A 129,450-nucleotide genomic window follows, 5' to 3' on the forward strand; every position below is an offset into this window, starting at 1 on the left:
TTCTGACCCTCCGCTGATTTCCCATCTTGATCATTGCCTACCCAGTTACTGTCCCAGTAGAAACCTGGGCGCCATGTGACAACTCTGCTCCCCTCTCTACAGCTACACAACCGCCGTGTGCTGTCGCGTCTTATCCTTTCCACCCCAGCTCCCACGGCCTTGGCTCCTGTCCCTACTTTCTCACAAGCTTCCCGTGGGGCGTCCCTGCCTCCCATCTCTCAGTCCAATTTCCACATTTTGGTTGAAGGGATATCGCTAAAATGCCAATCTGATTATGTTCTCCCCTACTCAAAACCCTTCAGTGGAATCGTACTGCCCAGAGCAGTGATTTCTGAGTCCGATTGATACATCTGGGAGCTTTAAAAAAAAACAACAGAGATTCTGAGGGCCCAAGAAGGACTGAGTCAGGATCTCCAGGGAATCTTAAGAGGTTATTCCTGCTGTGGAGTGGATTTTGAAAATCCCTTGCCTGAAGAATCATCTTCAGATCCCTTCAAAGCCCCCTTGCCCACCACACATCCTACCCTTCTGCCACACTGAATGATTTCATCTCCCCGCTCTGCATGAGATTTCATCTCCCGACTCTCTGCAAGAGCTGTTGTGCTATCTGATGTCCTTTCCAACCGAAGGCTTCCCTGATGCCCTCATGCAAGATCAATTCCATCTTCCTTTGGGCTTCTTTTGTAGCTCATAGTCAAGAAAACTTCTGCTGTACCTCTCTTCACGCTGTCCTTGTATTACAGTTTTTAAAAAGATGTCTCTCGGCTGGACGTGGTGGCTCATGCCTGTAATCCCAGCACTTTGGGAGGCCGAGGGGGGTGGATCACTTGAGGTCAGGAAGGAGTTTGAGACCTGCCTGGCCAACATGGAGAAACCTCTCTACAAAAAATACAAAAATTAGCAGGGCATGGTGGCACGCGCCTGTGATCCCAGATACTGGGGAGGCTGAGGCAGGAGAATTTCTTGCACCCGGGAGGTGGAGGTTGCAGTGAGCCCAGATCGTGCCATTGCACTCCAGCCTGGGTGACAGAGCGAGACTCCCTCTCAAAAATAAAGTAAATAAAAAGATATCTCTCTAGCTAGATTACAGACACTCCCCAAGGGAAGTTTTTTTTTTTTTTTGAGACGGAGTCTCACTCTGTCGCCCAGGCTGGAGTGCAGTGGTGCCATCTTGGCTGACTGCAAGCTCCACCTCCTGGGTTCATGCCATTCTCCTGCCTCAGCCTCCCTAAGAGCTGGGACTACAAGCGCCCACCACCACGCCCGGCTAATATTTTTTTTTGTATTTTTAGTAGAGACGGGGTTTCACCGTGTTAGCCAGGATGGTCTCGATCTCCTGACCTTGTGATCCGCCCGCCTCAGCCTCCCAAAGTGCTGGGATTACAGGCGTGAGCCACTGGGCCTGGCTTTTTTTTTTTCTGGACAGTGTTTCACTTTTGTTGCCCAGGCTGGAGTGCAATGGCACTATCTTAGCTCACTGCAACCTCTGCCTCCCGGGTTCAAGAGATTCCCCTGCCTCAGCCTCCCAGGTAGCTGGGATTACAGGCATGCGCCACCACATCCGGCTAATTTTTTGTATTTAGTAGAGATGGGGTTTCACCATGTTGGTCAGGCTGGTCTCAAACTCCTGACCTCAAGTGATCCACCCGCCTTGGCCTCCCAAAGTGCTGGGATTACAGGTGTGCACCACTGCGCATGGATAGGAAGTCTTAATAGCTTTGCGTCCTTCCCCTATTCAGCAACACTGGCAGGTAATTGGTCCTCAGTGAATATGTATTAAATGCATGACTGGATGGAGTTAAATATGAGAACACACATTATTTCTACATACGGAATTTCATAAAGATGGAATAATATAAAGAGCCAGAAACAACCGTTACAGTTTCTAAAGTCTGAAAATTTCTGAAGCCCCAGAAACTTTCCATTTTCTACCTAAAATCTAAAATCTCCCTATCATTGCTATGAGCCTGTTTGTCCCAAGATCCTCAACTAAAACCACCTGACAGATGCAGACAAGGGAGATTTTAAAGACAGTAATAAACTGAGCCAGGAGCAGTGGCTCATGCCTGTAATCCCAACACTTTGGGAGGCCAAGGCAGGAGGATTACTTGACCCCAGGTGTTCGAGACCAGCCTGGGTAAAATAGGGAGACCCCCCCCCCGCCGCCCCTTCTACAAAACATTAAAAAAAAATTATCCAGGCACAGTAGCACATGCCTATAGTCCCAGCTACTCGGGAGGCTGAGGTGGGAAGATCGGTTGAGCCTGTGAGGCTGAGGCTGCAGTGAGTCGAGATCTCACCACTGCACTCTAGTCTGGGTGACAATGAGAACCTGTCTCAAATCAATCGATTTATCAAAACTCTGCTTATTATCATGGGCTGGAAATTCTATAACAACGTCAGAGATAAAATGCTTCCAATCCTTTTGCTCACCAAGTTGTCTTGTGATTCTTTTTATGATTGAGGACCTGTACCATCTTTAAAGCTTTATCAATGACCGATTTATTAGAAAAATTTATTGATGACTGAATACTTTCTCCTTTACCTTCCTTAGACTGACAAGATCTCGAGAATATAGATATAAAAAAATTAGCCATTCATTTACATGTTTCTTGAACTTTTTTTAAGAGCACACACCAATTAAGATTTCATGTTTTCAGTGTCTGTATAGCCTCAACTATAATAAACGATTCTGTTGCTACACAATTCTGTTACTACACAGTTCAAAAACAGGTAACGAACTCACAACTATTTTTCTCTCCTGAATTGCTGAAATAAAAACCCCACAGGGATAGGGAAAACTTAAGAGAAAACACTGCAAAAAAAGCGAAAAACAAGTACTAGTGGTAGGGGACGTAGTTAACCTGAGAAAAGCTGAATGCTGAACAGAAGAGGAAAGCCACAACACACCCTAGAATCCTCAAAGCCTCTCAGGAAGAGATAGAACCAGGTATCCCTAGAACTATCGTCCAGAATTAGGTGGATTTTTCGTCTGACTGCAAGGTATCCCTAGGAACTATTGTCCAGAGTTACGTGGATTCTTCGTCTACACTGGCTTAAAGAATGAAACGACGAACCCTCACAGTGAGTACTACAGTTGTTAAGAACGGTGTGCCCAGATTTTTTTCTTTCTGGTGGGTTCATGGTTGCGCTGGCTCAGGAATGAAGCCAAGGCCTCTGACAGTGAGTATCACAGCTCTTAAGGATAAGCCTCTGAAGCTGGTCGTCCTGGTGAGTTTACAATTACTACTTCAAGGAAAAAACCTGCAAAGCTTTGCAATCACTATTCCAACTCAAACTATAGACCCAAAAACACCAAGAAGCAACCCACACCACACAATAAAAAGTGAACTGATTACCATTGTGGGCTCTCGGGAGGTCTAGCTTTTATTCTCTTATCGGGCCCCACCCACATCCTGCTGATTGGTCCATTTTACAGAGAGCCGATTGGTCTGTTTTACAGAGAGCTGATTGGTCGGTTTTGACAGGGTGCTGATTGCTGCCTTTACAATCCCTGAGCTAGACACAAAAGTTCTCCACCTCCCTACTAGATTAGCTAGATACAGAGTGTCCATTGGTGTATTTACAAACCCTGAGCTAAACACAGAGTACTGATTGGTGCATTTACAAACCTTGAGCTAGATACAGAGTGCTGATTGGTGCATTCACAATCCCTTAGCTAGACATAAAGTTTCTCCAAGTCCCCACCAGATCAGCTAGACACAGAGCACAGATTGGTGCACTTACAAACCTTGAGCTAGACACAGGGTGCTGATTGGTGTATTCACAATCCCTTAGCTAGACATAATGATTCTCCAAGCCCCCACCAAACTCAAGAGCCCAGCTGGCTTCACCCGGTGAATCCCGCCTGCCAGTCCCACGCCGTGCGCCTGCACTCCTCAGCCCTTGAGCGGTCAATGGGACTCTGCGCTCGTCGGGGAGGCTCGGGCCGCGCAGGAGCCCATGGCGGGCTGCAGGTCCTGAGCCCTGTCCCGCGGGGAGGCAGCTAAGGCCCGGCGAGAAATGGAGCACAGCCGCTGCTGGCCCAGGTGCTAGGCCCCTTACTGCCCCGGCCGGCGGGCCGGCCGCTCAGAGTGCGGGGTCCGCCGAACCCAGGCCCACCTGTAACACGCTGGCCCGTGTTCCCGCCCACGCCTCTCCCTCCACACCTCCGCACAAGCGGAGGGAGCCGGCTCCGGCCTCGGCCATCCCAGGAAGGGGTTCCCACAGTGCAGCGGCAGGCTGAAGGGCTCCTCAAGCACGGCCAGAGTGGACGCCGAGGCCGAGGAGGCGCCAAGAGCGTGCAGGGGCTGCCAGCACACTGTCACCTCTCACTAGGGGCGAAGAAAGTGTGACCGGGTTCCTGAGGAGGAGCTGTTAAAGATGCTTTTAAATCCCAGGATCCCTCCCCGACTCCTCGACCGGCCTTTTCCCACTGCAGCACAATCCTGGGAACAGATGTATTCTCAGTAGAGGGGAAAGGAGAAGGTCTCTGCACTGGGGACCAGGGGCACAGCTGCGGGGGAGGAGCCGAGGGTCAGTGGGGAGGGTGGTGTGAATGTTTACACCCTAAAGAATGCAGCAGCATACCACCGAAGTCTCTAATATCAAGGAGACCCAAGGAAGGGGGAAAAGCAACTTGGGAAAATGGGACACTGCAGGGAAAAGATAACTTCCAGAATCCCCTCGAGTATTAATAAGGGAAGCTGACCTGTCTCTAGCTGGAGACTCAAAACCAAGTCAGGACAGCATGTTTTTAAAGCCAGATGACAGCAATGTAGAGAAAAGAGTGTATTCATCAAAGAATGCAATGAGGTTTTCTGTTTTGGTTTGGTTTGGTTTGGTTTTGGTTTTGGTTTTGTTTTGTTTTGAGACACAGTCTCGCTCTGTCGCCAGGCTGGAGTGCTGTGGCGTGATTTCAGCTCACTGCAACCTCCGCTTCCCGGGTTCAAGTGATTCTCCTGCCTCAGCCTCTGGAGTAGCTGGGATTACAGGCATGCGCCACCACGCCAGGCTAATTTTTTTATTTTTGGTAGACACGGGGTTTCACCATGTTGGCCAGGGATGGTCTCGATTTCCTGACCGTGATCCGCCCACCTCAACCTCCCAAAGTGCTGGGATGACAGGCGTGAGCCACCGCGCCCGGGGCCACAATGAGTTTTTTTAAAGTAGCATTCAAGAGAACAAAGAAAGATCTACTGGAAATTAAAAATATAATAGAAATGAAAAGTTCAAGGTAAAATTGGAAATCTCCCAGAGTAAAATGACATGGAGATGAAAAATAAGGAACTGGAGACTTGATGGAGGAGAGATGAAGAGAATCCCCGTGTGACGGGAAAAGGGGGCCTGCCAGATGATTGCTGGACACCAGCGTGGGAGCAACGAGCCCAGAGGGTCTGCATGGAGATCAAACTGGGAGAATATGTGATGAAAATGAACCTATTGGGACAGGACCCAGACAATGAGCAGAAAGTATGGAATTGAATTAGCCACAGCCACACAGAAAAGTAGGCAATTTTTTTAAAAAAAGGACAGTTGTTAATTTGGGGGAAAATTAATAACTAAGCACAAAAGAAAAAAGTAGTTGCAATATTACAAGATTGGCTCTGAACACAGATAGTCACACTGACACAAATAATGGAAATTGATGTGAAAACTCCAAGCTATCCGGGAGACTGAGGCAGAAGGATGGCTTGAACCCTGGAGTTCAAATCTGCTCTGGGCAACATAGGGAGACTCCGTCTCTAACAAAAAATAATAAAAATTAAAACATAACTGTTTGGGGATGACAGGCAAGAGGACAGAAGTGAAAATATGTGGAGAATGAAGAACTAAATCTTCAACTTTCATAGAAGAAAATAACGTTTTAAACTGAAAAATAAAGCAATACAAGCTTGTTAATTAAATTTATCTAGGTAAATGCCAAAATAATCAGTCAAAAGAACATAACTGACACTAGCAAAGGAGAAATTGGGGAAGTGGGTATAGGGGAAGTGGTCCGGAACTGTTTTTTTTTAACTTAATAATTTGATTGACTTTGAAAAATAAGGGCGTGGCATGGTGGCTCACATCTGTAATCCTAGCACTTGGGAGGCCAAGGCAGGCAGATGGCTTGAGCCCAGAAGTTTGAGACCAGCCTGAGCAACACAGTGAGACCCCATCTCTACAAAAAATACAAAAATTAAGTGGAGTGGTGGCGTGCACCTGTAGTCCCACCTACCTAGGAGGCTGATGTGGGAAGATTGATTGAGCCCAAGAGGCAGAGGTTGTAGTGAGCTGAGGTCGAGCCACTGTACTCCAGCCTGGGTGACAGAGTGAGACCCTGTCTCAAACTTTTTAAAAAAGAAAAATAAGTACATACATATACATTTGACAAAAAGTGAAACAGCAATATTGGATGTTTTTGCAAGTGGAAAAAATGTTTATTCTAAACTAACTTATTAATATAAAGTTTATACCTTTTTTTCACAATAAAGGAATAGAATCCCCTGGCTATCATTATAGTAGACTAACACTAAAATGAATGAAATTTCTCATCCAAAACAGGTAGAGTTATTTAATTTCCATAAGAAATTCATAACTCATCTTTGAAGCAATGATATTAATTACATGAGACATTCATAGGAAGTTTAAGTCATCCAAGTATGCATCATTTCTACCAATGCTTTTTATAGAAGTGAAAAACAAGGCTGGGCATGGTGGCTCATGCCTGTAATCCTAGCATTTTGGGAGGCCAAGGTGGGTGGATCATGAGGTCAGGAGTTCAAGACCACCCTGGCCAACATGGTGAAATCCTGTCTCTACTAAAAATACAAAAAAAAAAAAAAAATTAGCCAGGCATGGTGGCACACACCTCTAATCCCAGCTACTCTGGAGGCTGAGGAAGGAGAATTGCTTAAACCCAGGAGGCGGAGGTTGCAGTGAGCCAAGATCACACCACTGCACTCCAGCCTGAGTGACAGAGCAAGATTCTGTCTCAGGAAAAAAAAGAAAAAAGAAGTGAAAAACATCTTTATAAAGGCCAGTTTCCCATATTTCAATATAGATGTAAAATTCAAATGGCTTTTAGAAGTTTTCAAATTTGTAGGAAAACCCCCCACCCAAAAAATTTTCTTGTCCAAATCAAGGTAAAAACTAATTTTCAGAATCTGAGAGTCAGAAGGGCCAGGCCCTCTGACTTATGAAAGTTTCTCATCTAGGATTTGGGGCATGATGAGTCCTTGGCCAGGCCTTTATTGTGGAAACCCATAGCACATTCACCAGCCAGGCCACAACACATATGGAACTAAAGCACAGCCCCTCCCCTTTTCTTTTTTCTTTAAATGAGCAGATTATTCTCAAGACTTCCTATTTATTTATTTATTTATTTATTTATTTATTTATTTATTTATTTATTTATTTTTGAGACAGAGTTTCGCTCTTGTTGCCCAGGCTAGAGTGCAATGGCGCAATCTTTGCTCACCACAGCCTCTGCCTCCCAGGTTCAAGTGATTCTCCTGCCTCAGCCTCCCGAGTAGCTGGGATTACAGGTATGCACCACCATGCCCGGCTAATTTTGTATTTTCAGTAGAGACAGGGCTTCTCCATGTTAGTCAGGCTGGTCTCGAACTCCTGACCTCAGGTTATCTGCCCACCTCGACCTCCCAAAGTGCTGGGATTACAGGCGTGAGCCACCATGCCCAGCCAGACTTCCATTTTAAACTGGGTTTGGAGTTTATTGTCTCCTCTCCTCACGGTTTTTCCTAACTCAGACATCTGGTCAAAATCTACCCTCTCTCAGTCATATTGTGGCTGTCTGTCCTTTTCTTTTCTTTTTTTTCTTTTCTTTTCTTTTCTTCCTTTCCTTTTCTTTTCTTCTTTCTTTTATTTTCTTCTTCTTTTTTCTTTTCTTTTCTTTCTTTCTTTTATTTTCTTCTTTTTTTTTTTTCTTTTTGAGACAGTCTCACTTTGTCTCCCACGCTGGAGTGCACTGATGTGATCTTGGCTCATGGCAGCCTGTATCTCCCCGGCTCAAGCAATCTTTCCCCCTCATCTTCACTAGTAGCTGAACTGTAAGCTTGTGCCACCATGCCAGCTAATTAAAAAAAATTTTGTAGAGATGGGGGTCACACTATGTTTTGAACTCCTAGGCTGGTCTCGAACTCCTAGGCTCAAGTGATCTTCCTGCCTTGGCCTCCCAAAGTGCTGGGATTACAGGTATGAGCCACCACACTCAGCCCTGAGACCTGTTATTTCTTTATCTCATAGTCACCCTTATCTGAGTGGCCCACCCCCTTTCTGTTCACGCAGCTGCCTGTCTCAACAGCTTACAGACACACACCTGTAGCTCAAGCTGTTTCTCAAAGAAGTAGCTCATAGAACAAGATTGAGAAACTCTGTAGAACCAGACCCTTCCTTCTCCTCTGAACCAGAGGCTGCCTCTAGAACTGTAAGAACACAGCACCATAGGCCGGGCCCAGTGGCTCACGCCTGTAATCCCAGCACTTTGGGAAGCCGAGGCAGGTGGATCACCTGAGGTCAGGAGTTCGAGACCAGCCTGACCAACATGGTGAAACCCCATCTCTACTAAAAATACAAAAATTAGCCAGGCATGGTGGTGCACATCTGTAGTCCCAGCTACTCGGGAGGCTGAGGTAGGAGAATTGCTTGAACCCAGGAGGCGGAGGTTGTGATGAGCCAAGAACGCGCCACTGCACTCCAGACTGAGTAACAGAGTGAGACCTGTCTCAAAAAAAAAGGAGAGAGGAAATGATGGGCAAGGTGTGGGAAAAGCTATCAAGCATACTCTTTAATTAGGAAAGGGAGGAATCTGCACTTTGGAAGAGAGTGGAGATAATGCAGAAGGCAGAGGAGACAGATGACAGGAGCTGTCTGCCCAAATACCCTGGAGTCTTTTTTCTTTTTGTTTTTTTTTTTTTGAGACAGAGTCTCACTCTGTCACCCAGGCTCAGGCTGGAATGCAGTGGCATGATCTCGGCTCACTGCAACCACTGCCTCCTGGGTTCAAGCGATTCTTCTGCCTTAGCCTCCTGAGTAAATGGAACTACAGGCACGTGCCACCATGCCGAGCTAATGGTTTTTGCATTTTTAGTAGAGACAGGGTTTTACCATGTTAGCCAGGATGGTCTCGAACTCCTGACCTCAGATGATCTGCCCACCTTGGCCTCCCAAATTGCTAGGATTACAGGCATGGGCCACTGCACCCGGCCTCTTTATTGCTTTTTATTCTATTTTCTCCTCCAATTGTGTGTTTTCAAATAGCCTGTCTTTAGCTCACTGATTCTTAGCTCAACTCGATCCATTCTGCTGTTGAGAGCCTCTAATGAATTTTTTAATTCAGCAAATGTATTTCTTAGTTCCAATATTTGTTTGATTTTGTTTATTGTTGTTATTTCAATCTCTTTGTTAAATTTCTCTGATGAATTTCTGAATTGCTTTTCTGTATTATCTTGGAGATCACTGAGTTTCCTTAAAACTACTATTTGACTTATTGGTCAGAGAGCTCACATATCACCATCCTATTGGGGTCAGTTACTGGTTCCTTGGTTTGTCCATTTGGGAGGATTGTTGTTCCCTGTTTGCCGTTGTTTCTTCTGGATGTATGTCTGTCTTTGCATTGAAAGATTATGTATTCCAGTCTTCTCTAGCTTGTTTGGGTTTTTATTGAATATATTTGCTTAGAAGTTATTCACTGCTAGGCCACTGCCCCCTTTTCGGCTCTGAGTGGCACCTTAAAGCCCAGGTTCACTTTGACTCTAGTAACTGATCAGGCTGCCCTTCCTGGCTAGGAGTTTGTGCCCAGGGAACCTGTGAGCTGAACCCCGTACAGTGTGGTGCTGCTAAATAGTCACTCTGATTTGGTGCCTCCTTTGGTTGAGTTACAGAACAGAATTTCCAGGGTGGGGATGGTAGTCCTGCCTCCTCCCTTTGTCTCTGCCTGTTCTCAGAGATATTTCTCCCTTTAGGTACTCGCTATGCTTCCTGTGGGTTAAGGAAGGAACGGATCTCCTGCCAGGGAACCCAAGATGGTAGGGGAGCTGTTTGTTGACCTTGATCTTACTTACACCAGTGTAGAAACAGTGAGTTGGGGGGAAATTTTCCACACACTTGCTGCCAGGTAGAATGAGGGGAGGGGTGTCACAGATGTGGAAATCTGATTATCTTACCATCTTCTCGGGTTTTTTCCACCTCTTTGTGGCCCTGAAAACTGTCTTATCTTCATATTTTAGTTCTGGGATATTTCTGGTGATAATCTCAGTGCAAGTCAGGGTTTACTGTTACTTGCAACCAGAAGCACACCAATTGATGCACTCTTCCATCCAGGCAGAGCAGGTTCTCTATGATCCACCTCTGGCATGTAGCTCAGCTTTTCACTCTCCCGCTCCCCATCCAAACCTATCCATCCCTCAGTCTGGCTCTGGTCCTACCAGCCCCACACAACCACTCCAATCCATGCAATTTGCTCCTTTCTCTGTACATCTATGGCATGTACCTCTGGGCCACACAATTTAGCACTTAAACCTCACATTCTTTCCAAATCATTTGTGTGTGAGTGTGAACATGTGAGTGTGTGTGTGTGTCCATATGTGTGTTATTGCATAAGAAACAGCAACATTAAGGATAGGAGATAACATATAACCCTTGTATACTCCCCAATAGCATTCTGTTGATAGGCTTAGAATAATATCCAATTTAGAAAAATAATACAGTGAATGAACTATATGGTTATTTTTGATTTTCATCAACTTTCTATTTGCTGTGGAAGAAGTTTTATTTTATTTTGATAGGAGGATGGGATGTTGGGAAAAGAATCTAAGCCACATAAGTCTGTGTTTAACGTAAACATTTACTCCTAGCTTTCAAACCTCTATTGCAACCTCCAATCAGACTCTGTGTGGTAAAAGTCTCTTTACAAATGCAGTGTGAGGCCAGGCGCGGTGGCTCACACCTGTGATCCCAGCACTTTGGAAGGCTAAGGTGGACAAATCGCTTGAGCTCTAGAGTTTGCGAACAGCCTGGGCAACATGGCAAAACCCCATCTCTACAAAAAAAAAACAAAAAAACTAGCCGGGTGTGGTGGTGTGCCCCTGTAGTCCTGCTATTTAGGGGGCTGAAGTGAGAAGATCTCTTGTGCCTGGGAAGTTGAGGCTGCAGTAAGCCATGTTTGCACTACTGCATTCTAGCTTGGGTGACAAAGTAAGACTCACAAAAAAAAAAAAAAAAAAAAAGGAGCAGCATAAAAGCTACATAAAAAGAGCCCAGGGAAGGAAAGAGATCATTAGCCCATTTATGCCTAGTGTTCCATTATCGGAATGCTATGCTTATGGGAGTTATTTATATTCTACTGCTCAAGGTCATCGCTAAGGTCTGATTTTTCACACAAAAAAAATTTGCAACCTCTGGCATACATGGGTTAACTGGGTGGCATTTCATTAAGCTGTTCACATTTTCTACTTAAAAAAAAGGAAAAGAAAAATCAGGCTGGGTGCAGTGGCTCATGCCTGTAATCCTAGCACTTTGGGAGGCCAAGGCAGGTGGATTGCCTGAGCTCAGGAGTTCAAGACCAGCCTGGGCAATGTGGTGAAACCCCATCTCTACTAAAAACACAAAAAATTAGCCGGGCGTGGTGGTGTGCACCTGTAATTTCAGCTACTCGGGAGGCTAGGGCACGAGAATCACTTGAACCTGGGAGGCAGAGGTTGCAATGAGCCGAGACAGCACCATTGCACTCAAGCCTGGGCAACAGAACGAGACTATCTCAAAAAAAAAAATCAGACCAGACTCATGGGAGGCTGAGAGGCTTTGCAGTTCTGCAGCTTGTGGGGTGCAGGAAGCAGCCCCAGAGCAGCACTGGCCACTCCCGGAGAAGGACAGACTGTTGACTTCCAAACTAGGGCAGGATGCTGACAGTCAAGGCTACCACTTTTCAATTTCCCCTCCTCTTCTTGAAATTATGTGTGACAGAGAAAGGCCCTAATAGGCCAACAGAAAGTGGATCCCATTTCCACAGATCAGATGACAGTCCTGTCCCTATGCTGGCGAACTACCAAAGGAGCTCCTCTGGGCCTTCCTTGTCCTGCTTCCAGGTGTTAACTGAGGAAGAGACACAAACACTAACAGCAGCCCTTCAAGGGTCTGGACCATCAAACCCAAGAGCTGCCTGATTCTCACCTGCCCTCCCAGGGGCAACCCAAGCTGTGAGGTCTAGCCTCTTGGTCCATCCACAGTTTCCACTCTGTGAACATCTGCAAGCACTGGCCATCCACATTCCTAAAAGCCACAGGGTTACGATGGCTCCAGCACCCACCCCTGTTTCCGCACGCTGAGCAGCCTTCTTTCATATCTGTTAGTATTTGCAGACACTTCGTTTTCCATCTAGCACAGGTGGTGCATGCGCTGCCTTCACACCCCTGCAGCTCCAGTGGGCAGCACTTGGCCTCCCACAGCACAGCCAGCCCTACTCGCACCCAGCCTCCACCCGCAGGATCCAAAGCCCCCATAATGCGCCGAATATAATCTTTCTCCCCTTCAAAACACATAGTTCTAGGAAACAAATGCTGTGCTTGCTGGGATGCTGACAGTGGCTGGCACAAAGCCCACACCAAAAGGGGTGAGGCCCCTTTGGTGTGGCCCTCCCTAGACCAGGGAGAGCCCGACCAGGCTGGGGGTGGGGCTCCCTTTGGCTTGAAGACAGAAGCAGCTGAAATTTCAAACCCAAAATACAATCATGCAGCGATCTTTTCTGGACCTGCCTTCTCGTAGGGGCTTGTTTTTTCTTCATTGCAAAAATATTTTCCCATTGTTAACCTATTTGAAGTTTTTTGTTTGTTTGTTTCCAGAACTGCCTTGTCTGCAGCAAGCCCATCTAGTCAGAGGGCTGGATTTTTGTCTCTGTGACACCTCTGGAAACTTTGCCTCTCACTCTGGAAAGCCGTCCCCAGAGAATCTTCTCTTTGTTCCCCATCCCCTGCCTCTAGAGGCAGAAGCATGTAAGCCCACTCGGCCACCCCAGGACTCAGAACCGCTCCCAAGGTCACGGTATTTTAGAGAGATGCTGGGAGAGCAATCCAGCGAATGCCTCAGGACTGCCCGCTGATTCTGTGGTCAAGACACTTTCTTTCCCGGCCACAGACTGAAGGCAGCAAGCACGGGTGTACTTGCTCAGAAACCACCGCAGCAAAGACGCTACTGAAGAGATCCTAACCGGATCTGGCTTTCTAGCAAAGCCGCAGCTCCTGGCTTTCCACACTGCACCAAGCTGAGCAACTAGATGCTCCATGAGGCTGCCACGAACAGAAAACAAACGAACAAAACAAACATAAGCACCCAAAACAACAACCTGGCTTTCCTCCAGAATCCAAATGACCACTTGGCTTACATGCCAGAGGAAATCTGGGGTCTCAAGTGGCGCAGGGTCGGGAGCTCGGCTGGTGCCACAGCCCCCGCCCTGCTGTCCCGCCCTATGGGACTCAGGCTGCCGCAGCTCCGTTCCCAGCTCCACCTGAGCCCACAAGCTGTGCACTGCGGTCCCAGGTCCCAAATGGGGCGTGGCTTCCTGACGCGATGAGGAGGCCCTGAAAGCAAACCAGCTCCTCCCGCTGGCTTAGGCCAGGGCCGGGCTGGCCCAGGTAAAACTGTGAGGTCAGTAAGTTTGGCTTTTGGGTTTCTCCACCCTCTCTTTTCTGGACTTCTCTCTGGACTTCCCACCACGCCCCTTCCACTGCCCTCCACCCATCACCGTTTGCGCCACGCATATGAGCCATTTACAATGTACTGTGAACTGATCTGCCATTGAGGTCAAGGCCCTCATCTGTTCTTGAGACATATTCCCAGGAGCCGCGTGGGAGGTGAGGACCACTTCCACCGTGATCCTCCTTTCTTCTCCACGGGCTGTGCTAAGGATGGAAAGACCACTTTGCTCTGGAGTGCTGTTTTTAAATCCAAAGGAGCCTGTTTGTCCAAGAACACTCACTTCCTCATTTTGGAAGAGGGTAACAGAACAACACAATGACACCGCAAGTGAATTTGTATTAGACTCCGAGAATTCGTAGGGGAAGCCAGCGTTAACTGAGTGCTTCCTATTGTCAAGCTCTGAGCTTTCACTGGCAGCACATTCACCTTCCACACCGTCCTCATTTCAGATAAGGGAGTATGTTCAGAAAGTTGGATTTGCCCACGTTCGCCCAGTTAGTCAGTACTGCAGGAGGCGGCATCCAACCTCTGCACTGTGGAGGTGAGCGGACCCAGGCCAGGTGGGAAATGTCCAATGACTTCCCCAAGCTCACTGACCCTGTGCTCAACAACTCAGGAAATTCAGCGAGGCACCAGCTACGGCAGCCTATTTTGCTTTGGCTGTAACACCTTCTCCCTTCCTCTAAATGGCTTTGATCTTTTTACTGATAGTATTGAGAATGTTGCTTAAGGAAGACTAGTTAAAAATTCTTTTTGTTTTTTGGTGTTTGGGTTGTGTTGTTTTTCTTTTTCTATTTTTTTTTTCTTTTCTTTTCTTTTTTTTTTGAAACAGCATCTCATTCACCCAGGCTGGAGCACCATCATGGCTCACTACAGCCTCAACCTCCCAGGCTCAAGTGATCCTCCCACCATAGCCTCTGAATAGCTGGGACCATAGTCGCGTGCCACCATGCCTGGCTAATTTTTTTTTAGTTTTATTTTAATAGAGATGAGGTCTTCTATGTTACCTAGGCTGGTTTCGAACTCCTGAGCTCAAGCAATCCTTTTGCCTCAGCCTCTCAAAGTGCTGCGATTACAGGTGTGAGCCACTGTACCTGGTCTTAAAAATTATTAATAGGCAAGGTATACATTATTTTAAAAAAATTAAAAAGGAGTAGCAGATCCTGGGCTAGAATCAGGTTCTCTTAACTCAAATCTGGGACTTTTCAATTACAGCATATGACTGCCTACTAACACCTGCATAAGTATTAATGAAACTGTAGGCCGGGCACGGTGACTCACACCTGCAATCCCAGCACTTTGGGAGGCTGAGGTGGGTGGATCACCTGAGGTCAGGAGTTCAAGACCAGCCTGGCTAACATGGTGAAACCCCATCTCTACGAAAAATACAAAAAAATTAGCCAGGCGTGGTGGCACATGCCTGTAATCCCAGCTACTTGGGAGGCTGAGGCAGGAGGATTGCTTGATCCTGGGAGGCAGAGGTTGCAATGAGCCGAGATTGCACCATTGCACTCCAGCCTGGACAACAAGAGTGAGACTCCATCTCAAAAACAACAACAACAACAACAAACTGTAAATGAATGGGTACCTATATGTCCTATAGCAGCCTCCATGCACATACCTTAAAGTATGCTTCTCTAGTACATTCAACATTGTCCAAGTCTAAGAAAAAATGCTGTAGCCCTTTTCCTTCATTTTATATGGAATGGCACCTATTAGGAACCAAATGAGAAAAGTAACCGGTATTTATTTTTATTAAAGTGTATTGAGTGCTAAATGACATGCCTGCATTATATCTCATTTAATCCTAACTGCAGTATAATGGATACCATTGTCCTCCAATTGACAAAAATCTTGCCATACTCTTTTTAGGAGCAACAAAATACACAATTATGGTCATCCTGATGTGCCACAAGAAAACTACAGGTTAAACGTGGGGAACTACTTTCTGGAGCATCATTACTTGATGTGAGTTTAAAACTTCAAACATAACAGAAATTTATTATGAACTGCAGTGAAAAATTCACATGAATTTTGTTTTAAGCTGATAGAAGAAATAAGACGTGGTGTTGATAGATCAGTAGGGTGACTATAGTTAATGTTAATTGATTGTATATTTCAAAATTAGCTAGACTAATTCAAATGTTCCTAGGGCAAAGGAAATATAATTTTTTTTTTTTTGAGACAGAGTCTCGCTCTGTTCCCCTGGCTAGAGTACAGTGGCACGATCTAGGCTCAGTGCAACCTCCACCTCTTGGGTTCAAGCAATTCTCTTGCCTCAGCCTCCCGAGTAGCTGGGATTACAGGTGTGCACCACTGTGCCTGGCCAATTTTTTTTTTTTTTTTTTTTGTATTTTTAGTAGAGATGGGGTTTCACCATGTTAGCTAGGCTGGTCTTGAACTCCTGACCTCTAGTGAGCCGCCCGCCTCAGCCTCCCAAAGTGCTGGGATTATAGGCATGAGCCACTGCAACTTGCCTAAGATAAAGATTTAAGGTGACAAATATCTCAATTGCCTTGATTTGACTATATGAATGTATCAAATTATCACATGTACCCAAAAAATATGTACATCTGATATGTATCAATTTTTTTTTTTTTTTTTTGAGATGGAGTCTCACTCTGTCGCCCAGGCTGGAGTGCAGTGGCATGATCTTGGATCACTGCAACCTCCACCTCCCAGGTTCAAGCGAGTCTTCTGCCTCAGCCTCCCAAGTAGCTGGGACTACAGGCGCCCGCCACCACGCCTAGCTAATTTTTGTATTTTTTAGTAGAGATGGGGTTTCACCATGTTGGCCAGGCTGGTCTTGAACTCCTGACCTTATGATCCACCTACCCCGGCCTCCCAAAGTGCTGGGATTACAGGCGTGAGCCACTGTGCCTGGCCAGTTTTAAAAATAAATTAAAACAATTTAACAGGAATTTAGTATGAAAAGGAATGAAAAATTCACATGGACTTTTTTTCAAGCTGAAACAAGAGATTTGAAAGAAATGTCACGCCTGGAGGTGGAGTAGAAGCAGCTCAGTGATGTTCTTCCATCTATGGCAGAAAAGTTTGAGGAACAAACTAATAAGCTAACAAAATATTGTTGGGGAAAAAAACAAGTATTTTATGTCTCCTTTTATTTATTCTTAAGAAGTCTCATTTTCCCCCATACTCTGTATATCAACTGTATTTAAACCAATTGGAATAGCAATTTTAACTTTTTGTTGTTTTTGTTCTTCAGAATTAATATTCCTGAATACGAAATTTTAAAGAATCTTTGTGTGTGTGAGACCGGATCTCACTCTGTCGCCCAGGCTGGAATGCAGTGGTGTGATCACTGCTCATGAAGCCTCAACCTCCTGGGCTCAAACGATCCTCCCACCTCAGCCTCCTAAGTAGCTGGGACTACAGGCATTCGCTACCACACCCAGCTAATTTGTAAATTTTTGGTAGAAGTGGTGTCTCTCGGCCGGGCGTGGTGGCTCACGCCTGTAATCCCCGCATTTTGGGAGGCCGAGGCGGGCGGATCACGAGGTCAGGAGATCGAGAGCATCCTGGCTAACACAGTGAAACCCCGTCTCTACTAAAAATACACAAAAAAAATTAGCCGGGCGTGGTGGCGGGCGTCTGTAGTCCCAGCTACTCGGGAGGCTGAGGCAGGAGAATGGCGTGAACCTGGGAGGCAGAGCTTGCAATGAGCCAAGATCGCGCCACTGCACTCCAGCCTGGGCGTCTCAAAAAAAAAAAAAAAAAAAAAAAAAAGAAGTGGTGTCTGTCTCTGTTACCCAGGCTGGTCTTGAACTCTTTGCCTCAAGAGATCCTCGGCCTCCCAAAGTGTTGGGATTACAGGTGTGAACCACAGCATCCAGCTAAAAAACTATCTTATGTGAAGTTTAACTTAGATTCTGGGGGAAAGTTCCTTCCTTTCTATGTTGTGTTATTCTATATATCACATATCCACTAACAGAATTTAAATCTCCTATCCTACCAAAAGGTGGGTGAAATTAATGTAAATATTTGACCCAATATATGCAAAATATTACCATTTCAACATGTACCCAACATTTAAAAATTATTCTATACATTATTTATTTCATACTATCTTCATAACCCAGTGTGTATTTTACACTTACAATCCAAACTAGCCACATGCAAACGCTCAGTAGTCACATGTGGCTCCTGACTCCCTACTGAAGAGGGCAGCTCTAGACCTATCAGAGGCTTTATCAGTTAAATATCTTCATTTTACAGATGAGAAAGCTGAGGCCCAGAAAGATGACGTGAGCCTCAGCAAGTTCATCAGCATTCACCCTCGCAGTCTAAGGCCTTTTAAACGTCTACTTTTATTATTGTTATTCTTTTGTTAGAGCGTGCGTTTTATTTTACTTATTTTTTGAGACAGAGTTTCACTCTTGTTGCCCAGGCTGGAGTGCAGTGGTGAGATCTCGGCTCATTGCCATCCCTGCCTCCTGGTTTCAAGTGAACCCCCTCAGCCTCCCAAGTAGCTGGGATTACAGGAATGTGCCACCACACCTGGCTAATTTTGTATTTTTAGTAGAGACGGGATTACATGATGTTAGGCTGGTCTCAAACTACCGACCTCAGGTGATCCACCCGCCTCAACCTCCGCAAGCGCTGGGATTTAAGTGTGAGTCACCAAACCCAGCTTATTTTAAAGTAAACCGAATCCTGATTGGATGAACTACAACTTCTGAAAAATGTTACTGAGGAGTTAGTTCCTCAGAAGTTCTTCATTGAAGATTAATTCTAAAATCAGCCACTGAACAGGTCAGGTGTGGGGACTCACACCTGTAATCCTAGTATCCGGAATTGGGGGGTTTTTGGTCTGCCTTAATAATGAAGCTGCAGACTGTCGCGGTGTCACAGTTCTGAAACGCAGCGTGTCTGTAGTTAGTTCTTTCTGGTATTCAGATGGGTTCTGAGTTTTTTCTTTCTAGCAGGTTCATGGTCTTGCTGGGTCAGAAACGAAGCTACAGACCTTCACGCTAAGTGTTACAGGTCTCGCGCGTCTAGAATTATTTCTCGCTCGCAGTGGGCTTGGGGGTCTACCCTGACTTCAAAAACAAAGCCACACGCTTTCAGAGTGAGTGTTACAGCTCCCAAAGACAGTGTACACCCAAATATTGAGCAATAATAAAACTTATTGCAAAGAGTGGAAGAACAAAGCTTCCACAGGATGGATACACAAACTGAGTAAGTTTCCACTGCAGGCTCAGGCAGCCTGCTTTTATTCTCTTATCTGGCCCTACCCGCATCCTGCTGATTGGTCCGTTTTGACAGGGTGCCGATTGGTGCATTTACAATCCCTGAGCTAGACACAAACGTTCTCCACCTCCCCACTAGATTAGCTAGATACAGAGTGTCCATTGGTGTATTTACAAACCCTGAGCTAGGCACAGAGTGCTGATTGGTGCATTTACAAACCTTCAGCTAGATACAGAGTGCCGATTGGTGTATTTACAATCCCTTGGCTACACATAAAGGTTCTCTAAGTCCCCACCAGAGTAGCTAGATAGAGTGTTGATTGGTGCATTCACAAACCCTGAGCTAGACACAGGGTGCTCATTGGTGTGTTTACAAACCCTAAGCTAGATACAGAGTGCTGATTGGTGTATTTACAATCCCTTAGCTAGACATAAAGGTTCTCCAAGACCCCACTGGAGTAGCTAGATACAGTGTCCATTGCTGCATTCACAAACCCTGAGCTAGACACAGGGTGCTGATTGGTGTGTTTACAAACCTTCAGCTAGAGTCAGAGTGCCGATTGGTGTATTTACAATCCCTTAGCTAAACATAAAGATTCTCCAAGTACCCACCAGACTCAGGAGCCCAGCTGGCTTCACCCAGTGGATTCTGCACCGGCTCCGCAGGTGGAGCTGCCTGTCAGTCCCGCGCCGTGCGCCTGTACTTCTCAGCCGTTGGGTGGTTGATGGGACTGGGCGCCGTGGAGCAGGGGGCGGCACATGTCGGGGAGGCTTGGGCAGTGCAGGGGCCCACGGCGGCGGGGGGTGGGGGAGCGGCTCTGCAGGTCCTGAGCCCTGCCCCGCGGGGAGGCAGTGAAGGCCGGGCGAGAAGTCGAGCACAGCAGCTGCTGGCTCAGGTGCTAAGCCCCTCACTGCCCGGAGCCGGCTGGCCGCCCGAGTGCGGGGCCTGCCGAGCCCACGCCCACCTGGAACTCGCGCTGGCCCGCAAGCGCCGCGCACAGCCCCGGTTCCCGCATGCGCATCTCTTTCCACACCTCTCCAGAAGCTGAAGGAGCCGGTTCCCGCCTCGGCCAGCCCAGGAAGGGGATCCTACAGTGCAGCGGCGCGCTGAAGGGCTCCTCAAGTGCCGCCAAAGTGGGAGCCCAGGCAGAGGAGGTGCCCAGAGCGAGCGAAGACTGCCAGCACGCTGTCATTTCTCACTAGCACTTTAGGAGGCTGAGGCGGGCGGATCACCTGAGGTCAGGAGTTTGAGACCAGCCTGGCCAACATGGTGAAACCCCGTCTCTACTAAAAATACAAAAATTAGTTGGGCGTGGTGGCAGGCGCCTGTAATCTCATTTACTGGGGAGACTGAGGCAAGAGAATCGCTTGAACCCGGGAGGCAGAGGTTGCAGTGAACCGAAATCGCGCCATCGCACTCCAGCATGGGAGACAAGAGCGAGACTTTGTCTCAAAAAAAAAAAAAAAAAAGTCAGCCACCAAACATGCCCCCACTATCATCAGGGTCTGTTGGTGTAATCCTTCTTTGAGGGGAATGCCTGCTGTCCTGCACAGTCTACAGTTCTGGCCCTCAGCAGCCTCTCCTCCGCTTGCTTGAGTACAAGCTAATAATCGGAACCCAAGAACACACCTCCCTCTAGAGGAGCAAGCATTATTGCAAAGCCAATGAACAATTCCTATCGCAAAATTAAAATAGCACAGGGTAAAAGTTGCCTTATGAGATTATGATTCATAGGAAAGGCATACCTGACCTGTGTGATCATCGACACTTTCAACCCATTTATTTTATTATTTATTTATTTATTTATTTATTGAGATGGAGTTCGGCTCTGTCACCCAGGCTGGAGTGTAGGGGCGCGATCTTGGCTCACTGCAAGCTCCGCCTCCCGGGTTCATGCTATTTTCCTCCCTCAGTCTCCCGAGTAGCTGGGACTACAGGCACCAGTCACCACACCCGGCTAATTTTTTGTATTTTTAGTAGAGACGGAGTTTCACCGTGTTAGCCAGGATCGTATCAATCTCTTGACCTCGTGATCCACCCGCCTCTGCCTCTCAAAGTACTGGGATTACAGGCATGAGCCACCGCACATGGCCATTTTATTTTTAATGAACAAGTCCTTTCAGGATTTGTAATTCCAACCTGGCTGTTCCAAATCATTTGTTATTTTTTTTTAAATAACAGAATTTTAAAGACGAAATGTTATGACCATCTAGACCAAGTTGGACTAGATAACCCAATTCTCTCAATTTACAGATGAGCAATTTCCCCCGAAAGGAAAGAGGCTTGCCCAGTTCCATGGCAGGTTGCCAGTAACAGCCAAGAGAGGGATCTTGGACTAAAGTCGGCAACCCCATTTCCCGTGAGCAAGGTTGACAATGTTTACATGCAGAGGCAGCAGGAGACAACCTCCCAACATTGCTGTCATATTGGTAGTATTTAAGGAAAAATTAGATTGGGCAGGACTAAGTACCCACTAATAATCACACCAGTCCCGTGGGGCTGGGGCACTATTTCACACCCTGTTGGAGGGAGGGACCATGGCAGTGTCACTGTGGGAATTTGTCAGGCTGTCAAGTAGGCCGGATCTTCTTTAAACTCAGGGTCATCTCTTGGAATCAATAGCTCTTTAAATTCTTCAGCTATAACATTTGGGAAGAGATGATGACCTGTGAACACACGTGTTGATTTCATAAAGCTTCTCATTTTCCTATTTTCTTTTTCTTTTTTTTTTTTTTGAGACAGAGCCTCACACTGTTGCCCAGGCTGGAGTACAATGGCATGATCTCGGCTCACTGCAACCTCTGCCTCCTGGGTTCAAGCGATTCTCCCACCTCAGCCTCCTGAGTAGCTGGGATTACAGGCGCCCGCCACCATGTCCGGCTAATTTTTGTATTTTTGTAGAGACAGGGTTTCACCATGTTGGCGAGGCTGGTCTTGAACTCCTGACCTCAGGTGATCCACCTGCCTCGGCCTCCCAAAGTGCTGGGAGCCACCTTGCCCAGCCTCATTTTCTCACATATTGTGATGATTTAGGATTAACTCATTAGGTAATCTGTTTTTGGCTGAGCCCTTTGGATGATAGTCAAATGGTCTCACATGGTCAAGATTAAAATAGCAACATTCCTTGATTATCTTAGTCTAATTTAATCTTAGTCTAATCAGTTCCATTGGCTTGAGTGCCTTCCGCACCAAGGGTCAGTGACAAAACAGGCTCTGCTGCAGGGTGTAGCACTTGAGCCCACAGACCCGACTCCGGCTGCCATTGGAAAACATGGCTGCTGGTCACAGGGAGGGTGTGACTAGAAGGTGCAGATCAACCCACGTCGACTCCTTATTTTCATTTTTATGAACGTGAGGGGTGTGATCCATGGATGGAATAGCCTGGTCTTTGTTTAGGAAACACAACATATTATTCAGTTAAGTGTTTATTGGGCATTGACTAAGTTTCAGGCACCATGCTAGGAGCAGGGATACAAAACAAAACAAAGACAGAAATCCCTGCCCTTGTGGAGCTTACACTATAGACCGAGGTGGAAGGTGAGGAAAGAGACACGGTATGAATAAGTAAATTCAACATGTGAGTTTAGTTTGTTAGAAGAGCTATAGAGAAATAATGCAAGTGAGCTGACAAGGCATGTGGGGCCTTCGGGAAGCAGGCAGGATGGCAATTTCAAATAGAGTGGTTAGGACAGGTCTCACAGAAGTGGTATTTTTTTTGAGACAGAGTCTCACTCTATCACCCAGGCTGGAGTGCAGTGGTACGATCTTGGCTCACTGCAACCTCTGCCTCCCAGGGTTCAAGCGATTCTCCTGCCTCAGCCTCCCGAGTAGCTGGGATTACAGGTGCACACCACCACGCCCGGCTAATTTTTGTATTTTTAGTAGAGACAGGGTTTTGCCATGTTGGCCAGGCTGGTCTTGAACTCCTGACCTCAGCTGATCCACCCTCCTCAGCCTCCCAAAGTGCTGGGATTACAAGCATGAGCCACCATGCCTGGCTGATATTGTCTTTTAAAACAAGGATCAGGTTGGCAAAATGAATTCTATCTGCATTTGTTCAATATACAAGTTATCTTACTGCACCCACTAATAGAATCTAAATTTCAGAACCAAAAGGGCATTTCATGATACCAAGCTAGGTGAGTACTGGCATTATAATTCTGCCTAGACCTATCTTCTTAGCTCACATGGTTAAACCTGATGCCTAGGCAAAAGAAGTTACTTAAAAGTAGTAAGTAAAATAACAAATACATAGACACTTGTATAATATAGCACTACTATGCGATAAGCCATGTTGAGTGCTCAATATACTTTAACACATTTTTAGAAAACGTTTTATTGGCTGGGTGTGGTGGATGTAATCCCAGCACTTTGGGAGGCCGAGGCAGGAGGATTGCTTGAGCCCAGACGGTCGAGGGAGGCTGAGGCAGGAAGACCACTTGAGCCCAGGAGGTCGAGGCTGCAGTGAGCTAAGAAGGTGCCACTGCACTCCAGCCAGGGCAAGAGAGTGAGACGCTCTTAAAAATTGTTTTAAAAAACCTTTTTCTTAGAGAAATTTTTATATACAAAAATAGTGAGAACAGTATTATGAATCCCCGCATATCCATTACCCAGCTTTAGCAATTATTAACATTCTGCAAATCTTGCTTCATCTACTGCCACTTTTCTTTAGAGACAGAGTGGAGTATTTTAAAGCAATCCCAGACATCCTATTCATTAAGACTTCAGTAGATACTTGGAGGGAACACATTTTTTAAAAATGTAACTACAATATCACCATCATATGTAATAAGATGAATAATTCCTTACTACCATCTAATACATATTTCATTTTTAACTTTCCTTTTTTTAAAAAAAACACCTCAATTTTTTTTACAATTGGTTTGATTTCATCAGGATCCAAATGCAGTACTCAGCATTGGGATATGTGGTCTGAAGAAACCACTTGTGCTTTTTTTTTTTTTTTTTTTTTTTGAGATGAAGTCTCACTCTGTTGCCCAAACTGGAGTACAGTGGCGCGATCTTGGCTCACTGCAACCTCCACCTCCCGGGTTTAAGCGATTCTCCTGCCTCAGCCTCCCAAGTAGCTGGGATTACAGGCACGTGCCACCATGCCCAGCTAATTTTTGTATTTTTAGTAGAGAGGGGGTTTCACTACGTTGACCAGGCTGGTCTTGAACTCCTGACCTTGTGATCTGCCGGCCTCGGCCTCCCAAAGTGCTGGGATTATAGGCGTGAGCCACCGTGCCCTGCCTTCCTTTTTTTTTTCTTATGGACTCTCCCTTATTCCAGATTTGGTTGTGTCCATAGGATCATTTATCCTGTTCCTGCGTCCTGTATTTCCTGTAAACTGCTAGTTACATCTAGTGGCCACATAGTTCAGGTTCAATGTTTTTAGGGGCAGGTGAGGTATTTTACAGATAGTTCTGTGTACTTCCTTTTACATCACAATAGGAGCACCTGCGGGGCTGGCTGCTCCACTTTTAATGACAAAGCAGTGGGATCGGGTACTATCAGCCTGATCTATCCGTTGCAAACTTTCCCACCAGCTCTTGTCAGCATCCTTCACAATAATCTATGAGGGAGGTGCTACTATTACTTCCACAGTGGTTACAGCATTTGCCTTCTTAAGGGTGTCAGGGTCCCAACCCCACAATGGGAGCTGCACCTGAGGTCCAATAAAAAATAGACCCCTCTTCTCACCTTTCTGATTCCTGAAACACTCCCATAGTGCTCATGGTCATGCACTATAAAAAAAAAAAAACCCTTTATCCCCACCTTCTCTTCTGAGGGTTCCCTTCTCACTGCATCTACACTCTGCCTCTCCTCTTAGGCGCCTCTTCCCTGCTGCCCTCTTCTGCCCCGTGTCATCAGACACCACTCACTTCCCCTCCATCATGGGCATGGGTGATGTCCCCTCCTGCAGTGCACTACCTCTCACTCTGAACATTTTAAGCTTGTCTCTGACACTCTCAAACCATGCCCATCAGAACTCAAACGACTCTCCACAATTCTGCCTTGGTCCTTGCCCTTCTAGCCTTCAGTGCTTCTATCTGCTACCCTACTGCAGCCACTCACGCCCGTGGCTGTACCCTGGACACCGCCAGCAAGGGCAACCTCCATACTACAACTTCCAGCACCCCATTCTCTCACCGCAGCCTCTCCAACTTAGCATTCTAGCATCCTGACTCCAACAATATTTTGGCCCCAAAGTCACTACTTTTTCACTGCCAAGTTATATGACTTATGCCAGATATATACTGTACAGGATTTGTAATGGCTACAAGTTCACCCAAAGATGACAAAACTTAATCAGCCTTTAAACAAACCCAAACATACCACCAATAAAAGGCAATGGAAACCTGTCTCTGAGATCTGGAGATGGCTCTGCTTTATGCCAGAAGAAACTCTTACCATTCTGAAAAAAAAAAAAAAAAAAAAAAGAAAGCAAGCAAAAAGGATTTTGTGGCAATGAGGCTACTTTAGCTGTAAGGGCCACCTCCTCATGATCATGACCAGCCAGCAACTAAAGCACGACCTGCAGTGACGCAGAAAGTGAAAGAAAGCTGAAAACCAAGTCAAGAATTCCACAAATGCAGTCTATATTCTCCAAAGTCAGAGGCTTCTACAACACCATCAACTGGGACTAAGATCTCTGGAAGGCACAGATGCAAGATAGTACTTCTTTCGTTACAAAATTGGCTTTAATGATTTCATACCAGTATTATGGTTTCCCTTGAAACAGTTAAAAGCCTTCATGTCCAAGGCAACACAAACCCAAAGGATATGAAAGTTAAATACTCCAACCAAAATGCAGGGAATGTGACACCCTAATCCCATTTAGGAGACAGAATGTGGAGAGTTCTTGGTTTTGATCCCTGTGCTTGAAATCTTCATGGGAAACTATACTTGAGGAGAATCTGCTCACGCTGCCGATCCTGTTAGCTCTTCCATCAACAAAGGAAACCTCAGAAATCAAAGTAAAGCTCTGAACAGTCAAGGTCTTTATTTACGATGTGTATAGACCACTAGAAATTAGACAGCATATCAAGCTTTTGAAAATGAAAAGGATTTTTTAGAGATAGCATTCAGAGCCTGACATTTGAGATGCCCTTAAATTTCATTTTTACCTGCATCTGGAAGAACTTTTATTTAATCTCTTCCTTTTCTGAGCCAAAAGGTTAATGAAATCACAGTCACAAAACAGGATGGGCCCACAGCCAAGAAACAAGCTGCTAGCACAGAATTAAACAGAATACTCATGAAAAGGAAAGACCTCAAACAACTCTTAGTACCAAGCTATACAGTTTTTCAACATCTTGGGTCTGTCTTCATCAAGTTAGCGATAAAGCTGAAGAAAACTTGATGTTAGCCAAGAACCATGGATTCATACTTGACCAGACAGACCTGGGCAAAGAGCTGCCACCATTCTCACTTCCTCACTAAAAGACCACATGGTCTCAAATGGTGGTGCTGGCTGGGAGTGGTGGCTCACGCCTATAATCCCAGCACTTTGGGAGATGAGGTGGGCGGATCACCTAAGGTCAAGAGTTTGAGACTGGCCTGGCCAACATGGTGAAACCCTGTCTCTACTAAAAATACAAAAATTAGCCAGCTGTGGTGGCGGGCACCTGTAATCCCAGCTACTCGGGAGGCTGAGGCAGGAGAATCACTTGAATCTGGGAGGTGAAGTTTGCAGTGAGGCAAGATCGCGCCACTGCGCTCCAGCCTGGGTGACAGAGTGAGACTCCGTCTCAAAACAAACAAACAAAGAAAAAAAAAAAACAAAAAAGAAATGGTGGTACTTTCAGGCTGAGAAACATTCTATTCCTAAACAGGTTTATCAAAGGAAGAATGAGAGTGACAGGAGCATAGGAAAGAGCTGCAATTTTGTGCTTCAAAGAAGTTATCCAGATTTCTCATAGTAAACTTTTAGAAACATTTGTATTATTTTGATGGATGAGAAAAATCAACAAAACATGAAATCAGATGTATCTACAACTGACAAAATAACGTTCCCAGCTTTGGGCCAAGAGACCCAAACTTCACCTTTCCAAATAGAAAGTAACTGTACAACCAATAATCCATTAACACTAAAACCTGCCAAACAATCAAAACTCAATTGTTATCAAAGTCAGGAAGCAGCCCTGCTAGTTGTTTGCCTAAGATTAGGCTCCTTCTAAGCCTTCTGATGAGGACAATTTCAGACAAGGTTGGCAAGAATACAGTGAGTGGCTATTAACCAGCCACAGCCTTATGACCCAGAATCCAAACAAGGATACAGCCACATCAGCGAGGGGGGTATCAAAAAAGCTTTTCTCAGGTTAGAATCTTCATTACCAACTCTTGATGTTTTACAAGTCACTTCCTCCCAGTAGCAATGTAAGAGAATGAACTGCCCCACAATCTGGCTATTGCTACATCTGGCCAAGTGGCACTGATTCCAAGCTTGGAAACTGCGTGAGATTCAGCAAAAGATAGCGCTGAGGAGCTTGACCTCCTAATGCAAACATACCATGTCAGAGAGTAAGACCAAAACAAACATAGGAATTGGAAGCTCCTGAAGATAAACTCCCCAAATGTGTGCAGGATCGATATCTGCTTTTGCTTTTTCTTTTGTTGTGCTAACTGTAGACTATTTTAGAGGGACTATCTTTTTCACTGAAATTATATTTCGTATTTTGAACTTTAAAGTCAAAATAAACATAAAGAGCTCAAATGATTTCCCCCAATAACTCACTGTCAAATAAGCAGGGGCAAGCTTCAGTTTAAGTGAAAACTAGGGGTTGATTTATAGAAATTATTTCTAAATGCAATGACTGCAATAGTCACTTCCAAGACAAAGTATATCATTAAAAAAATTAAATTCGTAATTTCTTTTAGTATCTGTACTATCTTGCGATGTAAGGTTTTATTTTATCTCACCCTCCTACCCTCCCCAAACCTGCTCCCACCCACAGTCTTTCCCGTCACAGTAAGTGGCAACTCCAGTCATCTCAGTTGCTGCTCAGGTCAGATACCCTGAAGTCACCCTTCACTCCATGCAATCTCATCTTTTCCCTTAGAATGTGCAACCACTTCTCTCATGTCTGCCACCATCCTATACCAAGCCATCAGCGTCTCTTGCTTGGGTTTACTTCAATGAACATACCCACTGGTCTCCCACCCTCACTTCCTGGTCAATTCTCCACCGAGGCCAGAGTAATCCTTTTAAAACAGAAGTCAGATCATATCACTCCCAGGCCAAAACCCTCCCACAGCTGTACACTATCTGATTGCATCTACTACTTTCTCCCTTGATGATGATGTCTCAGCCCTGTTTCTGGAAGATGTCACGTACACTCCTGCCTCAGGGCTTTGCAACTGCTGGTTGCTCTGCCTGGCATACTCTTCCTTCTTGTTATGCACACGATTCACCTTCTTCAAGTATTTGCTCAAATATCAGCCCTCAGTAAGGCCTTTCCAGGAACCCTATTTTAAACTGCAAACTCCTCCATCTATAGGCACCCTCTCATCTCTGCATTATTTCTCTCCATAGAATTTATCACCTGCTGATACACCGCTTTTTACTTATTTTGGTTAATGTCTTATCTTCCTATCAAAATGTAAACTACTCAAAGGTAGTAATTTTTGTCTAGTTTGTTTTCTGCTGTATCCCCAGCAACTAAAATACTCAAATTTTTGATGAATGAATGAATATGCCAAATGATTGAATGTAAAAAACTTTATGAACTGACAGGTCCTAGCTCCAAAAAGAACATTAAAGACGAAGTGTAAGAGCATTACAAATGATCACCAATACACACAAAGGCAGAGTTGCAGTGAATGATTAAATCAACAGCCAGCTGAACTGTGGGTGAAATTCCCTTTATATAAACATGGCCTTATAATCAGATGACCTCAGATGGGTCTCTGGTGTGTACAAAGAAAGCAAAACCATTTTTCCCATGAGTGCCTCTGGACACTCACGTATGAGTTACAGATGTTGACTACATTTAAACATTTATCATGCTTCCAAAAACATATTTGTAAGAGAAAAAAATATAAAAATAAAAATGTACAAACTTCTTTATTAAAATAGCTTAAATAAATCCTCTGTCAACACCAGACAGAGTCAGTGACTGGATCTAGACTCTAGAGCTTAGAGCTTTTTACATAATTACATGAAAACATTTGAATCCGTCTTCACAGACAGTGCCATGACAACAATCTGGTTAAAACCAATAAGCCATCTTCCAGATGCAGCTTAGAGTTCAGGCGAGAAAAGTAACTGATGAAAATGACTGTACATAATATGGTTCTCATTCTATTTGCCTTTTTTCGTCTTGGCTGTCTTCTCCTTTCTTTTTTTCACATGTTTAGGAATTTTGTTTTTTCTTTTCTCTCTCTGGGCTTCCTTGACCATCTTTTTTCTTTCCTGTAAAAAACAAACAAAAAAGCCAACTTTCATTCATTTGGAGTATGCATTTTTTGTTTTTGTTTTTTGTTTTGTTTTGTTTTTTAGACAGGGTCTTTCTCTGTTGCCCAGGCTGGAGTGCAGTGGCATGATCATGGTTCACTTCAGCCTCCACCTCCTGGGCTCATGCAATCCTCCCACCTCAGCCTCCTGGGTAGCTGGGACAACTACCCAGGTGCGCGCTACCACACCTGGCTAGGTTTTTTTGGGGTATTTTTTGGTAGAGATGGGGCTTCGCCAGATTGCACAGGCTGGTCTCGAGCTCCTGGGCTCAACCGATCCGCCCACCTTGATCTCCCAAAATGCTGAGATTAGAGGCATGAGCCACTGCACCCACCTGGAGTATTCTTATTATTATTATAACTAAATAAAATATACACATAGAAGAATAAAAGTGAGTGTAATGTAAAAAAAAGAAAAGAAAAGAAAATGATTATGGGTTGGTGGAGGAACTTGGGGTGAAAACTGTCTTTGAGCTTTTTCTTTTAGAGACAGGGACTCACTCTGTCACCCAGGCAGGAGGGCAGTAGCATGATCATTGTGCACTGCAGCCTCAAGCTCCTGGGCTCAAGCAATCCTCTTGCCTCAACCTCCCTAGTAGCTGAGACTACAGGCATGAGCCACCATAACTGGCCTTGAGCTTCCTCTTTTTCTTTTTTTTGAGACGGAGTCTCACTCTGTCGCCCAGGCTGGCATGCGGTGGCACGATCTCGGCTCACTGCAAGCTCCGCCTCCTGGGTTCACGCCATTCTCCTGCCTCAGCCTCCCAAGTAGCTGGGACTACAGGCACCCGCCACCACGCCCAGCTAATTTTTTGTATTTTTAGTAGAGACAGGGTTTCACCATGTTAGCCAGGATGGTCTCGATCTCCTGACCTCGTGATCCACCCTCCTCGGCCTCCCAAAGTGCTGGGCTCACAGGCGTGAGCCACCGCACCCGGCTGAGCTTCCTTAATAGAAATGTGAGGACAGTGAAACAGATATATCCCTAAGAATGTTATTAAATGTTTGCAAATACTTTTCTTTACAAGTTCCATATTCTAACAGAAATAGACATTGGAAAGAGACAAAATATGTGTTTCTAGTAGACATATGAGAAAATATGCTAGCAGCTGAGTATGTCCCTCAGAAGTCTCGGGACCCACCTTGTACAAGGTTTAAAGGATTAGACTAAGACGGAATAATAGTTACATAGCATTCAGTCACCAGTGTCTCTTATGTCTATGGCTAGGGATTAAAGAAATACCAGAGTCCCTTCTTATCCGTGGGGGATATGTTCCAAGACCCCCAGTGGATGCTTAAAACCGTGGATAGTGCCAAACCCTATATATGCTATGTTTCTTCCTATACATACATACCTATGATGAGGTTTAATTTATAAATTAGGCACAGTAAGAGATAAGAACTAATAATAGAATGGTAACAATATACTATAATAAAAGTTATTTGAATGTGGTCTCTCTCTCTCTCAAAATATCCCACAGTATCATACTCATGTGACAGTAGCTTATTCATTGGCAGATGCAGCCTCTCCAGTGATTTTTCTATTTTTTAGTCCAAACCTATTCCTGAATCTGTGTAACTATTCCTTATAGTAAATGGCCTGGTGCCACTCATTTCAGGGCAACTCTTGCTGAAACCTTTGAAACCTTCGTATAGGCTCAGTGCTTTCTGGTGCAACATGGTGCCGTCAACTGGAAGATGTTTTTGTCTACGTCTTTCACCCACAAATTTCATGCCTTTTCCATCTTAACTAAGCACTTATCACATACTATGGTCCTAAGTTTTGCAGTTTGGGGTGAGACAGCAAAACCAGCACAAACATCTTTTTCCTTCTCCACAATGTCACTGGGCTCAAGGGATCCTCTTGCCTTAGCCTCCCAAGTATTTGGGACTACAGGTGCTCATCACCAATGTTTTAATAGATACAGGGTATCACTCTGTTGCCCAGACTGGTCTGGAGTGATCCGCCCTCCTTGGCCTCCCAAAGTGCTAGGATTACAGGCATGAGTTCCTTGTTAAGTCAAGAATAGTCACCTTTCTACTTAAAGGAAGAATGTTATGGCTTCTCGAAAGCATACCTGAAATCCCAACATCACTACTCTTGTAATTTATGGCCGTTATTAAGCAAAGTAAGAGTTACTTGCACGCAAGCACCACGACATCACAGCAGCTGAACTGATAGCCAAGAAGGCTACTAAGTGACTAACGGGTGGGGAGTGTCGACAGTGTGAAGACGCTGGACCACGTGATGATTCACATTCCAGGCAGGATGGAGGAGGACAGCATGAATTTCATCACACTACTTAGGACAGTGAGCAATTTAAAACTTATAAATTGTTTACTTCTGGAATTTTCCATTTAATATTGCAAACCAAGGCTGACTGCAGGGAACTGAAACAGTAGAAAGTGAAAACATGGATGGGGGGATTATTATATGGTCTTTCAGATTCCAGAAACATCAAGCTGGGCTATAAATCCCCCTGAAATGGCTCTTCAGTATTTAACCTGGGTCAACTCTAACATCACTTGTACTTCATGTGAAATGTACTGAATTTAGTGCGTGCTCTCTCTAGGCAATGCCCGAGGTGCTCCGATGAGCAGCCCAATCTCAAGATAATGTTACCACCAAAAGTCAAGTTCACACTTAAGTATTAAAACTGTAATTAGAGGTACTTATCAATAATGTTTTCAGCCATCATAATCTAGCTAGATCCTTGAGCAAAGAGAAATAAGAGCGGCTGTGCTCCCACACTAAAGAAAAGGGGAAGGTATTTGACTGCTTACTTTTTTATCAATGTTGGGGTCTGTGGTGTGTTTCTTGGGGTGGACATGGTCTCCCTGCTCTTCACAGTCTGTGTCAGAGCACTCAGAGCTTCCAATATCTTCTGATTCAGAACAAGTCCTTTCCTCCACTTGATTTTCTAGGAGTGCAGGGACCTTGAAATTATTAAAGAACCATGTTATTCTAAACAAGACATAAACCAAGTTATGTGTTGTTAAATATGTTAATGCCAGAATTCAGATTTTAGGCTCACAAATATATGTTAAAAACTAACATCCTGTACTGAAACATCAAAACACCAGAATGAACATCAGGAGGGAAACATGAAAGTAGCCACTCCAAGTAAGGCTCAAGAACATACTCAAATGAAGGAACCAGGGCTTTACTGCATGACCTAGACCAACGACAGAGCTGTTCTGCTTCTTTCAGCTAATCAGGGGCATTTAGCTGGGATTGGGAAAGAGGCAAAATATATATAGAGGTAGAAAATAAAAGATTCATATGGATAACTTCACAGCTGTTTTCCTGTGAACCACATTTCTAGCAATAAACTAATCCAATTGGGAGGGAAAACAATATTCGAAGAAGAGAAATTTTCATTACTTCCTGAAATTTAGCAGTTGTCTAATACAGCGCTTCCTAGCAGTTTTTAAGAGTGAGGTTTCCTTTTTATAAGAAAAAAATAGATCTTTAGAAGTCAATTGTACAACAAGATTTTCTAGCTTGCTGCAATAAAATCTTCATGCTCTGGAATCCAAAGCATAACTTCCTTATGACACCTGTTATTATAACTCAGAAATGCAAAATACCAGAATTCCCCTAATTCAATTCTTTCCACAGAAAAGACATGATTTTAAGAAAGCAAACTGTGATCCTTTATTTAAGTCTTCACTTAGGAAGATTTAAAAAAATAAAGACTGCTTTTATGACTGCCTAAGTTAGAATTACTTAATCCCTGCCCTTCTAAAATGTAAAACAAAACAAGATTGTTTTAAGAAAAAAACATTACAGGAATCCAGCCCAGCAGGACTTGCTGAACTCATGAGATTGTTCTTTAACAAGTAATACCCTGGTAGGAGACCACATTCCAAAGTTTTCCTAAGCTGGTTGTAAAAACCATCAAGAAGCACAATGGCTATCATTAATAACTCCACAAATGATGACTAGGACACAAAAAGATAAAATCTCACCTGCAATCACAGAACAATTCAGAGACAGAAAGAAAAATAAATTTCCAAATTTCAGTGCTATGTTTAGAAAGAACACAAAAATGGCATTTCTGAAGATATCCACAGACTTTGAAAGCAATTATAAAATTTTAACAATATAAAATAGCATTTAGTTCTAATAATATTAAATAATAAATAATAAAAAATAATATGACTAGAGTTTTATATCCCTTAAAACTGTTTTCACATAAACAAACAGTAACACATGTTCTTCATACCTTCTGAACTCCTGACAAATCTTTCTTCAATCCTGTAACAGTCTGGTATAGAATCTTATAACCAAAAGGAAAAAAAAAAATAAGGATCAACATAAAACTAGACAATGAAATATGCATATTGCACTATTAAGAACAATGTGGGTTAAATAATATCTCCTATGATTATAAAAAGGTATCTAAAATTAATCTCACTGTAACACAGGAAGTTTATAATATTGATATTATTTCTGTCTACCAGATCTACTGGCCAAATCCAACCAGCCACCTGGTAGTTGTTTTTTTTTTTTTTTTTTTTGAGACAGAGTCTTGCTTTGTTGCCTAGGCTGGAGTGCAGTGGCGCGATCTTGTCTCACTGCAACCTCCACCACCCGGGGTTCAGGAGATTCTCCTGCCTCAGCCTCCTGAGTAGCTGGGATTACAGGCACCTGCCACGATGCCCAGCTAATTTTTGTATTTTTAGTAGAGACGAGGTTTCACCATGTTGGCCAGGCTGGTCTCGAACTCCTGACTTCAGGTGATCCACCCGCCTTGGCCTCCCAAAGTGCTGGGATTACAGGTGTGAGCCTTCGTACCGGGCCTTTTTTTTTTTTTTTGAGACAGAGTCCTGCTCTGTAGCCCAGGCTAAAGTCCAATGGTGCAATCTCAGCTCACTGCAGCCTCCGCCTCCCGGGTTCCAGTGATTCTCGTGCCTCAGCCTCCCCAATAGCTGGGATTACAGGAGCACGCTGCCATGCGTGGCTAATTTTTGTATTTTTAGTAGAGACGGGGTTTCACCATGTTGGCCAGATTGGTCTCGAACTCCTGACCTCAAGTGATCCGCCCACCTCGGCCTCCCAAAGGGCTGGGATTACAGGTGTGAGCCACTGCGCCCAGCCTACCTGGTAGTTTTTACAGATAAACATTTGCAATCAATTTGAAGATAGCAAACACAAACTTTGAGCCCCAATTAAGTGAAATATTATCTGCCCCACATCAAATAATTCCACTCTTCTTTAGTATACTTGTATTACACAAAAGTGTATTCAACTATTATTAAAGTATTTCTAATCTCACGAATAAAAATTGAGGGTGAATTTTTTTCTCTCGTTACATAAGGACCTACGTAATCACCTCGATTTTGTTTCTTGGCTTGCAAAGCCTAAAATATTTACTATCTGGCCCTTTACCAAAAAGAAATTGTTCCTGAATGATGTATGTTAAAGAAATATATGTTAATGGACCTAATACAATAACCATTAATAGCCTAGACTTCTATCTGAATCTTGTTTCTACAATTACAGCTTGTTGGATTCATTCAAATGAGTTACCTCCTCTCATAAATTCCAATGAATTCCCTTTGCGTTCAATGTGCACACAAGTTAACACAGATAGAGTTAGTCATTTCGCTAGCTCAGAAGCCAATATTCAAGATTAGGGGAACTTAAGAGGCCCAGATAGGTTTGAGACAGTCCCCTACTACTTTTGAAGAGCTGCTTGCTATATACAAACCAAGCTACTTACATTATCTTGTTGGGCATTCATGGCCATGTCCTCTTCCTTCAATTTCATAATTACGTCCATATCCCTCTCATAATTTTTCACTTCATTCAAGGTTCTAGGAATATATGCTCGCTTAAACACCTAACAGAGGGGGAAAAGCAAAATCAAAACTGTTACTCATACACTTCTCACATTCACACAGCATACTCCTCCATCAGGTTACAGGGGAATCTACATATTCATCCATCCCCAACACTGATGCTTGGCTAAGCTGTCTGCACACACTGGTATCCCATCCGTGATGTGGTGTCCCAAAAGTAACACTACTAATGATAGAACACTAAATTTTGCATATGACTTATTTTAAGGAAGGGAAAAAAAAATTAGAGCTGATTCAAGATTATCCTTAGAATAACACTTCTCCTTCATTTTTGTTCCAAAAAGCCTTTCTGAGCAGGAGGGAAAGGGGTGGAATTACAGTTGGCAAGCGCTGCCTGGCTATGCCTTACACAACATACCCAGCTGCTACAGTGAAAAAGGTGGAGAGCTGCTGACAAACACAGGGCACCTCATAGTCAACCATTAAGAGTTGTGAGAATTTTTTTTTAAAGCCTACTACGGCTCCCTCACAAAAAAACACCCTGACTCATTTTTATCAAAGCATAATATTTAAAATCTATAACATTTCTAGAATCAATATTTAAGTCATTTAAAAACTCACATTTGCAAACTAAAAATAGGCTTTTCCTTCTTGACTCCTATATCCTAACAGGCTCTTTAAAAATTTTCTCCATCTAGGACAATGGGCTAACAGGTTGCTGAGTGGACCAATACAGTGAAATGTAAACTATCCAACTTGGCTCACTTAAATCATTTACTATAATATATCTAAGGAAATATTACCATCATTTGAAAAAGCTGCTTATCTATTTAAATCAAGTTTATGCTCTAGCAACATAAAAAAAACCCTCAAAACACAAGTGTTTCCGAAGGCTGTGAATAGATAATAAATCCTACCTCTTCATCCACATGATCTTGGCTAGACCTTTCTTCCTTGGTCCTTTGAGATGCTATTTCCATGGCCTTGGAAAGAAAACAAAAATGACTTTCTTTTACATTCAAACTGCAGAAGACACATCCATGTCCCAGTTTTGATATAAATTTGTTCCAATCTTTATAAGTATCACCTCCTCACACTTATGAAAGCATTTAGTGAGGTCTAATGGTACAAGTTAGCTTTCTAGCACAGACCTCACCAAAAAGGCTGCCATCAACCCAAAAGTAACAATAAATCAAACTCTTCTAGCCTAGGGGGATCCCTAGTCCCCCTTTTTCAAAAGCTATGCTACTTTTACTAAATTTAAATAATTAGCTTTTGCATTTAGTAAATGCTTTAGCATTTACTAAAGGAATACAGAGACCTAAAGAATGAAAGAACCATTCCTTAAATCCTGAGCAGTCGGCAAAGGGAATTGCAAAGGCTAGCTGGCTGTAAATCTTGAATATACGGCTCTATTGCTGCTGCAGTATAAACCACCAAAGAAAGCTCTCTGAGCAAACAATGACTGAAACGAGGGTGACAAAGATTCCAAACGGTTCTTTTGGTTTGTAAAACTGAGTGTCTGTTCTCTTCTCTATATAGAAGAAAGGAAAAAATAGTGGGAGCAGAGTTTTTTTTTTTTTTTTTTTTTTTTTTTGAGTTTAGACATGAAAATCAGTGCTGACCCAGGCACGGTGGCTCACGCCTCTAATCCCAGCACTTTGGGAGGTGAGGCCGGCAGATCACCTGAGATTAGGAGTTTGTGACCAGCCTGGGCAATATGGTGAAACTCCGTCTCTACTAAAAATACAAAAATTAGGCCAGGTGCAGTGGCTCATGCCTATAATCCCAGCACTTTGGGAGGCTGAGGCACACGCCTGTAATTCCGGCACTTTGGGAGGCTGAGGCGGGTGGATCATGAGGTCAGGAGCTCCAGACCAGCCTGGCCAACATGGTGAAAACCCATCTCTACTAAAAACACAAAAATTAGCCAGGCACGCTGACATGCACCTGAAATCTGTTACTCGGGAGGCTAAGGCAGGAGAATCACTTGAACCCGGGTGGCAGAGGTTGTGGTGAGCCGAGATCGTGCCACTGCACCCCAGCATGGGTGAGAGAGCGAGACTCCATCTCAAACACACACACACACACACACACACACACACACAAAATTAGCCAGGAGTGGTGGTAGGCTCCTGTAATCCCAGCTACTGGGTGCCTGTGATCCCAGCTACTGGGAAGGCTGAGGCAGAATAACTGCTTTAACCCGGGAGGTGGAGATTACAGTGAGCTGAAATTGCACACTACACTCCAGCATGGGTGACAAGAGTGAAATTCCGTCAAAAAAATAAATAAATAAAAGAGGCCGGGCGCAGTGGCTCACACCTATGATCCCAGCACTTTGGGAGGCCGAGGCAGATGGATCACCTGAGGTCTGGAGTTCAAGACCAGCCTGACCAACATGGAGAAACCCCATCTCTACTAAAAATACAAAATTAGCTAGGCATGGGGGCGCATGCCTGTAATCCCAGCTACTCGAGAAGCTGAGGCAGGATAATTGCTTGAACCCAGGAAGCAAAGGTTGCAGTGAGCCGAGATTGCCCCACTGCACTCCAGCCTGGGCAACAAGAGGGAAACTCCGTTTAAAAAAAAAAAGGAAAAAGAAAAAGAAAAAGAAAGTCAGTGCTAAGTTAAAAAGTTGAGGAACAAAAATGACACACTTATTTATTCCATTAACAGATGTGATGCCTACTATGGGCCAGATATTGGGTACTTGGCAATATACAAAACTTCTGTTCCATAAAAGTTCATAATTGAGGGTGACAGAATTAAGGACTTAGTATAATAAGTGACACAGTGTGACTATTTCTATTATAGTTATATGAGACTATACCTATGAAAACAATTTCTGCTGAAATCCCCCTCCAGAGAGCTTTCTAACTGGAGCTTTAAAGTTCACCAGGCAGAGCAAAGTTGAGCAAAGACAGAAATGGGAAGGTATTGCAAGGAAATGGAAAAAGAGGAAAAGACAGGATAAAACCTGAAAACCTGGCCAGGCAAGGCGACTTATGCCTGTAATCCCAGCACTTTGGGAAGTCGAGGCAGGCGGATCACCTGAGGTCAGGAGTTCGAGACTGGCCATGGCCAACATGGTGAAACCTCGTCTCTACAAAAATACAAAAATTAGCTGGGCATGATGGCAGGTGTCCATAATCCCAGCTACTCAGGAGGCTGAGGTGAGAAAATCACTTGAATCCAGGAGGTGGAGGTTACAGTGAGCTGAGATTGCGCCATTGCACTCCAGCCTGGGCAACAGAACGAGACTCCATCTCAGAAACAAACAAACCTGAAAAGCTATGTAGGGGCATACATGCCATGTGTTCAAAACTCTATGATTCAGAGACAAAAATAAAAATAGATAAACTGGATCACATGAAAATTTAAAACTTCTGTGCATCAAAGCTTTCAATCAACAGAGTGAAAAGACAAGTCACAGAATGGGAATAAACATTTGCAAATCACGTATCTGACATATCCAGAAAATATAAACAACAACTCAACAAAAAAAACCAAACCTGATTAAAAAAAGACATGGGGCTGGGCACTGTGGCTCATGCCTGCAACCCCAGAACTGTGAGAGGCCGAGACAGAAGGAGTGCTTAAGCCCAGGACTCTAAGACCTGACTGGAAAACACAGTGAGACCCTGTCCCAACAAAATGAAAAAGAAAAAAAAAATTGGCTACGTGTCACGGTGTGCGCCTATAGTCTCAGCAGGCTGAGGCAGCTGAGGCAGGAGAACTGCTTGAGTCTAGAAGGTTAAGGCTGTAGTGAGCCAGGATTGTACCACTGTACTCCAGTCTGGGTAACAAAGAGACCCTGTCTCTTAAAAAAAAAAAAGACATTTCTCCAAAGAAAATGTATAAATGGCCAAGAAGCACACGAAAAGATGCTCAACATCACTAGCAATCAGGGAAACACAAACCAAAACCATAATGACATACACCTCACACTCATTAGGGGGTCTCTCATTGTCAAAACAAAACAAAAAAACAAAATAATAGGTGTTGGTGAGGGTATGGAGATTAATAAGTGCTGGTGAGGATGTGGAGGGATTAAAACCCTTGTGCACTGTTGGTGGTAATGTAAAATGGTGCAGCCACTATAGTAAACAGTATGGTGGGTTCCTCAGAAACTTGCAAATAGAAATACCATTTGATCCGGTAATTCTGCTTCTGGGTGTATATTCGAAAGAACTGAAAGCAGTGTCTTGAAGAGATATTTATACATCCATGTTCATAGCAGCATTATTCAGAATAGCCAGAAGGTATAAGCAACCCGTATGTCCATCCACAGATGAATGGATAAACAAAATGTAGTATATACATATACTGGACTATTATTCAGCCTTAAAAGAAGAAATCCTAGGCCCAGGCATGGTGGCTCATGTCTGTAATCCCAGCACTTCGGCAGGCCGAGGCAGGCGGATCACTTAAGTCCAGGAGTTCGAGACCAGCCTGGCCAACATGGTGAAACCCCGTCTCTACCAAAAAATACCCAAATTAGCCGGGTGTAGTGGCTTGCACCTGTAGTCCCAGCTACTCAGGGAGGCTAAGGTGGTAGAATCGCTTGAACCCGAAGGCAGAGGTTGCAGTGAGCCAAGATCACGCCACTGCACTCCAGCCTGGGTGACAGAGTGAGACCCTGTCTCAAACAAAAAAAGAAGAAGAAATCCTGTCACATGCTACAACATGGATGAATCTTGAAGACATCATACTAAGTGAAATAAGCCAGACACAAAAAGACAAATACTATATAATTCCACTTATAAGAGGTACCTAGAGTAGGTGAATTCACAAAGACAGAAAGTAGAATGGTGATTGCCAGGGGATAGGAAGTTGTTACTTAATGGGTACAGAATATCAGTCTGGGATGATGTAACAGGTGTGGAGATAGACAGTGGTGATAGTTTGCACAACAATGTGAATGTACTTAATGCCACTGAACCATACATTCAAATGGTTAAAGCATTAAATTTTATATTATGTCTTTTACCAGAATTCTAAAAAATTCTATATTCAGAAAGGCCTCTGAGGGTGGGCATCGTGGCTCACACCTGTAATCCCAGCACTTTGGGAGGCTGAGGCAGGTGGGTCACTTGAGGCCAAGATTTCAAGACTAGCCTGGGCAACATTATGAAACCCTGTCTCAACAAAAAATATAAAAATTGGCTAGGTGTGGTGGCATGTGCCTGTAGTCCTAACTACTCGGAGACTGAGCTGGGAGGATCACTTGACCCTGAAGGGCAGAGGTTGCAGTGAGCCAATATTGCGCCACTATGCTCCAGCCTGTGTGACAGAGTGGGATCCTGTCTCAAAAAAAAAAAAAAAAAAAAAAAAGAAAGAAAAGAAAAAAGAAAAAGAAAGAAAAGAAAAAAAGAGAAAGGCCCCTGAGAAACAAGGGAAAAGAATTAATGACCAAAAAACTGACAGTTTTCTTACTAAACTTTCACAAACTTTGACAGTCTATGTAATCTTGCCAGATAATTAAAGTAAAAAGCTTGGATATCAAGTTGATTCAGAAGAAAAAAAAAAAAAGAAAAAAAAAAACAACAACCTGGCTTTACCATTGGCTGTTGGCTGTTTTGCTGTATTTTTGATTCGTCATCTGTTAAGTAAGAAGGAAAAGGTCTCAGGAAGCTGTCAAAATGAATAAACTACAATATGCAATCTGGGTCCCTCAGAAGTGTCAAGCAAATGCAATTACTGGTTAGCATCCCAAATCCAAAAATCAAAAATCTGAAATACTCCAAAATCCAAAGCTTTTTGAGCACCAACATGATGCTCAAATGAAATGAGATATGGAGCAGTGAGGATTTTGGATTTTAATATTTCAGATGCTCAACTAGGGTAAGTACAAGGCAAATATTTCAAAATTGGAAAAAATCCAAAATCCAAAACACTTCTGGTCCCAAGCATTTGAGATAAGAGATACTGAACCTGTACTGCTATTTTCTATTCCTCCTTCCTCTCCCCATCTTACCTTTGAGAGATAAGCATCCATGTTCTCATGTGTAATGGATGGATCTGTGACAAATTCAAAGAGCTCCCGCACAGTCATGACAGCAACACTGTGCTTCATAAAGAAATCTGTCAGAAGGAAAAACGTTAATGATAGCTTTTATGAGGAAAAAGATTATTATTCCAACTACCTTATAGAGAAACAAGGAGATAAAATTACATATCATCTCCCAGCAAATGGTTTAAGCGTCACTGCACCAATTTAGTGAGAAAATTTTATGCCAACAGCTTAACTGAGTACAAAACCAAAACAGACCAATGAGCTGTTTCGAAATTGCTCTTTCTACTCACCATTGACGTTGGCGCAATCCTTTCTCAAGAACTCCAAGGCATGTGGGTGGTCGTGCTCCACAGACTGAGAAACGTCAATGATATACACGCCTCCACCGTGGTACCTATGGGCCAGAGACACCGAAGCTGTGGGATGGTACTACTTTACTATGTTTTTTGTTTAAAATAAATTCTACTCTTAAGAGCAAGGAAAGTAACTCACAAAATCACCAAGGTAGATAAGATGAGGCCATCTTGACTAACAGATGGAAACTGGGAAAATTTCCAAAATCCATTCACTGTTAATGATCCAAGCAGTCAATTCTGTGACTAAGGTCACTGAAAAAAGGAATCCTATCTTATACCATTTGGAAGTCAACAATAAAACTTCAGAAGTTGGTGTGACTTCTTGGATTGGGATTTTGTTTATCATTTTAAAGGACACGAAACAACTTACAGGCAGTTCTTGACAAAATACACTCACAGCATGTTAAATTCACTGAGATCTGCATGGACGAGTCTGGCATCCTGATACATTCTTCTCATGTATTGAATGACCTGCAGGTACAACTCCCGAGCCTTGGATTCTGATAACTGGACATTTTTCAAGAGCGGTGCAGGCCTTGAAAGAAAGGAAAAGAACTAAGATAAAATGACCAAGAACAAGTTTTCTCACTTCTTACTATACTGTTACATGCCCTTCTCTTCTACAAGTCATCATGTGAGCTGTATGTGGGACAATCTGTCTCACTGCAGATAAACCAAGAAGGTACCAGCAAATAGATGCTTTCCCAACACACTGTGTAAGACCACCCTCCAACACAGGACTAACTTGCTCCTCATTCTGAAGCATTTTCAGACTTGAAGAGGTAGAATACATTGATAACACTTATTCAGTAATACAGTGGGAAAGATTAATAAAAGAAGTTATTCAAATGAGAAATATTCATATAGTGGATAAACTCAAAGAATTTAAAAATACAGTTCTGAGAATGCAATTATTAGCCCTTCCACGTACTTACATGTCATCTTTACCGATGAAACTCATGACAAGAACATGACTTCTTAGCATTATTGGTTCTGGACATGGTATCTCTGCTGTGTTTAACCTGTGATATTATAACAAATAAAAGGACAACTGAAAAGTTGAAAAGGCATCTAAATAAATTACAACTGCAGGTCACAAGATTAATATTGCTGTTAAGAAATAGCACCAAGGCCTCTCAAGTGTATTATAATATTTCATAAACTCTAAGATAATTTTAAGTGGCACCATTATGTACCACTGAGAATGACAAAACACTAGCAATTCAACTATTACATCCCATAACCTGTAATATCCAAAGCAATTCCAGAGATGTTAAACTGAAAAAAATGTGCATCTTACAATGGAGGAAACAGAGGAGATAGGTCCACAAGTATCTTTTGAGCTGATTAGCCTGAAAAATGCTTAATAAAAATAGTTGGACTCACACCTAATAGCTTGTTGAACACAAAAGACTTTCAAAACAAGTAGTACTTGCTCAATACTACACTATCCAATGTGTCACCTGTGTACACCATATAAAAAGTTATAAGACATTTTTAAAAACTCCATAATTTTCAGAAAACTTGATCTCAACTAGATGAGGCCTTTACCTGATAAAAAGGTGTTAGTGCAAACAAAGAATATATAAATATATAAGTGTCCAAAACTGGACTAAGAAAAGGAAACTATGATAAACAAAAGAGTTCACAACCTAACAAGATTAGCTGAAAACTCCAATACCTACAAAAACATGACAGAGCATTATAAGCACCTGATAGTGTCACTTTCCTGCTTAAAATCTTTCAGCAGTTCCTTATTATCCTCAGTATAAATTCTAAACATTTTCAGTGGCTTACAAGGCCTTCCAAATGATCTAGCTTTGTGGAATAAATATGAATTGTGGCAGTATTCTTTTGTAATGGATTCTTAGAATAGAAAACAATAGAATAGGAAACAATCTCTATTTGTCCAGAAATGTGTTTCTTCTGCTTACTTCAGCAGACCTAATGAAATGAAGGCCCTAACAAGTCCCTACATTTGGGCAGAACCACACTGGGATCTGCTGGGAGGAAGGGCTGATGTTCACGTGCAGGGCACAGGACAGACATACACACATCCCAGACAGTCACCTGATTAAGTTCCTCATTTCTTTTTCTGCCCAAGTTTTCACCATTTTCCTAGGGTTTCCTTTACAATAGCCATGACGAAATCTTGAATAAGAAAAATGTTTATTATTTCAATCATTCCATTATTGTTTTAATGTTTTAGGAAATAGAAATTAAACCAACTAGAGGGAAAAATCTGAACTTACCTGAATTCCCCACTTACATATTTATCCCGATCTTTGAACACCAAAATAGAAGTTTTATAAATTTTGATTGCTCTGCTCTCTCCATTTGCTGTGCTAGCATGGTATACATTAGCCTATTTTAAGTCAAAAATAAAGAAAGTGAAGTTTATGTTAAGTAACTACTTTTTCTTTTTCTTTTTTTTTTTTTTTTTTTTTTTTTGACACGGAGTCTCGCTCTTTTGCCCAGGCTGGACTGCAGTAGCAAGATCTCTGCCCACTGCAAGCTCTGCCTCCCGGGTTGACGCCATTCTCCTGCCTCAGCCTCCCAAGTAGCTGGGACTACAGGCACCTGCCACCGTGCCCAGCTACTTTTTTGTATTTTTTTAGTAGAGATGGGGTTTCACCGTGTTAGCCAAGATGGTCTTGATCTCCTGACCTCGTGATCCACCCGCCTTGGCCTCCCAAAGTGCTGGGATTACAGGCGTGAGCCACTGCGCCTGGCCAATAACTACTTTTTCAATCTATTTGATTCTAACCTCAAAAGTCAAGTGAACTGAAATAACATGCATGAGGAATACCACTGTCATTTGAAGATGTGAATTAAAATATAAAACATTACATCAAAAGGACAGTAAATATAGCTCCAATATACAAATTTAGTCACGTGCCACATAATGTTTTAGTTACTGACAAGTGACAGACTGCATATATGAGGTGATCCCATATGATTATAACAGGTATTTTTACTGTACTTTTTCTATGTTTAGATAGATAAATATTTATCATTATGTTACAATTGCTACAGTATTCAGTACAGAAACCTGTTGTACAGATTGGGAACTACCATATAGCTTGAGAGTGCAGTAGGCTATACTATCTACGTTTGTATGAGTATGCTCTATAATGTTCTTCGCATGATGACAAATTTGCCTAATGATGTATTTCTCAGAAAGTATTCCCTTCATTAAGCAATGCAAGACTGTACAGCAAAATCCAATTTAAATATAGGGGAAAAGTAGCTTCAAACTTTTTTATATCTCAAGTATATGCAAAATAATTAAAGACATTCTTAAATCCAGTGATTCAGGCCAGGCACGGAGGCTCATGCCTGTAATAAGCACTTTGGGAGGCCAAGGCGGGCGAATCACTTCAGGCCAAAAATTTGAGACCAGCCTGGTCAACATGGCAAAACCCTGCCTCTACTACAAATACAAAAATTAGCTGGGTGTGGTGGTGTGCGCCTGTAGTCCCAGCTATTTGGGAGGCTGAGGCAGGAAAATTGCTTGTACCCGAGAGGCAGAGATTGCAGTGAGCTGAGAACATCCCACTACACTCTAGCCTGGGAGACTGTCTCAAAAAAAAAAAAAAAAAAAAAGACTGTCACAACTCTGTCTAAAAAAAATTTAAAAATCCGGTGATTTATAAGTTGAATTTTACTGAGAATTGCCTCCAGCAGAACGGGTTTTACACTTTTAAACAATTGCTTTAAAAAAAAAAAACAGAAACTATATGTGAGCCACAACACTCACATATATTTATTAGTTGGCCCTTTCAAGAGTCTGCAGACCCCCGCCATTATAGATGAGTAAATCATAGTAAGAGTTTCCTTCAAGCCAGAGTAGTCAATTTTGAGTCAAAAGGATTTCAAAGTCTTCTCTAACAAACAGAAAGCAGTATACCCATATGTAAAGAAAAAAAGTAAGAAAGACTTGCTGACTCATAGAAACATAACCATAAACCCCTGGCCCCATGAGTAATTTATTTTATTAGAACTCAGGCCTGTAATAATCTGACTATCTCACTTACTACTGGGCAAAACTAGTTAGACTCAATGATACAATGCAGCAGCGGTAGTGAAAAGGCATAGTTATATGTACAAATTTCTCTCTAACCATAAATATTAATGTGTATGGCTTTGTTTTTCTTTCTTCTTAAAGGCATAATGTAGTTCTAAGTGCCAGTTTCATCTGGCATCTGAAATATGAAAATTAAATATTCAATCATCCAAAGAAGAGCTCACTTCTTTTCCTGTGCTAATGCAGCCATTTATCTCTGTTATGATTCCTCTAGTCAACATCTTGAATAAAATCATTCTTGTTCTGGGATCCAACACCTAAAAAGAAATAAAAATGAAAAAGTTCCAAAAGACGGTACCAAATTTTCCTCATTAAAACCTGTGACAATCAATAAACAGCAGAGTTTAACTGTACTACGCTATCTTGGTTGACTAAATGAGAGTCACTATTTGGTGCTTTTATTCACTCTAATTGTTAATCAGTAAAATGTCAGGTAAAGGCCAAAAGAACCAAAGGCAACCAACTAATAAGTTCATCCAGTCATGGAAATCAAAGGCTACCAAGTTCAAGGGAAACAGAACTCTAGGCTATTAGCTAATAGAAATATAATGCAAACTACATAGATAGTATTACATGTTCTAGTCACTACACTGAAAGTAAAAAGAATCAGGTGAAATTATCTTAATATATTTTATTTAACTCAAAATATCTAAAACACTATCATTTCAACCTGTATCAATATAAAAAGTCATCAGTGAGATAATCCTTGTTTTTGACACTAAGTCTCCAAACTCCAGTGCATCTTTTGCATTTAAAGCACATCTCAATTTAGACTAGCCACATCTCAAGTGCCCAGTGGCTACTGCCGTGGACAGGCAGCTTTAAATCAGGGGTCAGCACTCTCCCGCCCATGGACCAAATCAGGCCACAGCTTGTTTTTCCTTAGCTTCCAAGTTAAGAATGGGTTTTACACTTTTAAAGGATTGCTTTGAAAAAAAAAATCCACAGAAACTATATGTGAGCCACAATGCTCACATATATTTATTAGTTGGCCCTTTCAAGAGTCTGCAGACCCCCGCCATTATAGATGAGTAAAGCACGGTAAGTATTTCCTTCAAGCCAGAGTAATCAATCTTGAGTAAAAAGGATTTCAAAGTCTTCTCTAACAAACAGAAGGCAGTGAATTTAAAGGCTGTTCTTGTTCATCTCTGAAACTAAAGCAGCCAAATATTTGTATGCAATTTCTAAGGATACCAACCAATAGCTCCTTGTGGCTCAGGCAGGCCCTCTAGCCCCCATGGGGTGATACAGTATTATAAACTAGCCAAACTCAACTATACTTTAGGGTCCAACTTCAATGAAGTGGCTGGTGTCACACCAGAAACCTAACGTTAATATAAACAAAGTCACCTGGGAAGACTATAGGACTAACAACCAAATCACAACCATTGCAACTAGAGAAGAATGAAAAGGCACTAGTTTCCATTCCTTCTCTACTGCACAGGTAAGCAAAGAGGGGAAGTCAGCTGGCTGAGTATGGGCCTCTAGGTATAGAACTGTGCTTCTGCAAAGTTGGCAGTTAGACAAGTAAGAGGCATAGGAAGAAGTAACAAACCAAATGGCTTAAGAACAAAACAGGGAAAGACAAATGATAAATTTATACACAAGCATATATTTTATATAGACAGCTGAAGACTCAAGCTATGTACTCTATCATTCAAAATTAATTTTGAAAGAGAAAAAGAATTTCCTGCCAAAAATAACCCTAAAGTTATTTAGGGTCTTTGAAACTTAAGGCTATCTCATTTTTCTGAGGTCAACCATACTTTGTTTTCAATTACAGAAATAAATCACAAAATAAACTAGAGGACAATGAAGACACAGACCCCAGACCTGGCTTCTGTCTAATGGTGGAATTCAGAACATGTGTTTTGTGTATATGGGGTGGGGGGCGGTGGAGTGGTAGGTGGCAGAGGCAAATGTTCTGACTCTTTTTATCACGTTCTTCACATCAAAAATCTGGGCCAAGGCAAATATCCAATCACATTCTTCTGAATGTGGGAAAATTAGGGGCCAATTTTTCCCCATTCTTGAATAGAAAGAATAAAACAAGCATAATTTCTAAGCAAAGGATTCCTAATTGGAAATTTGAAGACATTATCTGCCCCTCTCTCTTTTACACCCACACTTTCTGCTTTGTGGCAGATACCCTACCTATCTTCTGGGAAAGCTCACAAAATTCCTACGGACCTTTTCTAAAAGATTGCTGGTCTGATAATCTCTCCAAAAACGGAAAGCATCTCATGGTGGCTCTGCAAGGCCACTGAAGGATGATGACTCTAATTCATCCAATAGTCCTATAAAAGCAAGATGTAGGTCTCTAAACTCAAAACTATAAAAGGAATAATTTTATATAGGAGTAATTTTAGGTAACATTAGCATTAAGCAAAAAGGATAAAAGCAAACTACAATTCAAAGAGAAAAGAAATGCTAATTAAAAAGAAGAGTTTGCAACACATTTAAATTGTACCTGTTCTACAGTTGCTCTGTCTGCCTTATCTTTGATGCGATACCTAACCGAAAACAAAAACGTATAGTTGACACATTCAAAATTCAGTGAGAAGCCAGAATCTTCTAAATGTAGACAATTTCATGAAAATTCCTAAGTAGTTTCTTTAAATAACAGATTTTATGATATGATTGTAGATTTTTCATTACTCAGTGAAACTTTCTTCATTTCCCCTGAATATGCAAAATTCAATTCTGTATTTTGGCAAAAGGAGTACATATACAGTAAAAAGAAAAATCTATTCCTATTTCAGAAGCATCAAGGAGCTGCCAGGGTAAAGTGAACTATGCTGAAAAAGAGAAAACATTGAGCATATTTGTACTGTCTTTCAAATCTGTAATGATTCTGTTAGCACAGAATTAAAGTCTTGTCTTCCTTTTTTTTTTTTTAAAGAGACAGCATCTTACTATGTTGCCCAGGCTAGACATAGGTTCCTGGGCTCAAGTACTCCTCCTGCCTTAGCCTCCACCTGGAGTTAGTCATTTACAAGGCTTTCTCTTTAGAGTCATTTTCTAAGAAGACACAAGTTTTTTTGGTTTTGTTTTTGTTTGTTTTGTTTGTTTGTTTTGAGACGGAGTCTCGCTCTGTCGCCCAGGCTGGAGTGCAGTGGCGCCATCTCGACTCACTGTAAGCTCTGCCTCCCGGGTTCACGCCATTCTCCTGCCTCAGCCTCCCAAGTAGCTGGGACTACAGCCGCCGCCACCAAGCCTGGCTAATTTTTTGTTATTTTTAGTAGAGACGGGGTTTCACCTTGTTAGCCAAGATGATCTCGATCTCCTGACCTTGTGATTCGCCCACCTCGGCCCCCCAAAGTGCTGGGATTACAGGTGTGAGCAGTTTTTTTTGTTTTTTAAAATCATTTCAAGACAGTATTCAAATGCAGACTCTGATTTGCTTCTGTCCATACACTGAGTGATTCCACCTAGCACACTAACCTAAACTAATAAAGGTTTAAACACAAAGATTCAAACAGATACCAGTGAAATAACAAATGACTATGGTGTATCTCAAAAAGCTGATACTTCTTGGACACAGCAATAAATTGGAAGAACGTTGGCTTTTAAGTTCAATTATCACAGTTAGTTGTATGATCTTAGTGTCATTTTCTATAATGATAATACTTTAGAGTTATTATCATATAAGAGAAGTTAGCCAGATCTTAAACAATTGGTTTTGAGAACAGAAAACAGAAACAGTTCTCAGTTATATCATTAGTTCGTAGTCTTCCCTTAAATTTTTAAAAATACTTCATGGGAAAGAATAATTCTTAATAAATTTTAAGGGAACATTTTTGCACATTTTAGTTTAAACTGAAATCTACAAACACTGTTACCCTCATGAGAACACATTTGTAAATTTCATGAGATTATAGTTTTACTATGTATTTCTTAAAATTCATTCATTTTTATTTTATATATTTATTTTTGAGACGGAGTCTCGCTCTGTGGCCCAGGCTGGAGTGCAGTGGCATGATCTTGGCTCACTGCAACCTCCACCTCCCAGGTTCAAGCGATTCTCATGCCTTAGCCTCTGGAGTAGCGGGGATTACAGGTGTGCACCACCATGTCTGGCTAATTTTTGTATTTTTTGTAGAGACGTGGTTTCACCATGTTGGCCAGGCTAGTCTCAAACTCCTGGCCTCAAATGATCGCCCCGGCTCGGCCTTCTGAAGTGATGGGATTACAGGCATGAGCCACCACACCGAGCCAAGATTCATTAATATTTTTAATTCACAGAGGTATAGGCTATCCTCATTTAAGCCAAGGAAAATACACACACACACACACACATACACACACACACCCCAAAATAATGATTGGTTTAAGTATACAAATGAACATCCTCTGTAAAAGAATTATGATCAAGGTACTGCTTAATCTAGATTAGTCCCTATCACACATGCTTATTATTAAAATATTACTTACATATCTGCTTCCTTTTGTCTAGACTTTTCGGTGACTTTATTTATGACAGAATCAGTAACAATTAGCTTATCTAAAATACAAGAAACCCACAATGTAAACAATATGTAAGACAAAAAGACATTAACAGAGTTGCTGAACAGGGTATTTCTCCCCTCTTCCTTCTCTTCTATACTTTCTAAATATTTTATTGTAGATAGAATACAGTTTAGTAATGAAAACAATGTAATGTTTTTAAAAGTAGGCACTAAACTGTTTCCTTCATAAGTGTCACTTTCATCACTACAGCTGTAATATTTGAGCCACAGAATTCTAGATGCAAAAATTCTTCAAAAATAATAATTTGCATAATAAATTTCAGACACTTGCTAGTATTCTACATGACTAATATAACTGCCTGAATTTCAAGTTTAATTCTAAAAACTTGTTTCACTTCAAGTTATAAGTCTATGATAGGCAAAGAAGGCCCTAAAATACTTATATTAATTTAGCAAGTATTGACAGCTTATATGAGAAACACTGTGCTAGGTTTAGAGTGAAGATCCACAAGAATAGAAAGATGGCCTTCCTTCCTTCCCTCCATCCCTCTCTTGCATTTTCTAAGAGGTGATGATTCAAATTAACACTCTGATGCCTGGCATCGAACAGGTTACTAAATAATTAACACCTACATAAAAAAACCTCTAGTGAAACAATATGTAACTATATTCAATACCCTAGTATTTTCAACATCCTACTATGAGATAACCCTACTACAAAATCTAAAACAGGCCAGGTGCAGTGGCTCACATCTGCAATCCCAACACTTTGGGAGGCCGAGGCGGGCAGATCACTTGAGCTCAGGAGTTCAAAACCAGCCTGTTCAAAAAGGAGAAACCCCATCTCTACAGAAAATACAAATTAGCCGGGTGTGGTGGTGTGCACCTGCGGTCCTAGCTACTTGGGAGGCTAAGATGGGAGGATCGTCTGAACCCCCAGAAATCGAGGTTGCAGTGAGCCAAGATCATGCCCGTGCACTCTAGCCTGGGTGACAGAGTGAGACCCTGTCTCAAAAAAAACCCAAAAAACCTAAAACAGAACAGACAATACTTAAATGGGTTTTTGTAACATTACATTCCTATGGCAAGTGGGAAAACAACCAAAATAGCATAAGCTTAAGTCTTTTCCTAAAGTTATGTTTTTAAATTACTAAGATTTTTATTTTCTCTAAACATTATTGAGTAACACTTGAATACATTAATTTCTTTTTTCTTTTCTTTTTGCTCTTCTTGTCTAGGTTGGAGTGCAATGGTGCAATCACGGCTCATTGCAACCTCCACCTCCCAGGTTCAAGGGATTCTCTTGCCTCAGCCTCCCACGTAACTGGGATTACAGGCATGCGCCACCAGGCCCAGCTAATTTTGTATTTTTAGTAGAGATAGGGTTCCCCTATGTTGGTCAGGCTGGTCTCAAACTCCTGACCTCAGGTGATCCACCCACCTCAGCCTCCCAAAGTGCTGTGACTACAGGCATGAGCCACCACGGCCAGCCTTCATTTCTTGATCTAATAAAATTATACAACACTTCATGGTTTTTGAAAAATGTCCTCTTAGCCCAGTGACGTATTTTGTAAACTCACCTAAATTAATTTTATTCTCAAATTTCCGTAAGACCTTGTCTGCTGGAGTAGACATTTTGGCTGAACTGCTGTCGGAGGTCTGTCGATTTGCCTAGAAGGGAATTCCAAAGTCTAAGGCACTAGTTGTAAATACAAACTTAAGATTCATCATCACATTTCCTTAGTTCATAGTTAGGTATTAAAGCATCAATACTTAGAGGAGTATCTTAAGGAAAAGTAAGAGTCAATCAAATTGGCTCAAAAAATTTTTTAAAGAGCATTTGAAACAGAAGGTTAAAATTACTGACTAAAAGAGTCTGCATAATCCGTTTTTTTAACTTCTCTATGATTCCTCTTATTATAAGTAACAGATTAAAATTAAATGTAATTTTCTAAGTTGACTAGTTTATAGACTTAAACTTTGAGAAGGTTCATTTACCTCCAAAGTATGTAATAAAGAGCTAAGACCAACATTAAGCTGGTTCAGAATTTCATTTTGGGCCCAATGTCTCAAGAGAGGGAAATATTAAGTACGAGGCTTAGCACTTACACTGGTGCTACGCGCAAACTTAAATCATGAAATTGCTCAAAGCCTCCTTACGAATCACTGAAGGAGTCACCAAAACAAGATGATATGAAAATGCGAAATTTCTTGTTACTCACAATGTGGTTATTTTAAAATGCATACGTTCTGGTCCATGATGTAGCCATTTTATTGTTGTTGTTTTTTACAGACAGAGTCTTGCTCTGTTGCCCAGACTGGACTGCAGTGGCATGATCTTGGCTCACTGCAACCTCCAACTCCTGGGTTCAGGCGATTCTCCAGCCTCAGCCTCCCGAGTAGCTGGGATTACAGGCGCCCACCACGTCCGGCTAATTTTTGTGTTTTTAGTAGAGATAGGGTTTCGCCATGTTAGGCAGGCTGGTCTCGAACTCCTGACCTCAGGTGATCCACCCAGCTCGGCCTCCCAAAGTGCTGGGATTACAGGTGTGAGCCACTGCGCCCAGCCGATATGGCCATTTTAATGGTTAGAGGAAGACTGCTGGATTAACCTTTATGCTCCAGGAAGATGTCCCAAGTTAATCCGATGGCCTTACAAACTCCTAACACACTTGGTACTTCTAGTATGAGAAGCAGCTGTACGTGGTTTGGTAACTTTTTTTTGTACATGGTAAATAATCACAAACATATTCCTATCTCATTAATACAGTCTTCCATTACAACATCTTTTATGGCTGTATAATGCCTCATTGTGCGAATCAGTCCCATAGCAGGTTTAATCCAGTTCAAGGTTGCTTCCAATGTTCCTCTACCATAAACAATCCTGGAGGATCATCTTGTAATTAAGTCTTGGCACACCCATAGAATCGCTAAGTCAAAGTATTTTGAAGCTTTTAAAGTTTTTATCACATACCAGCTTATCCTACAAATAAGTGCACCTATTTATTTGATCATCAATGATATGCTTTGTCTTTAACAGTTTCATAGATGAAAAAACGGCATCTCTACAAATTTAATCTGCATTTCTTTAATTACCAGTGAGGCTGAACTTTTTTACCATGTTTCTTAACTATTTGTAGTAAACTGCCAATCCATGCCCTTTTTATTTTAAGCTCACAATCTTTATAACTCTTTTTAAATTTACAGATTCTGGAAAGAATCCACACCCAGGAAATTATCAGAAATATAGAAAGGATGAAAAGTGAAAATCAGTGAAGGCTGAGGCTACAGGACAATATAACATGAAGAAAATCTTTTAGTTATTCAATTTCAGAATCACAAAACAGCCTTTTAAAAAAGTAGACATATGTAGACTACATAAAAATGTGCAGGATCCTTTATAAAATACCTGTGGGTTGCTTCCTCCATTCCAGACATAACCCTTGGTGAGTTTTCCAACTCCTTCATCCCAGTCCCAGTCACCATCACCATCATCATCATAACCCTCCTCCTCCTCATCTTCTATTTCACCTTCACCATTCTCATTCACATTGTCTCGAAGGTCTTCAAACGGAATGTCATCCTTTTCTTTGACTGTCTTCAAGTCTCTGTTTTCACTAGAAATAACAATGTTTTATTATTTCATAACAATATTTCCACATACCCTAATGGATCTCACATATTTATTTATGATGTAAGATATTAAAATATTGATAAATCTAAAATAGATTATATATCTATATACAATACACCTTCCGATAAGCTCCATCTCATTAAAACCATGTTCTCCTGTTTTCCAGTCTGCTGCAGTTGTTTGCTCATTCTCCATGCCCAAAGCCTACTATTCGAGAAGCACATCAAGTTAAATCTGCTTCTGCCTTGGTGAAGTTAGAAATTACATTGTTATCTTCTCTGCTGAATAAACAACTCAGACCAGTATACCAGACTTGACTCCAGGAAAATCATTCACAGAGCTGCTTTAGGAGAGAGGAAAATCTTTCTGTAAAAGAAGAAAAAAGAGAGAGGGGGAAAAAGTCTGGTGTAGTGGCTCACATCTTTGATCCCTGCTACTCAGGAGGCTGAGGCCATAGGACTGCTTGAGCCCAGGAGTTTACGGCTGCAGTGAGTCATGATTGTGCCACTGTACTCCAGGTTGGGCAACCCTGTCTCTAAAAAAAATTGTAATTAAAAAAAAAAAAACAACTTTCTGACAAAAAATTTGGGAATAAGTCTAAGGCAGCCTTACTTTGAACTTGATAACACTTCGCAACAAAAGAAGTTACATCAAGATTTGTGTCCCACAAAGAAATCCAAATCATCCCTGTTCATGATGGGAAGAAATGGTGAATACAGGGGCCAGGCACTACAAATGAGTGAAACAGGCGGCACAATAGAAGCAGGGACTGGCAAACTGGGAGAAGAGGTCCAAGGTAAAGGGAGCACAACTAGGAAGGGCTTTTTTTTTCCTTTCATATTAGAATTCAGGCCTAGTGTTACCAGATCTTAATTTTTCAAGAGAAACTGTAAGTCTGGATTTCTGTGTAAAATCTATCCCTTCATTGGCATAGTCAATTTTTACAAATAACTGTGCATACCAAACAAAACATGTCTGCAGGCCAAATTCAACAGAGGACTATCAGTTTTTAACCTCTCATGTACAGAATAAGGACAGAAACCATAAAAACGCAGCTGATAATATGAGATACCAGCTGAAAAACAGACATGAGTTTAAGTAAATTCAGATTATCAATCCCAATTTATTAATTAGCCATGGCTCTGAGGGTTCCCCATGGACATGTGGAAGAAGAAAACAGATAATCATCAAACACTTGCTATTTACCAGGACTTCATACATATGCTCCACAGATTGATATATAATTGCCTAGAGTGGCATGTTAAAGTTATAACTTTGCCAGATAATTCTTCATTGTGGGGGACTGTCTTCTGCATTGCAGGATTTTTAGCAGCATATCTCTGGCCTCTAGTTACCAGATGCCACTAATGCACCACCACCCCCAGTTGTGACAAATAAAAACGTCTCCAGAAATTGCCAAAAGTCCCCTGGGTAGAAGTCGGGATGGCAACATCTTCCCCGATGGAAAATCACTGCTGTATCCTTACAATACCGTGGGGTGGATGGTAAATTAGTGCCCTCTCATTACCATTAACTACCTACCAGCTATGCTGGCTGTGTTTCTTCTGCTGCTTAACTTCTTCTCTAAGGCTTTTTGTACACTTCTCTGTAACCATAAAACCGGAATGCCCTTCCTCTTTCTCTGGCTAACCCCTACTCATCCATCAAGTATCAGCTCACTATCACTTGCTCAAGGAAGTCTTCCCTATTTTTCACCCACTTCTCCTTTGTACTACTTACCCAATTCGAATACAAATAGTCTAATTATTTAATAATATCGCTTTCCCCTGCTAGGGTGCAAGCTCTGTGCCATTCAGGATGGTGTTTACCAATGCCTCCCTACCACCTAAGACTAGATCTGACTCACAGAAAGCAGTCAACATACATATATTTATTAAAAACATCCCCAATAATTAACAAAATCTGCATGTAATGAATCCTTACTGTAAACAAAAAGTACAAACTGTTTTCTTGGAATTCCAAAATAACTCCAATATGTTTCATTTTGCTTTTAGGCAGGAGTTATCCTTCATCCCTCTTTCCCCAGACCCCACGTCCAGTCTACCACCAAACCCTGCCACTTCTACCTCCAAGACATATCTTTAGGATCTGAGCTCTAGTCCCCACCATCTTTGAATCTGATTACCTTATTACTTTTGAACTGGTCTGTTCCACTCCCACCCTCCATGAACATCATCTACCTAGAAGAATGATTCCTTTAAATCACCAATCAAATAATGTCATTCTTCTGCTAAAATCCCTCCTATGGCTTTCCATAAGACCCAGATTAATATCTGAACTTTTCACCATCACTTGTAAAGGTCTCCATGATCTGGCCCCCCTTCTTACTTCTCTATCACCCTACCAATCTTCTCAACTACCTCCACTGTGCTCTAGGCACTCTGGCCTCGGGGCCTTTGCTCTTGCTGTCCCTCTTGTGTGAAATGGTGTTCCCTCTGCTCTTGCCAAGATTAGCTCCTTGTCATTCAAATCTGGACTTAACCTTTCCCTACCCATTCAGTCAGCACTCGGTGTATCAAACGATTTGCATAGTCGACATCATTATTTGGGTTTTAAATGATGTGCCCTCTCTTTCACGTAGAAGGTAAAGTTCCATGACAGCAGGAAGTTGGTTCGTCTTGTTATCTCCGGCGCCCAGGACAGAACGTGGTACATACTAAGTGCTTAGTTAAGTATTTGTTGAACGCTAAATGTGGTTAAAACGCAAAAACCCATGTTTCCTAATCGCTATCCCCAACTCTGCCTCCCAGTGACGCTAACCGACCTGAGAACCGCAGACTCCCTTGACAAGTAGCTTTCACTTAACTCTGCCGCGTGAACTGGGAGAAAGACCCGGCTGGGATGCAGAAACAGGCAAAAGGTTGTCCAGAGAGACGCTGAGTGATGAACCACTAGTCTCCCTCTAAACCACAAACAAGAGTCCACGCCCCAAGGGGGCGGACAAGGAGAGAGCAGTAACCAGAGCCAGGGCACTGTACGGCCGCCTACCTGTCAGAGGAGTCCGCGTCGTCGAATTGCCCGGGGACCACCCGGCTCATGAGAAGCCGCCGGTAGTCCATGATTGGAGAGCGCCGCCGGAGGCCGCCGCTCTGCGATGGAAAGGAACGGCTCAGACGGATGTACCCGCGGCCGATCCAACGGCCTTGGCGTGGATTTCCTCCTTGCAAACCATTCAGAAGCCAACAGTGGCCACCACGTGCGACGGGAAAACGGGACCAACAGATGCACCACCCTGCCACCCCAACCGGAAGTCCCTCACCGCCTCGCCCGGAAGTCTGACTTGAGCGGAAGTCCCGCGCCTGCGCCGAGCTGGGAGTCCGGAGCTTTCTTGGTGGCGTGTATAGGCCTGTGGATGTTCTGTGCTCTCAGGCAGGAGTGTTGAGCAGCCGGCCCGGTGAGGCCCGTGCTGGCCGTTTCTTCCCGGAGTTTTCGTTTCTGTACCCCACTTTGTGTTTACTGCGGCAGGAGGCGCCAGCTAACCCAGGGGCTGTTCGGCCTAGAGGGTCGTACCCTCTTAACTTCACCACTCTCTGGGAAGACAGTCCCGAGGCCGCCCCCCGCCGCACCCACATTGGGGTCGCTCGGGCCTCGCGGGCTGCACCTGTCCCTGCGGAGATCCCCCCAGCGCGGGCGGACGTCACACAGGGGCGTTCCAGCACTCCGGGAGACCGATCGCGAGTTTGTGAGAGTCCTCGGTGGAGGAGGTTGGAAAGCGTTCTCCCTCCCACAAAACCTGGTGCAGAGGGAGAGAGCGCCAGGTCCGTAGCGTGGGTCCAAGAAACTATGGATCCTGGAAGTGAGCACACTCCTGTGTCTTAAAAAATTTGGTGTCTCGTTTTGAGGTGAAAAATGAATGAGAAGTGCTTTTTAAAAAGGTAAAGTTTGTCGTACAACTGAAAAAGCTTTTAAACAAAACCGTGGTTTTTGCCAGTAACTCCCGTGACACCTCTTTTAACTCCTGTCTTAAAACAGCTTTAGAATGTCTCTGAAACATCTATTCAAACATTTGATAAATATGTTAAAAATCCAGCATAAACCTATAAGGACAAATGAAAGATGGAAAAAATAGCCTAACTTTAAAAAGGTAAACTGGCAGATTGTGCAGTGCCACATGAGTGATGAACAAAGTTGTAGAAATGTAATTGGAAGTGCTGGGTTCACAAACAAGAAAACTAAGAAACAAGGCCTTTGCGCTTTTTTGCACTGGGAAAACAAAGCAAGAATTTTTCAGATCTCACCACAATCCAGGCAGCATTATTTGAAAGACAAGGGAAAGGTGATTATAAAGTTGGGCCTTTCTCTGATCCTGACTAGTCTGCTTGACTTACTTTTTTACATTTTACCAAGTGATGACATAGGTTTGAAAACAACTAATTTTCAATAAACTATTCATTCAGAAATTCAATAAAAGAATCCAGGCAGATGAGTAATGACTATAAATTGAGAGAGCTTGATAGAAATAAGTCATTGGAATGCAGGTTTTATTCAATCAATATTTGCTGTGTAGACAGCACCGGTCCATTTGCAGTAGGGGATATTGGAAAGCCCTAAGTCTGCTCCTCTCAAGACATTTATGATCTGTAAATACAAACACTAACACCCTTGAAACAGTGGTGAAGCTCTAAAACAGTAAACGAAATCACCAAGTGCTGAATTGTAAGATAGAGATTTAGAGACTGAAGACATTGTAGGAATTTTGAAAATAGGTGAATGGGTAGATGGGAAGGTTTTAGGAGAGAAGCACGTGCCAGGGCAGATAACTGAAGCTTAATTAGTAAGGAACATTATCTGTCTGCAGGGAAATGAGCCTGATCTGAGTAGAGCAGGGGAGGACTGGGTAAGTAATGTCACTCCAGGCTATGGATGGCCTGGAAGGACAAGAAGAATTTATAGACTCAATGTGAGTGGCCATCCTTTCCACTCTCAGCTCTGGACAGGCCTGAGGAAGTCAGGAGAATATGGACCAGTGTGGCAACACGGGATGGAAAGAAAGCACAGGTTACTGAAAGACTTTTTTTTTTTTGAGATGGAGTCTCACTCTGTCACCCAGGCTGGGGTGCAGTGGGGCCATCTCAGCTCACTGCAAGCTCCGCCTCCCGGGTTCATGCCATTCTCCTCCCTCAGCCTCCCGAGTAGCTGGGACTACAGGCGCCTGCCACCATGCCCGGCTAATTTTTTTTTTTTTTTTGTATTTTTAATAGAGATGGGGTTTCACTGTGTTAGCCAGGATGATCTCGATCTCCTGACCTCATGATCCGCCCGCATCGGCCTCCCAAAGTGCTGGGATTACAGGCGTGAGCCACCGCGCCTGGCCCTGAAAGACATTTTTAAAGGAGACATGGACGGGACTTGGTGTCTGAATAGTCATGCATGATGAGGTAGAGAGATGCCAAGACAACTCCAGTTTTCAAACACATGTACCTGAGGGAATAGGTGCAGTATAGGAAAGTGAGGAGGGAAAACTGAGTTACAATGCTGGGTTTGACTTGGTAGTGAGGTGTTCAAGTGGAAGGTATCAAGTAAATAAAAATCCAGGATTTTGTGGAAACTAACAGGTCTCTGATAATATTTTGTAAATATCCTTTGATTAAATAACATAGCGATCCCTTCACCTTCTAGGTCCAAAGCCTTCTAGGGAGTTACTGGATAGTAGCCAATACTGTTTGTTTTTCTCCAAATCAGTATTTACTACCATACCAAATTATGATATACTTAGACTAAAATTTTTAATTTTTCTAATAACTTGACAAATGACATTTCAAATAAGGGCAGTGAACTTTGCTACTTTCTTAACGAGAAGAGGGATAGGGAAAAAACTTTTTGTTTGTACCTACTAATAGACACAATTTTTTTTTTAAAGAAGCCTTTCATTGTTCAACAGTTATGAACAAGGACTATCAAAAATTTTGGTCATCACCTTCAGATCCTGTACATTTTGAAGTGGATACTTCTCATGAAAAAGTAGAAAGCATTTCAGAATCGGATACCATGAATGTCAGCAATCTTTCTCAAGGTGTAATGCTTTCAGATTCTCCAATCTGTATGGAAACCACCAGTACCACTTGTGACTTGCCTCAGGTGTGCGTTGCTTATAAGTTCCAGGAGGCTCAGATGTATTCAGAATTCACATTGTCTTCCATATGAAAATTTCTTCAAAAATATAAGGAACAATAAAACAATTTTCAGTGGACACATAAAGGAGGGGAATACAGGGTCTGGTTTTCCCAGTTTCACCAGCGTAAGATACATTTTGACCAGCCTGGGCAACATGGTGAGACCCCATCTCTGCTAAAAATATAAAAATTAGCCAGTCATAGAAGAGAGCACCTGTAATCCCAGCTACTCTGGAGGCTGAGACAGGAGAATTACTTGAACCTGGGAGGTAGAGGTTACAGGGAGCCAAGATCGCGCCACTGCACTCCAGCCTATGCGAGAGAGCAAGGTACATTTTTACACACAGTGTTAAAACTGATCCTTTCTAGCCTCATGAAGTCCCAGGAGTGCAGCCAGGGGACGTGACCAATTCAGTCAGAGGCAGGACAAGAGCCCAAGGAACCTGACTTCTAGTCTAATGCATCTTCCACTTATGTCAATATGCAAATGATTCAGATGTCATTCATAATGACATTGATGGCACCCTGCATGTAAATGACAACTTTCCTGTCTTCATGAAAATGCCTAGCTCCCTTTATTACAAAATAGAAGATTGTAGTGTCCCAATATCTTCATGAGTGTTGTGCTAAACATTTGATAGTCGGTGACATCTGATTCCACTAAATAGGAATTTATAAAAATGCATCACAGATATATTCCTGTTTTATATATCTTCCGTGTTAAAAGACTGGAATAACAACCATCTTAATGCTGTTTAGGCTAGATTTAATGAACATCAAATAATTATCAATACATAAATATGCTATCACATATCCCTAAATTTATAGTCACATGATTTGACTTACCAAAAAACCAAAATATTAAAATAGCAAGCTATTTGTTACATTGTTGTTTAATATTGGGACTCTGTTAGCATAGTTTTACTAAAAGGGAGCCAAATATATGCTGGGGAAAGATACTAGAAAGCACATTCTACCTATGTAATGAAATATTCTAATAGCAGAATTACGTAACAATGTGCAAATACCTTTAGAAGAAGCTTATGATGTTTGCTTGAAGTATTAATGCCTTTTTTATTAATATAGAATGAAATAAAGAATTTTGAAAGGGAAAATGAGTATGAATCCACACTTTGTGAAGATGCTTATGGCACACTGGACAATTTGTTAAATGGTAAGTATCTACTTGTTAGCAATATGCAAAAGAGAGAAACTTTTTTGTGTGTTCTGTGATAATAACAATAGCCAGGTTTTGTGCTAAGTACTTTATATACATCATCACACTTAATCTACAAAAAATCTTACTGAAATAAGGATTTTAAAAAATTGAAGTAAGGGCTGTTTTTATCTTCACTTTACAGATAAGGAAAATAAGGCTAGGAGAGTAACTTGCCCAGGATTGTGGAGCTTTAAATGAATGAGCCGTGATCAAGTCCCAGACACAGACACAAAAATTTTCTACTATACAAGTATCTTTAAATGTGTATTGAGGTTGGGTGTGGTGGATCATATCTATAATACCAGTGCTTTGAAAGGCCAAGGCAGGAGGATTGCTTGAGCCCTAGCTGTTACGAGTCCAAGGCTGTTATGAGCTATGATCATGTCACTGCACTCCAGTGGGCAACAGAAGGAGAACCTGTCTTTTAAAAAAAAAAAGGGAGGCCAGGCACGGTGGCTCACGCCTGTAATCCCAGCACTTTGGGAGGCCGAGGCAAATGGATCACCTGAGGTCGGGAGTTCAAGACCAGCCTGACCAACATGGAGAAACCCCGTCTCTACTCAAAATACAAAATTAGCCGAGTGTGGTGGTGCCTGTAATCCCAGCTACTCGGGAGGCTTAGGCAGGAGACTCCCTTGAACCCAGGAGGTGGAGGTTGCAGTGAGCCGAGATTGCACCATTGCACTCCAGCCTGGGCAACAAGAGCGAAACTCCATCTCAAAAAAAACCAAAACAAACAAAAAACACCAGGTACAGTGGTTCACACCTGTAATCCCAGCTCTTTGGGAGGCCAAGGCAGAAGGATTACTTGAGTCCACTAGTTTGAGATCAGATTGGGCAACATGACAAAACCCCATCTCTACTAAAAATACAAAAAATTAGCTAGGTGTCGTGGTCCACTTTGGAGGCCTGGGTGGGAGAATTACCTGAGCCTGGGAGGCTGAGACTGCAGTGAGCCGAGATCACGCCACTGCACTGCTGCATGGGCAACCACAGTGAGACCTTGTCTCAAAAAAAAAAGAGAGCTGTGTGTTGATATAATCCCAAATCTGTTATTCTAATCCTAAAGTGATAGATGAAAGCTATTTAGGATTTAATCATATAATGAGATACATTGATCATGTTTTTGGTTTTGTTTTTGAGATGGATCTCACTATGCTGCCCAGGCTGGTCTCAAATTCCTGGGCTCAAGTGAGTCTCCTGCCTTGGTGTCCCAAAGTGTTGGGATTACAGGTATGAGCCACCACACCGGGCCCTACGTTGATCATATTTATTAAAGCAAATCTAAATGCTGCATACAAATGTCTTTATTTTTAATACTTGTAAATAATACTAAAATGAAAAGTTTCAACAAGACTTATTGAAATTATGGAATTTAATACATGCAGGTGTAAGAAAAATAAGTGCTGCCGAGGAAGGCGGATCACGAGGTCAGGAGATCGAGACCATCCTGGCTAACACGGTGAAACCCCGTCTCTACTAAAAATACAAAAAATTAGCCAGGCATGATGGCGGGCGCCTGTAGTCCCAGCTACTCAGGAGGCTGAGGCAGGAGAATGGCATGAACCCGGGAGGCGGAGCTCGCAGTGAGCCGAGATGGTGCCACTGCACTCCAGCCTGGGCGACGATAAGTGCTATAAGGATTAGAAAGGAAGAGAAGTAATTATCATTATTTGCAAATATGTACTTTTTTACATAGAAAAGTCATAAGCACCTACAGATGAGCTATTAAAACTAATAAGAAAGTTTAGAAGAAAGCTAGATATAAAATCAATATTAAAAAACCAATAGCATTCAATGTACTAGCAACAACAAATGTAAAACAGTAATTCTTAAAAACTTACTATTATCAGTAGCAGCACACACTAAGGTACCTAAGAATAAATCTAACAAAAAGTGTAAGATTTCCATTAAAAAACATTATAAAACTTTCCTGGAGGCCATAAAAAATAATTAAATGTTTCATGTTCAGATTGTAAAGATGTCAGTTTTCCTGAAGTCTATTGATTAATGCAATTTCATGTATCCTACCTTAATCCTAACATCCCCATTCAGAAGTGAAAAAGTTTAAAAAAATACCCAATACAATTTTGAAAAAGAAGATGTGGAGACTTATCCTGCTAGATAACAAGAGTTATTAGTTATAGTAATTATAACAATGTGTTATAGGCAGAAGGGTAACAAACCAGTGGAATAAATAAAAGACAAAGTCCAAAAGTAGACCCATTTATATATGAGGACACCTGGTATTTGATAGAGGTGTCATTATAAACCAGTGGGGGAGTTCATTTCGTTGTGCTGGAACAGTTGGCTCTCTCAATGTAGGAAATGATTAGAACCTTACCTCACACCAAATACAAAATAAAGTCCACATGGGTAAAGGGCTACATGTGAACTGCAAAGTTCTAACTTATAAAAGAAGTGTAGAAAATGCTGTATTAGTCTGTTTTCACACTGCCATAAAGAACTACCTGAGACTGGGTAATTTATAAAGAAAAGAGGTTTAATTGGATCACAGTTCCACATGGCTGGGGAGGCCTCAGGAAACAGAATCTCGGCAGAAGACAAACAGGAAGCAAGGCACGTCTTAAATGACGAGAGGAGGGGCGGGGGAACTGCCAAACACTTTGAAACCATCAGATCTTGTGAGAACTCGCTATCGCAAGAACAGCATGAGGAAAACCGTCCCCGTGATTTAATTGCCTCCCACCAGGTCCCTCCCTCAATACGTGGGGATTACAACTGGAGATGAGATTTGGGTGGGAACACAGAGCCAAACCACATCAAATGCCTTTGTGACAACAGAAAAGATTTCTTTTTCTTTTTTTTTTTTTTCTTGAGATGGAGTCTCGCTCTGTCACCCAGGCTGGAGTGCAGTGGAGCGATCTCGGCTCACTGCAACCTCTGCCTTCTGGGTTCAAACTATTCTCCTGCCTCGGCCTCCTGAGTAATGAGACTACAGCCGCCTGCCACTATGTACGGCTAATTTTTTTTTATGTTTGTAGAAACAGGGTTTCACCATGTTGGCCAGGCTGGTCTTGAACCCCTGACCTTGTGATCTGCCAGCCTCGGCCTCCCAAAGTGCTGGGATTACAGGCATGAGCCACCACACCCAGCCTAAGAGTTCTTAAGACATGAGAAATACAGGGCTGGGCACGGTAGCTCATGCCTGTAATCCCAGCACTTTGGGAGGCTGAGGCAAGTGGATCAGGAGGTCAGGAGTTCGAACCCAGCCTGGCCAATATGGCGAAACCCTGCCTCTACTAAAAATACAAAAATTAGCTGGGCATAGCGGCCCAGCTACTCAGGAGGCTGATGCACGAGAATCACTTGAATCCGGGAGGCGAAGGTTGCAGTGAGCCGAGATCGTGCCACTGACTCCAGCCTGGGTGACAGAGTAAAGAGACAGGAGAAATGCAATCCATAATCGATGCATTGACTACATTAAGAAAACATCTGTATGGCTAAAGTATAATAAAGTAAAAGGCATGGACTGAAGATACATGCAATATGTATAATTGACAAATATTTGGCATCTAAAATAAAGAACTACAAGTCACTTAGAAAAAGGCACGTAATGGCTGGGCATGGTGGCTCATGCCTGTAATCCCAGCACTTTGGAAGGCCGAGATGGGCGGATCATGAGATCAGGAGATTGAGACAATCCTGGCTAACATGGTGAAACCCCGTCTCTACTAAAAATACAAAAATTAGCTGGGTGTGATGGTGGGCACCTGTAGTCCCAGCTACTTGGGAGGCTGAGAAAGGAGAATGGCGTGAACCCAGGAGGCAGAGCTTGCAGTGAGCTGAGATGGCGCCACTGCACTGCAGCCTGGGGGACAGAGTGAGACTCCATCTCAAAAAAAAAAAAAAAAAAAAAAGATAAAAGAAAAGAAAAAGGCACATAATTCAGGCCGGGCACAGTGGCTCACACTTGTAATCCCAGCACTTTGGGAGGCTGAGGTGGGCAGATCACATGAGGTCAGGAGTTCAAGACCAGCCTGGCCAACATGGTGGAATCCCATCTCTACTGAAAATACAAAACTTAGCCGGGCATGGTGGTGCACGCTTGTAATCCCACCTACTTGGGAGGCTGAGGCATGAGAATCGCTTGAACCCAGGAGGTGAAGGTTGCAATGAGACGAGATCGTGCCATAGCACTCCTGCCTGGGTGACAGAGACTCTGTCTCAAAAAAAAAAAAAAAAAAAAAAGGCACGTAATAGAAAAACAGCCAAAGTATATGTATTAGTAGTTTGTTAGGGCTGCCATAAGAAAACACCACAAACTGGGTAGTGTAAACAACAGAAATTAATTTTCTCATTCTTAGAGGCTGGCAGTCCAAGATCAAGGTGCCAGCGCGGTTGTTTTCACCTGAAGTCTCCCTCCCTGGCTTGCAGATGGCCAGCTTCTTGCAGTGTCTCACATGGCCTTTTGTCTTTGCGTACACCTCGCTGCTGTCTCTTCTTCCTCTTATAAGGACACCAGTCATACTGGATTAGGGCCTACCCTTGTGACCTCTTTTAAGCTCAATTACTTTTTTAAAGGCCCTGTCTACAAATAAGAGTCATATTTTAAGGTACTAGGGGTTAGAGCTTCAGCATATGAGTTTTGGGGGCACACAATTGAGTCCATAACAGTATACAACAAGCAGATCACAGAAAAAGAAACCTGTAAGACCATTAAATACATGAAAGGATGTACATTAAGAAGGTCACAGTAAAATACCATTTCAAACATATGAATTTGACATATTTTGGAGGGATGTGTAGAGCAAAGGAACCCTGAGGCTACTGGTAGAAGCATAAATTGGTACACTTTGGAGAGTAATTTTGCAATATCTAGTAAAGTTGAAGGTATGTATTTTCTATAATCCAGCAATTTCACTTCTAGGTGTATCCCCAGAGCCTAGTCTTTACATTGGCATAGAAGGAAACATGTTCACTGCAGTGCTGTTTTTAAGGGCAAAATTAGAAGCAACTTAAATAGCCAACGAAAAAGGAATAAAGTGTAATCTTCCAGTAGAATGAACTACATATGTATGTATTTATATGGCTAAGCCTCAGAAGCAAAATTTTGTGTGAAATAAAGACTTTTTTTTTTGAAGCGGAGTCTTGCACTGTCACCCAGGCTGGAGTGCAGTGGCATAATCTCGGCTCACTGCAATCTCCGCCTCCCAGGTTCAAGTGGTTCTCCTGCCTGAGCCTTCTGAGTAGCTGGGATTACAGGTGTGCACCACCATGCCCCACTAAGTTTTGTATTTTTAGTAGAGACGGGGTTTCACCATGTTGGCCAGGCTGGTCTCGAATTCCTGACCTCAGGTGATCCACCCACCTCAGCCTCCCAAAGTGCTAGGATTACAGGCGTAAATCACTGCGTCCAAGACTTTTATATGGCTATAGATAGAGTGAGATGCTATTTATGTAAAATATAAAAGCACATAAAACAATGCTATATATTAATCATTCACCTAAAGTGTTGCAGGGTATTTTGGAGTTTGAGGGAAACAGTGACACTGGCCATCTATCAGACCCCCACAATCTGTTAGCTGTAGTTTTCACTATAAACCCATACTGTAGTCCTTCCTATGATGTCTTATTTGTAAAGGTAGGTTTTTGGAGGTTGCTATAATAAAAAGCAAGTCCTGTGTGAAAATCATTGTGGAATAGGAACGAGAGTGGTGGTCTCCAATCTGATTCCACGGTTTGAGGTGCTGTACGGTGCCTAATAGTGTACATCCAAGTAGTAAAGTGTGGTTGTTTAAGAGTAAAATACTATATTTTTCTTTTAGTTTATGTGTATTTTCAAACAGCTAATAACTTAGGGCAAATACTAGCTTGAACTTAATTATTTACTAAATGGAGCTTAAGTATTCCTTTTGGTCCAGAGGTACTGTGAAAAAAAGTACTGAGACATTAAGGGTGTCACAAAATGAGGAAATCTGGGAACTTTATTCTTCGGGAAGATTTTGTTGGTTTTATTATTTAGGATACATAAATCAGTAGTAAAAGTAAAACAGGAATGGGAAGAATGAATACATATGGGCTTCAGTACAGTGGTTATCTCTGGGGAGGAGGAAAGTTAGATAAAAGGGATCATTAATTTGTAACATTTTGTTTTCTTATTTGCTCCTGATTTTAAAAAACATTACATCTACATAATTTGTCATATTGAAAAACAGTATAGCATAGCATTTAGAAGTAGTAGTCTAGAATCTCAGCAGCACTGCTTAGCAGCTCTGTGACCTTGGACAAGTGACTTTAACATCTCTTACACTTCAGTTTCCTTATCTGTAAAATAGGGATAATAACAGTACTGACATCATGGGATTTTTGTGAGATTAAGCAAGTTTATATGTGTTTTCTATTATACTATCCTTGTCCTTTTGAAACATTGTATAATTTAAAACACCTTAAAATTACAGTACAACAAAAGAATTTTGAAGATATCTTGAAATTTATTGTAATTGTATTTGACCAGAATTATATATAACGCACTTTTTCCTAGCAGTCATTTGGGGACTTCTTTACCCCATGTAAAAAGTTCTGTTTTGTTTGCTAGCACAAAACCATGCTAAAATTCACACAGTAAATAAGGTTGAAATAATATGTAATTTTTAAGTGGCTATAGCAGTTTATTTGATAAATATAAATATAACTGTTACCATTCAAGTTCATGGTCCACTCGTTTTTATTTCCTTCTCTTTCTTATGAGATAACAACACTGAAAATTACTCAAAGAATGTACTAATTCAGCCAGTTGACACCATCAGCATATCTTCCTTGAGACAATTTGAAACCGTTTGCAAATTTCACTGGGTAGAAGCATTTGATGATGAAATGACAGAGAAGCCAGAATTTCAAAGTCAAGTGTATAATTATGCAAAAGACAACAATATAAAGCAAGACTCATTTAAGGAAGAAAATCCAATGGAAACTAGTGTTTCTGCAAATACAGACCAACTTGGTAACGAGTATTTTAGACAGCCTCCTCCTAGAAGCCCGCCTCTAATCCACTGCAGTGGAGAGACGCTGAAATTTCCAGAAAAGTCACTGGCTAAAAGTATTGCCAAGGAATCTGCCCTCAACCCTAGCCAACCTCCAAGCTTCTCATGTAAGGAAAGTGTACACAATAATATTGTAAAACCATTTGATAAAGAGAATAGTTCTAACCTAGTTCATCTGAGAGTTAATTATAAAGCAGAGGAGGGACGATTGTGATGGTCAGTAAAGCCTGTGGAGTATTAAAGGATGCATTTAAAAAATTGTGTGTGTGTGTTGTGTATATATATATATATATATACACACACACAAGATTATATATATATATATATAATCTTTTCCAAGTAGTGTTAAATCACCTAGTTAGCATGAGGGACTTTGCTTCTCTGGGGAAAATGCATTCTGAGATCTTAGCCAATTCAGAAATAAATTTTTCTAGTAAAATCAAGTCCATACTTGAGGATTAGCTCTACCAAATGGTAATTTCTTTAAGGATCAGGACTCTTAACCCTCTTATGCACCACAGTGTCTATATGGTTCCTTGAATATAATAAGCTTTTTTTACTATAATTTTTTTTCACCACAAACAAGTTTATTAGAGAAGTAAAGAAACAAAAGAATGGCTACTGTGTAGACAGAGCAGTCTGAATATAATAAGCTTTTATATTTGTTGAATCAAAATGGCTGGAAGTAGCAGAGTTTACAGTGATGGAAAGGTTAAGAAGAGGAACGAGTGCAGAGGCACTAATTCATTTTTCAAGAAAAACAAGATTTCTCTGTCCTATTGGACTTCTACTGACAAGCAAAAAATACTAATTTTTCTACTAAAGTGAAAGTTATTAGTTTATCATTTCGTTTACTGATTCTGAGCACACATGTAGTATCCTAAGAGCACTGAAGATACCGACAGTATATATTCTGTGTACTTTCTGAACAAAAAAATTAAAAATACTAGGAATTGGTATGGGAAAATAGATAAAATTCAAGAATAGTATAAGTAATACCTTTTCTCTTTTTTTGTTGTTTTGTTTTGTTTTTGATACAGAGTCTTACTCTGTTGCCCAGGCTGGAGTGCAGTGGCATGATCTTGGCTCACTGCAACCTCTGCTTCCTGGATTCAAGCGATTGTCCTGCTGCAGCCTCCTGAGTAGCTGGGATTACAGGCGTGTGCCACCACACCTGGCTAATTTTTTTTTGTATTTTTAGTAGAGATGGGTTTTCACCATGTTGGGCAGGCTGGTCTTGAACTGCTGACTTCAAATGATCCACCCGCCTTGGCCTCCCAAAGTGCTGGGATTACAGGTGTGAGCTACCACACCTGGCCAATAATACCTTTTCAATGTGAGTTTGATGGGAAACACTACGACTGTAATGCCTTATTTACAAGTATGAGCATTTCCATTTTTTTAAAAGTAGATGACAGCATTTAAAAGAACTTTATTTGTCCATGTTGATTTCTGGAAAACAACATTTTAAAAATCAGCTTAAATAGGGTTTCACAAGATTGTTCTTTCCTCTTTCCATTGCATTTAGCCATTTTTCATTCAGTCAATAGATACTTTTAGGCATCTATTACATGCCAGGTCTGTACTACACATTAGGTAATGGTTAGAAAATAGACAAAAAGATGTAGTTCTTGTCCTCATGAAGACAACATCCTACTAGAGAAGGTAGTCATTAATGAATCACACAAATAACTGTGAACTTGCAACTATAATAAGATCAGTAAGTTAGGTGAACAAAGTTACATATAAAGTATATGTAGAGCATGTTATATAAAGTTACTGTTTATGCTATGATGCTATATAAAGTTACATATAAACTTGCAACTATGATAAGTGCTGCAAATATAAGTAGGATGGGCATCTATGATAAGGATACTACCCTGATCAGGGAGTCTGGGGAAGGCATCCCTGAAGAAATGATCATTGAGCTGAGCTCTAAAGGATGGGTAGGAGTTAATTAGGCAGCTATGGGTAGGAGAGCATTCCATACAGAAGGAATAACGTCTGCAAACCCTGTGGCCACAGGAAGCATGGTACCTACTAGGACCTGAAGGAAGCCCTGAGTCCAGGAAGATCAGAGTTGGAGGAAGGAGGAAGGGTATAGCAGATGAAGACAGAGAGGTGGTGTGGGTCAGATACTGCTTTAGTTCATTTCATACTGCTGCAACTATATCACAGACTGGGCAATTTATAATGAATAACAATTTATCTGGCTCACGGTTCTAGAGGCTGGGTCCACGGTGCCAGCATCATGCAAGGGTCTCTGTGCTGTCATTTCATGATGGGAGGTGGAGGGGCAAAAGAGGATGAGATTGAGGGAGCAAGTGGAGGCCAAACTAACTTTTATTTTATTTATTTATTTATTTATTTATTTATTTATTTATTTTGAGATGGATTCTCGCTCTGTCGCCCAGGCTGGAGTGTAGTGGCGCCATCTTGGCTCACTACAACCTCTGCCTCCTGAGTTCAAGCAATTCTCCTGCTTCACCCTTCCGAGTAGCTGGGATTACAGGCGTGTGCCACCACGCCCAGCTAATTTTTTGTATTTTTAGTAGAGACGGGGTTTCACAGTGTTAGCCAGGATGGTCTCAATCTCCTGACGTTGTGATCCGCCTGCCTCGGCCTCCCAAAGTGCTTGGATTACAGGTGTGAGCCACTGCTCCCAGCCCCCAAACTCACTTTTGTAACAAGTCCACTTGTGATAACTAACACACTCCTGCGATAACAACATTTAGTCATTTTTATTCACCTCTTACTAGGCCCCGTCTTCCAACACTGTTGCATTGGGGATTAAGCTTCCGGCACATGAACTTTAGGGGATGCATTTAAAGCATAGCAGATATCAACAGCAAGATATTAGGGCCTTGTAGGTCTCAGTAATGATAGTTATCTTTATCCCAGAACAATGAAAAACCATTAAGATACAAGGTTCTGCAGAAGGATGAGCCAAAAACCAAAATACAGAAGTCCTTGTCTCTAAATTCCAGAGAATTATACAGCACACCACTACAGATACCTTTTACTGGGTTTTTATTTATTTATTTTTTTTAGATACAAGGTGTCTTGCTCTGTTACTCAGATTGGAGAGCAGTGTGATCATGGCCCCCAAGAAATCCTCCTGCCTCAGCTTCCCAAGGAGCTAGGACTACAGGCACGTGCCACCACGCCTGACTGATTTAAAAAATTTTTTTTTGTAGAGATAGGGTCTCACTATGTTACCCAAGCTGGTCTCGAACTCCTGGTCTCAAGGAATCCTCTCACCTTGGGCTCCCAAAGTGTTGGGATTACAGGTATGAGCCACTGTGCCTGGCCTGGGTTTTGTTTTTGGTTTTTTGTTTGTTTGTTTTTTGTTTTTTTGATACGGAGTCTCGCTCTGTGGCCCAGGCTGGAGTGCAGTGGCACAATCTTGGCTCACTGCAGCCTCTGCCTCCCGGGTTCGAGCTATTCTCCTGCCTCAGCCTCCTGACTAGCTGGGACTACAGGTGTGCACCACCACACCCGGCTAATTTTTGTATTTTTAGTAGAGATGGGGTTTCACCATGTTGGCCAGGATGGTCTTGATCTCCTGACCTGGTGATCTGCCCGCCTCAGCCTCCCAAAGTACTGTGATTACAAGCATGAGCCACTGCACCCAGCCCTGGGTTTTTAATGTCATATTCATTTCACCATTTCTTACCACAATTTACTGTCTTTCTAAATTTTTATTTGTTTATTTTATTATTATTATTTTTTGAGACAGAGTCTCGCTCTGTCGCCCAGGCTGGAGTGCAATGGTGTGATCTCAGCTCACCGCAACTTCCGCCTCCTGCGTTCAAGTGATTCTGCTGCCTCACTCAGCTTCCCGAGTAGCTGGGATTATAAGCATGTGCCACCACGCCGGGCTAATTTTTGTATTTTGGGCAGAGATAGGGTTTTATCATGTTGGTCAGGCCGGTCTCAAACTCCTGACCTCAGGTGATCCACCCACCTCGGCCTCCCAAAGTGCTGGGATTACAGGCGTGAGCTACCTCGCCCAGCCTACTGTCTTTTTCTAACCTCCTCAAAACCTGTATCGGCAGCATAAAGTCAATCATGAGGCTTGTTCTTCTGCCATTCTAATGTTCCTAAGAGTCACAGAATAATGAGATAATGGTCTAAATGTGGAATAAAAAATATTCAAAAGAGAAGAGACCTTTCCTCCCTAAAAATCCAAACTTTTGGCCCAGTAGTAACATGTAAAAAAAAAAAAAAGAGACCTTGCAGTCTGTAAGGTAATTGGTACATTTATTTGTCTGAATTCATTTGAAGTCAAAGCATCTTATATGTGTGCAGAGAAGTTTCCATAATAGAAAATGGTAAGAGGATGAAAGTTTAATTTTCCTTTTGTCAAAGTAAATGGGATGTATATCTGTCATATACCTACTGCCTGTGCCCTGCTGTGCTGTTAGGTGCTGTACATTTAGCAATTAATACGTAGTTATTAACTTTTGTTAATAGGCATTATTATTGGAAGTAGACACTACTGTTACTTTACAGCAGAGGAAGCCAAACAGGGGATCTACTATAGAATTCAAGGCCAGCCCTATCTGACTTGAAAGTTCATCATCTTTCTACTCATTCACACTTACTTTGTTTACTATAATTTACAGACTGCAGTTCCTTCAAAAGAAATACAGAATTATGGGGAGATTCCTGAGATGTCAGTCAGTTATGAAGAGGAAGTCACAACAGAGGGTGTGGAGAGGCCAGAAATTGTCTCAACTTGGTCTTCGGCAGGCATTTCCTGGAGGAGTGAAGCATGTCGGGAGAACTGTGAGATGCCTGACCGGGAGCGAAGTGCTGAAAGTTTACAACCTGTTCAAGAGGACATGGCTTTAAATGAAGTCTTGCAGAAATTAAAACATACTAACAGAAAGCAGGAAGCGCGAATCCAAGAACTCCAGTATAGTAACCTGTATTTAGAGAAGAGGGTTAAAGAACTACAGATGAAGATTACCAAACAGCAGGTGTTCACTGATGACATCAATAAGCTAAAGGAGAATGTTGAAGAATTAATTGAAGACAAATACAAAATAATCTTAGAGAACAATGATACTAAAAAGACATTGCAGAATTCGCAAGAGAGTTTAGCTAACACCCAAAAACATCTTCAGGAATCCAGGAATGACAAGGAAATGTTACAGCTTCAATTTAAGAAGATGAAGGCTAATTATGTGCGTTTACAGGACAGGTACATGACTGAAATGCAACAAAAAAATAAATCTGTAAGTCAATATTTAGAGATGGACAAAACCTTAAGCAAGAAAGAAGAAGAGGTAGAGAGACTACAACAACGCACAAAAGAACTGGAAAAGGCCACAGCTTCTGCTTTGGACTTGTTGAAACGGGAAAAAGAGACCCAAGAACAAGAGTTCTTGTCTTTACAGGAGGAACTCCAGAAACGTGAAAAGGAAAACCTGGAAGAAAGACAGAAACTGAAATCTAAAGTTGAGGAATTGCTCACTCAAGTTAAAAATTTGCAATTTATGTCTGAAAATGAAAGAACAAAGAATATAAAACTTCAGCAGCAAATCAACGAAGTAAAAAATGAGAATGCAAAACTTAAACAGCAGGTTGCAAGGAGTGAAGAGCAAAATTATGTCCCTAAATTTGAGACAGCTCAGTTAAAGGAGCAATTAGAGGAAGTCATGAAGTCAGATATTACCAAGGTATTGATACACATTCTAAATCTCTGATGCAGAATTTCAAGAGTTTCTAGTGGTCTGGTGATGCATATTTAGACATGGCACTTACATTTTTTTGCAGAAAGAATTATTAAAGAAAGAAACAGACCTCAGTACTTTGGGAGGCTGAGGCAGGAGGATCTCTTGAGGCTAGGCGTTTGACACCAGCCTAGGCGACATAGTGAGACCCCATTTCTACAAAACATTTTTTTAAATCAGCCAATCTGTCATGCATGGTGGTGTGCGCCTATAGTCCTATCTGTTTGGGAGGGTGAGATGGGGGAATTGCTTGAGCTCAGGAGTTTGAAGCTGCAGTGAGCTATGATTGTGCCAGTGCACTCCAGCTTGGGTGACAGAGCAAGATTCTGTCTCAAAAAAAGAAAAAAAGAAAAATGAAAAACAGATATGGAGAGGAAAATGCACCTCAGGTTTGGAGAAGTTTCTTTTGGTTCATGAATATTCAAAGAACAGCTATTCCTGCCTTCTTGTGATTATTTTGGTAGAGGTGGCAGTTAACCTGGGAATTCTGTGGGTACTCATTGCCAGTCATCAAAAGCATCTTCCAGCAGTTGCTTTTTTTTTTTGAGACAGTATTGCTCTGTTGCCCAGGTGGGAGTGTAGTGACACGATCTTGGCTCACTGCAACCTCTGCCTCCCAGGTTCAAGTGATTCTCTTGCCTCAGCCTCCCGAGTAACTGGGATTACAGGCGTGTGCCACCATGCCCAGCTAATTTTGTATTTTTAGTAGAGATAGGGTTTCACCGTGTTGGCCAGGCTGGTCTCGAATTCATGACCTCAAGTGATCCACCTGCCTCAGCCTCCCAAAGTGCTGGAATTACAGGTGTGAGACACCGCGCCCAACCCCAGGGTTCCTTTGAGAAAAGATTTTCTAAGTTGTCTCTCAATTCTATTCATCAACAAAACAAAATAATACAATTGCATGTTTGGTTTACAAGGCAAAACAAACCTGTATCATATACTAGTTTTATACATTTAAGAACAGCATCAGAACCATATCAATATGTTTGGGGAAGCTGTACTCTTTTATTATATGTAGTTCAAAAGGCTTTTTTGGCAGCCAAGAACCTGGAAACACATTCTAGAAGTTATAATTTTCACAAGCCAGAGCACATCTATTTCAGTTGTGTAGGCCTGCCTTAAAGTATGTATAGTAAAATCTTATTAACTGATTACTTAGAAAGAAGGCTAATCTGAACTAGAAAAATGTGTAAGTTTATTTTTTGTATTTGCTTTATTTATTTATTTATTAAGACAGAGTCTCGCTCTGTTGCCCAGGCTGAAGTGCAGTGGTGTGATCTCCTTCACTGCAACCTCTGCCTCCCGGGTTCAAGCAATTCTCCTGCCTCAGCCTCCTGAGTAGCTGGGATTATATAGGCACACACCACCATGCCCAGCTAATTTTTTTGTATTTTTAGTAAAGACAGTGTTTCACCATGTTGGCCAGCCTGGTCTCAAACTCCCAATCTCAGGTGATCCACCCTCCTTGGCCTCCCAAAGTGCAGGGATTACAAACGTGAGCCACTGCACCTGGCTATGTTTATATTTGTTTTATTAACTTGAACTGAGCTGATGTTACCTTAAGATATCCTTAGTGGACCCTCTTTTATGAATCTGTAATCATTTTAAGTATTCTTTACAAGTAAATGATTTTACTATTTTTAAGGATTCTTAGGAAAATATTCTTTTCCTAAATTAAAAAATATCTAAGATCTAAGAAAAAAGGATTATCTAAGCCAGTGATTTTCAAACTTGAACATTCTTCAGAATTCCCTAAAACACTTGTTAAAACACAGATTGCTGGCCCTACCCTAGAGTTTCTGATTCAGTAATTCTGGGGTGGGGCCTGAGAACGTGCATTTCTAGCAAGATCCCAGTTGTTGTTGATGCTGCTGGTCCTGGGACCAAACTTTGAGAACCCCTGACCTAAGCCACCTTAACTTGAGCTCCTAACCAAATCATGATAAATTTTAAATTGGCAAGCTCTGAATGAATTAGTTTAATTGTACAGAAATTTAGCATAGTATATAATTTTCTTCAAGTTCCTTATTTTATTTTGATTAATCAATTTCTCTAACACTCTGAATTCATACTTACTCTGCTTATAGTTTTGCTTTTCATGAACTCTAGTTCTGTTTTCTCCAAGTATGGTCTGGGAGTATCTGTGAAGTCAAAAGTGTTTTTATAGTAATATTAAGACATTACTGCCTTTTTTACTCTCATTTTTCACAAGTGTACAGTGGAGTTGTCCAGAAGCTACACGATGTGTGATGATGTAATTGCTCTCATGGCTGATGGAATGTGTGAAGCAAATATGAGAATCCTGCTATCTTCAATTAATCCAGCATTAAAAATATTTGCAAAAAAATGCAAAACAGTGCCATTCTTTTCACAATTTTTTTGTTTTGAAAAATGTGGTAATTTTTTTTTTTTAATTGTTATTGGTTGGGCACAGTGGTTCACACTTGCAATCCCAGCATTTGGGAGGCTAAGGCAAGAACATTGCTTGAGCCCAGTAGTTCAAGACCAGCCTGGGCAACATGGTGAGACCCCCATCTCTACAAAAATTTGAAAAATTAGCCAAGTGTGGTGGCATGCACCTGTGGTTTCAGCTACTGGGGAGACTGAGGTGGGAGGATTGTGTGAGCCTAGGCATTTGAGGCCGCAGTGAGCCGTGTTCACACTACTGCACGCCAGCATGTGTGACAGAGTGAGACTCTGGCTCAAAAATAAATAAATAAATAAATTGTTATTTATGTTCTACATAACAGAGTTATTGCTACTTTTTTTTTTTTTTTTTTTTTTTTTTGAGACGGAGTCTCGCTCTGTCGCCCAGGCTGGAGTGTAGTGGCGCAATCTCGGCTCACTGCAAGCTCCACCTCCCGGGTTCACGCCATTCTCCCGCCTCAGCCTTTGCGAGTAGCTGGGACCACAGGCGCCCACCACCACGCCCGGCTAATTTTTTTTGTATTTTTAGTAGAGACGGGGTTTCACCGTGGTCTCGATCTCCTGACCTCATGATCCACCCGCCTCGGCCTCCCAAAGTGCTGGGATTACAAGCGTGAGCCACCGCGCCCGGCCTATTGCTACTTTTAAAGAATTAGTGAACAAATATTTTAAAATATTCTCAATTTTAATTTCTAAAGGGATTCTAAGATCAAAAAGTTTGAGAACTATTGCCCAAGGTTTTTAAGAGTGGCATTTTATCCAGCATTTTACTTAAAAGATATTTCAGGTTCTTCACCATTATTTTGACAAATCTGAATTATGTGCATGTAGGATACAAAAACGACACATTCTAATCTGCTCCTGGATTGCTCACCTTGTGAAGAAGAGAGCCTGAATCCTGCAGATATAAAAAGAGCTTCTCAGCTGGCCTCCAAAATGCAGAGTCTTCTGGCTCTGATGATGGGACTTCTCACATGCCAGGTAATAAAACATATATATTAGATATTTTAGTAGGGGAGGAATAAATACTGGGGTTGGACTAAAAGAGAGGCAATGAAAGGAATTAAGTTGTGGAAGAAGAAAATGAAGAATTGAAGATAAAATACAGACCCCTAAGCCATCCATCCAGCCCTTCTTCGCCCCTATGTCTTCTTTCTGCTTATCTTTCTCAAACACTTAATCCTCACAGGTGTACAGATAGATAAAATGTAATAAGATAAAAAGAACCCTTTATTAAGTACTTCCCACGTTTCAGGGATGCCCTCCCAGATCAGTAGTCTTGTGCTCTGGTCAGTCTGCGCCTAGTAATTAGTGATTGTTCACATTAATGAGCTGTTTGCCCAATCTAAAATACCACGTTTGGTTAGGAATGGGGGAAGGGCAGTGTAGAGTTGTGTACATTAGTAGAATGAAAAGTGAAATTGCTGTCAGAGGAGTTCAGATGCTGGCTTATCATTTTCTAGCTGTGTAACTTAGCCAAGTAACCTAACTTCCACTTCAGTTTCCTTATCTTTAAGATGGGGAAATGATGCTTCTGTCCTGGGAGCTTATAAGCACTGCATTTAATGGAAAAAACAATTAAGGGACATGCACAGCCAGGCGCGGTGGCTCACGCCTGTAATCCCAACACTTTGGGAGGCCGAGGTGGGCGGATCACCTGAGGTCAGGAGTTCAAGACCAGCCTGGCCAACATACTGAAACCCCATCTCTACTAAAAATACAAAAATTAGCTGGGCTTGGTGGTGGGTGCCTATAATCCTGTCTACTTGGGAGGCTGAGGCAGGAGAATCGCTTGAACCTGGGGGGAAAGGTTGCAGTGAGTAGAGGTCGCGCCACTGCACTCCAGCCTAGGCGAAAGAGCAAAACTCTGTCTCAAAAAAATATATATTAAAATTGAAAAAAATGAAGTCTTTGTGTACTAACCCTTTATTAGATGCCTTCTGATAAGTAATTGAGGAATGGAGTTCAATATGATTTTACCTCTTTTGGTTTGCTTACTTACTGATAGGAGATTTGTTTTTGTTTCATATGCATGGTTTTGGCCTCATTTTAGCTTTAGTAAAAACTTTTTCATCTAGCTTCTGAAACTCTTACCCTTAGGACATCACCAATTCTGATGCTGAACATTTCAAAGAGAGTGAGAAGGTTAGTGATATAATGCTGCAGAAACTGAAGAGCCTCCATCTTAAAAAGAAAAATTTAGATAAAGAGGTACTATATTTATTCTTCATCTAAAAATTATATTATTTTTAGTGAGAAAATAGTTAAAAGGTAGTGAAGAAGTAACTCTTAAAGTTGGAATCATTTTAAAAATTATTTTGGGTGACCAGATTAGTTTTACTGTGCCCCTCACTAAAGAGATAAAATGTTCAACATTTGACTTGTTTTATTGTTTGTCTGTATTGGAAAATCTCATTCACCCACAAAAAATTTAGTATGATAAATTTTTTCATTTTTGCACGGCACTACTGATTCCTGAAGGGTTGTTTATTTTGACTTTCCTATAGTGATTTCAAACTTCATCATTTGGAATAATAGAAACATTGAAAACAATTTTATTTCTTAGGTGGGTGAAGGGTGAGGGCAGGTTCTTCGATTGTCTTTAGTTACTCTTTTCTTTAATTTTTTTTTTTTTTGAGACAGAGTCTTGCTCTGTTGCTCAGGCTGGAGTGCAGTGGCACGTCTTGGCTCACTGCAGCCTCCGCCTCCCGGGTTCAAGCGATTCTCCTGCCTCAGCCTCCCAAGTAGCTGGGATTGCAGGTGTGTGCTGCCACGCCCAGCTAATTTTTTGTATTTTTAGTAGAGATGGGGTTTCACCATGTTGACCAGGCCGAATTTAATGAAATGCAGCCATTGAACTCCTAACCTCAGGTGATCCACCTGCCTTGGCCTCCTAAAGTGCTGGGATTAAGGGCTTGAGCCACCGCACCCGGCCCCAAGTACTCTTTTCTAGGTGTGGTAGTATAGAGATTGAAGGATAAAATGAAGAGAATTAAATAAGGAAGGTGATAACAGGATGTCAAATTGTACCATTTTGAATCTGAGAGGAATGCAGAAATGACAATTTTATCTGGCTAAAGGAATCAAAATATATTCAAACCTGGAATCTTGGATCATAACAAATTCGTTCTGTAACACTTACCTGAACTGACATGTTGCGGGTATCCTGAAGAATCTCTCTGCCTCCTAGCCAGCCTGTAGAGGACAGGACCAAAGTATGAGCACAGCCATGCAGAGAAACGGCCGGCCTCTACTCCTCTAAACAGCTTTCAAAAATAAGCCCAACTGAGGTTGTTACAAAAATACAACTTCAGGCTGGGCACAGTTGCTCATGCCTGTAATCCCAGCATTTTGGGAGGCTGAGGAAGGCGGATGGCCTGAGCCCAGGAGTTTGAGACCAGCCTGGGAAACATGGGGAAACTCCGTCTCTACAAAAAATACAAAAATTAGCCAGGCGTGGTGGCACACACCTGTGTCCCAGCTATTGCGGAGACTGAGGTGCGAGGATCACCTGAGCCCAGAAAGGTCGAAGCTGTGGTGAGGCAAGTCTCAAAACCCTGTCTCAAAACAAACAAACAAAAACAACAAAAAGCAAAAAAAAAAAATCCCCAAAATATTTCTTTCAGATATTTAAGTTCTATGGTTAATTCCTTCGGTGTAATTACTGAAGTATTGACAGGTGATATGATGTCTGCAATTTGATTCAGTGAAGGGGGATGGAGGGAAGAGGGCAGTGATTGAGGATATAATGACATTGACCATTAGCTGTTAATTATTGAAGCTGAGTGATAGTTACATGGGGTTCATTAAAGTTTTTTGTCTATTTTAAATATTGGAAAATGTTCGCAATAAAGAATAAAAAACATTTTGTGTACCACACTTCACTAATCAGTTTGAATATTGGATATTAAGATGATTATTATACTGAAGGAATAAATAAGAAATGATTATAAATTACGCCCAGATTTGGCTAATTTTTTTCTTTAAGGAAAAATTTGAATAGCCTGACTGTAACAACAATCGTATGTTAGGGTAACTCCTTGGAGACCCCAAGACCACCCTCAGGTTTGAGGATTAGCTGAAGGACTGTGAGTCGTCCTCACAGCTATGACTTACCACAGCAAAGGAGGCAATGCAAAATCAGCCAAGGGAAAGGCACAGGGGCATCGTCTAGAGGAAGCAAAACTCAGGCTTCCAAGAGTCCTCATGGAGTCACACGGGATGTGTTTCCTTCCCCCAGCAATGAGTTGCAACCACAGGTGTGGAAGTGTCATCTACCAGCGAGGCTTCTTAGAGACCCAGTGCCCCAGGTTTTCATCAGGAGCTGTTCACTAGGAGCTGCCTAGTGCGTACCAAAATTCCAGACCCCTGGAAGGAAAGTAGATGCTCAGCTTAAGTCCCATGCTTTGGGCAAGTAGGTTAAGCACCATAAGCCATTTACATCAGAGAATGGTGGAAAACTTCCTGCAGTCCAACTTTCCAAATGCCAGTCATGGGGCAGCCTTGCCAGCAGGCCTCTCTAAGCCTAGCAGTCTTGGACCTGCTGTGTGAATTATTTTCCTCACAAGAGCTTTAAAAACATATTTTTTGTATGTTTTCTGAAGACTGTTAGACTGCATGGTTTGATTATTATTTTTTTTTTTATTTTTATTTTTTTTTGGGACAGAGTCTTGCTCTGTCACCCAGGCTGGAGTGCAGTGGCGCCATCTCGGCTCACTGCAACCTCCGCCTCCCAGGTTCAAGCAATTCTCCTGCCTGAGTCTCCTGAGTGGTTGGGATTATAGGTGCCAGCCACCATGCCCGGCTAATTTTGGTATTTTTAGTAGAGACAGGGTTTCACCATGTTAATCAGGCTGGTCTTGAACTCCTGACCTCAGATGATCCACCCACCTCAGCATCCCAAAGTGCTGGGATTATAGGCGTGGGCCACTACACACGGCCCGGTTTGATTATTTTATTATAAATATTAGAGTGTAGTTGTATTTTCTCTCTAAAATACAGAATGTTTTCCTTTTCTTAGCTACTGAAATATAAAGATAGAATCACAACCTTTAGAGAGTTAATTGCTAAGGAAAAAGCATTTCAAGATCATGCTATTAAGGTGAGCTTAATATTTACTATGTACTATCTTTAACATAAAAATATACAATTTCAGATATTTATGTTCTTTCGGTAAATTTATTTATTTTTTATTTTTATTTTTTTTGAGACGGAGTCTTGCTCTGTCACCCAGGCTGGAGTGCAGTGGCGCAATCTCGGCTCACTGCAAGCTCCACCTCCCAGGTTCATGCCATTCTCCTGCCTCAGCCTCTCCGAGTAGCTGGGACTATAGGCGCCCGCCACCATGCCCGGCTAACTTTTTTTTGTATTTTTAGTAGAGTCGGGGTTTCACCGTGGTCTCGATCTCCTGACCTCGTGATCCACCCGCCTCAGCCTCCCAAAGTGCTGGGATTACAAGTGTGAGCCACCGCACCTGGCCTCTTTTGGTAAATTTGTTGAAGTCCTTCTAGTTCTAAGTTCTACACTTTTATTATTCCAGCCACTGATAATCTCTTTGATTTTTAAACTAATAAAGTATTTATTGTCAGGTATTCCAAGGAGTATGAAATGATTGAAAGTGAGAACAAATATATTTAATCTCAGGTCATAGACTGTGATTCAGATGAAGCCAAGAGTATCAGAGATGTACCTACCTTTCTGGGAGCCAAACTGGATGAGTACCACAGTCTAAATGAGGAGCTTGATTTCTTGGTAAGAAAGACCTTTGTTACCTTGATATTATTTTTATACACAACATTATTTTACTAGCAAGTTAAAGAAGTTATCATCCTTCAAAAAACTGGCTTATAAAAAGGGTCACATACTGGCATCATGGCATTATTATTTACCCACAATAATATAGAATTGAAGTTTGCATTTTGGGGTTTTGAAATTTTAAATATTGTCCTACCTCATTTCTGTTAAGATTAATCAGATTTATTTCCTTCCAAATGCAGAAATTTAGAAAGTGCTGTTTTTTCATAGTAGATGAAGTACACTAATACTGTTGCATATGCTACAGTAATAGCTGTGTACAACAACCATGGTTAAGGTGTGCTTCAGGCAATAACACTCATAATGTACTTTAGATGGTACTGTAAAGATAAAGGCAGATAAAATAGGAAAAATATGTTAGAAGAAAATGAAAATCTGATCTTAGAATCTAGACAGTTATAGAGCAATTTAGGAATTCAGTTGGATCTCACTAAAATGAAAACGACTAACATAATGAATTTTTATAGGAGTTAATTAGCTAAGTCTACCACCATATTTTTTAAATGATTAAAAAGCATTCTATACTAAATTCATTATATACAATTCATCTTTAATAGAAAAGAAAGTGTCTAATAATGTGAAGGTTCAAAGCTTTCCTCTTTTCTAATTTTTTCTTTTTCATTTAAGAAGTAATTATTGGCTGGGCGCAGTGGCTCATGCCTGTAATCCCAGCACTTTGGGAGGCTGAGGTGGGTGGATCATGAGATCAGGAGTTCAAGACCACCCTGGCCAAGATGGTGAAACCCCGTCTCTACTAAAAATACAAAAAATTAGCTGGGCACAGTGGCAGGTGCCTGTAATCCCAGCTACTTGGGAGGCTGAGGCAGGAGAATCGCTTGAACTCGGAGGGCAGAGGTTGCAGTGAGCTGAGATTGCGCCACTGCACTCCAGCCTGGGCGACAGAGTAAGACCTTGTCTCAAAACAAAACAAAACAAACAAAAAAACCCAGTAATTATTATTGACTTCCCAGAAAAGATTAAACAAGCTAATCACTAAGGAGCTAGAAAGTGAAACAAAACGTAAAACCTGCTACTAAGGAATCTAGAAAAGAAGATAAGATACATAAATAACTGTTTACCAGGAGGAAAGGGAAAGTTTTTAGAGAAGAGGTACAATGGCTGGCATCTAACAGAGTGGATACTTGTTGGAGGACTGGAAGAGATTATTTCTAAGTGCAGGTTATGACGGAGATGGCAGTTGGGTCTTAAAGACCAGTAAAATTTGGGCACAGGGAGCTAAGAGGACAGCACTCAATACATTGTGTTGTCCATTAGCAGTACCTATGCTTCAGGCCCTGGTGATACAAAGATGATGAGAGTGAACAATACTGTTCCCAGCAGTGGGAGCTGGAATGGGAACAAGGTCACAAATGGCAGAGTGTCAGACACACCTTTAAAATGCACTATAGGCTTTGGTGTACAAATCCTATCTCAGAGTATCCAAATAATTGATGGGGGAGAGTTCTTTACTGAAGAATCTAAGCTATTAAAAGCTGAAGAAAAGATAAGTTTAGAAAATTATATTTTGCACTCCTGAATAAATTAAGGAATGTAAGCAGTTATCATAATGGCTGCTAAAACCTTTAGGCTCAAGATTAATAAGGAGTTTTTAATGAATGAACCATATTGACCAATACTTGAACACACCGATGAATCTCAACCCCACTAATGGTGAGACAGGCAGACCCGTGCCCCTTGACATGGTGCAGAGGAAGCACACAACACCCTCCACAAGGCTTCTTACCAAAACTGCTGAATCCAAAAGCTAGCTTCTAGACCTAACTACCAGCAGACAGGAACTACAGTGGGTAAAGAAATGTACTCGATCACACCATAATGACAAATCCTGAATGTGGAGAACTCTAATAAATGAATAATTGGCATGAGAGAAGGGAAGGAGAGGGGAATAACTGTTATAGACTAAAGGAGGCTGGAGACTTGAAGGACAAATCAGCCAGAGGCGGTGTATGAAACTCAACCAACCACTATAAAAAGACATTTATGAGATAATAGAAAATTGAATTCAGAATATTAGATAATATTAAGAAATTATTGTTGATTTTAATAGATGTGATAGTGGTATCATTGTGTGTGTTTTTTGTTTTTGTTTTTGTTTTGTTTTTTGTTTTGTTTTGTTTTTGAGACAGAGTCTCACTCTGTCGCCCAGGCTTGCAGGGCGTGACCTCGGCTCACTGCAAGCTCCGTCTCCCAGGTTCACGCCATTCTCCTGCCTCAGCCTCCTGAGCAGCTGGGACTACAGGCGCCCGCGACCACGCCCAGCTAATTTTTGTATTTTTAGTAGAGACGGGGTCTTGCCATGTTGGCCAGGCTAGTCACGAACTCCTGAGTTCAGGTGATCCACCCGCCTCTCAAAGTTTCTGGGAAGTACTGGGATTACAGGTGTGAGCCACCATGCCCGGCCTGTTAGTATTACATTTTGAAAAGTATTTATGAGTGAATTAATATGATGACAAGATTTGCTTTAAAGTACTCCAGGAGAACAAAAAGGTGGCATAGTAGGGGGAGGGGCAGGGTTGGAGAAAGATAAAACAGTAATGGAAAATGTTGATAATTGTTGAAGTTATGTGATGGAAACATGGAGGTTCATTATGTTATTCTTTAGACTTGCGTGAAAATTTTCAAGATAAAAAGGATTTTGTTATTTTTTGGAAGTGCAGAATGTACTCCAGAAGATTCACACCTCATTCTCTAAGGAACTCTGGGCCAGCAAGGTGTGGCCACTGGAGTGCAGGGTGATGCTCAGGCTTCCCCTAGCACATCGTCGTGTGCTTCTCTCATGTCCTTCTGACCCCTTGCCTTTGGCTCCTCTTCACAGTTCTGACCCTGCCATCTGCTCCATTCACAGCCTGGCCTCCTCCATCCTGAGACAGGGTCCTTGACTTCAGCTTTGCCTTCCTGCTGGCTCGAGCATCCTGGGTGTTTAACTGTCAAGTGCAAAATGTCTCCTGGTCCAGGAAGACATTGATACAGTCAGGGATTTGATCACTGGGAACAAGGCAAAAGTCCTTTTAATGGTATTGATGTTCAGAGTTCAAATAGGCTTATAGTAAGTTCCTCCTAGATCCCATCCCAAGTAAAATAGATACCTTTTAATACAAAGAAGATATCCTCTAACCAGTATTATGGAGTAGTTAAAATTTAAAAACCAAAATCTGTCCTAAAACATACCACTTCAATATGACAATCATATATTACGTAAAACAGTTACCTAATTTATTATTTTGGTAGCCTTTAAAATTAACAGCTTGTTAAATTGTAAAGAAGTCACAAGAATAAGAAAGGAATAGGCAAAGTAGAAAATTACTGCTCTAGGAAAAATTTTCCAAGTGAGCCAAAAGAAAACAATCAAAACCCAGTATCTTGTGGTCCACTTGAATGACAAAAGGGACCCACCTGTATCTGGATTTGGCACAGTGTTACCTTGAGTATACTTTATAGTTTGCCGGCCTCTGCCACTGACCAACCTCCTAAGGAAGAGACTAGGGTCATCACTAAAACTTGGGTCACACAGGTGGGAGGGCTGTCCAGCCAGATGGAATCTTACATTCTTAGTTTACATAGATGTCAACCTTACCATCTGTTTTCTTGTTCTCTCAAGCATCCTGGCATTTTACAGTAGTCCTGCTGATACTCTGACCCTATCCCTCACCGTCCTGGTTCTGATTTTCCTAATTTCCATTCTAAAGCAAGGGTGAGAAACAATATTTGCACTACAGATCCTTGCTGAAGGATATCACATCAATCTATTTCCTGACCAGCTCTTAGCAAGAGCTTAAGAGCTCTTGTATCTCTGAAGGATTATCTTTGCAGTTCTTTTGTTCCTCTAGTAGTAATCCTCAGTTTAGAAAAAATACATTTTACATCCTGATGGAATACTTACATGCACACACACACAGCTAAAACACTGGGTTTTAAAATTCTGTTCTGTTCCATTTCATTTTTTATGTTGGTTATAAATTCATTTTACCACTTAATAAAGAGTCATAACCTGAACCATGTTCATGATCTGAAAGCTGCTGCTTGGAACATACTATCTCGGCCCTTGCAGAATTGCTTTTACTGAGTCGTGCTTTGGTGTTAGACCCTCAACAATCCTAGGAAACATCCTTCTCATTTGCTACACAGACATGGTTGTTTCACTTGGATGAGAACCTCCTTAGAGATCTTGGGCCCACTAGGACAAGCTTCTCTTTTAGAAGCAGGTATGTTTTCATCACATAAATAATGACAACCACATTTGTCATTATTTATGTAACTGACCAGATTTCCATTTCGTTCTAGCTACGAAGAAGTTTATTAGCAAATATGACACTGGAGTGTAGGTCTTAGCTATCTTCATATCTGCATGTTGTTCCTCACCTGCTCTATATATTCTGGCTTAATGTTTAGTTTCTGATTGATATTGTATTTGTTTGTTTGTTTGTTTGTTTTTTTGAGACAGAGTCTTGCTCTGTCACCCAGGCTGGAGTGCAGTGGCGTGATCTCGGCTCACTGCAACCTCCACCTCCCGGGTTCAAGTGATTCTCCTGCCTCAGCCTCCCACGTAGCTGAGAATACAGGCATGCACTACCCCACCCGGCTAATTTTTTGGTATTTTTTAGTAGAGACGGAGTTTCACCACATTAGACAGGCTAGTCTTGAACTCCTGACCTCAGGTGATTCGCCCGCATTGGCCTCCCAAAGTGCTGGGATTACAGCCGTGAGCCGTCGCTGCCAGCCAGGTTTATATTGTATGTACACAACCTCAAAACCTTTGTGTAGAGAACTGGAAACTCAATCAGCCAATCTTCTTCCCATATCTCAATCTGCAAGGCTATTAATAATGATGGCTGATTTATCCACCGTTCATGTTGAATGTTTACGTCTACTTTGACATAGTTTCCCTCTAAGTTGACACTACCAGATGTAAGACAACCCTATATGAGGAAAGTGTGTTAACGCAAGTAAAAGCCTCTTAGGAAACCTTGAATTACGACCTAGATAGAGCTACCCAGGCCAGGCCCCCTGCACCTCAAATCATGGAGGGCCTCAGTAAACCTCATAACAGGTGTGTGGTAGCAGGATAATGGCACCCCCAAAGATTCCCACACCCTAGTCCCCAGAACATGGCAGAATGGACTTTGCAGATGTGATTAAATCAAGGGCCTTGAGATTCAGGGGTACATTATCCTGGGTTGTCAGGGTGGGTCCAATCTAATCATGAGTTCTTAAAAGTAGAGGACCTTTCCTAGACATGTCAGAGGGAGATTTGACTACTAAAGAATATTCAAAGCTACAACACTTGCTGGCTCTGAAGATGAAGAGATGGGACCTAAGCCAAAGATGTGGGCAGCCTTTAGAAGCTGGAAGCTCTCCCCTAAGGCCTCCAGAAAGGAGCGCAGCCCTGTTGACACTTTGACTTTAGCCCAGTGAGACCTGTGCCAGACTTCCCACCTATAGAACTATAAGATAATCACTTTGGATTGTGTGAAGCCACTAAGTTTGTGGTAATTTGTTACAGCAGCGACAGAAAGTGAATACAAGATGTGTGACCTCAGTATTTTACTGATTTGGATTTCAGTGCCTCATAATATATTGAAGCAAGTTAATATATTATTAACTTGGAACTGCTTCCACAAATTCGGGATGCAGAGAGGACCAAACCCAGGACATCTTTGGAGGGCTCATGACTGAGCAGTGCCACCCGGACTGAATGAACCTCGTCTTGGCTTCTCTGCCTCTCACTGGCTGTAGTCTACACTGCCCAGGGAACAGCTCTCCAAAAGGACTTCCTCCTCTGCTATGTCAAATGTCTGTTGCTGTGAACATGACCCAACATGGGTGTTCAGCCTCTGCCTAACTCACCCCTGCCCTTAGAGCCTACATCTTCAAGGCAGTCAGTGAGGCCCATCACAACTTCTGTAGGTCTGTGTCTGCACTCTGTGCTGCAGTACACATGGGCAGGCCACTCAGGAAAGGAGGTGCTGAAGAGGTGGGAAAGATACTTAACATCATTAAGATACAAATTAGGCCGGGCAAGGTGGCTCACACCTGTAATCCCAGCACTTTGGGAGGCCAAGGTGGGTGGATCACCTGAGGTCAGGAATTTGAGACCAGCCTGACCAACATGGTGAAATCCCATCTCTACTAAAAAATACAAAATTAGCCGGGCGTGGTGGCACATGCCTGTAATCCCAGCTACTTGGGAGGCCAAGGCAGGAGAATCACTTGAACCTGGGAGGTGGAGGTTGCAGTGAGCTGAGATTGTGCCATTGCACTCCAGCCTGGGCAACAAGAGCGAAACTCTGTCTCAAAAAAAAAAAAAAAAAAAAAGATGCAAATTAAATCTACAAAGAATACCACTGTAACCCCTTTTAGAATGTCTAAAATTAAAAAGACTGACTATACTAAGGCTTGGAGAGAATGTGGAGCAAATGCAACTCTCATTCACTGCTGGTTGGGATGTAAAATTGTACAACCATTTTGGAAAACATTTTGGCAATGGCTTTAAAAGTTAAACACACACCTACCATTATTCTACTCCTAGTTTTTTTTGGTTATTGTTTTTAAGAGACAGGGTATCGCTCTGTCACCCAGGCTGAAGTGTAGTGGTGCAGTCTTGGCTCACTGCGGCCTCCCACCTCAGCCTTCAGAATATCTGGGACTACAGGTGCACATTACCAGCCCTAGCTAATTAAAAAAATATATTTTTTTGTAGAGCTGGAGTCTTGCTATGTTGCCTAGGCCAGTCTCAAACTCCTGAGCTCAAGCAATCCTCCCGCCTCCGTCTCCCAAAGCACTGGGATTATAGGCATGAGACACTGTGCCTGGCCTACTCCTAGATATTTACTCAAGAGAAATGAAAGCAGATGTTCATACAAATATGTATGAGGTCTTTGTAGCTTTATTTATAATAAATAGCCCAAATCAGAAAGCAACCCAAATGTCTGTCTACAGGTGAATGGGTAAATACATTGTATATATTCATTCAATGAAAATACTCCTCAGTCATAAAAAAGGGATGAACTACTGAAACACATGCAACATAGAAGAACCTCAAAATAATTATACCAAGTGAAAAGAACTAGACAAAAAAAGAGTAAATACTGTTTGGTTCCATTATATAACATTCTAGAATACACAAAGTAATCTATGATGACAGAAAGTGGATCAGTGGTTGCCTGGGACTGGCAGAGAGTGTGGGGGTCAAGGAAGGCAGATGGGCAGGAGGGAGGGATTGCTGAGTGGCAAGAGGAAACTTTGGTTGTGGAGGGTGATGGGTAGGCTCATTATCTTGATGATGGTGATGGTCATGGAGGCATATATATATATACATATATTTACCTAACCGCAGCCTGGCCAACATGGTGAAACCCTGTCTCTACTAAAACTATGAAAATTAGCCAGGCATGGTGGCATGCGCCCATAGTCCCTGCTACTAGGGAGGCTGAGGCAGGAGAATCACTTCAACCCTGGAGGCAGAAGTTGCAGTGAGCAGAGCTTGCACCACTGCACTCCAGCCTGGGTGACAAAACGATACTCCATCTCAAAAACAAAAACAAATACAAAAACAACAACAACAACAACAAAAATTTACCAAATCGTACACTTTAAATATGTGTTATTAATCGTATGTCACTTATACCCTTAAAGCAGTTAAAATTTGTACGTTAGCAGAAACTTAAAATGTTGTATTTCTTTTCATGATAATCTAAAAACCTGGCTTCTGAAGAGCAATTCTTTTATCTCTAAAATAAATATTATTCTGTAAGGAAGCTTTTGCTATTCTTTCTTTAATCTGAGGTTAGCAAATTTAAAAAAAATCAATCTGTAGACTTAAAAGGGTTATTTTGATCTTGAAAGCTATTAAAGAATTCAAAGTGTGCCATGAAATCTATAATGAAAAAGAGAAATTGAGAAGGAATTCCACATTGCTTCGGTCAAGTGTCATGAAGCAGAGTGGAACGCCCCCTCCAGGATGTAGTAAGGAGATGAGATGCAAAGAGCTTAACATTAATAGCTGAGAAATAGGGATTCTAGCATTTTCTACTTCAAAAATCTTTTAAATTATCTTCACTTTGGTTCCAACTGTTAAATTGAGGTAATAATAACTGGATTAAGTACCTTAAATAATGTATGTTGTTAGAGAAGTGGGACCACTGATTTGATAATGTCCTCATTAATTTATTCATATAAGAGAAAGAAAGTTGCTATTTCTGCTGCAAATTTGCTCTGTTATTGATTCCTCTAGGGTTCTTCACTACAGACACATAAGTATATTTAAAACATTAGGCCAGGCACGGTGGCTCACACCTGTAATCTCAGCACTTTGGGAGGCTGAGGTGGGTGGATCACCTGAGCTCAGGAGTTCAAGACCAGCCTGGCCAACATGGTGAAACCCCATCTCTACTAAAAATACAAAAATTAGCTGAGCATGGTGGCGCACACCTGTAATCCCATCTACTCAGGAGGCTGAGGCAGGAGAATTGCTTGAACCTGGGAGGTAGAGGTTGCAGTGAGCTGAGATTGTGCCACTGTTCTCCAGCCTTGGTGACAGAGAGAGACTCCATCTCAAAAATAAAATAAAAAATAAAACATTAGATGATTAAAAGTCATTTAACATTGTTATTTCATGTTTATAGTTTTTCTTCTATAATTGCTTTGAAAATTAAGGTAAATGCTAGGGGAACTTGTGAATACCATTTCCTGATAATTGATTTTAGATGTCACATAATTTTTCATTTTTAATGGCTTTCTTACAAATAAAAATTGGACCATAGGTCAGAAAATGAAATACATTAAGCTGAACCTTTTTAAAAACTTGCAGTCATTTATGCAAGGGAGAATATTTCTCAAACCTGAAAACATCAGTGCTTTACTTCATATAGAGTCAAATATGTCTATGCATTGGCTATACATGGAAAGACAATAAGGAAAATTTGGGGCTGATAAATATTTGTATGTACCAATACGTGTTCAGTTATTTGCAATGCTGTTTTGTAGTATAAAGAGAAAAGGTAAAACCCCATTATAATTTTTGTTTATCTGTTCTAAGTGCAGTCTAACCATTATCTGGTTCATAGCCTCTCATGCTTCACCTGTGGTACAACTCGGTTTAGAAGAATATTGGAATAAAGTGTTGCTCAGTTTTCTCATTTGTTCTTGGCATCCATATATAGCTTTCCTGGCAGGTTCCAGGTTAGTATGTTTACTGATATTTCTCCATAGATCACAAAATTGGGACATCTCCTAGAGTCAAAAGAAAACCACTGCAACAGACTCATTGAAGAAAATGACAAGTATCAAAGACATTTAGGCAACTTAATAAAGAAGGTACACATTTTTTTTTCTTTTGTTTTTTGAGACAAGATCTCACTCTGTCACCCAGGGTGAAGTACAGTGCAGTGCTAACTACAGCTTCAACCCCCTGGGCTCAAGCAAGCCTCCTTGCCTCAGTCTCATGAGTAGCTGGGATTATAGGCATGTGCCACCATTCCTGGCTAATTTTTAAAAATTTTTGTAGAGACGTGGTCTCACTATGTTGCATAGGCTGGTCTCAACCTCCTGGTCTCAAGCAATCCTGCCTCGGCCTCCCCAAATCCTGGGATTGCAGACCTGAGACACTGTTCCTGGCCTGGTACAAACTGTCTTACAGAAATATTTGTGCCTTTTAAAATCTATGCCAAATATTAATAGAATTTTAGAGCTAAAAAGGGTCTGTGGGATGATGTAGCACATTTATATTGATCCCTTTTACTTCATAATGACATTATAAAACACCCCCATTATCCTTTTAGCTGAAAGCTATCAAAGATTGTTGTGTGTGTCTATCTGTTCTGCTGTTGGCAATTTAAAATCTTAGTATTGCTACTTCACTTTCAGGATAATTCTAAATCTTGCCAACTTAGTGTTCTAGTTTACCTTATTAAAACTGCATTAACTTCAACCAAATGAACTATAATCCTTAGTTGATGCATATAGTACTTATTTGGAAGACAACTGGATTATAGTTGACTCATTACTGTTGTCCATTTTTTGGTGCTTCACATTTTCTGCATGATTAATGGGCATGTTATAGTTCTTTTTTTTTTCATATTCCTGATTTCAAAATGTAAGGAAGGTGTTTTGCCTATTATGAAACTTTCATTAATAGTCAAATAATTAAACTTCAACTTGCAGTCATAAAAAAGGAAAAAAAATAAAAATTCTAGAATGAAAAATAATTGGTTTAGCTTATTTTTTTCAAGGTTACGTCATATGAAGAAATCATTGAATGTGCTGACCAAAGGCTCGCAATATCCCACTCCCAGATTGCACAGTAAGTTGAAAAAACGAATCCTTAATTTTGTGAATATTTACTAATACCTTATTCTCCGGATTCTAAATTCTTTTTTTCAGACTCCTAGAAAGAAGAAAAATGTGCAGTTTTATTAATTAAGTTCATTCTTTAGTAATATAGGTAGACTGCTTAATGTCTGGACTACTTCAACAGTTAAGCAACCAGATTTTCATCTTCCTTTCTCAGAGCTCCCTTTGATTTAAAGGGGTGATGAAGGAATTAATAAGAAACATTCAACAATTTTAGAGGACATTATCATAGTATTCAAGTAAAATCTTGCAGTGCTTAGAAATTACTCACAAAAAGATACTGAATGCACATCAAATTAAACATATTCATACATATATCAAGAAGGAAATAAACTCATGAGAATGGGATTCAGCATGAAACACTGCAAAATTTGTGCTCCTAAACTCTGCGTAGTTCTTATTTATTCATTATACTTGTTTCTAATATGCTGCTTCTTCCATCCTTCCCCCAATTTCATTTATGCTGTGCTGGCTATCACTGGAGCTTAACAAAAGGTCTAATTTTATAGAGACAGTGCCCCCAAAATATGAGCTTTCTATAAGCCTGCCTCACCCAAAATAATTAAAAGTGCGTGCATTTTTAAAGTTTGCTTTTGGTTTTCACAATTGTTTCTAAGCAGAACCCATGTCAAACAGTTTTTCCATTTTTTCAAACTAATGCAGGCAAGTTTTAAATTTGAAGAGGGGAGAGGATGTTGTATACTCAGGAAATGTAAAATTTGATTCCTCTTCAGCTTATAACCAAGGAAATTCAGCCGATGCTCAATGATCATAGGCTAATGAAATATCAAAATTAAAAACATAATATTTTAAAAATATCAAACTATCATTTTGCTGAAATTGCTTTGCCTCAGTTATTTTTTTTTATTTTTTCCCATATATTATTGGGGTACAGGTGATATTTGGCTAGATAAGTTCTTTAGTGGTGATTCGTGAGATTTTGGTGCACCCATCACCCAATCAGTATACACTGCACCATATTTATAGTCTTTTATCCCTCGTCCCCCTTCCACACTTCCCCACAAGTCCCCAGAGTCCCTTATGTCATTCTTATGCCTTTGCGTCCTCATAGCTTAGCTCCCACATATCAGTGAGAATATATGATGTTTGGTTTTCCATTCCTGAGTTCCTTCACTTAGAATAATAGTCTCTAGTCTCATCCAGGTCACTGTGAATGCCATTAATTCATTCCTTTTATGGCTGAGTAGTATTCCATCATATATATGTGTGTGTGTGTGTATACATATATAGTAACAGTTTCTTTATCTACTCTTTGATTGATGGGCATTTGGGTTGGTTCCATGATTTTGCAATTTTGAGTTGTGACACTATAAACATGTGTGTTCAAGTATCTTTTTCATATAATGACTTATGTTCCTCTGGGTAGATACTCAGTATTGGGGTTGCTGGATCAAATGATCATTCTACTTTTAGCTCTTTAAGGAATCTCCACACTGTTTTCCATAGTGGCTGTTTACATTCTAGTTTACATTCCCACCAGCAGTGTAGAAGTGTTCCCTGATCACTGCATCCATGCCAACATCTACTGTTTTTTGATTTTTTTATTATGACCATTCTTGCAGGAGTAAGGTGGTATCACATTGTAGTTTTGATTTGCATTTCCCTGACCATTAGTGATGTTGAGCATTTTGTCATATGTTTGTTGGCCATTTGTATATCTTCTTTTGAGAATTGTCTATTCATGTCCTTAGCCCACTTTTTGATGGTATTGTTTATTTTTTTCTTACTGATTTGTTTGAGTTTCTTGTGGATTCTGGATATTTGTCCTTTGTCAGATGTATAGAGTGTGAAGATTTTCTCCCACTCTGTGGGTTGTCTGTTGACTCTGCTGACTATTCCTTCTGCCATGCAAAAGCTCTTTAGTTTAAGTCTCCACTATTTATCTATGTTTTTATTGCATTTGCTTTTGGGTTCTTGGTCATGAAATCCTTGCCTAAGCCAATATCTAGAAGGGTTTTTCCAGTGTTATCTTCTAGAATTTTTATAGTTTCAGTGCTTAGATTTAAGTCCTTAATCCATCTTGAGTTGACTTTTGTAAGAGGCGAGAGATGAAGATCCAGTTTTATTCTCCTAGATGCAGCTAGCCAGTTACCCCAGCACCATTTGTTGAAAAGGGTGTCCTTTCCCCCACTTTATGTTTTCGTTTGCTTTGTCAAAGATCAGTTGGCTGTTAGTATTTGCATTTATTTCTGGGTTCTCTATTCTGTTTCATTGGTCTATGTGCCTATTTTTATACCAGAACCATGCTGTTTTGGTGACTATAGCCTTATAGTATAGTTTGAAATCAGGTAGTGTGATGCCTACAGATTTATTCTTTTTGCTTAGTCTTGCTTTGCTATGCAGGCTCTCTTTTGGTTCCATATGAATTTTAGAATTGTTTTTTCTAATTCTGTGAAGAATGATGGTAGTGTTTTGATGGGGATTGTATTGCATTTGTAGATTGCTATTGGCAATATGGTCATTTTCACAATATTGATTCTACCCATCCATGAGCATGAGATGTGTTTCCATTTGTTTGTGTCATCTATGGTTTCTTTCAGCAGTGTTTTGTAGTTTTCCCTGTAGAGGTCTTTGGACTCTTTGGTTAGGTTTTTTTTGTTTGTTTGTTTGTTTTTTGTTTTTGCAGCTATTGTAAAAGAGCTCGAGTTCTTGATTTGATTCTCCACTTGGTCGCTGTTGGTGTATAGAAGAGCTACTGATTTGTGTACATTTATCTTGTATCAGGAAACGTTGCTGAATTCTTTTATCAGTTCTAGGAGCTTTCAGGAGGAGTCATTAGGGTTTTCAAGATAAATGATCATGTCTTCAGCCAATAGTGACAGTTTGACATCCTCTTTGCCAATTTGGATGCCCTTTATTTATTTCTCTTGTCTGATTGCTCTGGCTAGGACTTCCAGTATTATGTTGAAGAGGAGTGGTGAGAGTGGGCATCCTTGTTTTGTTCCAGGTCTCAGAGGGAATGCTTTCAACTTTTCTCCATTCAGTATTACCTTGGCTGTGGGTTTGTCATAGATGGCTTTTATTACATTGAGGTATGTCCCTTGTATGCCAATTTTGCTGAGAGTTGTAATCATAAAGGGATGCTGGACTTTGTCAAATGCTTTTTCTGAATCTATTGAGAAGATCATATGATTTTTGTTTTAAATCCTTTTTATGTAGTGTATCACATTTATTTACTTGCATATGTTAAACCACCCCTGAATCCCTGGTGTGAAACCCACTTGATCATAGTGGATTATCTTTTTGATATGTTGTTGGATTCAGTTAACTAGTATTTTGTTAAGGAGTTTAGTATCTGTGTGCATCAGGGATATCAGTCTTTAGTTTTCTTTTTTGACTATGTTCTTTCCTGGTTTTGGTATTAGGGTGATGCTGGCTTCATAGAATGAATTACGGAGGGTTTTCTCTTTCTCTATCTTGTGGAATAGTGTCAAAAGGATTGCTACCAATTCTTCTTTGAATGTCTGGTAGAATTCTCCTGTGAATCCATCTGGTCCTGTACTTTTTTTGTTGGTAATTGTTTAATTATCATTTCAATCTCACTGCTTGTTATTGGTCTGTTCAGGGTATCTTAATTCTTCCTGATTTAAGCTAGGAAGGTTGTATTTTTCCAGGAATTTATCCATCTCTTGTAGGTTTTCTAGTTTATGTGTGTAAAGATGTTCATAGTAGCATTGAATGATCTTTTGTATTTCAGTGGTGTCAGTTGTAATATCTCCTGTTTCATTTCTTAATGAGGTTATTTGGATTTTCTCTCTTCTTGGTTAGTCTTACTAATGATCTATCAATTTTATTTATCTTTTCAAAGAACCAGCTTTTTGTTTCATTTATCTTTGTATTGTATTTTTTGCTTCAATTTAATTTAGTTCTGCTCTGATATTGGTTATTTCCTTTCTTCTGCTGGGTTTGAGTTTGGTCTGTTCTTGTTTCTCTACTTCCTTGAGGTGTAACCTTAGACTGTCAGTTTGTGCTCTTTCCGTCTTTTTGATGTAGCTGTTTAGGGCTATAAACTTTCCTCTTATCGCTGCCTTTGCTGTATTCCAGAGGTTTAGATAGGTTCTGTCATTATTGTAGTTCAGTTCAAAGGATTTTTAAATTTCCTTCTTGATTTTGTTTTTGACCCAATGCTCATTCAGGAGCAGTTTATTTAATTTCCATGTATTTGCATGGTTTTGAAGGTTCCTTTTGGAATTGATTTCCAGTTTTATTCCACTGTGGTCTGAAAGAGTGCTTGATATAATTTCAGTTTTCTTAAATTTATTGAGGTTCGTTTTATGGCCTATGATATGGTCTATTTTGGAGAAAATTCCATGTGTTGTTGAATAGAATGTGTATTCTGCAGTTCTTGGATGAAATGTTCTGTAGATATCTGTTAAGTCCATTTGTTCCAAGGTGTAGTTTAACTCCATTGTTTCTTTGTTGACTTTCTGTCCTGATGACCTGTCTAGTGCTGTCAGTGGAGTATTGAAGCCAGCCCCCCACTATTATGGTGTTACCATCTCTCTCATTTCTTAGGTCTATTAGTAATTGTTTTATAAATTTGGGAGCTCCAGTGTTAGGTGCATATATTTTAGGATTGCGATATTTTCCTGTTGGACAAGGCTTTTTACCATATAATGTCCCTCTTTGTCTCTTTTAACTGCTGTTGCTTTAAAGTTTGTTTTGTCTGATATAAGAATAGCTACCCCTGCTCACTTTTGGTGTCCATTTGCATGAAATGCCTTTTTCCACTCCTTTACTTTAAGTTTATGTGAGTCCTTATGTGTTAGGTAAGTCTCCTGAAGGCAGCAGATAGTTGGTTGGTGAGTTCTTTTTTTTCTTCTTCTTTTTTTCTTTCTTTCTTTCTTTTTTTTTTTTTTTTTTCAGACAAGCGTTTCACTCTTGTCACCCAGGCTGGAGTGCAACAGTGAGATCTTGGCTCACTGCAACCTTGGCCCCCAGGCTCAAGTGATTCTCCTGCCTCAGCCTCCCAAGTAGCTGGGATTACAGGCATGCACCACCACACCTGGCTAATTTTGTATTTTTAGTACAGATGAGGTTTCACCATGTTGGCCAGGCTGGTCTCAAACTCCTGACCTCAAGTGGTCCACCCACCTTGGCCTCCAAAATTGCTGGGATTATAGGCGTGAGCCACTGCACCTGGCTGGTGAGTTCTTATCCATTCTGCAGTTCTGTATCTTTTAAGTGGGGCATTTAGGCCATTTATATTCAATGTTAGTATTAAGATATGAGGTACCATTGCTTTCATCATGCTATTTGTTGCCTGTGTACCTTAGTTTTTTTGTTTTTGTTTTTTAAATCGTATTTTTGTTTTATAGGTCCTATGTGATTTATGCTTTAAAGAAGTTCTGTTTTGATGTGTTTCTAGGATTTGTTTCAAGATTTAGAGCTCCTTTTAGCAGTTCTTGTAGTGGTGGCTTGGTAGTGGGGAATTCTCTCAGCATTTGTTTGTCTGAAAAAGACTGTATCTTTCCTTCATATATGATGCTTAGTTTTGCTACATACAAAATTCCTAGCTGACAATTGTTTTGTTTGAGGAGGCTGAAGATAGGGCCCCAATCCCTTCTAGCTTGTAGGGTTTATGCTGAGAAATCTATTAATCTGATAAGTTTCCTCTATAGGTTACCTGGTGCTTTTGTCTCACAGCTCTTAAGATTCTTTCCTTCATCTTAACTTTAGATAACCTGATGACAGTGTGCCTAGGCGATGATCTTTTTGCGATGAATTTCCCAGGTGTTCTTTGTCCTTCTTGTATTTGGATGTTGAGGTCTCTTGCAAGGCCAGGGAAGTTTTCCTTGATTATTCCCCAAATATGTTTTCCATACTTTTATATTTCTCTTCTTCCTCAGGAACACCGATTATTCTTAGGTTTGGTTGTTTAACATATCCCAGACTTCTTGGAGGCTTTGTTCATATTTTCTTTTTCTTTTTTGCTTTGTCTTTGTTGGACTGGGTTAATTCAAAGACCTTGTCTTCTAGCTCTGAATTTCTTTCTTCCACTTGTTCATTTCTATTGCTGAGACTTTCCAGAGCATTTTGCATTTCTATAAGTGTGTCCAATGTTTCCTGAAGTTTTTATTTTTTTCTTTGTGCTATCTATTTCCTTGAATATTTCTCCCTTCACTTCTTGTATCGTTTTTTGGATTTCCTTGAATTGGACTTCACCTTTCTCTGATGCTTCCCTGATTAGCTTAACAACTAACCTCCTGAATTCTTTTTCAGGTAAATCAGGGATTTCTTCTTGGTTTGGATCCATTGCTGGTGAGCTAGTGTGATTCTGGGGGATGTTAAAGAGCCTTGTTTTGTCATATTACCACAGTTGGTTTTCTGGTTCATTTGGGTAGGCTTTGTCAGAGGGAAGGTCTAGGGCTGAAGGCTGTTGTTTAGATTCTTTTGTCCCATGGGGTGTTCCCTTGCTGTAGTGCTCTCTTTTCCTGTGGATGTGGCTTCCTGTGGGCCGAGTTGCAGTGATTGTTACCTCTCTTCGGGGTCTAGCCACCCAGCAAGTCTCCCTGGCACCGGGCTGGTACTGGGGGTTGTCTGCACAGAGTCCTGTGATGTGAACTGTCTATGGATATCAGCTGTGGATACCAGTACCTGTTCCAGTGGACGTGGCAGGGCGGTGAAATGGACTCTGGGAAGTTCTTAGCTTGGGTGGTTTAATGTTTTATTTTTGTGCTGGTTGGCCCCCTGCGGGGAGGTGGCACTTTCCAGAGAGCATCAGCTGTGGTAGTATGGAGAGGAACCGGTGGTGAGCAGGGCCCTAGAACTCCCAAGAATATATGCCCTTTGTCTTCAGCTACCGGGGTGGATAGGGAAGGCCCATCAGGTAGGGGCAGGGCTTGCTGTGTCTGAGCTTAGACTCTCCTTGGGCAGGTCTTGCTGCAGCTGCTGTGGGGGATGGGGGTGAGATTCCTAGGTCACTGGAGTTGTGTACCTAGGAGGATTATGGCTGCCTCTGCAGGTTGTTAGGGAAGTTGGGGAAAGCCTGCAGTCACAGGCCTCACCCAACTCCCACACAATCCAAAGGGCCTGTCTCACTCTCACCATGCCCCCTTTTACAGTCTGTTTCCAGGCAGTGGGTGAGCAGGACTTGAGAACTTGCCCCAGGCTACCCACCTCGCAGCTGTGAAAGAACAGGGCTTTGGTTCTTTTCTCTCCTGTGGAGTCTGCAAACCAGATAGATTTCCCACCCTCCCCCACGTTCTGGCCAGGAGGCTTCTTGCTCAATTCAAATTGTTACAAAGATTCCCCTGGGTCCCTGTGGGGCCAGGCAGGAATGTCCTGCTTGGGGACCCAGCGAGCTCCCAGGGCCTTTCCCGCTGCTTCCTCTACCGCTGTATTTCGCTTGGTTCTCTAAACTGACTCAGCTCCAGGTAAGGTCGGAAACTTCTCTCAAACTAGACCTTCATTTTCTTCATTGGGGGTGTGTGTTTGGGAGTAGAGGGTCTCCCTTTCCCACTTCTGCAGTTTGGGCACTCACAGTATTTGGGGTGTCTCCCAGCTCCTGCAGGAGCAGTCCGCTTCCTTCAGAGGGTCCATGGTCTTCTCAGGATTCCTGATTTGTTCTTGCAGTCATTTTGGAGCTAAAATTCATGATGTGAGCCTCCATACACTGCTCTGTCCGCCCCAGTCAGAGCTGCAATCTAGTCCTGCCTCCCGTCCACCATGATGATTGCCCCAGTTATTTTTAAATTAAAAAATGTAAATGTTCTGCAGGGCTTGGACAGAAAAAAAAATTTTTTTTAATGTATATTTCAGTTGAGTGGTTGATCCAATTTGTGTTGAAGAAGAGACCATAGGTCAGAATGTCAATTTAGTCTTTATCATAAGCATTGTCAACTGTGGCTGCTTATTAGAATCTTTTCTTTCTTTCTTTCTTTCTTTTTTTTAGATAGAGTCTTGCTCTGTTGCCCAGGCTGGAGTGCAGTGGCACAATCTCAGCTGGAGTCAGTAGCACAATGTCTGCCTCCCAGGCTTATGCGATTCTCCTGCCTCAGCCTCCTGAGTAGCTGGGACCACAGGTGTGCGCGCTACCACACCTGGCTTTTTTTCTTTTCTTTTTTTTTTTTTTTTCAGTAGAGACAGGGTTTTGCCACGTTGGCCAGGCTGGTCTCTAACTCCTGGCCTCAAGTGATCGATTCACCTCAGCCTCCCAAAGTGTTGGGATTACAGGTGTGAACCACCGCGCCTGGCCTGTAATTTTTCCAATCATAGGCCTTGGACTTTAGAAACAGCTGTTTACTACAAAAGCTATTAGTGGCATTTTATTTTTCTAAAAGACTAAAAGAAAACTACTTGGTGAAGTCCATTCTGTATACGCAGCCAGAGTGATCTTTCTGAACTATAAATATGAGTATGCCATTTTGTATCTTAAAAAACTTTAGTGATTTTCCATCACCTTAGGTAAAAGCAAAAATCCTTAACATGGCCTACAGGTTTCTTCATGATCAAGCTCCACCCTGCCTCTCTGATCTCATCTTACCATTCCCTGACTTGCTTTTGCCACACTAGAGATATTATACGTTTTCAAATGTACCATATTCCCTTTGCCTCCAAGTTTTAGCATGTTGTTCTACCTAGAACACTCAGGCTGTCTTCACCCCCGTTATCTTGTACTATCTTCACATCTGCTGAAATGCCGTCACCTTAGAGATGCATTCACTGTCCTCTGAGTCTGAGTCGATAGATTTTCCACAATGCTAGAGATTTCAGTAGCCATGCATTTCTCTTTCCTGAATACCACTTTCTCTCCAACACTTATGTCCAGATCTGTCTGTTCCAGATGTAGAAGTCCCTGCTCCAAACGACATTATGTGCTGTCTGTGTTTTTGATGAATCTATCCCATTCCTTCCTTTGTAGGAAGGAACACCTTCCTACAAAATGTGAGACTTTTTCTATCTTTGTCCCCATTACAATCATTACATCATCCTGGTGAGAGATGGATCCTCTTATAAAAATGTCCCAGTTCATTTCCTGTCCCGGCTTCCCATTTTATCAAGCCCTGCTACCTTGTTATTCAAGGTGATCTTCTATTCCATTCCTACCCATCATATGATCCCTGATCATAATGTGTAGTTTTTGAAGTCACTCATCAAAGTCTTCCGCATTAACTTATTTACTATTGACCATCCACAGAATGCCAACAGAGTCCTAGAAAAATACTTCCAGTGCCATATCTCCTACAGACAACACTGAATTAATAAATGACAACTCACTGCCCTGTCAACAGCAACTGTGATTTCCACCCACATGAAGCCCCTGTAAATGTTTTTCCATGCAAAACCATATCAAAAATCACAGAAAATTTCAGTGTAAATCCACAACCTTTCTTTCTAAGTTTCATGATAGTTTGAGTTACAGGATGATCAAAAAGTTTGATTGGATTGAACATTCTTTTAAAAATCTATGCAATCTTATACCTTGATCACAGAGAATAAGGTGAACATTTGTTTACCCCTAAAACTTGTAAACCCCACAGAAAGCTGCATTTCAGTATATAGTAAGAATAACATTAGTACTGCCCTTATTTATAGTCACAATCCCATTGTATTTCTTTGACTTCTTTTTCTTTTTTTTTTTTTTTGAGACAGAGTCTCGCACTGTCACCTGGGCTGGAGTGCAGTGGTGCCATCTCAGCTCACTGCAATCTCCACCTCCCAGGTTCAAGCGATTCTCCTGCCTCAGCCTCCCAAGTAGCTGGGATTACAGGCACCCATCACCACACCTGGCTAATTTTTTTGTATTTTTAGTAGAGACGGGGTTTCACTGTGTTGGCCAGGCTTCTTTTTTAATGAAAAAAGAGTTGGCATAAATACAGCCAACTGATCTTCAACAAAGCAAACAAAAACATAAAGTGGGGAAAGCACACCCTATTCAACAAATGGTGCTGGGATAATTGGCAAGCCACATGTAGAAGAATGAAACTGGATCCTCATCTCTCACCTTATACAAAAATCAACTCAAGATGGATCAAGGACTTAAATCTAAGACCTGAAACCATAAAATCTTAGAAGATAACATCGGAAAAACCCTTCTAGACATTGGCTTAAGCAAAGACTTCATGACCAAGAACCCAAAAGCAAATGCAACAAAAACAATGATGAACACATTCAGTGAGGAGAAGGGTGGCAGAGCAGGTCCCTGAGCACTGACAATCAAGGACAGTTTGCTCAGTCAGGCTTTAGACTGGAGAGAAGATAAGTGAAAACAGAGATGGAAATGCCAGCCAGCCTGCAGGGGCCACTGCAGATACCAGGCATATGAGTCATCAGTCAGACACCCTTCCTGTGCCCTCTGGCCAGATGAGAGGCCAGGTCCTCAGAGACCAGAGCATCTATACCCAGCTGTTAAGATGATGCTGCACTTGCAGCAGACCATGAGGGAGTACTTTGTGCAGCTGATGAGCAGGCAGGGCCTGCCGCTGGAAGAATGGAGGCACACTCAGGCCATCCGTGAGCATGAAGCCCTTCTGGGTCGCTTAATGTGCCAGATGATCCAACTCCTATAGTCTAGGGCCATGAGTGGCCTGGAGCTCCAAGTGCCTCTTCCTTCCCAGGATTCCGGGGGTGATGTCAGATATGGGCAGGGGGCCCAACTGTCAAGGCAGCCTGATCCAGTTCCTTAACTGAGTGATTGTGAAGCTGCCTTCATCAGCCGTGACCTATCCAACTGTGGGATTGACATCTCTGTTTTCTATTAGTCGAGCTTCCAGGACTACAATGCCTACCAAAAAGACAAATATAAGGACAAGAATACCTTGGGCTTCATTAACCTTGGCATCAGTGAGAACAAGCTCTGCATAGATCTGATGACTGAAAGATTGCAAGAAAGTGACATGGACTGCACTGAGGACATCTTGCTGCAGTACCCTGATTGGAGAGGGCACCCGTTCCTGCAAGAAGAAGTGGCCTGGTTCCTGACCTACTAGTGTAAGGCACCTGCCCGACTTCATCCAGAAAATGTGGTTGTTCTAAATGGCTGCTGCTCTGTCTTCTCTGCACTGGCCATGGTTCTGTGTGATCCAGGCTAGGCCTTCCTGGTCCTTGCTCCCTTCTATAGTGACTTTGACTTTAGCTCCTGCCTATACATGAAGGTTGAGTTGATTCCTGTCCACCTGGAGAGTGAGATCACTGTTACAAACACCCATCCTTTCCACCTCACTATGGACAAGTTAGAGGAAGCCCTGCTTGAAGCTAGGCTTGAGGGGAAAAAGGTCCGAGGCCTTGTGCTAATCAACCCTCAGAATCCTCTGGGTGACATCTCCTCAGACTCGCAACGGAATACCTGGAATTTGCCAAGAGGTATAACCTACATGTGATCGTAGATGAGATTTACATGCTCTCTGTGTTTTTGATGAATCCATCACATTCCACAGTGTCCTGAGCATGAAAAGTTTGCCTGATCACAACAGGACCCATGTGATCTCAGACACCAGTAAGGATTTTGGCATCTCTGGCTTCCGCTTTGGTGCTCTGTTTACACTCACAACAAGGAGATGGCTTCTGCTGTGAGAACCTTTGGCCACCTCCCCACTATCTCTGGCATCGCCCAGCACAAGCTGTGTCAACTGCTCCAGAACACAGAATGGATTGACAAAGTGTACCTGCCCACCAATAACTACCGGCTCTGGGAAGCTCACAAGTACATCACTGCCAAGCTAAAGGCATTGGAGATCCCCTTTCACAACTGCAGCTCTGGCCTCTATATCTGGATCAACTTGAAAAAGTACCTGGATCCCTGTACATTTGAAGAGGAACAGCTCCTCTCGCCGCTTCCTGGACAACAAGCTGTTGTTATCCCGTGGCAAAGCCTGCATGTATAAGGAGCCAGGCCGGTTCCACCTCATCTTTGCAGATGAGTTCCCCCGGCTAAAATTGGCCATGCGTCAGTTCTGTGGTGTGCTGCAGGAACAGAAGCAGGCTTTGATAGTGAAGCAGTTGGAGGATGCATTGAGGGAGTAGACCATCTGCCTCCCAACGAGCAGCTCCAGCCCGTCACTTGCTCAGGGACCCCCTAATGTCAGCCCTGGTCCAAAAGGCTGGGGTGTATTTTCGTCAGTGCTGCAACAAAGAAAATGGTGGGCTCCTCCAGGAAGATCTCATCTGACCCGGTCATCACCCTCCTTAAGCTGAGTACCCGCTGTCTTTGGAAGCTTTGCATCTTTTTAGTCTTTGCTAGCCATTATATATGCAAAATGTTTATATTGGGGTTGGGGTGGGAAGGCCTGGAGGTGCCTAGAGAAATAAAGGAAGCTCCCTGGGCCTCTATTTAGATGGTTTATTTTTATATTCAATATCTAATAAATTCTATATTCTCTTAAAAAAACTGATAAATAGGTGGAACTTAATTAAGTTTCTGCACAGCAAAAGCAATAATCAGCAAAGTAAACAGACAACCCACAGAGTGGGAGAAAATCTTCACACTCTGTACATCTGACAAAGGACTAATATACAGAATCTACAAGGAACTCAAACAAATTAACAAGAAAAAAACAATTCCATCAGAAAGTGGGCTAAGGACATGAATAGACAATTCTCAAAAGAAGATACGGAAATGGCCAACAAACATATGAAAAAATGCTCAACATCACTAATGATCAGGGAAATGCAAATCAAAACCACAGTGTGATACAATCTTACTCCTGCAAGAATGACCATAATCAAAAAATCAAAAAATAACAGATGTTTTCAAGGGATGCAGTGAAAAGGGAACACTTCTACACTGCTGGTGGAAATGTAAACTCGTATAACCACTATGGAAAACAGTGTGGAGAGTCTTTAAAGAACTAAAAGTAGAACTACCATTTGATCCAGAAATCCCACTACTGGGTATCTACCCAGAGGACAAGAAGTCATTATTCAAAAAAGATACTTGCACGTGCATGTTTATAGCAGCACAATTTGAAATTACAAAAATATGGAACCAGCCCAAATGCCCATCAATCAATGAATGGATAAAGAAATTGTGGTATATATATACACCATGGAATACTATTCAGCCATAACAAGGAATGAAATAATGGCATTCACAGCAACCTAGATGGAATTGGAGACCATTATTCTAAGTGAAGTAGCTCAGGAATGGAAAACCAAACATCATATGTTCTCACTCATAAGTGGGAGCTAAGCTATGAGGACACAAAGGTATAAGAATGATACAGTGCTTTTCCTTTCAGTGGAGCATGGCGGCAAGATGGCCATACAAATTTCCAAGACGAGGAAGTTTGTCACTGATGGCATCTTCTAAGCTGAACTGAATGAGTTTCTTACTCAGGAGCTGGCTGAAGATGGCTACTCTGGAGCTGAGGTGCAAGTTACACCAACCAGGACAGAAATCATTATCTTAGCCACCAGAACACAGAGTGTTCTTGATGAGAAGGGCCGGCGGATTCAGGAACTGACTGCTGTAGTTCAGAAGAGGTTTGGTTCTCCAGAGGGCAGTGTAGAGCTTTATGCTGAAAAGGTGGCCACTAGGGGTCTGCGTGCCATTGCCCAGGCAGAGTGTCTGCGTCACAAACTCCTAGGAGGGCTTGCTGTGCGAAGGGTCTGCTATGGTGCGTTGCGGTTCATCATGGAGAGTGGGGCCAAAGGCTGTGAGGTCGTGGTGTCTGGGAAACTCTGAGGACAGAGGGCTAAATCCATGAAGTTTGTGGATGGCCTGATGATCCACAGCAGAGATGCTGTTAACTACTACGGTGACACTGCTGTGCGCCATGTGTTGCTCAGACAGGGTGTGCTGGGTATCAGGGTGAAGATCATGCTGCCCTGGGACCCAACTGGTAAGATTGGCCCTAAGAAGCCCCTGCCTGACCACGTGAGCATCGTGGAACCCAAAGATGAGATACTGCCCACCACCCCCATCTCAGAACAGAGGGGTGGGAAGCCAGAGCCTCCTGCTGTGCCCCAGCCAGTCCCCACAGCATAACAGGATCTCCTTGGCAGCTGTATTCTGGAGTCTGGATGTTGCTCTGTAAAAACCTTTAATAAAATATTGTACAAAGAAAAAAAAAAGAATGATGCAGTGGACTTTGGGGACTTGGGGGAAAATGTGGAAGGGGGTGAGGGATAAAAGATTACAAATTGGGTACAGTGTATACTGCTAAAAATGGCAGGTAAAAGTAAATGGCAAATCCATGTTCTAATCCCTAGAATCTGTGAATGTTACCTTATATAGCAAAAAAGGGCCAGCTTTATGTATCCATCAATGTTAGTTAGCATATGTAAGAAACTAAAAAAGTAAAAGCATATGAAAATTTTGACAGACAGAAAAACCGTTTGACAAAATCCAACATCATTCTTCATGAGAAAACCTAAACAACCTAGGAAAAGAAAGGAACTCTCTCAATAAGGACAAAGAGCACCTACAAAAAGCCTACTAACATCATACTTAATGCTGATAGACTAAATGCTTTCTCATCATCAGGAACAAGACATTCCAGTACATTCACATTGTACTGGAAGTTCTGTCCAGTACAGTCAGGCAAGAAAAATAAAACTCATCCAGATAGGACACGAAGCAAAAATGCATGTATTCACAGAGACGTGATCATCTGTGTAGAGAATCTGATGGAATCTACAAAAAAGTTACTAGGACTATTAAGATTAGCAAAGTTGCAGGATCCAATATCAATATGTAAAAGTTGTATTTTTATATACTAGCAACAGACAATCAGAAATTAAGAAACATTTCAGATAGCACCAAAAATATGAACTACATAAGGATAAATTTGGCGGAAGTATGTAAAAGACTCATACACTAAAAATTACAAAACATCATTGAGAGAAAGTAAAGAAGAGTTAAATAAATGGAGAGGTATATCTCTTTCATGGGTCAATTTTGTTAAGATTTTCCCCAAGTTCATTTATTGATTCAGTGCAATTCCAATTTTAAATAAACTTACCAAGCTGATTCTAAACTCATATGGAAATCCAAAAGGCACAGAATAGCCAAAAGGACTCTGATAAAGAAGGATAAAATGGGAGGTAAACTCTGATTCTAAGACTTTTTATAGAGCTACAATAATCAAAACAGTGTAGCATTGGTGTAAAAATATAAAAATCAATAGAACAGACCAGGGAATGCAGACCTGGACCCATACATATATGATATATATATGGACAAGTGATTTTTGACAAAGGTACAAAAGCAACAAAGTGGAAAAAGGATAGCCTTCTCAACAAATGGTGCTGAAATCATTGCCCATTTTCAGAAAAATTAACTTTGATTTATACACTCCACCACATACGAAGTAAACTCAAAATGGATAATATACCCAAAGATAAAGGCTAAAAACATAAAATATCTAGAAGAAAACATATGAGAAAATTTCTATGACTTTGGGTTAGGCAACAATTTCTTAGACATGTCACTAAAAGCATGATTCATTAGAGAAAATTTTGATAAATTTGACTTCATCAAAATTTAAAACTGCTCTTCTTTTTTTTTTTTTTTTTTTTTTGAGACTGAGTCTCACTCTGTCACCCAGGCTAGAGGGCAGTGGCACAATCTTGGCTCACTGCAACCTCCACCTCCCGGGTTCAGGTGATTCTCCTGCCTCAGCCTCAGCCTCTCAAGTAGCTGGGACTACCGGCACACGCCACCACAGCAGGCTAATTTTTTTGGTTGTATTTTTAGTAGAGACGGGGTTTCACCATGTTGGCCAGGCTGCTCTTGAACTCCTGACCTCATGATCCGGCCACCTCGGCCTCCCAAATTGCTGGGATTACAGGTGTGAGCCACCTCATCCAGCCTAAAACTGTTCTCTAAAGACACTGTTAACAGATCAAAAGACAAGCCATAGTCTGGAAGAACATATTTGTAAATCACGTATCTGATAAAGAACTTCTATCCAGATGTAATGAACTCTCAAAACTCAGTCATAAGAAAACAAATAATCCAATAAAAATGGGCGAAGATTTTAGTAGAGATTCTACCAAGAAAGTATATGGATGGCAAATAAGCACATGAAATATATTCATGTCAGCTGAGTGCGGTGGCTCATGCCTGTAATCCCAGCACTTTGGGAGGCCAAGGTGAGAGGATCGCTTGAGTCCAGGAGTTTGAGACCAGACTGGTTAATACGGCAAGATCCCATGTCTACTAAAAATACAAAAATTAGCCAAGCATGGTGGCGCACACCTGTAATCCCAGCTACTCGGGAAGCTGAGGCATGAGAATCACTTGAACCAGGGAGGCGGAGGTTGCAGTGAGCTGAGATTGTGCCACTGCATTCTAGTCTTGGCGACAGATAAAGTTTCTGTCTTAAAAGAAAAAAAGAAAGAAATACACTCATGTCATTAAATGCAAATCAAAGCACTCATTATACTCCATTCAGTGGTGCTGCTTTGTTTGCCTAGCTCTCAGCAGAGTTCTTCCATGGCCTTTACGGAGGACATGACTTCCTCCAAAATAAACCAAAGACTCCATTTAAGTAGGCTTAGATTATAGCTTCTTGCCCGCAGCTCTACACGCGGGAGCGCAGTGTCAATATATTCCACTGTTGCCTTCTTGCACACTTGGAAAAACTTTTCACTTTCTTTCCTTGGGTATCTCCCTCCTTCAGGAGTTGGGCTCATTCTTTTCAATTCTAGAAATACAGAAGATTTATTCCATGTTATTTCTCTGATAATAAAGCATGATAGACTCAGGCTTTTGGTATACACAGAGTCTGTTTCACATTATCTCCTGTTCCTGGGTTTGACAACTTCTCTTTATCCCTTTAAAACAAAAGCCTGATATCTCTGAAAGAAAGAATATAAGTTTCAAAACGACAACCTACAAGTTATATTCTGGGGTATATGTGTTTTGTCCATATAATATTTAACATATTTTTTAAATTAATTGCCAAAATTGAAAAGGGAAGATAATTCTGTAAAAATCTAGATTCATATCTCCTCTTTAAAAACAAGAGTAGGCCGAGCATGGTGGCTCATGCCTACATTCCCAGCACTTTGGGAGGCTGAGGCGGGAAGATAGCTTGAGGCCAGGAGTTCAAGACCAGCCTGGGCAATATAGCAAGACTCTTGTCTCCACAAAATATTAAAACAATTAGTCAGGTGTGGTGGCATGCACCTGCAGTCCTAGCTACTCAGGAGGCTGAGATGAGAGGATTGCTTCAGCCCAGGAGTTTGAGGCTGCAGTGAGCTGTGATTGCACCACTACATTCCAGCCTGAATGACAGGGTGAAACTCTGTCTCTGAATAATAAAACTTTAAAAATAAATAAAACAAGAAGATCTGATCTCATGGCTGCAGCATTCTCACATGACAGCATTTGGCAAGAGCTAAGTAGCAACTTCTTTTAGGCAGGGCCTAGGGGTGTATGCGCTTTGGTTTGTCTGAATCACCATTTAGCTGGCTTTGCTCATTTCACATACCTGCCTGACCCTTCTATAGGCGTTTGAGTTTAGTCCTCTGCAGTAGAATTTCATATCCTCTCAGGCCTATTTATCCTCTACAGTAAGCTGGGGAATGGCCCAAAGATATCCAAGATCTAATCACTAGAACCTGTGACTGTTACCTTATATAGCAAAAGAGCCTTGCAGATGTGATCACATCTTGAGTTGTGGAGATTATTTTGGATTATCTGAGTGGGCCCTAAACGCAATCACAAGGGTCCTTATAAGAGGGGGGAGGCAGAGAGGGATTTGATGACAGAAGATAAAGAGTCAACCTGATGGTGGAAATGGAGAGAAAAGGTGGTGTGATGTGGGGCCAAGCCCCCTCGGGAATGAGGATGGCCTCCAGGTGCTGGATGAGGCCAGGCAAAGGATTCTCCTCTTGAGCTTCTAGAGGCTGCACATCCCTGCCAACACCTTGATTTCAGGCCGGTGAAGCTTATTTTGGACTTCTGACCTCCAGAAGAAAATAAACATATGGTGTTTTAAGCCACAGAATTTGTGTTGATTTGTTGCAGCAGCCACAGGAAGCTCATACAACCTCCCTGGATGGAAAAATGGGTTTGTGACGGTTTTGTAATGCTATCACATATTTTCCCATGTTAAGCTGTTTCTAGTTATTTGGGTTTTTTCTTTTCTTTTCTTTCTTTCTTTTTTTATTGAGACAGAGTCTAGCTCTGTCCCAGGCTGAAGTGCAGTGGTGCGATCTTGGCTCACTGCAACTTCCACCTCCTGGGCTCAAGCAATCCTCCCAGCTCAGCCTCCCAAGTAGCTGGGATCACAGGCATGTGCCACCATGCCCAGCTAATTTTTGTATTTTTGTAGAGACAGAATTTCACCATGTTGCCCAGGCTAGTCACGAACTCCTGGGCTCAAGAGACTCGCCTGCGTCAGCCTCCCGAAGTGCTGGGATTACAGGTGTGAACCACCATGCCTAGCCGAGAGTTTTGTTTTTAACATGTTACCCCCAGGATCATATTGGATTTACTCATATAGAGGGATCAGTATTGCTAAACCACTGTGTAAGCAAATGGGAGAATATCTGAATGCTGCTTTATATATTTGCTACTGTCTACTTTCCTTCTTCACCACTGGAACCTATAAAGGGAGAAACTGATAGAATAATTTTGAGTTGCTAGGAAAGAATCCCAAGTTTCTATATGGTTAGGTGGTTGGATAGCATATAGATAATTAGATTACCTATTTTTATCTACTAAAATCCTCCAGTGAATCTAACAAAATATTGGTCTAGAAAAGTCAATTTTAGTCATAAAATTCAATTGTTTCTTCTTTCAGTTTGGAAGAGAGAAATAAACATTTAGAAGATTTAATTAGAAAGCCCAGAGAAAAAGCCAGAAAACCAAGGTAAGTTTCCCTTTATTTTTTAAATTAATAATGTCTTTAAAAAATAGGTAATACGGCCAGGTGTGGTGGCTCACGCCTGTAATCCCAGCACTTTGGGAGACTGAGGTGGGTGGATCACCTGAGGTCAGGAGTTCGAGACCAGCCTGGCCAACATGGCAAAACCCCATCTCTACTAAAAATACAAAAAATAGCCGGGCATGGTGGCACGTGCCTGTAATCCCAGCTACTAGGGGGGCTGAGGCAGGAGGATCGCTTGAACCTGGGAGGCGGAGGTTGCAGTGAGCCAAGATCGTGCCACTGCACTCCAGCCTGAGCAACAGAGTGGGACTCTGTCTCAAAAAAGAATGTATAGATAGATAGATAGATAGATAGATAGATAGATAGATAATACTTAAAAAAAAACTCTTTTTCTTATCTCAATTTAAGGTAAACAAGATAATTATATGCAAGTGCTTCATGTTTTGCCTAGCATAAAGTAGTTGCTTGATTAATGTTTTTTTGTAGAACCTAAAATGGAAAGCCAGATTCCCTGCTCTCATGGAATGTACAGTCACTCTAAGGAAGAAACTATAAAGATTATGAGCTAACATTTTTGTCTACAACAAAACTACTTGCCCTGCTCTGTATTTTATCACCATATTTTCTTATAGTAACATTAAGCCTTACAGTCTGCTATTTTAGAAGAGGCTCAATATCTGATGCTACAAGATATATGCACAAACCCTGTGTGGTTGATTAAGAACACAGCAGTATGGGCAGGGCACGGTGGCTCATGCCTGTAATCCTAGCACTTTGGGAGACTGAGGTGGGTGAATCACTTGAGGTCAAGAGTTCAAGACTAGCCTGGCCAACATGGTAAAACCCTGTCTCTACTAAAAATACAAAAATTAGCCAGGCATGGTGGTGGGCACCTGTAATCCCAGCTACTCAGGAGGCTGAGGCAGGAGAATCGCTTGAACCCAGGAGGCAGAGGTTGCAGTGAGCTGAGATCGTGCCACTGCACTACAGCCTGGGCAACAGGGCAAAAACTCCATCTCAAGAGAAGGAAAGAAAAAAAAAAGAACATGGCAGTATGTTAAAATGGGACTCTTTCTAGCCCACTTCCTTAGGTGCTAATAAAACTGTTACCAGTTCCCAAAGTGAGAGTGAGTTTTTCCCATGTGCAGAGTTTCCGAAATAAATGATTTCAGAGAACCCCTTCCATGACTCCTATCTCTTGGCCAGATCCAAGATATAAAAGTATGGAGAGTAGGGAAGATTGGAGAAGGATTTCTTCGAATCTGTCATGTCGTGAGTTCCTGTCTCCCAGGTAATTCTACCTCTTTTACCTAAAGCCTTATGAGGGGTTTCCAGGGAATCACCTAGAGAGCTTTGAAACGTGTTCCCTAAAAGTTGGGAAACACAGAGGACTGGTGACTCATTCATGCCTAAGAAAACTAAGGCAAGTCGTGGTTGCTCAGCAGAGGGGCTGTGTTGGATAGCTTTTCTCTCTGAGCTTGGTGAGACAAAGGATGGGTGTGAAAATCCCTTAAGAACCATGCAGTTGAGAGTTGAGTTATCTTCGGCTCTGCCCAAGGAGGCCTGGAAGCAGCAAGAAACTAGAAGAGAATGCCACATTCTTTGGGACTGATGGAGTATTGAGTGATCACCCAGAGGAGAAATGCATCAGCGTAGGTCCAGGGAACTGTAGGACGGAGATCCCTAGCAACGGCAAGCTCCAAAGAGAAAGAATCAGCATTAGCCAATTGCCAAGCCGAGACTCTGAAGCCACCCAGCCAAGTATGAGCTGTCCTGTGGCCTTTGCCCTCCTCCTACAAATGGAGAGGGAAATGAGCAAAAAGAGGAAACTGGCCTCCAGAGACAGTGGTGTCCATCAGCTACAGACCTGAACTGATAGATGGGGAGGAGAAGCCCTGCTTTTGAGTGAAGATTAAAGGATTGATTAATATTAAGACAGTACAGTATACCTAATGAATTGAGACTGTTTATGCCTCACAGTGAAGACTGTTACTTTAGATCAAGCAAAAAAAGCATTGGGCCTGCTGTGTATTCATCAAAGGAAGGGCAAAGGAAAAGCTTCTCTGAGTGCAAAAAGCTTAAAGTAGAAATGGAAGACCAAAATTAAATTTGCATTTTGATTTTGTCATAAGTCATGTTTGTTCAACATACCATTTGCAAATACAACTGTTTTGAAAATCGGGTCAATTTTGGGGACTTGGGGGAAAATGTGGAAGGGGGTGAGGAATAAAAGATTACAAATTGGGTACAGTGTATACTGCTAAAAATGGCAGGTAAAAGTAAATGGCAAATCCATGTTCTAATCCCTAGAATCTGTGAATGTTACCTTATATAGCAAAAAAGGGCCAGCTTTATGTATCCATCAGTGTTAGTTAGCATATGTAAAAAACTAAAAAAGTAAAAGCATATGAAAATTTTGACAGACAGAAAAACCGTTTGACAAAATCCAACATCATTCTTCATGAGAAAACCTAAACAACCTAGGAAAAGAAAGGAACTCTCTCAATAAGGACAAAGAGCACCTACAAAAAGCCTACTAACATCATACTTAATGATGTTAGTCATGGAGGCCCATTCCTTCAACCTCTGCTGTCACTGCTGCCACCACCACTGCCACTGCCACTTCCCGGGAGGAGAGGAAGCGGGAGAGGAGCCCAAGTCTCCTGTCACCCAAGTCCTCCAGCCGCACCATCCCGAAGAGTTTAAGATGTTTGCCTATGCCAAGCTCGCCTGCACCCCCGCTCTGAAGTTCTATCTTAAACGCCATAGAGTTGCATACAGACCTGAAGAGGGCTCTATGGTATTTAATGGGGCCCAGAATGGTGTGTCTCAGCTAAACCAAAGGGAGTTTCAAACCAGTGCAATCAGCAGAGACAGTGAGACTGGTGTGAAATGTAACAGTGCAGGCACTGCAACATTAGGAGTGGCTGGTTCTGGTGCTGGTATTGGAACAGTCTTTGGTAGCCTTATCATTCGTTATGCCAGAAACCCTTCACTGAAGTAGCAGCTGTTCTCATATGCTATCCTGGGATTTGCCTTGTCCAGACTTATGGGTCTCTTTTGTTTGATGTTTGCTTTCTTGATTTTGTTTGCCATGTAATAAACCACTGCTTGACATGTTGGCATTCATATTAATTACAGATGTAATTCTGTGTATTTTACTGTGACCCCAAAAACTATAGTGTTGGTGTCATGGAAATGTATGTTATTTCCAAGGTCATTTCATTAAAGATGTAAAAAAAGAAAGAAAGAGAGAAAGAGAGAAAGAAAATAGAAAACCCTTGGCAGATTCAAACTAGCATTTGCAAGTGATAGGTTAACTATGACTTTTTCCCCAAAATGAAAAAATGTGATCTGATCCTTGGAATACCACAGATGCTCAGTAAATGCTAACTTATACTGAAGATGGATCGCTCTGAGTTGCTGAGAGAAACAGTGGAATTTTTTTCCTAGGCTTATTTTAAAATAAGAAAATTTAAATATGAATTTACATGTGTTTCACCAGTTCAGACCTCTGTTTACTTATATTTGGCCTATTTTCACAATGGAGTCTAGGCCCATTTATATAGATTTAGACTGGCCTAGAAGCCAGGGGGTGAGATGGGCAGAAGAGCTCTCAAAGCCCTTTCCAGCCAAGAAGGACACTTATTAGAAAACTCCAGACCTACATCAGCTTTCAGCCACCACCCTCTGTGAGGCCTGTGATGATTGGCCCAACTGATCTCGGTATATTCGGCAAGCAAACAAGCTTCAGCTTACCTCTGCAGCCTCTCAAAATTATGGCATTGCTTTTGCCAGTTGTCTTCAGTAGTGGAAATAGTGGGAAATAAGGATATAAAAGCGAGTAGCTTAATAGCCTCAGATGTTTTATTTTTGCCTCTAGTTCTTCATGACTTTCAAGGAAATTTGTTAAGTTTTCAAGTTAGAATCGTATCCCAAGTAAATCTGTGAGAATGTTAAATGTAGTGAGAGTGTGCCTCATCGTTATTTTATTTTATGTATTTTTTTTATTTGAGATGAAGTCTCACTCTGTTACCCAGGCTGCAGTGCAATGTCACGATCTTAGCTAACTGCAGCCTCCGCCTCCTGGGCTCAAGCAATTCTCCTGCCTCAGCCTCCTGAGTAGCTGGGGTTACAGGTGTGTGCCGCCATGCCCGGGTGATCTTTGTATTTTTGGTAGAGACAGGGTTTCACCATGTTGGCAGGGCTGGTCTTGAACTCCTGACCTCAAGTGATCCACCCACTTGGGCCTCCCAAAGTGCTGGGATTACAGGTGTGAGCCACCGTACCCTGCCTCATTGTTTTTATTTAAATGCAGTGAGAATGATTCACATGTTATATACCAAAAAGCTTGATCTTAATCTCTGAGGGTCTCATAGTTCTATCTTAAATGACGATTTCTCCTTGAAAATGAGGGGAAAATATGCTAAATAATGGCATACTTGCTGACCATGTTCATTATTTCAGTCCCCCCTTCCTCCTTTTTATATTATGTTCTTTCTATTTCTCACAGATCGAAAAGCTTGGGAAATCATCCAAAGTCCATGACTATGGTAGGCCACCTGGATCATGATAAAGAATCTTACGTTTGCATGTAATTTGACAATAACACAAGATTTAATAGGAGTTCCTGAAGTCACATTTCCATACTGTGCAGCCTAGCCTTCCCCTCTGTCCTCAGATGAGGGCTCTTCCATCTCCTGTCACAGCTGGTGCTATAATTGGAAACCCCTCCCTCTAACCTTGTAGGGCCCCCTTCACTCCGTCCCCACTGCTACTGCTTCATTTCAAGCCCCTGTCATTTCTCGTCTGACCTATTGCACTCACCTCCTAACTATTGTTTCTGCCTCCAGTTTTGGTTCCCTTCATGCCATCCCCCATAGAGTAGACAGAGTGATCTTTCAAAAGCAAAATATTTTCATGCCCCTCCGTTGCATAAAGCCCTTCAGTGGTTCCCAATCACATTCTGGATCAAATCTGAGCTCCTTAGCAAGGCATATAAAGTCCCCTATGATCTGGCTCCGGCCCTCCTATCCAGTCTTACCATTCACTGCTTTCTCCTTCTCATCATGCATATTGGTGACGTCAAACCAACTGCAGCTTTCTAAACATGTGATTTTTTTTCTTTTCTTTTTAGTTGGCATATTAATTGTACATATTTATAGGATACAGGCTGGGCGTGGTGGCTGACGCCTGTAATCCCAGCACTTTGGGAGGCCGAGGCGGGTGGATCACTTGAGTTCAGGAGTTCAAGACCAGCCTGACCAACATGGGGAAACCTCGTCTCTATTAAAAATACAGAAAATTAGCCAGGTGTTGCGGTGTGTGCCTGTAATCCCGGTTACTTGGGCAGCTGAGGCAGGAGAATAGCTTGAATCCAAGAGGCGGAAGTTGCAGTGAGCCAACATCTCAACACCGTACTCCAGCCTGGGCGACAGAGAGAGACTCTGTCTCAAAAAAAAAAAAAAAAAAAGAAAAATATATATATATTTATATACACACACACACACACACACACACACACATATAGGATACAGAGTAGTATTTCCATGCATGTACACAATATGTGGTGAGCAAATCAGTGTGTTAGCAAATCTGTCACTCCAGACATTCATCAGTGAGTCACTCCAGACATTCATCAGTTCTTTGTGTTGGGAGGATTCAAAATCCTCTCTTCTAGCTATTTGAAAATATCCAATAAATTATTGTTAACTCTAGTTACCCTGCAGTGTTATACAACACTGGGTCTTATTCCTCCTGTCTAGCTGTAATTTTGTATCCATTCACCAACTTCTCCCTATCCTCCCCTCACTACCCTTCTCAGCCTCTAATAACCATGGTTCTACTCCCTACCTCTATGCATGGTATGTCATCTCTGTGCTTTCCTGTTATTGCTCATGCAGCTTCTCGTACTTGGTATGTTCTTCCCCAACTCCTCTTCTCTCACTTACTCAGTTCCCACCTCAGAAACACCTGTCAGCTCAAGCTCTGCCTCCTCTCTGAAGTTTTTCCTGCTCTGTCTCCCAAATGGAACTGACTTGCTTCCTCCTATGTGCCCACACGATACCCTTTGACGTAATAGCACCTATGACACAGCATTACAGTTCTCTGCTTGCATGTCCTTTGACTTGACTAGAACTCTTTGAGTACAGGAGTTGTCTCATATTCATTTTGATGTCCTCAAGTACCTATCTCATAAAAGGTACTGAATAGGAGTGAATGTTAGACTTGGGACCCAGGACCAATGCTACACTTGCTAGAGTGATCCCAAACAGCAGAGACAGCTGCTGCCACCTCTGTCCCATTCCAGGACATGGATGTGTTCATAAATGCCGTGGCCTATTTGTAACATAGGTTTGGGGATGAGGGGACACTCAATAGGGCATGCCTCCATATGCTGCCATTGAGACCCAGCTTTTCTCATAGTTGAATTAAGAGGGTGGCTTAATACTATCAATTCTTTTTTTTTTTTTGAGACGGAGTTTCACTCTTGTTGCCCAGGCTGGAGTGCAATGGCACGATCTCGGCTCACTGCAACCTCCACCTCCCGGGTTCAAGCGATTCTCCTGCCTCAGCCTCCCGAGTAGCTGGAATTACAGGCATGTACCACTATGCCTGGCTAATTTTGTATTTTTAGTAGAGATGGGGTTTCTCCATGTTGGTCAGGCTGGTCTCAGACTCCTGACCTCAAGTGATCCACCTGCCTCAGCCTCCCAAAGTGCTGGGATTACAGGCGTGAGCCACAGCGCCCAGCCAATACTATCAATTCTTAACTATGTCATGCTGGTAAGTCACTTTTGGATTATTCAGATTCTTGCTTCTATTCCTTTTTCTACATCTGTCAATTGCCAACCAAACCAAGGAAGATGAAACTCAGTCCACATTGTTCTTCATTGTGTTCCTTAGTAGGAAAAAGGTTGAAACAAACAAACAAATATCAGTTAAAATATCGTGTTGGAGGCCAGGTGTGGTGACTCACACCTGTAATCCCAACACTTTGGGAAGCTGAGACGGGTGGATCACTTGAGGTCAGGAGTTCGAGACCAGCCTGGACAACATGGCAAAACTCTATCTCTATCAGAAATATAATCCCAGCACTTTGGGAGGCTGAGGTGGACAGATCACTTGAGGTCAGGAGTTCGAGACTAGCCTGGCCATCATGGTGAAACCCCGTCTCTACTAAAAATACAAAAAATAGCCATAGTGGTGAGCGCCTGTAATCCCAGCTACCTGGGAGGCAGAGGCAGGAGAATTGCTTGAACCTGGGAGGCAGAGGTTACAGTGAGCCGAGATTGTACCAAGATTGTACCCTGGCTGCACTCCAGCCGGGGTAACAGAGCGAGACTCTTGTCTCAAAACAAACAAAATATAGTGTTGGTATTATCTGTAGAATTCATCTGTCTATAGGCTTACTTTGCACCCCTTTTCCCTATGTAATCAAAAATTGGCTGTTTAGGTGTTCTGTCACTGAATGTTAGTCTTTCCCCAAAACTTATGAAACATTTTTCCTTTCATTTTTAGATGCCAGCTATTTTTAAAGAAAATAGAAATGATTTAGATTAAACAAGCCTGAAGATTAAACAGTAATCATTTTTGTCAACCACTCCAGGAAGAGTCATTACTACATATGCTAGCCAAATCAATCCATGCAAATGATATATTAAAATCTGTATAAATAGTAAAGTCTTACATTCCAAAAATGTGATTACTTTTCTTCTAATTTCTTCCTGTGAATAATCAAACATATTCTATTTAACATAAGCAGAAGAATACAGTGGTTTTTTTGTCAAATATTCTCACAGAATACCACTCCCATATTATCAGGCCTTTAATGATGCACAAAAATAGTCATGGATTTCACTTCAACTTTTTATTTCCTCTGCAGGACATCCTTTTTCTGTCCAGGCAGGCAGATTCTTCATAATACCAAACAAATTTTAAAAGACACCAACTCTGAAATCCTTTGGAATTAAAACTCAGATAAAAGAGCCTGGGCAGCCGGGCGCGGTGGCTCATGCCTGTAATCCCAGCACTTTGGGAGGCCGAGGCGGGTGGATCATGAGGTCAGGAGATCAAGACCATCCTGGCTAACATGGTGAAACCCCGTCTCTACTAAAAATACAAAAAAATTAGCCAGGCATGGTGGCGGGCACCTGTAGTCCTAGCTACTCGGGAGACTGAGGCAGGAGAATGGTGTGAACCCAGAAGGCGGAGCTTGCAGTGAGCTGAGATCGTGCCACTGCACTTCAGCCTGGGCGACAGAGCGAGACTCTGTCTCAAAATAAATAAATAAAGAGCCTGGGCAACATAGGAAGAGCTCATCTCTACTAAAAATCAGAAACATTAGCCAGGCATGCTGGCAAGCACTTGTAGTCCCAGCTTACTGGGTGGCAGGGGAGGGAAGTGTGGTGTGGGGGTAAGGGGGTGGGGATGGGGGGGTTGCTAAGGCAGGAGGATGGCCTGAGCCCAGGAGGAGGCTGCAGTGAGCCATGATCATACACCGCACTGTAGCCTAGGCAACAGAGTGAAACCCTGTCTCAAAACAGAAGAACCCAGATGAAAGGAAAGGACTGGTCTCTTAAGACCTAAACCTTATAATTTCCACTTTAACATAGTTTTAAGGAATTAGTTCTGATTTTAAACAAAGGAGCCAGAGATAGCTGATTTTGTGAGATGCACTAGAAAAATAAATGTATATAACATACATATTATCCTTTTGATAAATCCCAGAACCAGACTGGAGGTATAGCTATTGATTAAAATATGCCTCACGGCTGAGCACGGTGGCTCACGCCTGTAATCCCAGCACCTTGGGAGGTCGAGGCAGGTGGATCACTTGAGGTCAGGAGTTCGAGACCAGCCTGGCCAACATGTTGAAACCCTGTCTCTACTAAAAAGAAAGACAAAAATTAGCCAGGCATGGTGGTGAGTGCCTGTAGTCCCAACTACTCTGGAGGCTGAGGCAGGAAAATTGCTTGAACCCGGGAGGCAGAGACTGCAGTGAACTGAGATCTCACCACTGCACTCCAGCCTGGGCAACAGAGTGAGACCCTGTCTCAAAAAATAAATAAATAAATAAAAATAATATATATATATTATATATATGTAAATATATGTACACCTTAGGTGGAAGAGAAAAACTATTTTATCTCACTAAAGTTAGTTTTGCACTTAAATTAGATAAATACAAGATGAAAATATAGAGTATACATCTGGTCCTGAAGGAAGTGGTGAATAAATAAAAGCTATTGTTGTTGTCATTTTTATTGAGGAATTCTATAAGACAGGTCTTACATGAATGTTGAAACAAAAATATTTAATTTTTCAAATTCTAAAAGTTGGAATGACAAATTAAACCATGAGAAATGCACAGTGGGTTGCAGCTCTAATAGTGCAGTTTCATTTTAGAAAGTGAAGCATTGAAAGCTTTAGAAGCTACTCATACTTTAAAAAGAGATATTATTATTAGTTTCATGAGATCTAGAGAAAAGGAGAAAATATGATAGGAGAAGGATGGCTAATGCAGCCCCGGAAATCTGCACACAAATGTGATGAAACAGGTAGAAAGGAAGCACTAACACATTGCGAACAGGACTGTGTGCATAAGTGCTGTATGCAATGTGTGTATTATGAGACGCCTATGGGGTTTTACCTAGAGGTTGTCTCAGAATGAATGTGCCTGCCTTGGTGTGTGGCTCAAGGATGCAGCGTTTAAGCCTGTCTTTCTTTCAATAAACATTTAATGACTTTCAATAAGCACTGGGACAGGCTCTGTGTCAGATGCCAAGGATACAAAGAAAAATGAAGATCCTAAGGAGGTGATAAATAAGTAAAGTATTCTAGAACAATGTCAGATGTAATGGTGGGAGGAAATGGCCCTGGACTATGTGAGAAAACCTCAGGGAAGATTTTACAGAAATGATGGCACATGAGCCAGATGTTCACAGCCAATGAGGTATCTCAAGACACAACAGGAAAGCAAGAGCATGGAGGCGTGAGATGCCAGTTACATCCCTTGAAGTACAATTAATGTTGAAAATTCAAGCTCTTCAGAGGGTCAGAGATGAAGAAGATCATGAGAAGCATTCTGTGCTGTGCTAAGAAATTTGAACTTGGCCAGGCACAGTGGTTACAACTGTAATTCCAACACTTTGGGAAGTGGAGGCAGGAGGATCAGTTGAGCCCCGGAGTTTGAGATCAGCCTGGGCAACATAGTGAGACCCTCATCTCTACAAAAAATTTTTAAAAATTAGCTGGACATGTTGTTGCATGCCTGTATTCCCAGCTACTCGGGAGGCTGAGGCAGGAGGATCGCTTGAGACCAGGAAGTCAAGGCTGGGAAGGCTGCAGTGAGCTGGAATTGCACTCTGTACTGTAGCCTGGGCAACAGAGTGGGACCTTGTCTCAAAAAAAAAAAAAAGGAAATTAATTAATTTGAACTTTATCGTGATGAGAGGCTCTGAAAGATTTTAAGTAGAGGAGTGATATAGTTGGGGTGTGCATTTTTGAAAGATTGCCCTAATAGTGATAGAAAGGGTAGGTTGATGGTGGGTGAAGCTAGAATCAGGAGTACCAGTTAAACTACTGATACAGTGCTACAGTCAAGAAAAACAGACTAGGAACTAAAATAGTGGCAGTGGAAATAAAGAGGAAGATGTGTATGCTGAGTGATTTCAAAGGTAAAATGGAAAGGATGGGGTTATTAGTTAGCTGTGGGAGTGGAGAGAGAAGGGTCTAGGAAGCCTAGAAGAGCTCTGTATGAATGAGGTAGAGAAGACAAGAGGGATAGCTGGTTTGTAAGGAGAGATACGCTGGGTTTGAGGTAGCTGTGAAGCATCTGAGTGGTGGTATTTAATAAGCAGTTATGTATATGCTGAGAAGGCTCCAGTGATCAGGGAAGAGACTGAAGATCAAGGAGAGAGCAGGGATCATTGATGAAGCAAGGTGTCAGAGGAGAAAAGAGGGACTAGGCTCCACAGCACAGCCTAGGGACAGGGACATCTCTTCCTCTGAAATCAGGACAGGCATGTTCAGGGCAAACATAAGCCGTGGTGTAGTAACTTGAGGGAGCTCATGGCTGGGAGTGTCACTCTCTTCTTGTAGTAGGGGGACGGAAGAGAGAAGTGAAAGTTGGAAACAGTCACAGCTTCTGCCTTCACAGAGTAAAGCTTTGGCTCTCGCCACAGGAGATTGCATGGGGACGCAGTTTCCTCTACCATCTGTGGACTTATGCACTTCCCTCTTTTTTCCTCTGGTCTGTTTGGTCTCTTGTCCTCTTGACTCTGACCCATCGTATCTCCTTGAGGATTTGCTCCGGCAATCATTTATATCTTCTCATAGCTTACTTTATAACTCTTCATTGCACCCTACCCTAGCCTTTTAAAAAAATCCTTCCTGCAACCCTTTTCTTTTCTAAAGCTATCATGGTTCCTCTCTTTTCACTCCCCATTATAAACCTTCCAAAAGATTGTTATTTGCAATTTACAAGGCACTTCCACACACTACCCTAAGTAGGTTATCTGAACTCATAGTGTTTCTGATAACTATTTTCCTATATCTCCAGTCTTCATAACTCTGATTTTTAAAGGCTGTATAATATTTCATGGATATGTGTCATAATTCACTTAAATCTATTTTATGGACAGGTTTTCAAATCCTTAGTCCATAGTCAGTGTTCATTGCCTTCCGTGCTGTGGGCCCAAACTTCTGTGCCTTTCCCCATATTGTTTCCTTTTTTGGGAATGCACTTTCCTTGTCCACTAAAAGCCCTCCTTTCTTCACATCCACCGTGCAGTACCTCATATTTAAAACATTTGTACCCTTTGAGATCTAATTCAGATATCACCCTCATCCTCATCTGAAATGCCTCTTTCCTCTGTTTTATCTGACTTTTTAATGGCACTTAGCACATTCTTCCCTAAATTATAGTGCAGGGGAGATAGTATGGAATAGGAAAAAGAGCGCTCGACAGGGAATCATAAGATTCAGATTCAAGCCCTGGCTCCTCCATAACATCTGTTTTAGGAAACTAAGTTCATAGTCACTGTAGTTTAAGAACAGTTACAGGACTGTGCTAATATTGTTTAAGGATATAAATGTTTTGTATATTATGTTCTATCTTTCAAAGATTGTTAACATTCGCCTATATAAATGCAACTCTTGGTAAGAGTGAGCCGCCTATATAATTCAAATCTAGCAGATCCAGTCTGAAAAAAACTGAAAAGGACTTTGGGAATTAGTATGAATTATGATTGCACCTTAGGGGTAAGGTATGAAACTGGACAAAGATCGTCCTGTATTTAGCAAGGTTAAACGTGCTTGAAGAACAATTAGAATATATTTTTTAAAAGTCTAGTGAGCACAATATGGTAAAAATTCACCACTATAATACAGTGGAGGATTCTTATCATAAATGGGGCCAAGGGCCAAAGAAGGTGCTGGGAGAAGAGTTTTCAATTTTCAAAATTTCACAGCAAAGCTGCTCCACTGGGCATGTCTCCACTTGTTTGACGGGAGGATTTGATCCCCTAATGAAAGAGTGTTGGTAACTGGAAGAAGAGGCATAAAAACTATAGTACATAAGTACACAAGTTATTACAACTAATAAATATATTTTATATACTCTTCCCTTTATTGAGGGATGATTTACGTGCTGTAAAATTCAACTATTTTAAGTATACAATTCAGTGATTTTTAGCAAATTTATACAGTCATGCAATAATCACCACAATCTAGTTTTAGAATATTTCCATCACCCTTGCCCCCAAATTTTCTCCATCCTATTTGCAGTCCGTCACTGCTCCCACCCCATGTTTCCCAAGGATTCCGATCAATCTTCTTCCTGGGGAACATGCAAGAGAAGGGTTAGTAGGACAAACTGCGATCAACTGCTGTGTTTGAGCTTGAGGCATTGGGGCTACCACCCGGGAAAGTTTTAGCATTCTGCTGTCATCTCCTATGAACGATCTAGTTTTTGCAGGGGCAAGCTGGCAAATTAAACTGGGACTTAACACAGACCACCACCCCTTTGAAGGTGACACACACCTCTACCATTCCCCACTGATGTGATTGGGTTTTATTTTTAATTTTTTAATTTTGGCTGGGGAGGGGAGTAGTGGTGGGATTCAGTACTAAATGGCAATTGTGGTGGTGCTTCAGGGCTCTTTGTCATAGGAACCTGACTTCTGCTTCAGTTCTGGGATTGATAATTGGGTCAGGCCCAGTGGAGAAAGGGGAGCTGTCTAAATTCATTTCTGCTGCTGTAACAAAATACCTGAGACTGGGTAACTTATAAAGAACAGAAATTTAGGCCGGGGGCAGTGGCTCACACCTGTAATTCCAGCACGTTGGGAGGCCAAAGCAAGCGGATCACAAGGTCAAGAGATGGCGACCATCCTGGCCAACATGGTGAAACTCTGTCTCTACTAAAAATACAAAAATTAGCTGGGCATGGTGGCGCACGCCTGTAATCCCAGCTACTCGGGAGGCTGAGGCAGGAGAATCGCTTGAACCCGCGAGGCAGAGGTTGCAGTGAGCTGAGATTGAGCCACTGCATTCCAGCCTGGCTACAGAGCGAGACTCTGTCTCAAACAAACAAACAAAGAACAGAAATTTATTTCTCACAGTCTCAGAGGTTAGAAATCTGAGATCGAGGTGCCAATAGGTTCGGAGTCTGGTAAAGGCTGCTCTCTGCTTCCAAGAAAAGGTCGCTCTCTGCTTCCTTGTTGCTGTGGCCACCAGAGGTGATGGATGCTGTGTCCTCACACGGCAGAAAGAACGGCAGGCCGGGTGCAGTGGCTTGTGCCTGTAATCCCAGCACTTCAAGAGGCTGAGGTGGGTGGATCACTTGAGGTCAGGAGTTCAAGACCAGCATGGCCAACATGGTGAAACCTCGTCTCTACTAAAAATACAACAATTAGCTGGCTATGGTGGCGCATGACTGTAATTCCAGCTACTTGGGAGGCTGAGGCACAAGAATCACTTGAACCTGGGAGGCGGAGGTTGTGGTGAGCTGAGATTGTGCCACTGCACTCCAGCTTGGGTGACAGAGTTAGACTCCGTCTCAAAAAATAATAATAATAAAAAATCAAGAATGGCAAAAAGGGCCTAGCTAGTTCTCTCCAGACCTTTTATATGGTTGCTAATCTCATTCATGAGGGCTCTGACTTCAAGACCTAATCACCTCCGAAAGGCTCCTCCTCTTAATATTATCATATGAATTTTAGGGGACACATTCAGACCACAGCAGTATCAAAACTTTTTATTGGGATGACTGCCCTCAGCCTATTGTTTTTCTTGATTTCTTTTTTTCTTTTTTTTTCTTTTTTTGAGATGGAGTCTCGCTCTGTCTCCAGGCTGGAGTGCAGTGGCACAATCTCAGTTCTTTGCAACCTCCACCTCCTAGGTTCAAGCAATTCTCCTGCCTCAGCCTCCTGAGTAGCTGGGACTACAGGCACGTGCCACCATGCCCAGCTAATTTTTGTGTTTTTAGTATAGACGGGGTTTCACCATGTTGGCCAGGATGGTCTCGATCTCCTGACCTCGTGATCCACCTGCCTTGGCCTCCCAAAGTGCTGAGATTACAGGCGTGAGCCACCGCACCCAGCCTCTTGATTTATTTAATTGTATAAACTAAACAATGCTGTCGTTGGGTGCCCATCTGTCTTGCCTCTAGGGAGGTGTTTTGTCGGCTGTTACCATAACTCTCTACAGGTTACTCCCCTTGCCCGTTCCCCAGCCCCTCTACCCTATTCTGACCCTGCAGAATTGTGAGCAGTGTGCCCACATTGTTGCTGACCATTAGGTGATGCCATCTGGCCTCCATTCCCATCCTCACTCCCACTGCTGTCAGTGCAGTTCCATAACAGCATCTCTTGCCCTGAGCCCAGACCTCCAGAACACAGCTGACCAATGGTCTTCTCAGCCCCTCTCATCAGTACATTTCTCATCGCTTTGGTAAATGGAGCGTCCTCTAAGGCCTCTTACAGAATATAAGCAGGTGAGTTTCCCAGCCTTATGTAGTATAGTTATCCCTCAGTATCCGAGGGGGCTGGTTCCAAGACCCCCAATGTATACCCAAATCTGCGGGTTCTCAAGTTCCATAAAATGACATACTATTTGGCCAGGCGCAGTGGCTCATGCCTGTAGTCCCAGCACTTTGGGAGGCTGAGACGGGTCGATAACAAGGTCAGGAGATCGAGACCATCCTGGCTAACACGATGAAACCCCGTCTCTACTAAAAATTAAAAAAAGGAGGCAAGCATGGTGGCGGGTGCCTGTAATCCCAGCTACTCGGGAGGCTGAGGCAGGAGAATGGGGTGAACCCTGGAGGCGGAGCTTGCAGTGAGCCAAGATGGTGTCACTGCACTCCAGCCTGGGTGACAGAGCAAGACTCTGCCTCAAAAAAAAGAAAAAAAAGGACATACTATTTGCACATAACCTACACACACCCTTCCATATACTTTAAATCATCTCTAGATTACTTATAATATCTAACATAGCATCAATGCTATGTAAATTATTATAATATAATTTTATTTGTATCTTTATTCTTCTGATTTTTATTTATTTTCCAATATTTTTGATCTGCAGTCGGTTGAATCCAAGAATACAGAACCTGTAGACACAGAGAGTAGACAGTGTGCCCATTCTAGCAGGCCTATATTTAGGTGCCAAGCAGAGAAGAAGGAGGGGTTGCTGAGGTGGAAGGAAAACCAGAAGCATGGATGTCGGTGAGCCTCGAGAAACAAATGCTCAAGAATGAGAGGAGGGAAGGCTCACATGAGGGCCATTAGACCTAGCAAATTTTAGTGAAGTGTTAAAAATAAGAGCACAGTTGGAATAGGCTGAGAAGAAAATGGAGGGGTAAAATACTGATGCTTTACTGTGTCAGGGAGCAGAGAAATTAGACTATTGCTGAAGGGGAACCAAGGCCAAGAGAGAGTTTTTTTTTAAAGACAGGGAATATTATATGTGTCTGTTCTTCAAAGAATGAATTAGAGAAGTAGAAATGTATCGTTAGGGAGAAAAGAGGCAGCTATTTTCAGAATCACATGTCCTTGAGCAGGAGATGGGATCTTGCTTGGTGCTTGGGCTTTGATGAGCCTCTCAACATCGTTTTATTGTAACTGAAAGGACTGATGGCTCACACCTGTAATCCCAGCACTTTGGGAGGCCAAAGTGGGAGGACTGCTTGAGGCCAGGAGTTGGAGACCATCCTGGACAACATAGTGAGACCCCATCTCTACAAAAAAAAATTAACTGGGCATGGTGGTGTGCCTGTAGTCTTAGCTACTTGGGAGGCTGAGGCAGGATTTACTTGAACCCAGGAGCTCAAGCTTACAATGAGCTATGATTGTTTCACTGCACTCCAGCCTGGGAGACACAGCCAGACCCTATCTCAAAAAAAAAAAAAAAAAAAAAGGCAGAGCCTGAGCATAAGGATGCAAGTCAGTGGGGGGTGTTGTGGTGACTGATCAGGTAGTTATGACTTCATCTGTTCTTTTCTATGAAGTATGTGCTGGGGAAGGACTGGAGGCCTTCCTAAGTGAGGAGGTGGGCTGGAGAGCCAGCACTCCCTTTAAAGTCGTTCTCATTTCTTGTTTCCTTTCCCATAGTGCCCTCTTTTCATAAGGAGTATAAAGGAGTTTTTTTCCTTGGAGGTATAGTTCACAAAAGCTAATTCTTTGCTACATGAAAGAATGTTTACGCATTTGCTTATATATAATAAACATAATGTTTTTGGGGTTTTTTGCTCAATGTTTTTTCATTTCTTATTAGGTTTACAGTCAAACTTGGGTTCAAATTTATGGAGGAAAGATGCGATTTGTAACAACACTACACCTTCATTGATTCAACAAATACTTACTGAGTTCACACTGGGTATCAGGCACCCTTCTATAACATTAAGACAAACTCCCTGGCCACAAGATGTTCACAGGTGACCAACAGGAGACAGGCTGAACTATATTGTGAGAGAAGATAACCAGTACTATGAACAAGAGGAGAACAGAGGGGAATGGAGAATGTGGGGGCAGGAGGGTTGGAATTTTAAAGCAGAGGTCGAGGTAAGCCTCACTGAGAAGGTGACAGTTGAGCAAAGATTTAAAGGACATAAGCGGCCAGGCGCAGTGTCTCACACCTGTAATCACACTTTGGGAGGCCAAGGGGAGGTGGATCACTTGAGGTTAGGAGTTCGAGACCAGCCTGACCAACATGGTGAAACCTCATCTCTACTAAAAATGCAAAAATTAACCGGGCATGGTGATGGGTGCCTGTAATCCCCAGCTACTCTGGAAGCTGAGGCAGGAGAATCGCTTGAACCCAGAAGGCAGAGGTTGCCATGAGCCAAGAGCGGCAGCCGGCCCCGGGCAGTGAGGGGTTTAGCACCTGGGCCAGCAGCTGCTGTGCTCGATTTCTCGCTGGGCCTTAGCTGCCTCCCCGCCAGGCAAGGCTTGGGAACTGCAGCCCACCATGCCTGAGCCTCCCCCACAAGCGCCACCCCCTGCTCCACGGCGCCCAGTCCCATCGACCCCGCCCATGGGCTGAGGAGTGCAGGCGCACTGCGGGACTCGCAAGCAGCTCCATCTGCGGCCCAGGTGCGGATCCACTGAGTGAAACCAGCTGGGCTCCTGAATCTGGTGGAGACTTCGAGAATCTTTCTGTCTAGCTAAGGGATTATAAATGCACTAATCGGCACTGTGTCTAGCTTGGCGTTTGTAAACACACCAATTGGCACTCTGCATATAGCTAATCTAGTGGGGACAGAGAAAACTTTGTCTAACTCAGGGATTGTAAACACACCAATCAGCTCTGTAAAATGGACCAACCAGCACGATGTGGGCGGGGCTAGATAGGAGAAAAAAAGCAGGCTGTCTGAATCAGTGGCAACCTGCTCAGGTCCCATTCCACTCTCCAAGTGTGTCTGGAATTGAGGGGCTTATTGGCCTCACTGACTTCAAGAATGAAGCTGCAGACCCTCGCTGCGAGTGTTAGCAGTTCTTAAAAGCGGCGTATACTGGAGTTTTCTCCTTCTGGTGGGCTCATAATCTCACTGGCTAAAGAGTGAAGCTACAGACCTTTCCTTCTGGTGGGCTCGTAATCTCACTGGCTAAAGAGTGAAGCTACAGACCTTCACAGTATTTCACAGTATTAACAGCTCTTAAGGTGGTATGTCTGGAGTTATCCATTTTTCCTGGTGGGTTCAG

At 42.0% G+C, this 129,450-nt stretch overlaps 2 protein-coding genes, 1 long non-coding RNA gene and 2 pseudogenes across 5 annotated transcripts; 3 read left to right on the forward strand and 2 right to left on the reverse strand.

Annotated features, from left to right (window-relative positions):
• Nucleotides 1-28,754: 28,754 nt before the first annotated feature.
• Nucleotides 28,755-57,328, reverse strand: RIOK1 (RIO kinase 1). Of its 3 annotated transcripts, none has more exons than XM_055264719.2 (17): nt 56,744-57,328; nt 53,510-53,717; nt 51,681-51,771; nt 50,066-50,135; nt 48,102-48,144; nt 45,796-45,888; nt 43,797-43,909; nt 43,615-43,695; nt 42,480-42,566; nt 41,942-42,079; nt 41,479-41,582; nt 41,150-41,256; nt 36,087-36,152; nt 35,091-35,210; nt 33,591-33,644; nt 32,146-32,298; nt 28,755-29,320 (listed from the first exon to the last, which is right to left on the reverse strand). In XM_055264719.2, the coding sequence occupies exons 1-17, from the start codon at nt 56,812-56,814 to the stop codon at nt 29,210-29,212; spliced, it is 1,710 nt and encodes a 569-aa protein (XP_055120694.2). In that variant the 5' UTR covers nt 56,815-57,328; the 3' UTR covers nt 28,755-29,209. The 3 variants fall into 3 exon arrangements, with proteins under 3 accessions (XP_055120694.2, XP_063489008.1, XP_055120692.2); XM_063632938.1 differs by having other exon boundaries at nt 32,146-32,282; nt 56,744-56,883; XM_055264717.2 differs by lacking the exon at nt 56,744-57,328 and adding an exon at nt 53,853-54,095.
• An 80-nt stretch (nt 57,329-57,408) lies between these two features.
• On the forward strand, nt 57,409-118,944 carry CAGE1 (cancer antigen 1). The gene is made up of 14 exons (XM_055264716.2): nt 57,409-57,459; nt 59,637-59,833; nt 60,955-61,042; nt 67,800-68,209; nt 72,720-73,778; nt 77,091-77,240; nt 78,360-78,470; nt 81,280-81,360; nt 81,903-82,010; nt 91,302-91,406; nt 92,321-92,391; nt 111,158-111,226; nt 115,758-115,797; nt 118,766-118,944. The coding sequence occupies exons 2-14, from the start codon at nt 59,639-59,641 to the stop codon at nt 118,805-118,807; spliced, it is 2,529 nt and encodes an 842-aa protein (XP_055120691.2). The 5' UTR covers nt 57,409-57,459; nt 59,637-59,638; the 3' UTR covers nt 118,808-118,944.
• On the reverse strand, nt 72,338-77,227 carry LOC129473797 (uncharacterized). Its single transcript, XR_010119200.1, has 3 exons — nt 77,134-77,227; nt 75,909-75,973; nt 72,338-72,924 (listed from the first exon to the last, which is right to left on the reverse strand). It is a non-coding gene; the product is annotated as an uncharacterized lncRNA (long non-coding RNA).
• On the forward strand, nt 102,726-105,531 carry LOC129473793 (probable inactive 1-aminocyclopropane-1-carboxylate synthase-like protein 2; annotated as a pseudogene).
• Nucleotides 105,643-106,478, forward strand: LOC129473796 (small ribosomal subunit protein uS3-like; annotated as a pseudogene).
• Nucleotides 118,945-129,450: the final 10,506 nt, after the last annotated feature.

Source organism: Symphalangus syndactylus, chromosome 23, assembly GCF_028878055.3.
Source record: "Symphalangus syndactylus isolate Jambi chromosome 23, NHGRI_mSymSyn1-v2.1_pri, whole genome shotgun sequence".
Taxonomy (NCBI): domain Eukaryota; kingdom Metazoa; phylum Chordata; class Mammalia; order Primates; family Hylobatidae; genus Symphalangus; species Symphalangus syndactylus.

Bases quoted from the DNA above. Each gene is read 5' to 3' on its own strand.
- RIOK1 (XM_055264717.2), bottom strand. From the start codon at position 53,929: ATGGAGAATGAGCAAACAACTGCAGCAGACTGGAAAACAGGAGAACAT. The intron at 36,153-41,149 runs GTAAGATGGGGA...TTTCTTTCCAAG, and splicing joins TGGATGCTTATCTCTCAAAG to GCCATGGAAATAGCATCTCA. The intron at 33,645-35,090 runs GTAAGTAGCTTG...TTTGGTTATAAG, and splicing joins TGAATGCCCAACAAGATAAT to ATTCTATACCAGACTGTTAC.
- CAGE1 (XM_055264716.2), top strand. From the start codon at position 59,639: ATGAACAAGGACTATCAAAAATTTTGGTCATCACCTTCAGATCCTGTA. The intron at 73,779-77,090 runs GTATTGATACAC...ATGTGCATGTAG, and splicing joins TGAAGTCAGATATTACCAAG to GATACAAAAACGACACATTC. The intron at 78,471-81,279 runs GTACTATATTTA...TCCTTTTCTTAG, and splicing joins AGAAAAATTTAGATAAAGAG to CTACTGAAATATAAAGATAG.